At 34.5% G+C, this 131,742-nt stretch overlaps 1 protein-coding gene across 6 annotated transcripts; it reads right to left on the bottom strand.

The window, feature by feature from the left end:
- Positions 1-24,916: 24,916 nt before the first annotated feature.
- Positions 24,917-114,159, bottom strand: LOC145293676 (CD9 antigen-like). 6 transcript variants are annotated; one of them, XM_080140055.1, is made up of 9 exons: positions 114,038-114,159; positions 38,701-38,746; positions 35,377-35,453; positions 34,051-34,281; positions 29,393-29,467; positions 27,747-27,824; positions 27,135-27,197; positions 25,398-25,496; positions 24,917-25,251 (listed from the first exon to the last, which is right to left on the bottom strand). In XM_080140055.1, the coding sequence occupies exons 3-9, from the start codon at positions 35,440-35,442 to the stop codon at positions 25,192-25,194; spliced, it is 672 nt and encodes a 223-aa protein (XP_079996181.1). In that variant the 5' UTR covers positions 35,443-35,453; positions 38,701-38,746; positions 114,038-114,159; the 3' UTR covers positions 24,917-25,191. The 6 variants fall into 6 exon arrangements, with proteins under 6 accessions (XP_079996181.1, XP_079996180.1, XP_079996184.1 ...); XM_080140054.1 differs by lacking the exon at positions 114,038-114,159 and adding an exon at positions 91,263-91,690; XM_080140058.1 differs by lacking the exon at positions 114,038-114,159 and adding an exon at positions 90,810-90,981.
- Positions 114,160-131,742: the final 17,583 nt, after the last annotated feature.

Raw genomic sequence — 131,742 nt, 5'->3', positions numbered from 1 at the left:
TTGTGATTGTTGCGAATGTTAATGGGCATACACTCAGTCTTGGTAGCATTCAGGTGAAACCCTGTACAATTTGCTGCTGATTCAAGAGAATATATGAGTGCCTGGGTGCTAATGAAGTTGGCAGACAACAGCGCAACGTCATCAGCAAAATCAGCACTGGTGATCTAAAGTGCACGATTACATGAGGTTCTTTTAGGCTGATACAACAGTCCATTGTCATTGATTGTATCCACAAGGATACGCATGATGCAGTTTATTACAATAATGAAAATGAAAGGTGCAAGTGTATCATCTTGGAGAATATCAGCCAGAATGTCAAACGGTTCTGTTCCACCATCTGGGGTCAGGACAGTGGCCTGTGTGTTTTGTATACAATACTTTTGTTGCTTCAATGATTTCAATGCCATAATTCAAGAATTTCAAACATAGTCTCACAGTTGACCGAGTTGAATGCTTTGCTGAAGTCTACAAAGATAAAAGCTGCAGTTTTATTGCAGAAAGTGATTTCCTCGATTATTCTTCATCCAAGAGTGGAGCGACCTGGGCAGAAACGATTTTGGTTTTTGCGTAGAATGGAATCTACTTCAGGGTGAATACGATTTAGAAGAAGCTCGTTTTAGATTTTCGGTGCAATAGGAAGCAATGAAATACCGCGATAATTTATTGGTAGTTTTAAGTCACCCTTTTTCGGAATTGGAATGATTTGCAATCATAGCCAGATGGTTGGTGAAACGTGGCTGGTGTTTGCATAGTTACACAGGTCAAGAAGTAATTAATGAAAGATAGGGTCCTTCCACAAGATGGCTGGAATCTTGTCTCGACTAAGAACTTTGTTCATTGTCTTCTATAGAACACATTTTAACTCTGCAATGGTGTACTCTCTTGTTGGTATCTTCAAAGCACTACTAATTTGAACTTTTGGGAGGGACACGTAGTCTAGAAGATTTGTGGGATTACTAAGGAGGTTTTTAAAATGAAAAAGCCAGTTATCAAACCATTGCTCGCAGATGCCACCTTTGATTGTTGGTGGAGGTTTTTGATTCCTTTCCTGCTAGTTCATTTATAGTTTTCCAAGCTGCAGAGTGTTGTTGATTGATATGAAGATGGGAAATGTCAGTGATTTTCCCATTAATATAAGCTTCTTCTGCCTCAAGATAAGCATGGTCGAGTGATATTTTAGCAGCTGTTAACTTCTTATTGCTCTGAAAAGGGTGACAGTGGTACGTAGAGATGTTCTTGAGATTTTCTTGAGCTTCTGAAATGTTGAAATCTGAACTAATTGGACTTCTTCGTGATTTTTGTTTTTTGGAGAGTATAGATAGAGCCATCTCTTCGTTAGCTTTAATAAAATTTCCATAGATCAAGTCTATGTTCCTTGAATCTTACTGAGAGTTCTCCGAGTCATAATGAGAGAGTTCTTGGAACCTGTTAAACACATTTACTACATACTGAGATGATTTCTGTCATGGTAGACTGCTTTCCAATCAATGGCTTTCATGGATCCGCAGTTGGTCTTTTTGAAACTCTAAAACTCAGTTTAACTGTGGCAGAGACAATTCATTGGTCAGATCCCACAGAAGAAAAAGATGAGTATGCTCGACAGTCCTTGATACTCTTCTGCCACTTCTTACGGACCAGCATGAAGTCTAGTTGGGCTCTGCTGCCAGTTGGATACTCAAAGGTCCACAGTTGATTGTTGCGCTTCATAAACTTATTGTTAGTCGGATAGAGATTAAATTCCTTCATTAAGTCAACGAGATGCTCGCTATTATGGTTGGTTTCTGGATGGAAGGTGAATTTAGCATCATCTGTTTCAAGCTTAGCGTTGAGATCCCCTCCCCCCCCCGGGTACTAAGAGAAAGTTGTGAGCTGGAATATTCTCCAAAGTAGAACGTAGAGTATTGTAAAACTTATTGATTTCCTCATCGCTACTATCGTTGTGTGGATTATAGCAAGATATCACTATAGCAAGATATAACTGTAGCAAAATATGACTGTTGTTTTAGGATTACTCTTGAAGTCAGCAATAGCAAATCTTGATGATATCTTTTCTACACTCGATAAATTCTCCATAGCTTTTGATGAAAGCAGAATACCTACACCCACTACAGATGAGTTGGCCGAATTTTTCACATAAGAGGCAGTTAGATAATAGTCTTCAATCTTGCAGTACTCAGTGTCAAGTGTCAGGATGGAAGAAACGATGTTCTTCAATGGTAATGATATGAATGTTCTGATCCTTTGCATTTTTCACAAGTTTGTTCAGACGAGACGGTGGATTCAGTGTCCTAGTGTTGAATGTGTTGATAAAAGCACGGTTTATACATGATACAATTTTGATCTTGTTCCTTCATCATCAGGAGCAGCCCACCCTGAAGGGTTTAGAGCTGTTCCGTCATAGGTTTCAATAAATGAAAAAGTCGGGAACTTGATTGAGAATGGCAGGGGCTGGGCTAATGTTAGCAGTAGAACCAGATTAATTAGCTCTCTGTGTATTTGGAACCCTGGTGCAGTTTTTAGTGTAGTTCATAATTTTATCAGTAGCTGAATACTTAATGCTTTGCTAAGGCTATCAAGGGTGTTTTTATCGTGATACTATCACTAGATGGATTGCCTATTATAATTTGCGATATATGTACATACATATATATATATATATATATATATATATATATAAAATAAAAATTACAATTAAATTTACCAAAATGATCCAAGATGGTAGAACTGAAGTATATTATAAATATTAAAGAATTAATATTCATAAAGTAATCTCAACCAGATGTAAAAGCTCGATAAAACCAAATAGGAGATAGAGCTTATAATAAGAGCAAATAGTTAATAAAACATGTTAAAAAACACTTTGAAAAAGAGTTAAAAGCATATTTAATTTGAAAAGGAAACACTAAATAAGTGGATAGTCCTTAATCCGCGGAGTTTATAGACGATGGCCATTTTACTACAACAGCCAGGCCAAGAGAGTACAACAAAACAATGAAAAAATTACATAACTTCTTTAATAACTTCGGCTTTTCTATAATTATTGAACCAAACAAAAAAACTTCAAATTTTCTAGACGTTACACTTAATCTTAACACCGAAATTTATAGCCCCTATGATAAACCCAACCTTACGCATTTATACGTCTATAAATCTTCTAACCACCCCAACTCAATTATAAAATCTATAGTACCATCCGTCTCTAAAAGAATTTCTGCTGATAAAAAAAACTTTTAATCAAAATGCTACTTTCTTCAATAATACCTTAAGGAACTCAGGACACAATGAAAAGATTAAATACAATTGTTATGCTCCTCCTGCTGGCCGCTTTAAATCTGTAATCACACACAATATGACTTGCAAGAAACCAGTTCAAGATCTGCCGCTATCAATAACAATGAACCAGTCTACATATATAATCCAAACCTAAATACTAATCGTAATACCTCTAACCCACCCAGTCGCATCAGGAGAAAGAAAAATATTTGGTTTAATCCTCCATTTAGCGTAAATGTAAAAACTAATATACCATAGGAATTCTTCAACATTGTACAAAACTCTTTCAAATACCCACACAAACATGGTTCTATTTTCAATAAAAACTCAATAAGGATTTCTTATTCAACACTGCCTAATTTAGCACAAAGAATCTAATAACAAAAAATTAAATCAGCCCAAAAAATCCTTTTCTCAATTAAACCCAAAACTAACTGTAATTGTAATAACAAACATCTTTGTCTACTCAATAATGACTGCATCCATAAAGATGTTATATATTCATGCAGAATTACTGAGCTCCCACGCAATCCTCCCATAACAGACACAAATATTTTATCTTCAAGTTATACTTCTTCCCATCCTCCATCAGATATAGTTACTAATCCAATATACCACTCGAGCAACTCCTCCATCTATAATAATACAACTAGCAATAATAATAATAATAATAATAATAATAATAATAATAATAATAATAATGAGAATAATAATGAGAATAATAATATTTATCGTAACAGCCATCCTAACACTAACAACATTCATTATCCCCTTCAACTTCAACCTGAACTAGCGCCCATACTTACAAAACTGTTTAAACGTTGTCTTAAGGAGAATAGTTTCCCATCTCCCTGGAAAATCTCATCAGTATGCCCTGTATTTAAGAATTCAGGTGATCGCTCATCCCCCTCTCAGTACAGGCCAATAAGTCTCCTGTGCGTCATGAGTAAGTTGCTAGAATTTGTGTTAAATACAGAAGTAATCAACCATCTCAACAAAAATAACCTTCTTAGTGACACTCAATATGGTTTCCGTTCTGCTAGATCTACAGCAGATGTCCTTACAGTTATATCGCATAGGATTAGCAAATCTCTCGACGGTGGCAATCTTTCTAGGGCAATTGCTCTTGACATATCTAAAGCCTTTGATAGGGTATGGCATAAAGGTTTACTTCATAAGATCGCTAGCTATGGTATAGCTGGAAAAGTCTTCTCAATTATTAAATCATTTCTTTCTGATAGGTTCATAAGAGTAGTAGTTGAGGGGCAAAAATCAGAAGCTCACAGTATTAATGCCGGTGTCCCTCAGGGATCCATCCTGGGCCCAACTCTTTTCCTGATCTACATTAATGATCTTCCAAATCATATCCTTACATCATTTGTAGACATTTATGCTGACGACACTACCATTTATGGTACCACATCTAAGACAGTAAACGACCAAGTTCTCTCCAATTCTCTCTCCTCTGATCTTGAGCACGTAGTACAATGGGGAAAGGAGTGGCTGGTTACTTTTAATGCATCTAAAACCAAGCTTCTCTCTTTACATCATCAACATTCTAATCCACATCTGTCATCAATTGAAATGAATGGCTCTCGTCTTCAGGAGGCCTTAAGTTTTGACAAGCTTCTGGGCTTGACCATTACTCCTGATCTTAAATGGAACACGTATATCAAATCTGTTGCTAAGGCCGCTGGAAAAATGGTGGGATCTTTCTATCGATCCGGTAAATATCTCACTGCTGATGCTATTCTCTATCTATATAAGAGCCAGGTACGTCCAAGGATGGAATACTGTTGCCACATCTGGGCAGGAGCTGCTAGAAAGGACTTGTCCTGCCTTGATAGAGTTCAAAATAGACTTCGTAGCCTCGTAGGAGATGTCCTTTTCTCCTCCTTGCAACCTCTATCTCACAGAAGAGATGTTGCGAGTTTGTCTCTGATGTATCGTTATTTTCATGGAAAGTGTTCAACTGAGCTTCAATCTATGGTCCCCCCTCGCCAAACTTTCACAAGAAACACTCGTCTAGCTGTAAACACTATCAATAATTTCCCCCACTCTTTATCTGTGCCTAAACCTAAACGTAGATTCCATGAACAAAGCTTCTTTCTTAGAACTGCACGCCTGTGGAATTGTCTTCCGTTTTCCTGCTTTCCGGCTGACTACAATATGGTTGTGTTCAAGTCTAAAGTAAATAAGTTCTTGATGAGCCGTTCCATATAAGTTATCAAATTTACCAAATTTTCATTACTAATGATTACTATATTGACCAATTTCTACTGTACACTCTTTAACCCTTATCCTTGAGTGGCCTCTGGGCCTTGATAATGTGGTGATGCCTTTGTAAAAAAAAAAAAAAAAAAAAAAAAATTATCCCCTCCAATACAATCCTCGTGCAACCATTGTCCCACCCTTTGTTGAACACAATGAACAAAATTCAAATTATTTCCCTAATACAAATCAGCAAATTAATTTCAGACCTCGAACTTTTAATAAAGTACATACATATATCGGCGCTATTTCAACATTAATTAAGAAAAGAATATCAAACCGCATTTCTTCTTTTAACAACCATAATTCTAATAATAACCAAGGTACTTCTCTAACCACTTTAAAAAACTTAATTCTAATAATACTCCCTTCTCAATCAAATGGATTATCATAAAAAAGTTAAGTCTTATACTCCAGGCTCTAAGTCATGTTGCCTCTGCACAACCGAAGCTATAACTATAATTACTTCCCCTCAAAGTAACAATATAATAAATTCTACAAACGAACTGATCTCTTTCTGTAAACATCAGTCCAAATTTAATTATGGTAATTTTGAAATTACATAGTTATTACTTTAACCTTTCAGGTATATATAATTTTTCTTTAACATTATCATTTTTCTACATACTTTCTTAATATTTTATAACTTTATAATCCTTTATTTTAATTCTGTATTTATTCTTTGTTTGGCCGTTTTTTTATCTGCAATTTCCGTTTTAGTGTTTAAATATTCCTATCTATCAAATATATCAATCTACCTACACATTCATATCCTGTATGTTTATTTACTTATATTTTACTATATGCATTTACTTACATATTACTTGCTTTATCCGGAATTTGCAGATACCGGCCATCCTCTCCCCTTAATTTTTTTTTTAGTGTTTTTTAATAACTCCTGCTGATATTTTCTTAAGTAATAACCTGTATATTTCAGTTGACCTCTTTTTTGCCCTATATTTTTGGCGCTTTTTAACGTCATCCTGTCTGAGTCATTTTGACGTTTGCTTTTCTATTTTCTATTTTATTCAATCGCCATTCAATCTTTTTTCTTCTTCTTCGTCACTCATTTTTTATCTCTTCTTTTTCTTCACTCATTTTTCTTAATTACGCCTTGTCTCGGCAGCCGAGTTTAACGCATATCTTATGTTTCTTTTAATAATATTATTGGAATTCTTACCTCTTTTCCTTGTACCTATTTGTGAATTATTCCACGGATTTCTGCCTTTTGGATTATTTTGGACCATCTTCCAATTACGCAATTTCCTTGGATTTTACTTGTGCAAATGAAAATTTAACTAACTTTCTTGGATTTACATTTTTGGATTTTACCGTCATTGGATACTTTACCTTTCACCAGACTATCCATTCATGTGAAATCACCTTTTTTCTCCACCCTATTTCCTCTGCTTCACTTTTTGTTATCAAGTAAGATCTTTGACTTACTTGCAGTTTCATCAAATACTTTTGCAAGCAAAATCCGATCCAGCATTTTGCTAATTCCTACCCTCTGATGAGAAGGAAAGTATTTCTTCGAAACTCCGCGGATTAAGGACTATCCACTTATTTAGTGTTTCCTTTTCAAATTAAATATGTTTTTAACTCTTTTTCAAAGTGTTTTTTAACGTTTTATTAACTATTTGCTCTTATATATATATATATATATATATATTAACCCTCCAAAACCTCAGAGGGAGGCTAATAGGTGCTACACGTTGCCCAAGAGTGACGTGAAATGTGCAAGGCTTCCTTAATTGTACAAACTTGCAGAAGTTTAAATGTAATATTGTTCAACTCCTCACAGTTTCCTGTTATACACAATCCCAAATAGTAAACCCTAACGTTCCAAGTAGTAATATACATTGTTTTGGGTGAAAAAGAGTAGAAAAACAAGTCAAATTGGTGTTTCTTTGTTATTGTAGTGAAATTCGAAAATTGAAAAATTAAATTTCAAGTGTATCCAATGGTATCTTCTAGTATTGGGACAATTAATTGGAATCGGAAAAAAAAAGACTTTTGAAGGTATTAGAATTAGTATCAGCATTGGAAAAATTTATATCTATTTTCTGATGCCAAAAACGATTCCTTCAGTTATCTTTTTCATTTGATTTTGTTTAAAACAAAACTTTCCACTGCTGGTAGTAATAATCAAATAATAAGTATTTGCAGTTAAATGGGCTGGTATTTTTTTTTTTTTTTTGGGGGGGGGGTTCACAAATAGAATTTACAACTGTATTTCTTCCTCCTCAAAATTTTCTCTCTCAACTTCCAGCATGCATCTGTCGCTCTCACCTCTGTCAACAGGCATTTTATTTAAAAAAAAAAAAAAAGATGACTGCATTTCATTTGCATATGTGTTTGGTATGTGGTGTGATCTCATGCGATTCTACGAGACCGCACCTTTTAAAGCCACGGCCGCCATCTTTAATCTCTCTCTCTCTCTCTCTCTGGTCCTACCTGAAGGTAAGTCGTACACACACGAAGCACACAGACATGAGCGCTTGCATCTTTGACTATTACATTCAACTTTACACCCCCCCCACTGGTCTCAAAATCACACATGTGGCATTGTTGATGTGGTTGTTTGTTGCGGGCACACCTACGAAGGGAGATTGACTGAACTTCATCTTCATTGGAGCTCTCAGAGGGGGTATCAGATCGGCATCAGTGTTAGGGTATGCAGTCATACCATCAGGCAGGACTTCTTCATCGGAGCTGTCAGAAGGGTTGCTGGAACTATCCGCATCAGAATTGGGGTTTGCAGTCATACCATCACAGCTGCGGGGAATAAGTCGGATCCACAGGTCATCGTTGGATGATCCACCATTACCGCTACTCGCCAACTGGTTCGCACGACTTGCTCACTGATGATCCCAGTAATTTGTCCTCTTTGAAAGCTGGTGGTGTATCGGCTATTTGGAGGTGTCCCCTAACTCATACGGCCCACATGTTCCTTGCTGATCAGGCAAATGGGCGTCAATGTCCTTGATGCGTACTCGATAGCAATGGATCACATCTCTTTCCTCTCTTTCTCTGTTTTTCCTCTCACACGTAAAGATCAAAATCCTTGTTAACAGCCAACAAAGTGTGTTGCTATTCTGGTCGCAGGTCACCAAAGTGTGATCCTTTGATTGTCCAAGTCAGTATCTTGGTCAAAAGCAACTAGATGTGACTTCTTCGTGCAGTAGGTCCCCGTTGATCGTGCTGGTTGGTTTTCAATTTGCGGCCGGGTGTTCATCGGTGCTTCTTGCGTCAGGGTTGATATGCCATTGTCTCACCTGTCTGTCGTATGCTAGAAGAAAAATTCACAATTCGTTCTCGTCAGGAAGACAATTCCATGCCCCCAAAAAACAACTCAGTTCTTCTAATCTACTGATTAATTTTCAGGAAAAGTGATATATATATATATATATATATATATATATAATCATAAATATATACAATTTTCTTTACAGTACAATGTTCACTAATGTCTGACTTCACTAAGTCTATATTTAGATTTCAATTCTCTCTTTCGAGATAGTGGTGACGTTGGTGTGGAGAGAGAAGGGTGTGGCGATACTCTACAAGTTGCTTTTGCCTAGTTCTGTCTCAAACTCTGTCTCAACTGTAATTTTTCGACTGTGCACTCCATTAAATATTCAGGGATGGGGTGAAACTGGGGTTGTTCCCTGGACCAATCAAACCTAACAACGTCACACCGGGGAAAGTCCTCCCACAAGTGCACCTGTGAATCTGCAAACATTTCTAATGCCCTTATGGGGTCATCCCCGTGATCCCTAAGTTGTAGCACTGCACTTGAATTATAAACATAATTTCTCCAGAACCCTGACTCATTACTTGTTTTGGAGTACAACTTCAAAAAAATGACATTGTTTGTAGTTTTTCATGAAAATGAAAGTCACAAATCCTAATCTTTTCTCTCAGCAGGGTTTTTCGCTGTCACCCGAGCACACTGATGATAAATAAAAGAATCATATCTGCCCGGCTTTCTCCAGTACTCCAGGAGTCTCAGCTTCCCCTAGTGGGGAGCTCAACCGCTCCCTGGGACGATCGTGTCACAGTCTATCATGGTCCTGGCCTGATCTACCAGGTCATTAAGGGACAACGAAGCTATGCTTGAGCTAGCCCGCAGGAGTTGCTTTGCTCCGGTTGGGAGCCTTGCCACTAAACAACACTGCCAACTTCATCAGCTGGGCCAGATACACGTCGACAGTTTCACCTGGACGTAAGGTTCCTGCCTCAAATTGCTCCCAAGCAATGGCGGGGTCGATAGCAAACGCCTTGTATAGTTCTGCCTTGATCCTTTCATAATCCTGTTTTTCCTCAGGACTAAGCTGTTGATACATTGCGAAAGCCCTGCTGGATAGACGTAGAGAAATCATGCGTTCAATGCTCTTCATGCCAGATAATAGGCAATGCAGTTCCACCTTTTCCACGCAGTCAATTACTGGGGTCGAGCCATCAAATTCTGGTATTAATTTTAGTTTGGACTTATCCCCCATTATGCCGAAATAGCTTGCAGTTAAATGGGATGGTATTTTGGTGGAAAAAAACAAAAGTTCACAGAATTCGTCACTGTATTTCCTCCTCACAATTTTCTCTCTCAATTTCCAGCAGGCATCTGTCGGTCTCACCTCAGCCAACAGGCTTTTTATTAAAAAAAAAAAAACTGACTGCATTTCATTTGCATCTGTGTGGTGGGCTGTGTGATCTCATGCGATTTCACAAGACCACACCTTATAAAGCCATGATCGCCATCTTTAATCTCTCTCTCTCTCTCTCCCTCAGATCCCACCTGAAGGTAAGTTGTACAGCCACACAAATCACACATACGTAGGCGCTTGTTTCTTTCACTATTACATTCAACTCCACACTATTTGTTGATTTTTAAACGACCAGTAAAACTAAAATCAATAGACCATCCTCCACAAGCGTGTTTTTATGTTTGAGAAAATATATGCATATTTAACATGTGTTTTTACAGTAATTGGGAAAAATAACTTTATAATTAAATATTTAGAGATTTAAAAGGAATCGAAATCGGTAATTGTATAGAAATCGGGAAAAATATTGGAATCGTCATGTCATTAGTATCATATCAGTAATTGTCATGTTGCATTAATGAAAATTGTTGAAAGTCCAAGAACTCATCTTGAAAGTCCAATGACTCCTCTTACGATTATTTCCCTTTAATTATAAATATCCCATAATGCATTATTTCTTTGTTCTTTATAAAGGTTTCTTTTCTCGATCTGGTCCGTCTACACATGCTTTTTCCCTTCTTAGAATTTCTGCTTATTTTTTAATCTCGTCCACTCACGGTGCAACTCTCAACAAAAATATCCAAAAATTATGAAAAACGATAAGACAGAAAATTAATTATTAATGACAAGTTTTCGAAAAAATTTCAAGTGTGCATATAAATTAATAGCATTAGCCAGGGGAAGTAACTCAGTCCATCCTGTTACAATAGTAGTGGCTGTCACACAATCATCTATTTGTATAAAGTACCTGTTTTACGTAATAATGCAGCAATATTAAACTAATGCCGACCTGGCAATTAGGTAGATAACATTGTTTATTGTTAAAATTGATAAAAACAGTAAATCATTGTGATTGATTTTTTTTGTTTTTGTTTTTTTTTTAATCAAGACTCATTTTTCAGTTGTTATTTCGATACAATAACAAAGAAGAATCGTCAAATTCTGGATGTTCTTGAATAAATAAGGAGTATATTGTCAATCATGTTTTCATGATAATCAAAATTAAAATATCCACTAGATTTTTACTTTGTTTATACCCAAGCATTATAGGGGCTTCTTGTTAAGATATAGTCGATAAATCACATTTTCTTTTTAATATATCGTTTTAAGCAAAAATCAATATTACGTATTTAATTGTCATGTCAAAAATAACAATATATCAAAAAGTTACGAAAATTCATCAAGTAGAACAACTGCTGTTGTGTTTTTACAAACTAAATTTAAAAAAAGTCTATCGCCATAGACAAGAAATATTGGAGCCATGATACAAGTAATCTAAAATATTTATTTGGAGTTATGTCCCTTGCATGTAGTGTGACACGGTCAGGCGTCTTGATTTTGAATGATGGTCACTGTTAGATAGTGTGGCCCGAAAAGCGGAATTGGTGCTGGTGGTGTTTTTTTTTTAATCGAAAAAAAACAACGAAATTACATTTTTGTTTGTTAAATATGGAAACATGCAAAATAAAGTCCATCTTTCTTAATTTAAACAAAAAACACTCACGTCTAAAAATAGAAATCAGATGAACAATACATGGAATATCTCGGTCGATATTCGATCATTCTATGTCAACGAAATCGAGTATCTAGCAGATCGAGTTACGTTTACGTGTAGGTCGGAGTCTCTGGGCGAACGTGACAGAAATCATATAAAAAACTGTGCAGATTTTAGCAAGAGAGTAGTCGGCCAACGGTATTGGTGAAAAGAGTAGTCGGCCAACGGTATTGGTGAAAAGAGTAGTCGGCCAACGGTATTGGTGAAAAGAGTAGTCGGCCGGCGGTATTGGCGAAAAGAGTAGTCGGCCGGCGGTATTGACGAAAAGAGTAGTCGGCCGGCAGTATTGACGAAAAGAGTAGTCGGCCGGCGGTACTGGTGAGTAGTCGACTGGCGGTACTGGTGAAGACACAATCACCTCGAGTTGAGTAAGCCGCGTCCTCTGGTCCCATCCTTAGAATCGATTGTCCCCCCCCCCCTGATTCTTTTCTACATATAACAAGCGTTGTTTTTTATTGAGACGTTATCATCAACACCAACACCATGCGACAAAACGTCTTAACTGGCCCCGTGACCTAGGACCGACCCTATGGTGAAAACGTCATAGTAGACTCCTACTGCCTACTTTATAACCTCTACGAAAAATGCGATTTTACCCAATTTTCCATAAAAATTACGGTACTTCTACACTTTATCGCCAAAACTGGAGATGCCATTTTATTTTGCGCACTTGCTTTTAAAATTTGTGCAGTCACACACGCGCGCATGCAAATAATTTTCAATTTCCCTGCGCATTTTGAACAAAAATAAGTTCTTCCAGCAATGGCACAATTTCAAATACGCCCACACTTTTCTCACTACAAAAGTAAAATGAACATATTTCTGGCGGACATAGTTGGCGACAGTATCACGTGACACAAGCGACCAATGAGAAAATTCAGAAGATTGTCTTTTTAACGCTTTTCCAAAAACCAAAATATTAGCAGTAGCAATCTTGTTTTTGGAGCCGCCCAAGAAGTATAAAAATGCATCAAACAGTCTTCTAGAATTAATTCAGTTCATTTCGTTCATTCATCATTTCAGTCTTCTTCCTTTCTTCAGTGAGACACAAGAACATGCCTCTTGTCTTCACAACATTGTCACTGCTGAAGCCGTCAACACCATGATTACACACGCCACATGGACACTCAAAAAATCACTTATGCACACACACATCCATTCCACAAATTTTCTAATTAATAACAACGAATTACTTTCCTCACAAATTACTTTCCTCATGGGACTTTTAAGTAAGGCGAACTTCGCCAGATAAACACAAACTTTAAAATAATCTCATTATTTTCACACAGGACTTTAACCTTCTAAACTCCTTGATTCCACGAAGGACTTTCATCTAACATTCTAATCATAATGACTTTGAAAGAACTTTCATCGATCGGGCCTTCGTTTATTCACCTTGTTTTTGTTAAAAAAAATAAATGTGGTGCACTTTTAAATCAGAAGGAGATGTCATTTTGTTTCATTCTTTTTTTTATTATTTTGTTTGGGGCAAAGAGATTTAATTCTACTTAAACTTCTGCACTAGGTGTATCAGAATTTTTGGGCAAGTCGCCATAGCAAACATTTGTTTAAATAGACTCTTCATGTCTACAAGCTTATAACAATACGAAAATGTAATTTCAAACCCTCATTCTATTTCAATAAAATGAGCAAAGACCAAATTTTAAAATCATAAAAGGTTTAATTGAAAAATATACAATTTTTTTTTTCAGCCGTTTTCTTTAAAAAAGATTGGACGAATAGCAACAAAATTAACTTAAATCGAAATGTAATATATTACTTACCTGTTCCAAATTACTAAGCTATGGGTGCTTCTATTCTTCCTGTATAATAATTTATCCATGTTTATGTATTATATTCCATGTATTTTTTAAATGAAAGGATTTTTTAACCAAGAGTTACGGTAAACCGTCTGTTCAACAATAGTTTATCCGCCAATAAAGAACCCAGATGTTGTTCAATTTGTCAGTGTGTTATCTACAGAAGCATGAAAGTGACAAAAATAATTGTCTCCCTTTGTATTTATGCTATCCAGCCTTATCTCCCTTTTGTATTTTTGACATATTTCATTTCAACTACAAAGTGACCAGTATGTGCTACCGTATATGCAAAATACTAACATTTCATTCATGGATTTTGACCAATTACAACTTAATTGCTCGACCAAATTTCCATTTTTTTTTTAAATCTCCTAAAGAAATACTTGAATTTTTGATTGAATAGATTTTAATTCTTCTTTATCGAGTGAATTTTTTTTTTTTTTAAATATCAAAAAAAAAAAAAAAAAAAAAAAAAAAAAAAAAGCATTGAATGAAATAGAAAAAATGTTGTCAGCGGCCAATATTTACTGGACTATGTAAATATAAAATAAGCTTCCACTTAAAAAAAAAAAAAATAAAATAAATAAATAAAAAAAAAATTAAAAAATCAACGGGGTTTTAGAAAAAAAAAGTTTTAAACTTTGGACTTTACAGGTGAATTTCCCCAAAACACTTCTTTTATTTTTGTTTTAAATTTGAATATTTTATTTATTGATCTTTTATATTCAATTTGTGATATATAAAACTTTGGTGACTAAAATTAATTATATAAATTTTAATAGACATTTCAAAACGGGGGGGGGGTGAATTTAACAAAAAACGTTTGTCTAAAATATTAAATTTGGTTTATTGGAAAGAGCATAAAATTTCACATTGACCCTGAAAATATCGTAAAAATTTAATCAATAGAAAAATTGATAGATTTTTAAAGTTTAAAAATTGAAAAAATATTTAACTCGTAAAATTCAAGTGATTCCATTACGTAAAAAAATAGCTGGATGAAGGCGCGCCGGCATTTTGTAAACACTATTTTTTGAAATATAAAAAATAATATTTCTATTATTTTAAAACAACTTTAATAGCTTATTTTGGAAGTATATTCCATAAAGAAAATAAACAACCCATTTTAAACGGAGAAATTACGAGTTTTTTTGTTTTTTTTTAATATTTTATTCGTAGTTTCGTGTTAGGGTGTCAAAAATTCCTCCAAAATTCTGATACACCTACTTCTGCACCCCTACAAATCCAAGGGAGAAATCAGTATTTTAAACTATGGCCGAATCATGAAATGAATAACAAAAAAATTAAACTGAAGAACGATTGCTTCCGGAAAGAATAAATTAACCTAAAATTAAATGAAAACCTTTCCCGTTGTCATTAATTAAATCGAAACATTTCCAATTAAATAATTGTGGATATATGTTCTCTTTCACTTTATATACTTTTTTTTTAATAGTTCTTTCTGGAAGTTTATCTATTTTTATCCTTATTTTTTGTTATTTATTTCTAACTTCGTCCATAGTTTAAAATACTGATTTCTCCCTCTGATTCTAATCGACAGGTGCTCGAAATAAAATGGCGTCTCCAGTTTCGGCGATAAAGTGTAAAAGCACCAAAATTACTTTTAACTAGAAATAATGGTACTTGTACAGTTTAGCCAAGACATTAAAAAATGAAAATATCGAAAAAAGGTTATATTGCACGTATCCGTTATGGAACAAAGTTCTCCGAAAAAAATTTTCACTTAATTTCATCAAGTAGTTTTTTTTTTACAGCGAAAAAAAAAACAAAAAACAAAACAATTTATGATACCGAGCAAAAGGTTCGATTTTTAGGAAGAAAAGGTAGAATTAAATTTAATGAAATGTTTTTTTTTTCGGAGATCTTCAGTCCAAAACAGATACGTTCAATAATATAACCTTTTTTCGATATCATTTTTTAAAAATAATTTTCTAATCTATGATTTTTCGTAATTTTGGGATAGATTACTATTTTCGGCATGACAATTAAATGGTGCCGGGAATACTCGTCCCGGGAAACTCGTCTCCTTTCACTAGGTAGGAAAACTGGTCCCTTATTGAATAAATATCGATTGAAAACACATTTTATGATCGTTCTTGAAGGAGATAGTTTATTTAAAAAAAAAACTGGGTTTGTATTACTGTACACAGATTCGAAAAAGTGGTCAAAAATTAAAATATACAACAAAGAAATATTAACAGTAGCTATAAAAGTTACTTTGCAACCTACCTGAATCATTTATTAGTGTTTTTAAGTAGTTTTAAATGCTCTTTATTTCATACCAAATATTAACTTTTTACGAGTCGTAAGAATTCAAGATGGCCAAAATTAATACCCCCCTTCTTCTTCGCAGAGAGAAGCCTCGTTTTCAAATTATAGTTCGCACATATTTTGGTGGGGAGAAGCTTGCCTCATTTTCAGCACGTGTCTCTGCGGACATTTTGTGTTTACATTTTTTTTTTGTTTACATTTTTTAGAAGTTCCGTCCTCGTAATGAAAGTATTTGTAAACATTACATTTAATTTAGATATTTATTGCGCACAAATACTTTTGAGTTTTTTTTTTTTTTGTTTTATTTTGGGAGGGGGGGGGATAACATATAAAGTGGTCAAAACGGTAAATATTTTTTTAAGTTTACATTTTCAAAAAGTTTTGGTACTAGTGCAGAGTGAGAGTGACCTGGACGTAAATAATAACGCTATTATTTAAAAAGCCAGTCTTAACATGGGGAGGGGAGAGTGTTTTGTACCTATTCTATACTTTAACCTTACAATTGAATAAAAAAAACACGCCATAAAATTTTAATTAAACTTGGAAAGACGATTTGACACGGTAAGTTTGGGAAAAGGAATTATCAATAAAAAGCTAGACAAAATACGATTAAAAACTCGCTCAATATATGTTTCCGTGACATAGGTTAACATGTATTCAGTGGGTTTTTAACAGTATTTTGCATATTTTTTATTTTCAACTCCTTTTCCCAAACTTACCATGTTAAAGAGAGAGTCGGTCGCCATTCTTAATTTTCCAATACATCGATAAACATTGTATGTTCTTCGAGCTGAATAAACATGTTACATTAAATAAAAACACTAAAAACATATCCAGTTAGGTAGAAAAGTAACTTATCTTGTTTTGATAACATTTATTTGTTATATTTGTTTTTTTGACAACTTTTTTGAATCTATGTGTACAGTAATACAAACTCAAAACGTGTTTTCGAGGGATTTTCGGGTGTGCTGACGGAAGGTTGCGCCCATTGACATCAGTGACAATTCACTGAAAGCCCTATAAACAATCTGTGCTTGAGCCATTTTTTTTCCCCCAGAAATTGGAAGTTGTTAGGTTGCAGAAAAATACAGTTTCAGGAATCGATGGATATAAATTTAAAAGAAGTTTCGGAAAAGTGTATGATATGAATTTAAGATTCCGAAAATGGTATGATATAAATTTAAGTTTCCGAAAAGCGTATATTACTGGATAAAACATGCAGAAAAGTATGTTTGCAATATTCGTTTTCAGCACACCCGAAAATCCCTCGAAAACACGTTTCGAGTTTGTATTACTGTACACAGATTCAAAAAAGTTGTCAAAAAACAAATATAACAAATAAATGTTTTCAAAACAAGATAAGTTATTTTCTACCTAACTGGATATGTTTTTAGTGTTTTTATTTAATGTAACATGTTTATTCAGCTCGAAGAGCATACAATGTTTATCGATGTATTGGAAAATTAATGGCGACCGACTCTCTTTAACACGGTAAGTTTGGGAAAAGGAGTTGAAAATAAAAAATATGCAAAATACTGTTAAAAACCCACTGAATACATGTTAACCTATGTCACGGAAACACATTGAGCGAGTTTTTAATCGTATTTTGTCTAGTTTTTTATTGATAATTCCTTTTCCCAAACTTACCGTGTCAAATCGTCTTTGCAAATATCACCGATTCACTTCTGGTTAAACATTTCTCTTCAAATTCTGAGGCAATTTCTCATGACAAATTGTGATATAGTGGTCAGCTTTGAGATGTGTGATTGTCTTAATTTTGTCCCGTTCAGAATAAACTTTCAACGTCATATATTCCAGTTTGACCCAAAATCTTCAACTCTCATTTAATACTTCCATCATGACTGCTCCTTCTCCAAGCTGCTTTACCAAATTCAGACTATTAATACTCTAGTTGTCTCCCTTTGATTACCATTTATAATTATCTGCCCTTGGTTTTGTCGAAATCTTTAAATTAAAAAAAAAAATATCTATCATTAATCCACAGACTATTCCTTTCTTCATTATATGGACAGAGTTTATCCAGAATTCCCCTTACATTATAAAATGAAAATCAGAAAAATCTTTATGATGTATGTACACGTGACAGAAAAAAACCATTCTTACAAAATTTCAAGTAGTTAAGACAATGGCAGAAACACTAGAGGAAGACCTCCAATCTGTAGTGGAATGGAAACAAATGGATGATCATATTCAATACTGTCAAGATTAAGCTTGTTTCCTTCAATAATTACCAGAAACCTTCTCAACCACCAATAGCTATGGCTAAAGATTTCGTACATTATCTGAAAGTACTTTCAAACTCTTTGGCTTAATATTTACAGGGAACACGAGTTGAATAGATACAGGGAGAGCATTGCCAAGGCTGCTGCGAAGAAAGTTACTTACACCTGAAAGTATCCAGTACCTCTACAAGGCCACCATTCACTTGTGTATTGTCACATTTCAGCTGGTGTATCTGCTACTAGTTTCTCACTCCTGGACAGGATTTAAAATAAAAGTCGTCAACCCGATCATCTAAGTTTCAAACTGTCCCATCGACGAAATGTTGCATATCTGCCTGTTTTACAAGTATTTTAATGGTGGACGCTCCGTTGAACTATAAGCCTTTGCACCTCTTCGATGTAAGAAAGCCTTCTACCCTAATAGTTTCTTCCCCAAAACTGTTAGACTGAAATTCCCTTCCAGGTTCCAGCTTCCCCAACTGTACTGACATCCAGAAATGCAATGTGAACAGACATCTTGCTTCTCAACTCCCTACATAATATCTCTGCAACTTATGTCCTTGATAATACATCAAAGTGGCACTGTCTTGTTTGGGGGTGAAAATGTAATAAAAAAATAAATAAATAAAAAGAATTGTGTGCATCATAAAGCTGATCTGGCAAGTTTGAAATATTGTTGAGTTATCTCCCCTTGTTTCTTTAATATGGCAATGCAAGAGTTCCTGCTCGTTTACTCAAAATTTTTTTTTTTCTTTTTCATTTTTATTTTTAACTAACCTGGGTGCCCAAGTTTAGCCTGTGTGTGTTAAGAAAAAAAAAGTCATAGTAGGCAGACAAGCTCATTAATTGGGGAGAGGAAAATTATGTTCTTGACTTCTTTACTAATTCAGTGATTGAGAGGTAAAGGGGAACTTTAATAGAATATTCAAATACTTATGCGTATCAGAGAGATCAAGTGTTAGCCTCAGAAATCAAGGGTCCCCCATTATATATATATATATATATATAATACTCAAATTTTTTTTGTGTATTGATATTCATATTAAAAACGCTTTTTTTCTATTAATATTTATTTGCTTTCCCATAAAAGCAAAATGTGACACAAGGAGGGGCACTGGTTGGGACCAAAAAATAATGTCTCAGTATAGAGGATTCCCCCTCCATTGACAGAGACAAATTACTTTAAGAGTAGCATTGGAACAGATACTATCCTGGCCTGAAGGCCAAGAACGGTTGAGAGAAAAAAAAAAAAAAAAAAAAAAAAAAAAAAAAAAAAAAGCCTTTTTTCTATTCATTTAAAATGAAAATACAACTATCTTATATGGGTTGTTCAATTGTATTTATCTGAATAATTTACATATTCTTTTAAACATTCATTTTAGTTATTTCTCTATTACTTTTTGTTTTAGTTTTGTGTGATGATCATCTTTAGTTAACTATTACGTGTGATTATAGTCGTGCAGATATTCTAAGATTTATACTTGTAATATTTGCATAAAATCTTACAGTAAGCACAAAACTATATGTATATTTATGTATGCGTATATATATTTGAACCCATGCAAAACTATTTTTGGGGTTTAGCCGGGGGGGGGGGGCAAAAGTGTGAAAATTAAGAAAATGAAATTTGCCAGGTGACAGCTGAACAATGGCATTACAAATATGCATGCATGACGTAATAGCTATTGGTTAAGGTTTTAGCTTTGCAACATAGTAAAGTCCTTAACATCAAGGGAAAAAGTAAATCGTAAGCTAAACGTTTTGGTTCGATGGTGGCACACTTGTTTATTTTTTTAAAAATTCAAGTCATTACAATATATTTGGTTCCAATATAATCTATAATATAAATCTCACCTGTCCGTTTAAAAGGTATGTATGCCTAAAACTTGACAAAGGAGACAGATTTTCACAAGGTCAGTATTGTTTTGAAGAACGACCCTTCGGATGACAAAAAAATTGGCTAAAAACATTTCACCCTCCACTGAGCACTTTTCTGCAAGGAAAGGGTTGTTTGTCGATATTTTCGAAAGTCATCCCCTCTTTTCAATGTACTAGCCTTAGTTCAAGCCTTCATTACTTCCAGTTTGGCGATGGATTCAACGGCAAAGGCGTTATGTCCCCCCCCCCATTCTTTTCCTCCTTTGTGGTACAGGTTCGAGTCTGCCTGCCTACTACCACTTTTTGTTCACACCTCCAAACACCCAGGCAGTAGTATAATACATACAAAATTAATCAAAATATATTTAAGTGTATTTTATGGCTGAGCAATGCCAGGTAGCTTGCTAGTAAATATATATAAAGGAATTTATAGAAAGCAATAAACTGAAACACGGTTTCATGCAAACTACATCAACAGCTAAAAAGCTTTACATAATCTATTGTCTTAATTGTTATTTCCATCTACAGGGTGGTCAAAAAGTCAGGTAACATGTTAAAGGTAGAAAAAACAATATGATCCATTATAATCTCTATTCGTTTAATATTATTTGTTTAAATATTTGAGTGTAATATATAAACTACCCCTCCTGATTTCTGGCTTTGGGGCTATGTAAAGGATAGCGTTTATGGCAAGAAGCCCGATACAATAGCGTCTTTAAAGTTATTTATTGAAGAGGAGATTGCGCGGATATCAGCTGACATGATTACACGTGTTACACAATCAGTGGTTAATCGCTTCCAGCGATTGATAGAGAGAAATGGACGACAATAAAATAAACATATTTCATGTTTGTTTCATTTTATATTTCAATGTATGGTACTTAAATATACGTGTATTGCTAATATCGTTTTTCTTTAAAATGTTACCTGACTTTTTGACCACCCTGTATATAACAAGATGTAATAATCTGAGAGGATTAACTTATGAGAATATGCAGAACGAGGCAAGATTTCCCAACCAAATTTTCCTAGATAATTTTTGCTTAGTAGCGCCGTGTGAGGACAATCATTATGGAAGATGACTTCCTTTCTGTTCTTTCTAACAAAGGTTGTATTTGGGTTAAGAATGGAACTATTGCTAAAAACAATATGAAGGATGCTTTAATAATCTGAAGTTTTAAAATAATTATGGCTATATGTTTAATAATGTGCAGGAAATAAATTAAAATGCTTCTATGAATCAATAAAAATCCGATACATGGACAGAGTTTGCCTTGACTTCTGTAGATCTTGTTTGAGAATTTTATTTTTGTATTCAGGTTTTTTTTTTCTAGGCCTTTAATTTTTAAAACTGTTTTAGCTTCTATTACCTCCATGCAACATTCATTATTTGGATACTTTGTAAAACCTGTTACATTTGATTTTATCCAATAATCAATCTAAACAATTGTCTCCTTTTAACAGGAATTACTAACAGCATTTATCTGCCTTTGATTTTTTTTTAGAAATCATTTTAAAGTCTATAGATATGGAACAAGTTTTCATCACTACGGATCCCATGTAATGATTACTTTTGGTAATCATTAACTGATTTTGCTTTGATTTCTAGAGAATTTATTCATGGAATTTGTATTCATTGGACAACTTCATCTTAAAGTCATTTTTGTGTTTCGGTTGATGTGACCTTCAAGTGTCTCTTGTCAAACTCAGGAATTTGGACAGACCCCTATATTTACTTCATGTAGGTAGCATGTTCTTGTTCTGTCAGCCATGACTGGATAGGTCCTAAGCAAGTCGTAATTGTATTTTTCAGTCACCCCACACTGAAAAATTGAACCTTCAGTAGAATATCACTTTTTACAATTGATTTTTTTTCCATGTACTCTAATCATTGCCACAAGTTTTTGGTGGCATAAATAAAGGGTTCTGTTTGAAATTCTGTCCAAATTCCAGAGTGACACAATACACCTGAAGACCAGAGATTACATTGACAAACGTGAATGACACTCAAGATGAGAACAGTAGTCAGATGAATCCAAATATGAATAACCAAACTTTATCGAAAAGAATTCAGGAACCTTATGCAAATTTTTCTTTAAAATAATTTAAAAATTAAATGTAAGAATCAAGGTTTTGCTTGCATAACCATTGATGTTTCTGAAAAACATAGCACGGATTTTTCACTTTAATATTGTACTAGCAGGGTTACACGACATTGCCCAGGGGCAGAAGTGCAACATTTATCTCTTAATCCCTCCTCTCCAAGCGCATTTCTCTTTGGGCACTTCAAAGAGGACAAGTCAGCATAATAGAAGTAACACTAATTGAAGTTTGATTAAATTGCTGTAAATTTTGTACAAAGTGATTAAGTTTTAGATATTCATCTGTAATAAACAAACAAAAAAAAAAAAATTGTTTTATCATGTTGGACTTATCCAGACACCATGTAAGATTTTTTTTTTATTCTATTTTAAAACGGATATGAGTCACAGCATGATAGAACTGATGTCATGAATAGTGGTCGACCATCGGATGTTGACAACAATCACTTAAGAGTCTTAGTGAAAGCCAATTCACATGCAACTATTTGAGAACTTGCTTCTGAATTAGCCGTAACGTATACAATTTCCAACAACTCAATAGTTGGGGGGGACCCCAATTTTTTTTTTTTTTTTTTTTTAACCACAAAAGGATCCCAAATTCAGGAAGGAGGTTTTTCACACACACACACAATTATTTCATTATTTTTGGTAAAACCTGAAAACACTAAGGAATCATTTGAGGAGAAGAGTCTTCTTAGCATGAACTGTTTAAAAAGACCAACTTTGAGTTCACAAAATTTAGAGTTATTAAAGTCAAGATCAGACTTCAAATTTGTGGCTTTTTCTTTCAGAAAAATATAAAATGCATTTTTAGTAGTGTGTGGAAAAAAAAAAAAAAAAAAAAAAAATTAATTATAAGTCCTGTCAAAATTAGCAAAAAAAATCATGAAAATAATTACATTTATTTATTGCATTTATTTTAGAGGTTTCACAGCATTTCGGCCAACTATTCCACTGACCTTTGTCAGGTCGTAACCATGACAGGATAGGAAATCTAACTGCATTCTCAGCAATAATGGCCTTCCATAATTTTTCATCTCACATTTTGATTAGGATTGAGGCTTACTTGGCCAAAGTGTGGCGAGACAAAAAACTATGGAAGGCAGTAATTGCTGAGAATGCAGTTAGGAGATTTGGCCCCCTGACAAAGGCCAGAGGAATAGTTGGCCGAAACGTAAAACAAAAATAGTTTGCAATAAATAAATGAATATATGCCATTTTTTTTTTTTTTTATATATGTCCAATTATAATGCACTTGTGCATTATAAGCATACACCCTTGTGCTTGTTTACGCTTTTGTTCAGACAAAAATTATTTACCAAAAACGTTCTCCCAAGTGAATGACTCAAGACCAACTTCTATTCCCATAAAGTCTAACTTCTAATACCAAGAAATATAAAATTAGTTTGAAACTAATTGGATGCCCTCCTCCCCCTCTCAGAATGTGGCCATAATCCACAGGCATGAATCTTACATCTACTCAGCTGGCTAAGAAGTATGTTAAGATTTAGGAACTCCATCCTTTGGCGCATAATGCAGTCAAAGTATACCATCATTTGCAATCTGAACCTAGCTTCAGTGTCCCTCTCACTTCTTTCCAAATCTGCTTGTAGTTCATTTTTTTCTGTCCTCCATCAGGACAATATTGGAGCACTAGTCTTATATAAGGCTACCAAAATTCATAGACTTGTCGACAGGCAAATTTTCTGGGTTCATCAATATATCATGGCTTAGAGAGTAGATGGATTTAGTTAAGGGTTCCACTAGTGGACCCACAACAGGTACCATTTATATGCAATCACATTGTATCTTCCTTGAGCACATCAACCAAAGTCCCTTAGAGATTGTAGTCCAGTGCCAAATGCCATCACTTAAATTTTTGAGCAAGTTCATTCAAGCCTTGGATAGGCTTTCTATGTTTTCAGTACAGTCAAGGAAAGATAAGTGATAGTTCAAAAGACAAGCAATTAGAGGAAAGAAGCTATAAAAAAATCTGTCATCTGAGGCACCTCTACAATGAAGGGGTACAATTTCACTAATCTAGTTTGTTAAAGGGCTACCAACCAAGCAAGTTCACTGGAGCACATTCCATGGAAGTACTTGTAAAATAAACATACTCTTGCCCAATGATTGCTTTTGTAATCTTACGAAATTATATATAAAATAAAAATGCATGTAATACTCTTACATAGCATTTGAGTTTACCTTTTTAAGCTATGTTGATACCTATCCGATTGTGTTGGTTCGATTACCTTCTCAACTGATCTTTTAGAGGACCTCCGAACTGCCAACAACTCAAAACTAGACCGTCATTAGCCAACTCAAAACAAATATATTGACTTCAGGACTAGAAACCTTACGTCCAAATCTATTTTACTTAGCTACTCCTAGCAAACGACCCATCCTACCATCTGTGCAGCTTGGTGAATCACTCTTAACCATCACTTTTTTCTTTAACACACTACACTTTGAACAATGTTCCTTTTTTATGAATCATTTCCTTACACCCAATACCCTGTGTCTAGGCGAGATGTCCATAGTATTACAATGCAATTGTGGCAAGAGGATAGCAGTTTAACATTGCTAGACAGTATGGCACCTATAACATTAGAAATTTTGTGCCATTTTGGAAGGCGTAAACAAAATTAAATTATCTTGCAATAACATTTTCAAAGTTTAAGATTTTTTTACTTCAGATTTGAAATGTTATATCAAATTAAAAGAAAAAAAATTTATTAAACAAAATTACAGTTTTATAGTTTCATTAGGAAAAATAGACATCTTTTCAAATCTTTTTAACGTCATTATACAAAGTAAATCAGTTTGGTATGTAGTTATATCAAGAAAGTCTAATAATTTAGATGTAAAGTTTTAAGAAAAAAAAATACCAAAAGAAATTGGACAATAGAAAAAAAAAATAAAATCAAAGATTCACCATTTTATAATATATATGCATGTATTTTTTTTTTTTTTGAAAAAATAATTTGGACCTCAGGCAACATTTTCTCCAAGGCCAGAACAAAGACAGCAAGAGAAGGAAATCAGGAAAACCTGAAAAGAAAAAAAATAATTTTGAAAGCAAACTATATAGCATAACAATTTTACTTAACTGCAGATTTTAACATTTTTCTTAAAGATTTTATAAATTGAGAATGAAAGTAAAGTGTGAATTGAGAAAGTGTATAACGTTTGCTAACCTCGATGATGACAGTGATAACACTAACTGCCAGGACAATTGTGTAGTATTGTTTCATAAGCTCCAAAATTCTGTTGTAGCAACCGACTGTTGGTTTTGGCTAAAATAAAATATATACATTGAGTTTTAAATTATACCCAAAGCAAGACAAAAATTTGAATCTTCAGTTAAAATCATGGAACAAATGTAAACAGAAATTTAATATTTAGCATATCAACCTTTTCGTAATTTAAATAGAAATTGATAGCATTTGACACTAATTTGCACCAACCCTTAACTTTAATAGCATAGAGAAAATGCATTAAACAACTGTTCTCCAATTTATCCTAAACCTTTTATAATCTGAATTATGGTGTAGATTAGAAAATGTTAATTTTAGTTAGTTTAAAAAGGGTAATGATATCGTCTTCAAACTGGAAAAATTATGAAATTCGATAGTTAAACTACCACTGAGAATTTTTGCATTTCATAAACTTACCTTTATTATCTATAATGATTGAAGAAAAAAAAAAAAAAAAAAAAAAAAAAAAAGCATGCATAGTCCCCTATGAGTGTACAGTAAAAACGGCGTAAAATAAATGACTAAGTTCAGCATTGCCCCCCCCCCCCCCCCCCCATTTAGCCCCAAATGTCCCCAGGGGGATGACAAATCTTGGTAAAAATGAAAACAGTGCAGTTTTAGGCCTCAACATATGTAAATTTGAGTTCTGCACCATGCAAAGTCCATCATTCACCCCCCCCCATTTAGCCCAAAAAGTCCAACACCTTAAAATATTTCACTTTAGCACCATGCAAAACTGCTAAATAGACATACACAAAAGAATGACGTGTATATAGTATATATATGGTAAAATAATTCCAAAAATAAAGTTTATTAGCCCTAAAAGAGCCCCTGGGGCACATCCAAGAGTTATTGTGAAATACAGACAAAATTATAGAAATCAATTAGTTACAACTTTTCAGAAAGTTGTATAAAAATCCAAGGCATCAATTTTTTTTTTTAATAAGCACAAGTGTCAATTTTAGCAATTTCAACCCGAAAGGCACCCCTAGGGATGCAGTTGGAGTTTTCCCGGAAAATCGTTCAGTCACTTTTATTCATATCATGGTTAATGAATGCAAATTCTTTATATTCCAAGGCATAGTTATTGAGAAAAATGTGGACAGACAAGAGTGAATTTACAGGTCCACCCTCCTTTTGTCGGGGGGTGGGGGGGGTGACCAAAAAATAATATATATAAAGTTGCTATGTTCTTATTGAGTGGATTCATTTATTGGATTTTAACTTTTAGTTAGACCTAACAATGCTAAATAATAGTTTCAGATACTGGTTATAATTGTGGTCATATTTGAACGCTTCCTTGCTTGGCTAGTTTAATAACTCACAAACTTGGCCAAAATTCTGCCAGGCCTCCTTGTTATTGGCAGGCATTCATTTGATTCTTTTTCTTAACTCCAAATATACATTTAACCTCTTTGACAATTGATCAAGTTTGTTTCTTCCTATGAAGGTGCCTAGTGTAGGATTCATGATTTTAAATTTTTATTCAAATTAGCTTCTGTCAAAATTATTTCTTGGTACACATGAAATAGATGTTTAGCACAGACTCTACCAGACAAATTACTTCCAAGAAAGAATTTTATTCCTACATATTTAAAAGGAAACCAAAATTAGGTGTTGACTGGTGTGTTAAAGCTGAACTATAAAGGATTAAGCAATCATTGCTTTGAAACTTACCGTAACAGTTGGACCTGTTGAAGGTACGCAAGGATCGCCATCATTCACACCACAACATTTCAGCTAGAAAAAAGATTTTAAAACTTATATCAAGTCAGCTTTCAATATTAGGTTTATGAATCGGAGGTGGGATTTGTGGTAGTTTATAAGATGTAAAAGAAATGGACTTTCATTTTGCTTGGTAAAAACCAAAGATATTCAGGAATGAAAAAGGGTAAATTTGTAGATTAAAACTGATCAGTTCCATATATAAATTTAACTCAAAATTATCCAATTTCCAGGTCATTCTAGCAGTAGCCAATTTTTTTTTTATCGTTTTTCTTCCATACATAAGTGGCAAAGGCACAAGGCTACATAAGATATGTAAAAGTGATCCCACTAAATTATATTAAGTCTTTCAAGATGTTTCCCTACATAACCAGCAAAGTAAAATCTTTGAGAAGGTGATTTACATAAATATAAAAGGTTATAATTGAAACCGATAACATTTAGTCTAGGTTCTTTTTGTCAATACTTTACAAATTTATTTTCTCATTTGAGGAAAACGCAAATATCACATGAAAACATTTCAAATTCTGAAACATGGTTACAGAAAGTTTCAAAAATACTTACAAGTTTTTCAAGATCTCCATAAGCGGTTTCATTTGTAGCCTTTGCTTTAGTTAAACCAGTTTTCAATTCACTCTCAACCTAAAATAGTGTACAATAAAAAAGTTAGGTAGTACAAATCTTTTAATTTAACCCCCCCCTCCCCAAGTCAAATGTTTGACATTTCAAGGTCACTCCAATTGGTTAACAGTCTTAAAATTTAAATCTTTACAATTCGGTCTCATTATTTGCTTCAGAGTTTTTTGTCCTAAATCCCAAAAAGGTTGGTTTGCCAATCATGCTTCTGCAATGGTTTATCCAAGAGAGAAAAAAAAAACGTGCCCCATAACCATACCGATGTAACAAATTTGTTTGAAATAATCTGTTGGGCTAATATAGAGCTTTCAGTAAATCCCAGCTTAATATTTAAGAAAATCGCTCCAGACAAGGCATGGAGCCACTTGATGCAAGGAGAAAAACTTCAAGGTAAAAAATAGCCAACAATAAGTGTTAGATTGCAACCTAGAAAACAGCAATTCTCCCCTTTATCAGAAAAATTGCTTAAAAAAAAAAAAAAAAAAAAAAAAAACTTCCAAAAATACTCTTCCAACTTTGTCTTTAAAAACAAGATGCTGTAACTTTTTTTTTTTTTTTTTTTTTACAGTGATCACCACTTATCAAGGCCCAGAAGCCACTCAGCCATAAGGGTTATTGCAAGTACATTACGTTAGTGTGGAGATTTGATGAAGTGTTTAAGGGGGCGGTTCATTAGGAATTTGTTAATGTTGGACTTTAACACATCCAAGTTGTAGTCCGGTGGGAAGCAGGCAGACGGAACAGAGTTCCACAGAGTTCCACAGGCGTGCAGTTCTAAGAAAGAAGCTTTGTTCATGGAATCCGCATTTTGATTTAGGCACAGATATAGAGTGGGGAAAATTTTTCACAGTGGATTCAGCTAGACGGGTGTCTAGTGTGAAAGATTGGCGAAATGAAAGCTGGATATTATTTTTGCCTACAATCTCCCTCAAAATCTATACACTCCTGCACTAGAGGGCTGCTTTCGATTTTTGTCAAAGTTATTGAATTTAATATAAAATTCAATTTATCTGTTGTACTCCTGTACTTTGGGGTGATCTTGGAATGGATTTTGTTTAGGAGAATAAATGTGCTAACAAGGTGAAATTGAATCGAGTGTTGGGAGGGGGGGGTCAGTGGATATTGTTTAGTTTGGATACACCAACTTAAACTTTTAGACACAAGCAAAATAAAGCCCCTACCAAAAACAAAACCTTGGAAGATATTGTACCAAAGAGGACTAGAGACTAAAGTTTGCTAACTACTGGTAGGCCCCTCACCATTCTAGGAAAAATAGAAACATTCAGGGTCCTTCTCCACAAGTGAAAAACTTACTTTCACCATGACATGTTTGTGCAAATTTCAAAAAATCTTAGGCATGGTTTGAGAAAAATACAAAAGCCAGAGTGAATTACTAGGTCCAATCCCTCCTTTGTCAAGGGCCCAAGATACAGTAAGAGTTACAACTGGTTGACAGGGCAAGAAAAAAAATCTTATCACTTTCATACTGATGCCATAAGTAATCAAAAAGTTCTGAGCAAAATCACAAGAATGCTTGTAACATTTTAAATCTTATTTTTCTTGCAAATATTTACCTTATCTTTGTAGACAATCACAACCACAAAAGCTGCAACTTCAACAGCAAGGATGATAAGCAAGATTGTTGCATACTAGAAATAAAAATGTTAAATTCAGTAAAGAAACGATCATAAACATTCAAAATAAATGACAAGGCTTTGGAAAAGTTATTGACAGTACAGTTAAAATTTAAATTGTTTCAATTTTAAATCTTCAAATCTAGAAATTGAAGAGACCTCTCCACCAAAAACAGAAACCTTCATGCAAGTTTTCAGCCTGATCAGAGAAAGTTTTTGATTCATCAACGTTTCAATGAAAAACTTTCAAAATACTTTACAATAATGGAGAAATAAGGCCAAAATAAAACTTTTGCCCATCTTTACATTGTCAGGAAGAGGTTTGCAATTTTACGACCAACACATTTACTATTGTAACATTAGTTCGTTTTGACTAATTCTTGAGTTATTCCAATTGTAGATATTTGGAGACTAGAAACAAAATTTGCTTAATGAGGTTTCAGCTTCATTTGTAACTAGGAGAAGTGGTAAAATGTACAAGATTAAAACTACACCTGGGTTTGGTTTATGATAACTAAACTGTTACAGAAGCAGTTGTAACAATTTAGGTTATATCTACAAAATTAGTAACTAAAATTTTATAATTTTTTGTAGTTTTATTTGAACATTTAACTATTTTAATGACCTTTTCCAAATTTAAAATCTTTAATGTTTCTGTTAATCCTAATTTTTTTTTTGTTTGGCCATCTATTTTTTTTTTTCCTTCTCTCCTGAATCTAAGATCTACCTGGCTAAAACAAAAAAAACTGCTCACATAAGAAAAGTCAGTCTTTATGTCTAGAGACCCACGCATATCAAAATGAGCACGAGCTCGATTTTGAGCCAATTGTGCATGCATATCTTTGTTGCTATGACATTTGCCTTGTCACGCATTGTCTACAAGATCGTTTTATCTTAGATTATTCTTCAATTTAATAGATCAAGCATAGAATTTTAAGAGAAAGGATTTCCAAATTTAAAACTTCAGTGAATAAAATACAGAAATTAAACTTCTAAAAATAAGATGCCTATCACTGTATAAAGCAGGGCTATACCTATAACTAGATATATAATCTAGTGGAATACATAAAAAGGAACTCACATTGTCCAATATTTTCTGTATTTTAGTAAATACAATGAAAAGCAGAATGCAACATTCATGAAGCATGCTATCTTTTTGTGACCATTAGATTATTAGTAGCAAAAGTAGAATGGTTACTTTCTCTCCCACTTTCCTTTTAACTCCTTAAGTCCCGTAGTATATTTTACTACAGTTAAACCTAATGGCTAAAAATGGGTTACAATACACAAATCTAAAATAAAAGTTCCTTTAAAAAGCAAAATATGGACTCTTCAATAAAGGACACTGAGTACATGTGATATTTTAGAAATCAAAAGGCTATAGACATTCCAGATAAAATTTACACATTACAGTAAGCAAATCAGTTCACATTGCACTTTTAGCAATAAGTGGTTTACTAATGCACAACTCATTTATACAAGTCATGCATCATTGAACAAATAGAATTTTTAGCAAATTTCACAAGAATTGTTAAAAGGTTCCAAAAATTGAGAAGTTGATGAATATAGATGGATTTTATACTTTCCTCACATTAATTATGCAGCAAACAGCATTGTACATTAGATTTTAAAAATAAATTACTTGGTCACATTTATAGGACATTGGAACCTAATGATTAAGAATATTTGATTTTGTGCTAACTTCCCATATTTAACCCAGGTTTGTCAAACTTTTTTTGAAAATGGACCACTAAATGAAATTATATTCCATATCTGTCAACCTAATATCATGCAGCTTACAGACCGATCTATTTTAATGGATACTATATACTTATTTTTGCATGTCAAAAGTTGGATAACTGCAAAATTGTTCAGTATCAGAAAAAAAAAAAAAAAAAAAAAAAGTTTAATTCCTCAGTCTAAAATTAATCAAGTTTTAATCTTGTATCTTTAATGAGCAACCCTTTTTTTTTTTTTTAACAATTTGAGGTTTAATGCATTGTTGCCAAACAGATAAAAGAAATCACTCCAGGAACCAAACCTTCGCTACATAAGTGAGAATCAATATACTACTATCAATAAGAATCTTATGTATTTAACACTTGAGACTGCATGCAGGTAATTAAAGTCATAGCGACCTAGGCTCAGACAGCAAACACAAGTCAGTCATGAATACTAAACATTGACAGCTTATACACTGTTGGGAACTCGCATGTCAGACTTGATAATGCCTTATTCTTACAAACTTATGCGATGCATCTTGACAAAAATGAAATCAGAAATAAGGGCTTACTTTGAAATTACTAAGTTTCTGCATACATTTGATAGGTGGAAAAGAAAAATATAAACAAATCTCTACAATTGCAATGCCGAGTAAATACTGCTTTTTTTCATTTTACTTCAAAGTTCTCAGAAATCAATAACTCCCTCCTGGAGCAAACACTATTTCTTATGAGATAGATATTTAAAGTTATCCTTTACTTCTAAAACACCAAGTTGGGACAGAAGTTGAGTATGTTTTGCGATTTATTGATTTTACTAGTTTCCAGGACAATTCATTTAGTCTGGTGGAGTATGATGCTTTGTGCCATTACCTCAAAGTAACATCACTTGGAGAATGTGCACCATGCATAGTAAAATAGCCATACCAAGGAAATCTTATTTAGGCCACAAATACCATGTGATTTTTAATATTTAGTCAGAGTTTACTTGTATGGAAAAGTATCCTCATGCCAGGTCGTCCTGATAAAAACCTGTATGACACTCGAGGACAGTATCAAGTAGGTATTCAAATGATTAGAATTTGAATTTATTTTAATGTCAATTTCTGAGCAAACGAAAACTTGCATATTTCTGACAAAATACAAGTAGTTGAATGGAAACATCCAAGGTTTCTAAAATTGAAATACAATATCAAGGTGAAAATTCATGCAAAGAAGTTTTCAGAAATATTCAGAAACAAATCAAAATACTAATCTTTGCCAAAAGATATCTATATATTACAATAGCGGGTTATATTTTGTGACAGCTTACATCTGGGTCGTTTGTTATGTACTTTATTTCTTGTCAAATAATTTTACCAATAATTTTTCATAAGTTTTGGTTATAGCTGATGAAACTAAAGTCATCTATTTTTTTAATAATTTTATCAAGAATTCATAAATTTTGATTTCAGCTATGGCTGAAGGAACTCTAGTTATATTTTTCATAAAGTTTTATTTCAGTTTTGATTCAAGCTAATGCACCCAAGTCATATGGATATATATATATATTTTTTTTGAAATTGCAACTTTATAATATATAAAAATCAATAGAACACTAATATATACAAAATCTTGCAAGAATTAAAATATATTTAAGCATACTTTACGACCTGGCTTTGCTAAGCATCCCTGCTAGCTTAGATAAATACTTTTGCAGTTTCAAAAGCTGCAATAATATCAGTCCATATATACTGAACATCTACAGAATGCCAACATCAATATATTACACGAGTCCCCTGTGGAATTTCCACAGGTTCTGCTAATTTGAAATGAATTTAATAAGTGGTTTGTTAAAAGCTAAAATGATCATGTAAGAATTGATCTGAACAAGGCAAAATAGTTTATCAAATTTTATGAGAATCAATTTCTAAAGCAAATGAAGCTCAATATTCAATTTAAATTGAAAAATTTACAGTAGAACTAATAAAATGATGGATCAAAAGCCGATACTGATTTGTCAATTATGAAAGAAAACTTCACACATTGCTGCAAAAATTTATATCAAATTCAAGTTGCCACATGAATATCCTCTTCAGAATTATTTGCAAAATGAAAATCATACAATATCAAGGTGAAAATTTCATGCATAGAAACTTTCAGAAATCTTCAGGAAAGAATCAAATTGTGAAATGATATCACGTGCATGTCATTCACAAACCGTTTTAATGCCTCATGTGTTCAGTGTGGCTAAATGAACAATTCACAAAAGCCATGAAGTGACATGTTTATATAAATATCAACTACCAAAGAGTTCTAATTTGTCTATTTTTGTGAATAGTTTTCCATTATCCTAGAATTTGATACAAATGCTCAACCTATTAAAAGAGGACATTAAATAGACAATATATTGTTCATGCACGGATTTTTTTTGTCATCAAATCTGGTTAGAAGGGAACGGGTTTTTCCACCAAGGTTCAAAACCCAACTGTTTTCAGCAGTTACGTATCAATCACATGTTCATAATATATTATGCATTAATGACTAAATATTTTCTTCCAAGCAAACTAGCAAGGCTATGCAGCGTTGCCCGGTTTCATAGATAAAATAGAATTAGAAAGTGCAACATTGTTTGAAAGGTCCTCCCAAGGACTAAACAAACGAATATAAGATTATCACAACCAGCCAGAGTCATACAGGAGTGGAATATGTTTATACATGTTTCTTTGGTAGTTTCTGAAATTTCACTGAAGACAGAAATACAATTTTCATTTCTACATTTCAATATGTTGCTTCTATTTATAATGATCAAAACTTTACAAACTAGATTCTAAAGAGAATCTTAATATTCTAGAAGACCCACCCCCTTCCTGCTAACAAATAATCCAGTTAACTTACCAATCCCAAAAGGAATCTGATTTCTTTCCAGGCTCCACAACAACCAAGGAAAGAAATTATAAGAATCAGAACGCTAGCAGCCAGAAGGACATACAAGCCCATACGTATCGAAGTCGGTGACAAAAGTGAACTTATGTCTTTAAGTTCTGATATCTTATCACTTGCTTCTTCCAATGTTCCAGGTCTAAGAATGAAAACCAAACTTCCAATCACACCAGCTAATGACAGCACCTTCAAAGAGAAAGGGATATTTTTTTAAAGTCAAAAATTCAACTTATAGAATTTACATAAATTGAAAAAATTAAAATACAAGTTTTCTGTAACTGTAAAAAGGTTACAATGACAGTCCAAACATAACATTTGTTCATCCAATACCAACAAGTTGTTGAATCGCTCTGTGTCATGGCTTTGTTCTCCATCTGTTCTTATGAACGTATCACCATTTTTAACAATGGCAGCTGTTGAGGGAAAATGGATTCAAAATTGTAAAAATAAGACTACGTTCGTGATGGAATCGATTTTAGCAATCGTTTAAGAGAACTTAATTTCTAAAATTATTTTCCTTTTATCTTACACAATCTCTGGTTTGACCGGATTGCACACCGACATGAGCATTCTCATGAAGATTTTCCAAGATTTACTACTTCTGCGTTGATGACAAATTGTCACGTTCGATAGTGGGTATCAAAATATGTACAGGTTGTATAAGGAGTTCATATTATAAGCATATATGAGAGAAGAGTTCATACTTTTCTTTATGAACTGTGTCTTCCTCGGTGTCGATCACAGTTGTTGACTGAAATGAAATACATGTTCAATAGTTTACAGACAATGAAACATACTGGAACCTGGAGGAGTGTCTAAGGGACCACATGTACAACCATCTTATATTTTTTTTTATTCCAGTTCTCTCAGGTTTCTGGAGACTTGTCTTTCAACCTCTGCTTCTAGGTGGAGTTTGGCACAGGCTCCCTCACATCCCATTAGTTTGCCAAAATCTCTCACAATTGAGTTCCAGTGATTTAGCCGATCTGGTCATGCATCTATGTGGCGTGAACAGTGTCACTTACCAATTATGGTTTTTGGATTTATAAATTATGTTTATTGCTAACTACAGCTAAATCTACAAACATCACTTAACTATTTGCATAATTAATTTTCAGTTGAAGTTATTTAACAAAACAATATTTTTCTTAAAACAGGAAGCCCTACTTGTATTGCCTTCACAATTTCATCTACTCCATGTGGTATCAATCTAAAATTATCAGAATGAGGCCGCAAGGTGTTGGGGGGGGGGGGAAAAAAAAAGGAAAATAATGAACTTACAAAAATGACAAAGTTCAAGAACAGTAGAATGTACTTCAGTATATTGTTACCACAGCCAGCCACCATCTTGATTGTTTCTTTAAATAAAAATAAAAAGTTTTAACATTTCAATTACAACTTGCAAAATATTTTGGAATAGACAATTACAAATGCGTAAAGATTTCTTATAAAAGAGATAAGTTGTTTTTTGAAAGTGAAAACAATTTCACCTCCATTAAAATTCCAAGAATTCAATTTTTTGTTTACAATTGAACACTGAATATTTAATTTCTAAAATATATGAAAAATAGAAAGGTTTCAAATTAACCAAGTTAAAATTTGAATTAATATGAAACCAAGGTTAATGCATTTAAAATCCCATTTAGAGTTGCTTAGATTTGCCGTAGAAATTTTTTTAATGTGATTGGGTTTTTTCAATTCAAAAAGATTAAAATTATGAATTATAAACATTCTATCTAATGAAGCAAATATAGAGAATATTCAAATAAAAGCAAAAATTGAAGTGGGTTCAAATAAAGAATTATTTGATACTCTGTTAAAATAACAAAGAATCACTTTTCTTGATTTTATGACAGCACTCCTTTTATTGACAATTCTCACCACTTCACTTTAAAGTTTTCTCAGCTTCCAGACACTACTCATTGTCGTCTACAAGTCATCCTTAACACTCACATGTAAATTATTTTTTATATTAGACCTCATCTTGTTTTAGTGGCTACAGGTAGATTTGTAACTAGGTGCTTCAACCAAAAGCAATTTTTGATTAAATGATATGAGACCCCCCTCCCCCCCAAAAAAAAAATCAATTTGTAAAACCTAAAGTAAAACTTCAGGTCAGAGTTTCAGAAATGTTCCCAGTGAAGAGATTTAGTGTGAAAAATAACCTTAGTGACACAATATGGTTTCCGTTCTGCTAGATCTACAGCAGATGTGCTTACAGTTATATCTCATAGGATAAGCGAATCTCGACAGAGGCAACCTTTCTAGGGCAATTGCTCTTGACATATCAAAGGCCTTTGATAGGGGTATGGCATAAAGGTTTACTTCACAAGATCTCCAGCTATGGTATAGCTGGAAATGTCTTAATTATCAAATCATTTCTCTCTGATAGGTTCATAAGAGTAGTAGTTGATGGGCGAAAATCAGAAGCTCACAGTATAAATGCTGGAGTCCCTTAGGGGTCGATCCTGGGCCCAACTCTTTTCCTGATCTACATTAATGATCTTCCAAATCACATCCTTACATCATTCGTAGACATTTTTGCTGATGACACTACCATCTATGGTAGCACATCTAAGACAGTAAACGACCAAGTTCTCTCCGATTCTCTCTCCTGATCTTGATCACGTTGTACAATGGGGAAAGGAGTGGCTGGTTACTTTTAATACATCTAAAACCAAGCTTCTATCTTTACATCAACGTTCTGATCCCCATCTGGCATCAATTAAAATGAATGGCTCTCGTCTTGGGAGGCCTCAAGTTTTGACAGGCTTCTGGGCTTGACCTTTACTCCTGATCTTAAATGGAATACGTACATCAAATCTGTTGCCAAGGCCGCTGGAAAAATGGTCGGATCCTTCTATCAATCTAGTAGATATCTCACTGCTGATGCAATTCTCTATCTATATAAGAGCCAGATACATCCAAGGATGGAGTACTGTTGCCACATATGGGCAGGAGCTGCTAGAAAAGACTTGTCCTGCCTTGATAGGGTTCAAAATAGACTTTGTGGCCTAGTGGGAGATGTTCTTTTCTCTTCGCTGCAACCTCTGTCTCACAGAAGAGATGTTGCGAGTTTGTCTCTGCTTTATCGTTATTTTCATGGAAAGTGTTCAACTGAGCTTCAATCTATGGTCCCCCCTTCGCCAAACTTTCACACGAAACACTAGACTAGCTGAAAACATTATCAATAATTTTCCCCACTCTTTATCTGTACCTAAACCTAAACATAGATTCCATGATCAAAGCTTCTTCCTTAGAACTGCACGCCTGTGGAATTGTCTTCCGTTTTCCTGCTTTCCAGTTTTCTATAATATGGTTGTCTTCAAGTCCAACGTGAACAAATTTCTGATGAGCCGTTCCACTTAAGTTAACAAATTTACCGAACTTCCATTACTATCGATTACTATATTGTCCTTTTGACTACTCTACACTCTTTAACCCTTATCCTTGAGTGGCCTATCGGCCTTGATAAGTGGTGACGTTTATGTAAAAAAAAAAAAAAAGTAGCTATTTTTGTATTGTCATCACTGAATGTGGCACAAATTTCTGCAAAACCGTTTTCCCCAGTCTAGATGGGTGGAGGTATTCCCAGTCTAGACGTGTGTGTGTGTGTGGGGGGGGGGGATATTCCCAGTCTAGATGGGTCCAAGGGGGGAGTGGAGAGGGAGGAGATATCCCAGTCTAGACTGGGGCAGGGGATTTTAGTGCATGAAAGGAGTTCAGTAGCAGCATTTGTTTCCGCTAACATCATAAAGTGACTGCATATGTTAGCTTTTTGTTTAGTGCACGTATGTGCAAAGTTTTGTGAAGAGTTGTTTATGAAGGTTACTGGTTGCATCTGCTTAGTGGCTTTGGGTTAGCTGCATTTTTGACTTTAGAATAAAAAACCATAAGACAGAAATAGATATATCAAATTAGGCTGCTTGGAGAGTTGATACTTAAACATTCATTACTGCTTCCCATACGATCACACGAAAAATTTGAAAATTCATATTTAAAAAAGGATTTTTTGCAGATCTAATACTAACGGCTTTGAAATCCTTCATTAGTCTGAAGAATCCTTTTGGATTCTATTTACCTAAGCTTTTAACTTTAAACATTCACTGAGAAATCCTTCCATTGAATTGACACGAACGATTCAAAACAGAATTTATTTATTTATTTTTTTTTTTTTAGACATTTGTACATTGCAAGACGCGAGAATGTTGAAAAATATTTTACTAAAATTGAAAGTCGAGTAGTAATTATGTTACACGATTTAACATGGCTGAGAAAATCAATTTTAGGCTTAAATTAATGCATACCAAAATCAATCCGACTTGTTCAGCCAAGGGAAAATAACGAAACTTAATATAGTTGCACACTTATAACTAGAGAAAATTTGATTTTAATGCATTTGGTAACAGTTATTCATTCTATATTTTTTTGATTTAATTCCCATTGTATTGTATTATTGCCCCTGTAAATCTTTCAACCCAATTTAGATCTGGACAATTTTAAGTCCAAAAAATTTATGCTGCATATGCTAGTTTCAATCACATCTGATGGAAGGGGGGGGGGCATTAAGAAAATTAAAAAGATGTCCTTTGGCCATTTACTTACATGTTAGCTTTCCAAATAAAGTTTGCAGGGTTTTTTGGTGATGAAACTGGAAAAAGAAAATTTTTATAATTTTGAAAAACGTTTCAATTCTAAACATTTACTAATGTCAAACAAGGTAAATTGTCACAGACACATAAGGACTATGATTATGACCAGATTTACAGAGGGCATCCTAAGTGCTCCCTACTCAGGATGCCCTCTGTAAAACAGCCAAAAGTTTGCATCAAAATACAAAAATGAAATGAACAGTTGGAGAAAGAATTTCAAAGACAAACAGTACAAGGAAAAGAACTGATTAGAGTACAAGATTTTCTAGCATCTGGGGATCTATACAGTGGAGATGTGGGATTTTGCCAATTATCAAGTTAGGCCTGGAATATTTATGTTGAGAGGGGTAGGAGTTCACTAAGTTTGGAGCATATTCTGTGGCAGTACTTGTAAAATAAGTAGCACGATGCAACATTGCAGAGATGGGATGGTCTGGTACTTGGCAGACTACAGAGAATGTTCCATGCATAGCTGAATGATAGTGCAACAGGATTTTTAACTTGGTAGAGGAGACACCTTGGCAGACATGAAAGTGTATTATGCATATTCAAATTTGAATGTTAGACTGATTTGAGGGGGGAAAAAAAAAAAAAAAAAAAAAAAAAAAAAAAAAAAAGTGCAACATGACGTTCACTATCCAAGGAAATAAATGCTTCCAGCTCCCATTTCTACAAATTACATTTATCAGAAGAACCCCATTTAAGAAAATATTAAGTTAAGGGAAGAGGAGATAACTCTTGCATTGCAGAAATCAAGAGTAGATTGTGAAAAGGTCTCTTGACAAGCTACTAACCTATTAGTAAACAGGGTGTAGACAGTAGCAAGCTGGGTCACCTTAATCTATACTCCTATAAATTTGTTTTTCTTGTGAATTGATATTCATATTAAAAACCTTTTTCTATTTAAAAAGAAAAAACTATGGGTCATGGAATTGCATTCACAAGCAAAAGATATAGCTAATTTGCATATTCTTTTAAACATTCATTTTAATTCCCTTTTTAGTTTTTTCGGTTTTCCTTATAGGATAATCATCTTTAGTTAATTATGTGTAATTATATTCATGCAGATATTCTACAGGATTTACACTTGCCTAATATTTTCGTAAAAAGTTTAGTTAACAAAACTTTCCATATTTATGTATTTTTTTTGTTTAAAAAATTTTCCTACCGAACGCCTAGAATTTTTGGTCTACAGACATGAAACTTCATACAAGGTATTTGAAGCCACCTGAAACTATATTTGCGTTTAGTCTCGGAAAATTTGTACAAAAGTGAGAAAAATTTTTTTTAAATAAAATTTGCCAGGTGAAGGTTTAATGCCGGCATTCCGAATAATGTAATGACTATTGATTCACGTTTTAATTTTTAGCCTTGCAAACATGTCTTCATAGCTCAGTCATTAACCGAAGTAAAAATACATAAGCTAAGCGTTTGTTTCAATTCTCAGGTGGTGGCGCACAATTTATTTCATTACTATATATTGGGTCCAATATAATTGGAAATCCACATTAATCAAAATATAAGTGTATTTTATGACCAGGAAATGCCGGGTACCCTGCTAATCCACAACAATTTCCACTCAGGAAATAAGATGTCTGAAACTGTTGCAGCCCTCATAGTAAACAAATGATATCCATAAAATTAAATGCAATTGAAGAAATGCATATTTAAGCAAAGAAATACATTTTCAGAGAAATTAGTCTGTAATGCTTAGTGTAATGCATACAGTAAGTTTTAACTGTTCAGTTTGTCTTAAAATAGCAAAAATGAAGAGTTTCATTTTTCAGTTGCTATTCTAGTGAGTAAAAGTAAATAGCTGCTTCTGCCCCACTGAATTTAAAAAAAAAAAAAAAAAAAAAAAAAAAGCTGTACAACTGACAAGTTTTGGAAGTTCTCAGAAGTACAAATTTTAGAAAGTTTATAGAATACTAGCAGGCCAACCAGCATTGCTTGCTTATAAAATATGATTGCATATGATTAATTCATGCTGATTTCGTATTATCACTGAATATTAGATTGTAGCTAATATGTAGCCATTTCAAATGTTTAAAAAAAAAAAAAAAAAAAAAACTCGAGTGCCATCAAAACCAGAATATGTAGCTCTTCAATGTTATCCATCATCTGACCCAAGTCCATACACATAAAAACTTAAAATATTGTTAAAGTTATAAACATGCATTTGCATAGGCATAGAAATAACATTTAATAGACTTCTACCAACCAAGTTCCATTTTTGACACCTTAGCAGCTATTTTTATCAACTAAAAAAATTAAATTTGTTCCGGATCCAAAACCCCTCTATTTCAAGTTTCCAGTATGTAGACAAAAAATTGACAGTAATTTGGTAGAAACAATTACTCCGACAAAATCATTTATATTGAAATCACCGTTATTCCAGTGATAGGTTGATTTATAAGATTTTTTAGAATGCTATGCTCCGGGCAGTTAAGATGCATAAACATCCAATCAAATATACATTTATTAGCAAATGTGTCATTGACAAGTAAATGTCTGCCAGCAGTAGTATTAATTCTAATGGTAGCAGTACTGACAAGGCTTAAATCATTTGAACCAGCTCACAAGCAACTTGTTAAACAATTCACTCACATTTACTGAACAGCATGAAGTCTGGACATTTGAAGACAATTAGAGCCTTTTTAGAAATCAACTCTGAAGCAATTTGTAATGCATCTTTGTGGCCATTCAATTGACACCTAAAAGAGACCTGCATCTGAACACCTTGGAAAACCTCACTAGTTTACCTCGGATTTTTAAATACTGAAAATGGATCTTCTGCATCTCAGGACAGACCAATTAGTCTTCTGTGCATTATTAAAATGACGATTAAGCCATGAATTGACTCAATGATAGTTATTGAGGGCAAACAAATAAAGTGACATTCACTCATTTCAAAATAAAATCTTAATGGTTACTTGTATAAATTTATGTATCCACATAAAATGTTAGGAGATATTTCAGCCTGTTGAGTGTTTACAGGTAAACATTGAAAATTACGTGCAACTTGAGTTTCACATTTTTATAACACCCTAGCCTAGGTGTTTGGAGGGGGTGTAGAGAAAAAAAAAGTGATAGTAGGCAGGCTCAAACTTTTACCATGAAAGAGCAAAAGAACGTAAAAAAAAGTGACGTCATGTCAATTGCCAAACGGGATGTGACAAAGGTTTAAATTAAGACTAGTTTATCAAAAGAGGGGGGGATGACTTTCACAAATATTGACAAAAAAGCGGCCCCTCCTTGTAGAAAAGTGCCCAGTTGAAGAGGAAGGAATTAACGTTTCCAGCCAATTTTTCGATATGTCGTCCGAAGAGTCAAGCATCAAAACCATACCAGTCTCGTGAAAATCAGTTGCTTTTGTCGAAAGTTTTAGGCAAACATACAGGTTAAATTTATGCTATAGATAATTCACTCCTAGACTAACCTATCATCATCAAGTTTACAATTCAATTGCTAGGCATAATGCAGGTTATATTTAATTTACTTTTTTTGTACTGGTGGCAAAGGAGAGGATAGCACTTTAAAATTAAAATACTTTATTTGTGAAATTTTTTTAATAGGTATTTGACATCAATTAACAAAGTGCGAATTTCCATTTTTTTTTTTTTTAGATTGGGCGGGGGGGGGGGACACAATATTACCATAATCAATTTAAAACATTTCAGATTTGCATTAAGTTTGACCCATAATCATTAGACACCAGTTAAGATTCCACAAATTTAAATTTGAAACTGGAGCCTAAACTCCAAATTTTAGAGATTTTAGAATTAATTTGTAATGGATTTTGATCAAACTTAGAATATGGATTCCAGACATAAGGAAGAGAATTACATTCTGATTTTTAATCTTAGTAAAAGGATGAACATAGTGAAATAGTGTTATGCTGGGAAAGGAATTCAGTTTTCACTTTTACTTGCCCCCCGGGGGGGGGGTTAGTATTACTTTAACAAAACCATCAACGGCCTTAAGTTCTAGTTTCAAGAATTTATCTAATAAAATTATTAGTTGAAGTGGAAAAACGATTAGTTTATTCTTGGATATTTGATACAAAAAAATGTGCAGTCTTGGCAATGAAAAAACTTCACATGTAAAATTTATACCTAGTATTAATTTCATTTTTATTAAATGTATTTGATGAGGATAAAAAAAAATCATAAAATAAGAACCTTAGTATCTGTTGAATATCCTCTGATAAAAAGATATCATTGTCAAGCGAATATGATTACATCTTATACAAACAAGAAATGTACGCTTGGCAAGACGAACTTGTTAAATAGTTGTAGGAAACTGATCACAATGACATGTTGCAGATGAGTTCTTAGTTCGTATGAATGCATAAAAATGCAAGGAAAAGTTGAATACGTGCAAGAAATATTGCTGTTTTTGTTAATATTTTGTTGGCTTTGATATCAATTCTCTCTGGCATGAGGTGTTCTCTTGCCAAGCTGTTTATAAAGGTCATAAAATAATGTGCTTAGATCTCAGGAATCAGTCATGTAACGTTATGGCTACAATGTTCTTAATGTCCACCACATACAAAGATCTAAAGTTCAAATGGGTACACATGTGGTTTCTAATTAGGCGTCTCAAAGTCATTATCTTTGAAGATGCATTTGTTTCTTTGAACAAATCTAGTATTTTGGAAAACACTGAATTTGACACCAAATGAAAGATTTCATGCTTACTTTATTGTCAATCTCGATATTATCTTGATCTTCAACTACTTATTGGAAAAAAGAATCTATAGCATTAGAAAAATCATTTCTTTATATATCACCTTCCCCTAACTAGGAGAGAAAGACAGGGCAGCCTTGCAACTGTTCTTGGCATTTGTTTTCTTTATGCCAATCTTAGTGGCGTAAAGTTAGTATTAAGTAATTATATGCTGTTTAACATTTGTTGCACATGTATTAAACAGCTGGAAGCAACCAACTTCCCAAATCTGATCGCATCTTTATCCTTATTTTTTGTTACTTTGGCTTTCTGTTAACTGACCCTGTTCCCTCAACTGTTCTAAATCTAACCAAAGAACTTTCATTCTTTCCATGTGTCCATAAAATCTAAGTCTTGTTCTGCACACATCTCCCATTACCATTCAGATTTAAACTTAAAGATCAGATACATGATAGATCTGTTATTGCTGGCCTTCCAAGTGTTGCCATACATAGCGTCGTCTGTATATGTTAAAGAATGAATTTATGATTTGAGATATTATTGACGCTAAGTCTGACCTAGGATCGATCTTTGAGGCATGCCAGCATTGATACTTTCAGATTTCTGCCATTGATGAATACTTATAAAAACCTATCAGAGGAAAGATTTGATGGTTGAGGACATTTCAAGATATTCTTTAGCTGAAAATTTTGTGAAGTAGACCTTTATGCAAACTTCTATCGAATACCTTTCATATGTCAAGAGCTATTGCTCGAGAGAAAATTTCATAGAGATTCACTGATCCTATGTGAAATTACAGTCAGTACATCAGCTGTAGATCTCTTAGGATAGAAACCCTATTGTTCATTACAGAGTGGCTTGCGTTTTGTAGAAAATTTCTAACACGCTCAAGAAACTTACTTGTGACAGACTACTTGATCTGTACAAGTTCAGTTTGGTCTTTAGTGGGTAAAAACTTAAGGGTCAAAATGAAAAAAGTTGGCACTAGGCAGGTATAAGCAGACTTTTTTTTTTCCACATAGGCATCACCACATTATCAAGGCCAAGAGGCCACTCAAAGATAAGAGTTAAAGAGTGTACAGTAGAAATTGGACAATATAGTAATCATTAGTAATGAAAATTTGGTAAATTTGATAACTTATATGGAACGGCTAATCAAGAACTTATTTACGTTAGACTTGAAGACAACCATATTGTAGTCAGCCGGAAAGCAGGAAAACGGAAGACAATTCCACAGGCGTGCAGTTCTAAGAAAGAAGCTTAGTTCATGGAATCTACGTTTAGGTTTAGGCACAGATAAAGAGTGGGGGGGAATTATTGATAGTGTTTACAGCTAGACGAGTGTTTGTGAAAGTTTGGTGAGGGGGGATCATAGATTGAAGCTCAGTCGAACACTTTCCATGAAAATAACGATACATCAGAGACAAACTCGCAACATCTCTTCTGTGAGATAGAGGTTGCAGCGAAGAGAAAAGGACATCTCCTACGAGGCTACGAAGTCTATTTTGAACTCTATCAAGGCATGACAAGTCCTTTCTAGCAGCTCCTGCCCAGATGTGGCAACAGTATTTCATCCTTGGACATACCTGGCTCTTATATAGATAGAGAATAGCATCAGCAGTGAGATATTTACCGGATCGATAGAAAGATCCCAGCGGCCCTGGCAACAGATTTGATGTACGTGTTCCATTTAAGATCAGGAGTAATGGTCAAGCCCAGAAGGTTGTCAAAACTTAAAGCCTCCTGAAGACGAGAGCCATTCATTTCAATTGATGCCAGATGTGGATTAGAATGTTGATGATGTAAAGAGAGAAGCTTGGTTTTCTTTGTATACATACAAATATACACTTTGGTAAAAAGTTTTGTATGCATATAGATTTAGGTCAAACAGTAACAAAGCTGGAGAGTTAAAAGTTTTTAGTTTCGATTCTAGCCAATGGCACTCAAGTTTTTACTTTTGAAATCATGACTATTGGGGGCAATATAATTGATAGAGAATTGAATATAAGAAATGAATATAAGAAATCTGCATAAATCCAAATATTCATATATATTTATGACCAGTCAACCGCCATCACAGAATCTCTTAGACAATGCTGGATCAGGACAGCCAGTTGAGAAAATTTGGTGTTAAAGGTTTTCTTTATCATTTCAGACTTTTCAAGAACAGAAAGGAATAAAAATGATTTCATACAGTGAGATATCCCTCACTACCAGAGAATATGGCAGTTAGAAGTGCTATGCTGTATGGAGAAGAGTACTGAGCCAAAGTAACCTATTCAGTATCACAGAAGGTCAGTAATTTTTCTGTATCTTATAAATGACTCCTTTTAAGATGAAAACATTGACAAAAATTGGTTTTGGTTGGTTAGTTAAATATTTTTTAGTAAAATTTGAAAAAAGATTAATAAAATCTATTAAATCCACATGTAAAATAAGCAAACTGAAAACCTTTAGAAATTAAATTGCAACATCAATGTCTCAATCAGTAAATAATGATTTGAATCTCGTGCATTTTCGATAAACAAAGTTTATTTTCACTCGATGGAAAAGTTTACTTAGTTACTGTTGGCATGCTATAAACATACCCTCTTTTTTAATGTTAAAATTTTAGTATATGTAAGCGGTTGTTTTGTATGTTAGATAGAAACAGTTGTCCGTTAGTGATAAGGCTCCTTGTGTCCTTAAAAATAATCTGTGCTTGTAGCATGTAACATAAACACACATTTAAGTGGAAGTGAAAACCATTACTTTTAAATAAGATTAATTGCAGAAAGTAAAGTGTCAGGAATTTACTTTTAAAATAAATTTATTAAAGTAAATTATTTAGCACATTTAGGTAAGCATAGCAAATTTTCTAAACCATAAATGAAACATTATCCAGGTCAATAAAAGTAAAAGAAAAATAGACTAATCCGACCAAATATCGATATATCAGACATTTGTATAGTAGACTTTAGTAGGTTCTGCATTGATTAGGAAAAAGGACCGCTCTTGAGGCATATGAAAGTAATATCTAGTAAAACAATTATCACAATTAAATGTAAAACTAGTGAAGTATGTTATTTTATTTGAAAATGGTTTCTTAGATTCTGATTGGAGTTCATTTTTTAAAATAGAATCTCTTGGGTGGCAGTTTTATATTTTCTATAATGACTAGCTCTATCTACTTAGTATTGTGCCGGAATCTATTCTAATTTTTTTAATGGACTCCAATTGGAATCTGAGAAACCTGTTTTAAATACAATTAAAAAAAAAAAAAAAAGCATTGTTTGCAACAGATTAAATTTAACCCTTATCCTCGAGTGGTCTCTTGGCCTTGATAAGTGGTAATGCCTATGTAAAAAAAAAAGTGTTTAACAGATTTCAAGAAGTGTGAAAGAACAATGGAAGTTAAGGGATCCATTATGGGTGACATGGTAAAATGAAGTGTTATTAAAGAAAAACAACTATGAAGCAAGTAAAGAGTCAAGATGTGCATCTGGTAACAAAAACGACGGCAAAGAGAAATGTACAAAAACCAAGAAAAAGATTGGAAAACTAGGTTTCCAGATACAAGAAAAAGGGATGACCAGAAGAATGACGTGGTAGATTTCATTCAAAATGATTGTAAGGTGGTAAACACCAGGAGGGATGTTAGGAAATATGAGATTGAATACAGATTTTCATGGAAAAAGAAAATCTAATAGTTGCAAAAGCAATTTCTGGCTCAGCTATAAGAGTTGAGAAAAATAAGTTTAGACATCGCTGATCAATTTGTATCTTTGAAGGAAATTTTGTATTAATGAGGCCATGTTTTAGCCAGGCCAGTGTTGCAATTCCAGCCTTGTAGGCCTTCAAGATAAAATATAACATGATATCACCGTACAAGGCCATCTTTGATAAAGGCTTCATGTCATACTAGTTGATCAATGGTACTTCAATTCTGTCAAAAATCAGTTTGATATTTGGATATATGTTGATGCTTATGTCATTTCAGTCTCCATTGTCCTACATAAACAGCTCGTTAGTGAAACTAGTCAATAGTTTGTTGAATCTGTTCGTCGTTTGAGTATTGCTTATCGCAAAGTTTCCACAAAGCTGCCTGTATACCATATCTGATCTTTCAAAGATTTTTGGTATTTGTTTCAAATCTGGATTTCATCATCTCGTCCTTTATCATAGATTTACCAATAGAATCTTTTAATTCAGTAATAGTTAACTGTCTGATGCAAAACTTAATTTGTTTTTTAGCAATGCTCCTAAATTTAATGCAAGATCACACCATTTACTCCAAAAATGGCTTAAATTCTGCCAAGAGTTTGGCAATATCATTTTTATATTCATTTTATAAATTAATAAAATTTTAAAATGCAATTTAAAAGCAAGTTAAAAATCGACTGTATTCAAGCATAAATTTCTTTGCATTTATTCCAGTAAACAGTTATCACTTCCACATGGGTCACCACAGGTTCTCTAAATAAAGCCTATAAAGATGAAAGAGCAAAAGTTCATGGCTGACATTTAACTTGCTCCTGTAAGACTTACTGTTTAACAATGTTTCGAGTTTAGTTTCTAGAAGTCATGTTGGATTGGATTCCTTACATTTGCAGACTTCATGAGCAGTCAATAGATTTTAAATTTTAGACTTATCCCAAACTGTCAGACACACTAGGTCTCCACTGAAGTGGAAGTTGAGGGGGGGGGGTACTTACTCTAATAGCTTCTTCCCTCACACTGCTAGAATTTGTAATTTTCTCCATTACCTGTCTCTGGCTGTACCGACATTCAGAAGTATTAATGTAAACAGACATCTTGCACATCTTTAAACAATTCCAATAGCAGTTCTATGGGCAGACGTTTCTTAGACTGATATGTGGATCAGTATCTCATGCACATAAACGTTACTCTATACGGATCAGTTATTTGCCCTTGTGATGATTTCCAACTTGTCTGACAAGTGGCATCTACTTCCTGATGTGCAATTTTTCTATTCACTTCTGAATACCTATTTCTTCCATTTTTCGTCTGACTGTCCATATAGACGGACCTTTCTGCAAGCCTCAAAGGCGCACAATTGTTTTAAAGCAAGACGACAATGTATACACTAACAAACTCATATACATCCACAATGAAAATGTATACAGAAACAAACTAGTCATCCTTACGCATGTACATCCACTTATTGTTCTTGCCTTCCATTTAAATATTCGTTGAACATATTGTCTCTGCTTTAACATTCTTTTTGAGGTCTCCTTTACATGTACTTCTCCTGATGTTGTCATTCACTTTATTTGGAGTTGTATGAACACCCGTATTTGGCATATACAAGATCTGTAAGAATATCAACATGCTTACAGACCTTCCACAAAACCGACAAACAGCCAATGCTACAAACGGTAACTACACATGCTACAAATGGTAACCCTGATCTCTACAATATAACTACACATACTCTAAAGTCCTTTTACATTCAAGTGACAATATGCCATGTTTGGAGGGGAAAAAGGTAAACTCAGCACTCCAACAAACGGAGAAGGTTCTGTACAAAATCCATTGCTTTGCATCTTAGAAACATTGTGTGGCTTGTTTAGATTGATGCTGGCAGTTTAGTATTTATCCATGAAATAATGGAAAGTATTTTTAAGTTAAAGTTTGAGGAATGCTATAGAAAGTTAGGAATTAAGTTATTACAAGACTAAAATGATCAGTGGTAGTGTTGTAAATTTCCTAGCAAGGGAATTCTGTTAAGTTTGGAAATGGAGGCAATGCAATTTTTTTTATGGCACTTGCACACAACGAAAATTATAGGTAGGTCAAAAGAATTTATGTTCAAGAAAATAAAAATGATTAAGAAAATGGGGAGCAATTATAGCTGCATAACTATCAAGGTTGCTCAGAAATTATCTGGATCATTGGAGCACAGATACTAGTGCTATTGCAAGAATAAAAATCCACATGGAATCCATGCAAATGCATAAATTATTCTAGTTGAGAATGGATGGCGTAAGTTCAGCATTACTACTGTCAACTAAGGGAAGAGTTTAACAAATATTTGTATGAAATGTGATTTATAGAAGTGGTTAGCAAAGTTTGATGACATGTATTACATAAATGTGAATGATAAAATGGGTGTGTAATGTGAGGCTGGCTCGTGAATGTAATAAGAGATAACGTAATCCAAATTAGCTATGCTTTAAAAAAAAAAAAAAAAAAAAAAAAAAAATCCAATACATAAATGCTAATATTTCGCATTTTTCCATATAACTCCCCACCCCAAACTAAACTTCATGAAAACAATTTACGGACTATTATCATCATCTCCCAGAGATTTCACGTTTCTGTTAACTATTCCTCTGGTCTTTGTCAGGTGGTAAACCACAAAAGTTTCATACCCTCAAAAAAGTCCAGCAAAAACCTAACAGCCAGCTGTGGTTCTCCAGAATGCTGCTGCCATTGTGCACAGAAATCACTTTCCATTGCTTCCAACATAATAGATATACTGAAATTAAAACCACTGTAGAAAATGTAATAAAGAATGTGAGAGTTGTATGCTCAGTCCGTCAAGTTCAAAGTAGCTGAGCAGTGGCTTGGTCCCCATCAGTTTTGGCAAATAGTAAACTGAATCCTGAACAGAAGCGTGTGCTCTATCCAAACTCATCAATGGACCGGAGGTAATTATCAGCATCAGACAAAGCCAAACTCTTTGCAAAGAACTTTGCAGCTAATTCTACCCTTTACAACCAAGGCCATCAACCCTCAGTATTTTCTTGCGTATCTGAAAACATGCTATGTAACATACAAATATCTGTACGTGAGATCGCCAAGCTAATCAAAAACATTGATTCCAGTAAAGCAACTGGCCCTGATGGCATTCCAATTATAGTGGTCAAAAAGCTTCAACCAGAACTAGCGCCCATAATTAGTCATTTAAGTGTTGCCTTAAGGAGAAATGCTTCCCAACACCTTGGAAAATCTCATCAGTATGCCCTGTATTTAAGAATTCAGTCGACTGTTCATCTCCCTCAGTACAGACTAATAAGTCTCCTGTGCACGTCATGAGCAAGTTGCTGGAATTTGTTAAATAGAAGTACTCAACCATCTCAGCAAAAATAAGCTGAGTGACATCCAATATGGTTTCCGTTCTGCTAGATCTGGAGCAGATGTGCTTAGTTATATCTTGTAGGATTAGCGAATCTCGGAGGCTTCCCCTCTAGGGAAATTGCTCTTAACATATCAAAGGCCTTTGATAAAGTATGGCATAAAGGTCTAATTCAAAATCTCCAGCTATGGTATAGCTGGAAATGTCTTCAATTAAATCATTTCTCTTTGATAGGTTCATAATAGTTGTTGATGGGCAGAAATCAAACTTACAGCATTAATGCTAGAGTCCTTCAGTGATCCATCCTTGGCCCAACTCTTCCTGATCTACATTAATGATCTAAATCACATCCTTACATCATTTGTAGACATTTATGCTGACGACACTACCATCTATGGTAGCACATCAAAGACCGTAAGTGACCAAGCTCCGATTCTCTCTCCTGATCTCAAGTATGTGGTACAATGAGGAAAGAGGTGGCTTGTTACTTTTAATGCATCTAAAAAACAAGCTTCTATCTTTACATCAACGCTCTGATCCCCATCTGGCATCAATTGAAATGAATGGCTCTCGTTTTAGGGAGGCTTCATGTTTCGACAAGCTTCTGGGCTTGACCTTTACTCCTGATCTGAAATGGAACACATCACATATTGCCAAGGTCGCTGGAAAAATAGGCTCCTACTGCTCACATTAGATATCTCACTGCTGATGCAATTCTCTACCTATATAAAAGCCAGGTATGGCTAATGATGGAGTACTGTTGCCACATCTGGGCTAGAAGCAGCTTATCCTGCCTTGACAGAGTTCAAAATAGACTTTATAACTTTGAGAGGATGCCCTTTTCTCTTCCCTGCAACCTCTTTTCCACAGAAGACGCATTGTGAGTGTCTCTGCTTTATTGTTATTTTCATGGCAAGTGCTCGTCTGAACTTCAATCTATGCCCCCCCCCCTCGCCAAACTTTCACAGAAAACACTCTAGCTAAAACCACTCAATTTTTCACTTTATCCATGCCTAAACCTAAATGTAGATTCCTTGAACAAAGCTTTCTTAGAACTGCACGCCTGTGGAACTCTTCAGTTTCCCTGCTTTCCAGCTGACTACAATATGATCGTCTTCAAGTTCAATGTAAAGAAATTCTTGAATCGTCCCCTAAAGTAATCCAATTTACAAAATTTCCACTACTTATGTTTACTATGCTATAATCACTGACTAATGTATACCCATTAACCCTTATCCTTGAGTGGCCTCCGGGCCTTGATAAGTGATTCCTGTGTAAAAAAAAAAAAAAGTTGGTTGAAACGTGAAACTAGATGAGGATAATTCGAAAATAAAGTATATAAATTACCTGTCTTAAAAGGATTTCAATAATAATTTATAACTTCAATAACAAAAGCATAAAAAATGCTAATCCAGTAGACCTACATATTCCACATTCATAGGACAAGTGGGCTAACAAAACTTTTCGCTTCTAAGAAAAAAAAAATTAGCTTTACATTTTGTGAGGTTTCACAATATCTATGTTCAGTGAGGTTATGTGGCACGTCAAGCAAATCCGAACAGTTATACATTAATCAATATTACCAGTCAGTCATATCTGCTCATGAATGAAAGATTTTATTTTTGAACAAATTCGATTTTTTCTTTAGCCGGTAAGAGCAGCTGCTAAGAGGTAAAAAAAAAAAAAAAAAAAAAAAAAAAAAAAAAAAACTGCAGGCGTAAGTTAACTTAAAATGCTCTTTTACTCATGCACAAATAAGTATTCATGTTAAACTGTTCAATTTTAATATTTTCTTATCAATCTCAATAGCTCAAATGGTAACAACCAAAGCTGAAGCACTAAAGGTTTTGGTTCTAACTGATGACACCCAAATTTCTGCTTTTTTTTTCTACTTTTGAAATTGCTACTATATATTGGGTACAATTATATGCAATAGAGAGTTGGCTTGATAATACGAAACCTGCATAGATTAAAATATATTAGCATATTTTTACACCTGGGCAAAACTGGGTTGCTTAATTGTGTGCATGTGCACTTGACTGCCGTACAAACGGTCGGGTTTCAATGCTGGCTTGAGGTAGTTGCCTGTCTAGCCGCACTGATGAGCTGTGAAACAGCGAAACAGTACTGTATGTGGATGACTAATTATATATATATATATATATATATATACACACATACACACTAGCAAAAGTACCCGTCGTTGACTGGGTTCAAAAACAGCCTACAGAAAATGGACTGATTTATGAAAGTATGATAGGTTATGAAAAAGGGTTGTAAAGAGAGCTTCGAATTTGGGGATATCAAAACCAAAGCAAAATATGATGAAAGTAAAAATAAAATAGATAAACCCCAAAATTTATTATACCATACCTGTTCACACTGAAACAGGTATCACAATATTCTGTGGATCTATATTAAAAACCTTGTTAAACTTTGTGACATTTACATTCTATGGAGGTTATGTGCGAACAAACACCCCATAATTTTAGATTACCATATTTCTTCAAACAAACAATTATCAAAGTATACTTATGTAGATATGAAAAGTTTGTGCCTATTTCCATTCTATGGAGGCCAGGTGCAAACACAGACCCCACAATTTTATACCATTCCTATTTAAGTTACCATACTTATCAAAGTATTATGTACATCTATATCAAAAACACTTGTAAACGTTTTAATTTTAAAAATTTTTTTTATTTCCATATTTTGGACCAGGCATGAACGCAGACCCCACAATTTTAATGAACCATCAATCTGCCAGATCAAACATACCCATTCCTGTGTCTCGGTACATCTATCATATGTAATCAGTTTTTTGAAATAGTCAACCATATAGGAGCCTATTCATGACCAGACAGGCATTCAGCATATATATATATATAAACATATAACAAAATTACATAACTCTGGATGTCATGCTTGTTTGAACACTTAGGATTTAATCAATGAGTCAGGTGCTGCATTTAAAGATTAAACAAAAAAAAAAAAAAAAAAAAAAAAAAGGCAGAAGTTGGCAAGACTTCAAAATAGCAACCTCTAGAAACCCGCATTATGAAAACTGATCTACTAGCTGAAATTGGAGATTAGACCTCAGTTTTTTTAGCAACGAATATTTAAATTTAAGTCAGCGATTTATAGGCATCTATAATATAAATCTCACTTTTGTTTAAATGTATGTTTGTATGTCTGCCCAAATCTTAGGACAGAGGCGATGGATTTTTCATGAGACCGGTATTGTTTTGAAGCTCAACCCTTTGGATGGCAAATATCGAAAAATTGGTCAAAAACATTAATTCCTTCACCCTCAATTGCGCACTTTCCTACAAGGAAAGGGTCGCTTTTTTTGCCGATATTTTCAAAAGTCATTTCCTTTGATTTACCAGCCTTAATTTAAACCTTGCCACTTCCAGTTTTGCGATGGACGCTCTATGAGGGGCTACAGACAAAGGCACCTCCACTAACTTTCAGCACACATTTGATCAAAGAACTTTTTCTCATGCCATAATCATCACTTTAAAATAATCTCATCCTTGTGATTTCTAAAAATCAGAACTTGTTACTTTTACATGGTCTTCATCTTTATCAGTTCCCATCTGACAGATGGCTTCCAATCAATCTTCATTACCGAGATTACTGATGCCAAATAAAATTTAGTCACTAGGTGTTACAACTTGAAAGTGAATGTTCCAATTATAAAAATCGTCTACAATGCTATTTTTAGAAAATAGCATTTAAATATTTTTCTAGATAACACACTTTAGCAGTTTTAAAATGCTAAGGAAAGTTTGAAGCATCTTATTTAGCTGGTTGTATATTTAGTTTCTTATCACATTTGTTTTATGTGGGAATCGTCCCAGACGAGGTATAAAGCTACTTTATGAAAGAAACAAAACGATTGTAAATGCAGGAGATGCCTATTGGCTTTAGTCTTGAAAAGGCTAAGGCTATAAATAGGAAAAGAGTAAGAAGAGTTCCATAATCTTGCCGCTCTCTTAAATTACAGCCATGTTTCTGCACGTTATCAAGAACCCTCATATGGGACAGATTCACTAGTCCAAATATAACAGTATTCCATAGATGTTCTGATAGATTTGTAGAGAGAATAAACTTATGAGGGTCATTCAATAAGTAATGCCCCTGACCCACTTCCCATAGCAGTAGAGCAACGAAACTTGCCACAGTTATTAGTCTTTCTCTACATAGGAACCACCCAGAGTTATGCATTTCTCCAGTCGTTTGATGCAGCTCTGGAGACTTTGTAGAACACCCCAGGTTGGTCCTCCAACCACAACATGACTTCAGAAATCAAGGCTGCATCATCTGGGAAACACTTTCCTTTCAAAAACAACTTCATGGCTGGAAAGAGGTGAAAGTCAGAGTGCAAGGTCAGGAGAGTAGGGAGGATGGGGGAGGATTTCATAACCACACGCCCATGCTTCTGATCTGGCGACATGCGAGTTGTGGACCGGAGTGTTGTCCTGCAGGAGGAGGGTACCTTTGCTGATCTTGCCCTGCCTCTTTATTTTGATAGCTTCCCTTAATTTCCTATAAAGTGAAGCATAATACGCTCCTGTAATTGTGGTACCCTTTGCCAGGAAATCACTACTCCGTCCTGGTCCCAGAAGACTGAGCATGACCTTGCCAGCAGAGGGCTGCACCCTTGCTTTCTTTGGAGGTGATGAGTCCAAGTGCTTCCACTGCATTGACTGGGATTTGGTCTCTGGATCATAGTGATGGACCCAGGTTTCATCCTTGAGCACTCTCCACATTCTCGCTTCTGGAATGGTGTGAGCAACCTGGGAATCCATCTGGCAGACACCTTATGCATATGCAAATCGTCATGAATGAGTTTCCACAGACCCTGTACTAATCTTGACATCTTGGGCTATTTGGCGAATAGTAATGCGCTGATCTTCCAAAATGGCAGCCTCAACTTGACAGAGATGCCTCATCAATGGCAGAAGGGGGCGACCAGGTATGGGAGCTGTTTCCACAGATTTCCGGCCATGTTTGAATTCATGATGCCAGTGTTTTACAAGGTCATATGATTGGGCATTATCACCATAAGTTTTTCATTTCATCAAAAGTCTGGTGTGCGTCCTTTCAAATACAAAAACCGGATCAATGCTCGACATTCAACAGGCTCCATTTCACACCCGACTCAGTTCAAACACCTGTAACAGAAACCACAATTAGTTCAGAGCTGTAATTTGCCACATAACCCGTAGAGAGAAATCATTGCACATGCAGAATTTCTGCTAGATCAGACAACTGGAAGTGGGTCAGGGGCATTACTTATTGCACGTCCCCTCATAGTTGTGAGAAAGTTTTGAGATAGAGAAAAGACTTTCCAAGAAAGAAAAAGCAATGGATCAAATGTATGAACTTTAAGATTTGAAGAGAAAGGCCAAGAATTTTCAGATTCCATTTCTCAAAAGCAGAGCCATTCACGAGAATCTCAGGAATAAAAGAGACACACCTACACTTGAAAGTCTTAACAGGATTAAACAAAACAAGCCATTTCATACCCCAATCTACAACCAAGCCCAAATCTACTTCTAGATCAGTTATATACTTTAATCCCAGAGATGGGTGAGAAGCAAGACCATAAGAGAGTGGTATCATCAATGTTAATTTTCTGAATATTTTCCGGGAGATCATCGATATAGAGAACAGTGTTGGGCCTCGAATAGAACCCTAAGAAACCCCAGTATAGATAGGAAAGAGAATGCAGAGAGAAAATTGAGAACAAGGATTCATGCCCAAATATTTGATTTTTGTGAAAAATTCACACATTTCATTGGTATTGAAAAGCTTTAAGAGGATAAATATCAACATAGCACAATAAGTAAATAATCATTTTTAAGGTTCTGTCCCAATGGGTATTTGTAGGTATTTTGCATAAAGGGTAATGTAGAGATTTGTGACTATTTCCATTGGCTTCCTAGACAATTTATTCCTTCGATATAAATTTCATTAAAATATTTGAAGTTTTAAGAGGTTTATACCCCTAATAGGCTTTGTTGTTGTGCACTTGGATTCAAACACTTCTATTTGCGCCCCCCCCCCCCGGAAATTTTACTTATTCTAACATTTCTAGACAAAGTTACAAAGATAATTAGTGGTCCCCGACAAAAGGAGGCTGGACCTGTAAATTCATCCTGGTCCATTCGTCCACCCACTTTTCTCTATGCTTTGGAAATTTTGCACAAACATTAAACATGATATGAGTAAAAAGTAACCATGGATTTTCCGGGAAAAATCCGGTTACAAGGGGTGCCTTTCGGGTTAAAATGGCTAAAATTGATATTTGTGCTTAAAAAAAAAAAAAACAAAAAAACAAAAAACACATTGATGCCTTGGATTTTTATAAAACTTTCTGAAAAGTTGTAACTGATTTCTATATAATTTTGTTTGTCTATACTTCGCGAGAACTCTTTTAGGGCTAATAAAAACCACTCCATTTTAGATTTTACCATATTTGTCCAAAATTTTCTGTGTCTATTTACCAGTTTTGCATGGTGCTAAACTCAAGTTAAGGCCTTGAGACTATTAGGGCTAAATTGGCGCAAATGATGGACTTAGTCATTTTTTTTTTGGCATGGTACAGAACTCAAATTTACATGTTAAGGCCTAAAACTGCACAGTTTGTTCATTTTCACCAGGATTTGATGTCCCCTGGGGACTTTTTGGGGTTAAATGGCAGGTGGGGAGGGTGCAAATACTGAACTTGGTGATTTTTTTATGCCTCGTTCACTGCACTCACGAGGAACCATGCATGCTTCACTTGTGTTTATTAGAATTGAGAGGAATTCTCAAGATACTAGTTTGAGCAATTAACTTGAAAATAATTGAATTACAATATTAATCCAAATTAAAGGAATTATAAAGGAATTATAAACCTCAATTTTTAAGATTTTTGATAATAGTGAATGAATGAATTTGTACTCTTATGGCTAAATGGTAGAAACTGCAATCCAAGATGCAAGTTAATTATAGTAAAGTTAAAAAAAAAATAGAAAAAAAAAAAAAAAAGCTAATGTTCATGTCAATGTATGGTATTTTAAGGTTTACAATCAGTCATTTTTCATAAGTTATCTGCTGAAACCACGTCATCTTCAATTCTAATGTGGTTTCGTTCTAATTTTTAATCAGGGGTTTGTCATTGGGACGTTAGAATGGATAATGAATCTGAACGTATATGCTTTTGTTCAAATTTTTTGTGCAAGCTCATGTCTTAGAACATTTAGTGGCACAGAGTACAGATGTATAGTTTCTGCTTTGAAGTCATGCAAGTGCCCGATCATAACCACTTAATCTTCAGTCTGTCACATTGAAAAGGACATGTAATTTCTGTTTGAAAACATTTTCAAAGGCATTAATCCAAAGCTATGGTGGGACCTGTAATGACAGACTAAGCCTAGGTGAAGGCTGGTTTTACAGAAATCTTTGTGCAAAGAGTCTGCTCATCTTTCAGCTCTCATTACAGATGCTACCTGGTGGCTTGTAATACAAAGACAAGTTTTGAGATATTGTCGTTAGCATTCTGTGTACATCCAAACCATCTGAGGTGCCATTCCCTCATCTTGCTCTCAATGTAATGCTGTAAAATCTTCTGATACCCTCATTGCAGACGGAGCTATGCAATTCCAGATATCCAGTAGAGCATTTTGGTTTCCATGACATTAACTGTTGTCAGCACATGGAGATAACTCTTACAGTCTAGCAGATCTTCAATTTTAGACATTGTATAGTTTCCATTTATTGCAGGAGCTTAAACATTGTTATACAAACAAGACAGTTGTCATTTTAATTACTCGCTTTGCAAATTTTTCCTTTAATCCAGCACTACAAAGTAAATGAGAATTATATGGAGTGCTAAATCACAACTCTGAATTGGCCAAGATTAATTTTTTCCCCAGAAGTCATAACGTTTCATAAAAGGGAACTAGTATAGGATACTAGTGGTTCAGCCCGGCTTTGATCGGGTCCTATGTATCGCTCATAACTATATATATATATATATATATATATATATATATATATATATGAAGTTTGACTTCTGTCCAGATAACCTACATCTAAAATTTGTAGAGACTCAAAATTGGTGGAGGAGTTTGGTAGAGTCTGCAAAGGTCAACTCTTTCAACTTTGACCTCTTGGCAGCCAAATTTTTGCCCTAAAACTGATTAAGCTTGCTGCATGTCTGAATACCCCTTTATGTAAAATTTCAGATGTTTAGACCCAAGATTGGCCGAATAGTTTGCTAGAGACTTGGCAGAAAAATTTTCAGCCAAAAACCGATTAAAAAGCTTTCCCTATGTCTGAATACACTATGTAAAATTTCAAATGTTTAGACCCAAAATTGGCCGAGTAATTTGGTAGAGACCACAAAGGTCAATTTTTTTTAAAACCGACTCCAATTTTGACCTAACATTTGTTTTAGTATCAAATTAAATTAAAAAGTTTGATCCATGGCCAAGTAACCTACATCTAAAATTTCAAGTGTTTAGACCCAAAATTGGCAGGAGTTTTGTACAGTTTTCAAAGGTCAAATCGTTGACTTTTGACAGCAAAATTTCTGGCCGAAAACAGATTAAAAATATTTCCCAAATCTTTATACCCCATATGTCAAATCTAGAGTCTAGACTGAAAATTGATACTAGGGAAATGTACAGACAATTTTACTTTTATAGATAGTTCCATGTGAAGAAAGTCAAGGAAAATGGCAATTATTACTGCAGTCATTATAGACAGGTTCATAAATTTGATAATGACAAGGCAGCTTATCACAGAAAAGATTAAAGTTCTTTTATAAAAAATAAAATGAAATTACCGTTAAGAGTGGATGCTAATTTGAAGATTGAAAATTGGGTCAATAGTTTTTTTTTTTTTTTTTTTTTTTTTTTTTACCCAAACGTTTTACGATTCATAATAAAAACATCTGGATGAAATAACTATAAAAAAGGTTTTGAATTAAATAGGTATGAATAAATTTGAACTTGGCATTTTTTAGTCCCAACAACCTGGGTGTGCTAAGTTTTAATTTAGTTGATAAACAGTAAACAGTTCATAAAATTTTACACTTTCCAAGAGTTTACCTAGTGAAAAACCAGTAAAATAATCCAACTCCGACGGTATATATATATATATAAATATATATAATTTATTACAGCAGCTAATACATTAATTGAATAAATATGCAACACACACACGATTAGAGTTTAACGGTTAACAAACATTACGACGCCATATTGAAAAGAAAAGTTCGTTAACTGGCTTTTTATAAGGGAGATAACTTAAATTATGTATATTAATGCCAATATAGAGGGAGACAACTTAACACCTAGTTGCCTTTACAATCAACAAATCAGAGCTCAGATTAAAATCCAATACAGAATGAAGATTAAGTAAAACTATGTTCAGACAAAAAAAAAAAAAATCTTATAATGCCTCCCCTAGACAAAATAATCTAGAAAACTTGGTGGCAAGGCTTAAGAGGTTCACCTTCACTACCCAGGCTAATATCCTACTTCAATAGGTGGAAGACCATGTTAAATGACCCAGAACCCATCTAGCTAATTGCTAAGGTTTTGACCTCTACTGGTATTTCTAGAAAAAAATATTAGCATACAAAATCCTGTATGCTTGCTTTCATGCATATCTATGATTGCTCAACTCCATTTTTTTTTTCTAGCCTGGATATTTACCTCAACATGCTGAAGTTGCTGAAAAGTGCTCTGTGGGCCCCAGAAGTTGACAGGCTGGAAAGCCTCGTCACAATGAAAACTCCTGCAGAAGGACACTGACCTCTAAATTGGAACTTCCAGCTGTAATAAGTTAGCAAGGCTTGCATTTATAAACTTTAAATCTTTCATCTTCAATTAATGGATGACCCAAGAAATTAAATTGAAAACCATAAAGCACTGAATGTTTTCCTGTTATTTCAATAGGAAATTATGAAATGGTATCAATAGCAGAGGCAATAACTGATGACCATCCGAATATCTTAAATTATGTTGCTAAAAGAAATGTTTGCATGAATAAAGTATTTAATAATTTTGAAATTTTAGTTATCAATTAGCTAGGAATTACAAATATTTGATTTATAACTTTAATACTATAACAATTGTTATTCTCTAAAACCTATACTCTAGAAGAGTACTCCAGCTGAATCAAAATTTCCTCGGAAACCTCATCAGCATCATTTCCCAGTATAGACCTCAGGCAACTAGCAATAACCTAACCGCTTCTCAAAGGGGGTGAGAAGGTGGACTGTACAAAGCCCCCCCCCCCCAAAAAAAAAGCCGAATTCTACTTTGAGATAGCCAGTGTTTACATGGATCACAGCCAATTCTCAGTTTTCATGGTTTTAGTGAGAAAAGTAAAGTTTCGGGTGCTGTATAAACACAATTGCAATTATTTCCAATGAGAGCAAGAAAAAAAAAAATTAGTGGACCTTTAAGAAATTAACCTCACTTTAAAATTCCACAACTTGCACTTTTTTCACGTTAATCTCATCAATTACAAACTTAATTTTCAGATTTAAAAAAACTTGAAAAAATTGACTTATTCTCTGGATCAGTTTTCCATTATAATGTTCTAAGTTGAACATATATTTTGTGACCATCACCGAGAAAAATATTGCAACTCACATGACCAGTGATTATTCCCATTTAAAAAGGTGTTATAAATTTTTACTTTCTAACTGATAACTTTTACAGGTTTTTGATTATGTTGTAAATGAATCACAGTAATGTCCTATTTTAGCGTAGGAAAAATTTTTTGCAAAGGGTCCATTTTCTTATAGTTGGGATTCTTTCAAGCGAGACGACGTGGATGAAAAAATCCAGCAAAACCCCAACCGTGGTTCTCTCTAGAACATGCTTCTGCCATTGCGCACAGAAATCACTTTCCATTGCTGCCAAGCCACTTTCAGGACTGCCGGCAACCACTGTAAAAGAGTAATAAAGAACGCAAGAGCTGTATGCTCAGTCTGTCAAGTCCAAAGTAGCTGAGCAGTGGCTTGGTACCCACCAGTTTTAGCAAATAGTGAATAGGATCCTAAACAGAAGTGTGCATTCTATTCCAACTATCATCAATGGACCCGAGGTAATCTCGTCAGCATCGGACAAAGCCAAACTCTTTGTAGCTAATTCTACCTCCAATATTTCCTCCTGTATCAGAAAACACTATGCAACATACAAATATGTGCATGATGTTGTTAAGCTAATCAAAAACCTTGATTCCAGTAAAGCAACTGGCCCCGATGCCATTCCTATTATAGTGCTAAAAAGGCTTCAATCAGAACTAGCTCCCATACTTACAAAGCTGTTTAAGCCCTTGCATCCCAACACTCTGTAAAACCTCATCAGTATGCCCTGTATTTAAGAGTTTGGGTGATCGGTCATCTCCCTCAGTACAGACCTACAAGTCATGAGCAAGTTGCTGGAATCTGTTAAATAGAAAACTAGTCAACCACCTCAGCAAAAATAAACTTAGTGACATACAATATGGTTTCCGTTCTGCTAGATCTACACCAGATGTGCTTACAGTTACATCTCATAGGATTAGCGAATCTCCTGACAGAGGCTTCCTTTCTAAGGCAGTTGCTCTTGACATATCTAAGGCCTTTAATAGAGTATGGCATAAAGGTCTACTCCATAAGATCTCCAGTTACAGTATAGCTGGAGATGTCTTCAGTTATATCATTCATCTGATAGGTTCATATGAATAGTGTTTGATAGGAAGAAATCAGCTCACAGTATTGATGCTGGAGTCAATCAGGGGGTTCATCCTGGGCCCAACTCTTCCTAATCTACATCAATGATCTTTCAAATCAAATACTTAGATCATTCATAGACATTTATGCTGACGACACTACCATCTATAGCAGTACAAAGACCATAAACGACCAAGCTCTGATTCTCCCGATCTTGAGCATGTGGTACAATGGGGAAAGACGTGGCTGGTTACTATTAATACCTCTAAAACTAAGCTTCTGTCTTTACATCAATGCTCTGATGCCCATCTGGCATCAATTGAAATGAATGGGTCTTATCTTGGGGAAGCCTCATGTTTTGACAAGCTCCTGGGCTTGATCATTACTTCTGATAAGGGAACATTTACATCAAATCTGTTGCCAAGGATGCTGGAAAAATGGTGGGATCCTATCGATCACTGCTGATGCAATTTTTTACCTATTAAAAGCCAATTACGTCCAAGGATGGAGTACTGTTGCCACATCTGGGCAGGTGCTGCTAGAAATACTTATCCTGCCTTGACAGATTTCAAAATAGACTTCATAACTTAGTGAGGGATGCTCTTTTCTCTTCCCTGCAACCTCTTCCTCACAGAAGAGACGTTGCGAACCTGTCCCTGCTTTATCGTTATTTTCACAGCAAGTGCTCATGTGAGCTCCAATCTATGCCCCTCCCCGGCCACACTTTCACAAGAAACACTCGTCTAGCTGAAAACAATGATTTCCCCCCCACTCTTTATCCATGCCTATACGTAAACGTAGATTCCATGAACAAAGCTTCTTAGAACTGCACACCTGTGGAACTATTTGCCTGCTTTCCGGCTGACTATAATATGGTCGTCTTCAATTCCAACTTAAACAAGTTCTTGATGAGTTGTTCCCCTTAAGTAATCCAAATTTCCACTAACAATTACAACATTGTCCCATTGACCACTGTACACCCATTAACCCTTATCAAGGCCCAGAGACCACTCAAGGATAAGTGTTGACTCCTTTGTGTATATAGATATATATAAAATCAGACCACCTTTTTAGACAGGAATAATTACCAGACATGCAAGTCATTTTTCTCAGTGATGCAACAATGAGTGCAATTTAGAACAATTGAAAGCTGATCCAACAATAAGTCACGAAAAATATTTCCAAATTTTTTTTTAAATCTGAAAGTTAAGTTTGTAATTGATGAGATTAATGTGAAAAGTGTAAATTTGTGGAATTTAGAGGTGGGGGTACAATTTCGTAAAACCTCTGCCAAAACTAAAATTTTTTATTATTTTTTTTTTTTTTTTTTCCAAGTTTGAATACAAACTCGTATCTTAGCATTCTTACATTTTGATTGTTTAAAAACAATCCTCATCAACAATATTCTGAAACTTAATATGGTAGAGAATCCAGGAAAACGAGAAAAGAAAATTCTACCTCACATAATAGAACATTTATTCCTCATACTGAGCACAAATCTAGCATTGTTGCAATATATCCATGCCATCAAAGAAAGTACCACCCAGTAGATGAGTTATGAACACTTGTATTGTTTTGCGGTTTTATTACATTTGTCAATGTGTGTGTATATATATATATATATTTGTACTTGGCTCAGTCCAATTAGTCATACATCATTTATGCTTGTTAAGTATTTTTCTATTTCAGGATAATTTAACTGAGAGCAATACTTACATGTTTTACTAGTTTTTTTTTGATGGAATTGTTATAATCACATTTTGGTCGTTTCAGAAACAGCAATCCTCATCTAAAATATTTCTATTTCAAGTTTTTATTTTAAGATAATACGATTCCAGTTAGTATGGCGAAAATGTAGTCCTATGATAACACTGGTAAACAAAAGATTTTTTGCAGAATGCAAGAAAAGATGGAGTTTTCAACTCGACTGGCTTTAAAAAGGTAATCCATTAAGATTTTCTTAAGTACATGAATGTAAAGAACCTTTCAAAAAAAAAAAAAAGAGGTGTGTGTGTGTGTGTGTGTGTGTGTGTTTAGTATGCTTTCTGTAATTAAGATGCAAACATTTTAGTAAAGTTGAAGGAAAATTTTGTTCTATGATCATGGGAACACTAGTAAATCTTTAAATGTTGGGGGGAAAAATTGTTAATTAACGCAAGTGACCAGAAAGGAATGTTAGCATTTGTTATTACATGAAAAATCGGATATTCACTAAAATTTGTTTTATGTTACTGTATTGTTTAATAGGGATTTGCTGTTCAAGCAGAACAGTCTTATCTGCATGTAACCTTTAAGAAATTACTCTAGACAAGCCATTTTATGTAAAGAGCTATCAAAAAATTCAAAATCAAAACTAACCAATGATCAATGTTAGACATTCTGAGAGAAAAATAGCAATCCCCGCCCCTCATTTGTGAGAAACATCACTCCTGGATTGCGAACTAAGGATAAAATTAGGGAAATAAGTTATGCAATTGCCAAAAGTAAACCCAATCCATTTTATTTTGCCCTAACTGAAACCAGGAGAAATCCGTTAGCATTTCAATTTTTTTTTTTTTTTTTTTTTACTACACATGTGGAAATATATTCATAAAGAAACAAGATGAGACACACCTGATGTAAGTGGAAGTACAAAATTAAAGGAAGTTCAAATTTACTTCCTGTTTTTATGATTAATGCACTTATTACCAGTTATCCTAAACTTAGTTTTTAACCGAACAGATGTTTTTTGCTTCCAATTCAGAATTTAAGAGTACACTGGAAAAAAAAAAAAATCCGATTTGCACAGAACATTTTTAAGAGCAATACATTAATTTAGAAAACATTTTTAGCAAATCTTGGAACTTGTTTTATTCAATGTTAATAAGAATGCCAGTGGAGCTGAGTGACAGGATGTATCAGCAACAATTCCATTGAAAATAGGAACATGAATCAGGACTAAACATTAAATAGAAGACAATAAAATTTAATTGTTTTCAAACAATGTGACAAATCAATTGAAAAGATTTGTGCCTTGTAACTGAAGCAGTAGAGTACTCAAGGGAGAGGTCTAACTTTACTTTTTATTCATTATCAAAAGTGAAAAATGGAAGACTTGTTTACTCACATTTTCATTAAATTTCTGAAAAGAATTAAAGGGTTAGTCCAGAGCCATGTCAGGAGTCAATGGATTTTTCCACTTGTTAACACAAGCTTGGTCCATCTGAAGGCCAGTTTTACAGCAATCTTTGTGCAGGGTGTTCACACATCTCACCAGCCTACCCTTCAGTCTTCTGGCAATTTCTAGTGCAAAAAAGGTTTTGCAAACTTGCTGTCCCTTGGTATATGTCAAAATCATTTAAGCCACCATTTCCTTAAGTGGTGCCATAGTGTAGCACTGAGAGTTGCAGATGGTCAAGTTTTTAAAATATAAACACCAATTTTCAAAAGAGCCCGTCATGAAAGTTAATTTTATTGATAAAACATTACAGGTTTTCTAAAGTTACGACTTGATTAAACAGTTCTTGCTTTCTAAAGAGTATTTTAACATTTTTTATTCATATAAGAAAAAAAAAAAAAGACAAAGTACAAGAGTGACAGCTGTTATAACAATGTATAATGAAATACACTAAAGCAATTTTATATTTTTAAACAGGCTATTACCTTCATTTAAAAAACTAGGATTGTCTGATCAAAGATGATTAATTTGATGTTAAGGTATGAAATTTTTACCTTATCCATTTTAAAATGCATTTTTTGCAAAATCAAATTCTGATTTCACTGATAAAAATGGGACAATTTTAAACATGTTAAAATGACATTCATGTTATCGATTTGAATATTTAGCTGACAATTCGTTTTGTTATATGTTCAACACTGCTTTAGTTACTCGAATGTTCCAAACATCGCGAGTCCCATGCTGTGTTTATATACATCCCAATACAAAAATGTTTAGTGCTAGTTTGTAAAATATATTTATCCTGCTGGTTCAGGTTATATCTACAGTTCCTGTTGAACAGATTGAATTACTTGTAGCTTGTTAATACAAAAAAAAAAAATTTTTAAATCTTAGGTTTAGATCACATTTAAAAATACCCACATGATACAGTTTTGTTGTATCTACCTATGATGAACACCAGTTTCCAGAAATTGAAATAGCAAGAAAAATAAATAGTTCATTACATAACCATTAATTTACATGATTTGTTTTACTATACAGATTCGAAAAAGTTAAAAAAAAAAAAAAAAAAAAAAACAAATATAACAAATAAATGTTATCAAAAGGTAAGATAAGTTACTTTTCTACCAAACACGCTGACATTTTTTTTTTAAAAACATATCGATAAAGATTATGATTTTCGAAGCGATTACACATTTTAAAATGAGTAAAACCACTAAAAGCCTTTCCAGAAAAGTAGAAGAGTAACTTATGTTGCCTTTGATAAGATTTGGTATATATTTGATTTTTGACCACTTTTTCGAATATGTGTATAGTAATACAAACCCCTAAAAACATCTAGTTAGGTAGAAAAGTAACTTATCTTTTCTTTGCTAACATTGTTATATTTGTTTCTTGACAACTTTTTCGAATCTGTGTACGGTAATACAAACCCAAAATTTAATTTAACTTGAAAATAATATTTAAAATACATGGTGCAGATGACAGTGACCGGCACCACACCACACCAACTAGTTGTGAAGAGTCAAGGAGGATGGAAAGACAGGTGAGAGAGTACTAACCAAATCTCCACTGAAAGTGTGCAGTTCAAATCTGGTACCTTGTGGCATTTTGTCACCAAAACTCCAGGAAACCCCAATGGCCGATGCCAGCAAAAAAAAAAAAAAAAAAAAAAAAAAAAAGTGACAACAGCCGTTGTGATAACCTGCAATCATCTGTACAAGTGGTCAAGAGAAACCTGGGGAAACTTGTCACTGTCTCCAGGGAACACCACAGGTTACTGCCAGTGAGCAATCACTGATGGTCAGCGAGACAACTAATACACTACACATTTTTATGAAAGATCTGGGGTGGGGGAACAAAAAAACTTTAAATATAATTTCTGTATTTAAAGTAATAGCTATTTAAATATTTCAACAATCTTGTGGGCAAAATCCAGCTTCCTAATAAAGTACACTCTGGATAGGAACAAATACTCTGTCATGAAAGATTTCTCCACCGACCAAGGACAGAAAAGGTAAAGTGTAGCATCAAAACATACTATACTGATCTTCTTCCAAAGGCCAAAAAATATGTGTTTAATGTTTCTTTAATAGTTTGTTCCATAAATTCATAATCCAATTTTATCAGTATTAAATTGTATATTGCTTTAAAATTAATTTTACATAGATATTTATATTGAATAAAGTTCAGTTTAAGCATTAATCGAATTGTGTTCCTTTTTGTTAAAAATGTTTTATTGCTTTTTCAAATGGCCCTCATAGTACCGACAGTCTAACAAATCTTACCTACATGGCCTGCAGACATTTTCCAGTTAAACCTTACTCTCGGTGGCCATGGCTATACTCTCACTGAGTCAGAATACTGGGTGGGAGAAAAAGTTGTCAACTAGGAATTAAGCACTTAAACAAAACAGATGGCAAAACACCATGAGACTAACGCACGGTTAAAAATAAAAATTTTTTAGCTATAATCTTAATGTTTCGTTTTATTCAAAATATTTACAGAAAATTACAAAAATACAGTGTTTGCATTAAATTAATAACATCTCATTCAAAGTGAAAGAATGTATTAATTGGTATAGCAATGAAAATACCATTATGCAAATAAAGCAAAGTTTAACATTTTGTTTCAGACAAGGTGGAAATAGTCTTGTTTTATCACTTTTCACATGCATTTAAAATCCAATTTTCAAAAGATAGTGATTAATCCAACGTTACTAAGAGGTAGAAAAAATTCCAACTTCACCCATTTTAAAATGGGGTCTCAAATTATGCCGTCCCATTAACTAAAACAGTTAATTTTAAATAGATTCGCTTTTAGTTGAATATTTTAGCTGACAATTTTATGTAACAGAACATTCATTTTTAAAAAAATTACAATTTAAAAGATTTTTATTAAATACTAGATTACCAGCGACCCGTTGGGTCGATATGTTATATTAGCTATAGAATTAATGTATGAGCATGACACTTGTGACAAAGAAAATAGTTTGTGACAAACACTATGAAAGTATATTAAAATGAAATAGATTTCTACGAGTCGTTCATTTTATAATTGTTTATTAAAAAAAAAAAAAAAAAAAAAAAAAAAAACAGCCATTGAATTATAAGTGGTTTGCTATACTTATTAGGTAAATATGCACTGAACATAATACTTAAATTCAAATTTTGATATATCTTAAACGTGAAAACAATTGGGATGCTGAAAATGTACACAGTAAAACAATGTTTTGCCACGATTATTTGTAATGGAAATAAACATTTTCGGGTTAATTATGTTGGTAGTGTAGAAAATGTTTAAGAAAAGTGTATTAAAAAAAAAAAAAAAAAAAAAAAAAAAAAACCACGGAGAATTTAAAAAAAATAAAACCCCGGCGGTGGGTAAATCGCCATTGTAAAATGCTCTTATGGTTGTCAATGGGTTAAAGTAAATTTATTTGTAAGAAAATAGAGTTAAAATTACTTAAACGTAATACAGAAATGAACGATGTAAAAAAAAAAAAAAAAAAAGTATTGTTTATTTGGATAATTTAAACACGAAAAACAATTGGATGCTGAAAATGTACCAATAAAATAATGTTCTATGGTTGGGTTGATTATTTGTTTATGTATGCATGGGCAACCAGAAGTCATAAACTGGATGTTGGGTTACAACACCGTTACAAGGTCATTTGAGTTTATAATTATATGGATTTAGCTGACAATGGCAAATATTTTTAAAGAAGTCTTTCTTTAAATGATATTTACGTCAAACATTTCAAAATATATTTATGTACAAATAAGATTTCTATAAGGTCTTGCTAGTTATTTGAATTTAAGAATTTTGAGATTAAAATTATGACATTAATTTTGGTCATTAAATTAACTGAAATTGAAATCAAAGTTTTAAAAATTACTGAATGTAAGATTTCAAAACTGATTTGCTAAAAATTAGAACTATTTTGGTTTTGTCTAAATTCCTTTTAAATTTTAAGACATAACTGATTTCAAGAAATTAAAATGACAAAAAAAAAAAAAAAAAAAAAAATGGTAGATTGAAGTTTAAGGTTTCTAAGTACAGAATTCAGCAATAGTACAGAATTCAGCAATAATTTAGGAACAGACACTGAAGTGTTAATTTTATAAAGATAAAATAAAGTTGACTTTTCTATTTTGCACTTACAAGAATACCCTTCATTATTTTGAAATGATCATATTAAAGGACAATTAAATTCTACAGGCACTTCTAGTTTAACATGAATACAGGTTGAGAAATTCTTACAAGTGAAATTGATTTGATAGTAAACCCCAATAAAATCACCTGTTATAACAGACAGCAATAAATGAAAACACATTTATAAAAAGACCATTTTTGGTCCGGAAATTCTTTTGAGCAAGATTGATATTTGGATTATTCAGACTGTTCCATCTTGGAGGTTATTCTTACATTTCAGTCAAAATCTCTGACTTTGAGTACATACTGTCCAATTTACTGGATGAAATTTTGCACAGAACCCTTTATTTAATCCATGCAAATAGCTTGCTCCATTTCTTTAGCAATGACAGTAGAAATCGTACATAATTTGTAATTGTATTCTTAGTATTACTCAGAGGATTGCAAGAATAGCATCCAAGATAACAGAATCCAAATGATTCTAATGTAATATTTTAGAGCAGAAGATATTGTAAAGCATTTTAATTGTATCAGCCAATCAAAGAAAAGGTCGACATATACAAGTTAACTCCAGGATTTAAAAAATTCAGACAAAAAAAATAACTGCATTCATAGCATTCCTACAAGAGTGATTTCATTTGAAAACTAATTCTGCAACCCTGGTTAAACATTTACTATCTTTTCGGTATGCAAGTGGCATTCATCCTAGAAAGGAGGAAGTTTTAAAGAAATATTCACATGTGATTTCCAGTTGCATCTACTTTTAAAGTCAATATCATTAACAGAAAGACCACTGAACATTAAACAGAAATTGTTCAACAAGTACATTATGACTATGGTTATGAAAACAGCATATTGTTTTCATGGTTTTGACTTGAGTATATCCGACAGTTAATCAACCAAGAACCACATCACTATATAAAAGCATATAAGAAAGATACACTAGAGAGTAAAAACAAATATGCTGTTGTCCTAGCCCTAGTTATCAGGTAAGGTAGTGAAACATGAATGCTTGATGCCATGCATCAGTTCATGTGAAAGAAACACCTTGATAAGACGGTAAACTGGAATAAATGACATCACCATACATATGGCAGAACAGATATGTAATCAAGCTGGGAGGTGGGATGGGTGCAGGCCCACAGGCAGATGAGATGGTGTTAACCCAAAGTCCCAGTGGTTACACTTACCTTCATCTAGTGAGGGACACTTAAAGATGTAACCAGACACTCATTGGTCACTGGAATTACTGCTCTGAGCACATAATCCTAGTTTGAATGGCAAACTAAGTTAGCTGACCGTTTGTTAAACCCTGTGATAGAGTTCTACAGGTGCACTGGTGACGACAGATATAGGCCTCTTGCAGCTGCAGTTTGAGCGTCAGGTTTTAGTGTAAACCTGGAAATTAACTAGGTTGCACTCCAATCAATTAAAACTGATTTTCTTAAATTGCATAAAATTTCAGATGCAGTCATGCAAGGAAAAACTAAAGGATTAAAGTTTTTCTAGACTTAAACATGAACTGTTTCCAGATGCAAGAATTATGAGTCAAAGCACATTCAGATAGCCTCTCAGTTGGAAGGAACCAACTCTGGACATACTTTGACTAAGTATCAGACACCCACGACCACACCCGACCCTCTGCCTGTCAGCAAGATACATGTTATCCAGGATACCAATAGTGTTAGATGGGCAGGTCAAATTTCAAGCTATACAGACAACAGATGAACATTTAGTGAAACAGAATGGATCAAGGAAATTGAAAAGATCAAGAGAAGGCCAAAAATCTGGCAGAGAGAACCTAAACCAACTAACTGGGTCCTAGTGGAACCGGTCTAACCAGGGATAACTTAAGGTGGAAGGAAACCCTAATGATAATGTAAACAATGGCTACCACATGAAGCAAGGATAAATATGCTAAAGTCATTAGTTAAAGAATGAAAATATTCAAGTTTTTATTAAAAATTTGTCACCTTCCCATGTAAAAAAGGTGAGGATATTTCAATTTCCTGTAGACAATCTTTATAAAAATAGGAATTTGCTAATTGTTTTACTCTTTAAAATATTTTGGGATTTCAAAGGCAATGTTATAATTTGATAAAGACGTACGTTTTGTCGATGGCTAACAAAATATCAAGTTTGTAAAACATTTTTCTTCGCTTTTACCTGATCATATTGTATGAATCTAAAAATTCTATTGTTGGCATTGGTTTCCCTGATATTTTTCTAGTCAGAATTAATTCTAGAAAGCCATCAGGGATACAAGAGGGACAACGTGAAGTTTGCCAACATCCTAAGTTGGAGTGATTTCTGTGAAATGAATTGCGTTCAAACTTGGGACATCTAAGTCATCCGTCAGTGTCGTTAACCACTGGACCACCTTCACCTGTTTTTACAGGATCAAAAATAGGAAACGTCTAAAAATTTGTGAAATTAGATTTAAAGAATAAAGTACTAGTGTGAACACCAGACAAAATATTTTGCTCTAGAATCTGGCAAAACCAAGAAAACACAAGAAAGGTAAGCTCTAACATAGTTAAAATGGTCAATCGAGAGGAAAATTAATATTCATAGTTTTAACTGCAGGTTTGAAAAGTAGGGAGAACTTTCGATACTGACATGTACTTCAGAGTTATGTTAGCCCCCAGAAAAGTGCCCTCTTGATTAGATAGGGGAAATTAATGGAGAGGAGGTAAAAAAATAGCTTTGTCAGCACAAGTCATTTTATATTAAAAAAAAGTTAAGAAAGTTCTTGCAGAATTTTTAATTTCCAATGATGTATTTTCAAATAAGTTTTCATTATAATACCTTTATTTTGAAGAGCATTTTTGCTGTATCCAATCGTTTTAAAACAATGTCTTCAGACAAGATAACGAAAAAGCAAATTTGCACAATTTTCAATTCAAACTAGGCCAAAAAGCTGCTGAAACAGCTCGCAATAACGAAGCATTTGGCCCAGGAACAACTAGATGCACAGCACAATGGTGATTTAAGAAATTTTCTGGTGGTGACGAGTCTTGAGCATAGCGGTCGTTCAACAGATGGTGATAATGATTAAGAGCCTTAGTCAAAACCAATCCACACACACAACCGTTAGAGAACTGGCTTCTTAATTAGACGTAACGAATACGATTTCTAATCACTTGAGATTAGAGAAACTTGATAAATGGGTACTTCATAAATTGAACAAAAAAAATGCCATTATGAAGTGAGGTTTTTGAAAAATCTGCATACTAGGTGAACTAAAAAATGCCTGAGCAATCATGTTGACTTTTCTGGAAGTAACATCTTAGATGATTCATAAGCTCATCTCTTCAAAAAGAGGTCAAGTCTAAAAAGGTAGAATTAGGCCCTAACAGCGCCATACCCAAGTCAGATGGAAGCAAAGCAACCATCCTTGATTATTACCATAAAAAATCCTTTATATAACAGGAATAATTTAGAAGTTCATCTTTAAAAATAGCAATTGGTTGTGGTTGTATAATGTTCATATGACAAAGGAGTGGAGCAAATACGCAGTTTAAATTAAAAGTGGCCATTCATTGTTTAAGAAGAATTCCTTTATCTAGTGAAATTCATGAGATCAAAAAGAAAATCTCGGGATATTTACAAACTTGCAAAAGATTGGTCCAACTGCAGAAAGCGGTAAAAAGAAAAACAAAATGGGGGGGGGGGTATATAAAATGTCTAATATTTATGCAATATTTTTAAATCGGTTTTAATTTGACGATAAAATAGCTGGCAAGAGTTATGTTTATATTAAAACTTAATATTTTTAAAAAGAAATTTAAACAATTAAAAATCTATGTTGTAACGAAACAGAAATAATGGAATTTTAATAGTTTTAATCTTTTAAAAAGTTTTTAGGAAGTTTCTTTTTCTTGGCAATTTAACTGATTATAGTATATATTAGAAAAAACGCTATTTAAATAAAAACCATAATTATATTAAATTTATAGCATTTTTTTGTTAATCGCAACTTCAAAGTTTTTGATCAATACGTGTATTTAAATTTTTTAAAAAATAAACATTTTTTACTTATTTGAACTCTTGTTTTATAAACAAAAATGTCGATAGATTTAAATATTTTTCAGATTTAAAAAAAAAAATAGGGGGGGGGAAGGCACACACTTAAATATTTCGCCTTGTATAATTCACGGAAATTGCATTTTATATGTAATTTCATTCTAAAATGGATAAGTATCGAAAATTTTACGAAAATCTGACCACTAGTTGATTTTTCCTATTTACAATGCCTCCCCACGGGAAAGAGTTAGACACCAGGGTCGTTTTTTTAATGTGGAGAAAAGGAATGTTTTGCTAGATTTAATAAATCTAGCAAAACATTCCTGTTCGAAATGCTTACATGGGAACGTCAATTATGTAAACATGATTGGTCTCGCAATTTCATTTTCGTATGATGAAAAAGATTAAATTATTGGTTTATTTAAAAATGGTACAAAAGTTATTGATAATATTAACTTATAATGAAGTTACATAGTTTCACATATAGAGGGGTTAATTCTGTGGTGAATTTTGGAGGTGCCTACTTATCCCGGTAGAGAGAAAAGTAAGTTATCTTTAACAGCATTTATTCGTTAAATTTATGTGCGTGGTTGTGTAGGGAGCGCCATCTCCCATTTGGGGGCGATTCGAGACAAAGTCGTAAATAAAAATATGACAGGAACAAGTAAATATAGGTACGGGCAAAAATGGACGGACAAAAATGGGGGACCTAGTTTTGAAAGCCGATTTATCAAATTTTTTGTAGGTTTCCGACTCCTTTTTGATTGTATTTGAAAGATTAAGGACTAAACTTTATTGGTAATCGTGAAGAAAGAGAGCCTGTTTCCTCCGTTTGACTATAGGTGGCGTTAATGTCTGTCCACCCAGTTACGGAAGCACAAAATGTATATAATGGCACCGTTGAAATAAAAATAAATGTTTAATTTTAATGTTTTTTTTTGTTTGTTTGTTTTTTGCAAACATTTAAGTTTGTTTTTGTTTTTTTTTCAAACATATTTACGTTTGTTTTTTTGTTTTTGCAAACATATTTAAGTTTTATTTTTCCAAACATTTACGTTTTGTTGCTAGTTTATTTTCAAACATTTACGTTTTTTTTGTTTTTACGTTTTTTTTTGCAGGCATAAACTAAATATTTTTGAAATATTTTTCTTTTAGAAAAGTTTGCTTATGCACTTATTGTACCGCGCTATTTTTTTTTTTTTTTTTATAGTAGTTTCAAGTAATATTCAGGTTTTACAATATCCCTTTTCAAACATATATATAAATACTCGCGGAAAAAGTAAAATAAGTCCAGAAAAATTAAGAAAAAAGAGGGGGGGGGGGTCAATAAAAAAAAAAGATAAAAGAAAAAACGTTGACTTTTTTTTATTATAAGAACGTAAAAAATACTCGCGGAAAAACGGTTGTACCCATAAATATGTTTAAGAAAAATATAGCAAAAACATTTAATTTATGCTTGCAAAAGAAAAAAAAAAAAAAAAAAAAAAAAAAAAAAAATTAAAATTAAAACAAAAATAACGTAAATGTTTGAAAATAAACCAGCAACAAAACGTAAATGTTTGGAAAATAAAACTTAAATATGTTTGCAAAAAAAAAAAAAAAAAAATGTTTAAAATTAAAACATTTTTTATTTCAACGGTGCCATTATATACATTTTGTGCTTCCGTAACTGGGTGGACAGACATTAACGCCACCTATAGGCAAACGGAGGAAACAGGCTCTCTTTCTTCATGATTACCACTTTATTTCCAAAAGAAAAAGTTTGTAAACGTGGAAAAAAAAAAAGTTATGAAAATGTTTTCACGGCGAGCTACTAAATTCAGCTAAATTTGGAAGTTAAATAAATTCATTGTAAAAAATCCTTTAATTAGTTTTTTGGGTCTATTTCAAAGATAATTAGTAAAGTCCTAAGATATTGAATTAAATAAAATACGTTTGTACAAAAAATATCCAAAAAAATCAAGTGATTCTGGCGGTCGCAAAACGCAAACTAAAATTTTGTAAACACGAAAATTACGAAGGCCCAAAATTTCAGGCAGTCGAAAGACTGAAAATGACGTCATGTAATTAAAAAGGAAGTTTTTTTTTCCCAGTCGCGCATCCGTACATTCCTTTTTGAAGGAATGTATTTTTGCATTTTTTAATTTAATTTTTCTATGTTTCTAATTTTAAATTAATTTTTCTTAATTATTGTTCAATATTATAAAAAAAATATTGATCACATTCTTGCGAGCAAGGCAATGAAAATCTTGCATCTAAAAATTATGCAAAACCCGTAATTAAAATATTTTTGCAATTATTTTTGTATGAAAATATTAAAGCAATGCTTAATTCAATGATAATATCGGTAGTTCGAGAAATTCATTTTTCTTCGAGTTATATAAAATTCATTAATACGGATTTAGGGGCTTTTCATAATGTTCCTATAAAAATGTTATTTTTTATTGTTACAAATTACGATTTTTTTTACTACTGAAAACTAACTTTAGTAAAGGTATTTTTTGTTTAGACAAAATACATTTCCACTGATTTAAATAAAAATAAGTAGTTAGTTATATTCCGCGATCATTTGACAAATACTGAAAATTTCCTTTTTTTTTTTTTGTGTGTGATTTTTTGAGTAAAGGGAGGGGGTCAAAATGTTTATACATTTTGAGCATCGGCATTTAACCCGTACCTACGTAAATACGACAGGAAAAAAAAAAAAATAGTCGTAAATAAAAATACGACAGGGAAAAAAAATAGTCGTAAATAAAAATACGACAGGAAAACAGGGGAGGGGAGAAAGCACACAAAAAAATAAAATGATCTAACTTTTCAGAAACTTAAAGAGGTTCGAATTTCAGACCTCTTTGCGCTATTTGTACCGGTTTGAATTTAAGCGATCAGCGCAAATTAACTTAAAAATTGGTAAAACTTGCCGAGAATGCGCTGTTTTACGGTTGTCGTAAAAATTGAACCGGAATTTTAATTTCGTTCCATTTAATTTTTTTTAAATTGTGCCCCCCCCCCCCAAAAAAAAAATGAAACGAAGGTACTCCTTGGCCTTGGGCGTTAAGTTCCATGGCTACCAGCAGAAAACTTAAGGTCGCTCCCGTAGTCCCCCTCCCCTAGTCAAGGCTAACGCACGTAACATTTACTTACGTTGTCTTAGTAATTAAACGATTTGTCATTTTATTAATAATCTCTCACTTTTACAAACATTTTTAATTTACATGAGCGGATAACTTTTGGTAAATATTTATATTTAGGTCCACCTCCACAATTTTTAAAAGACTTATTGATAAATTTACTTCTCAGGCAACGGACACTAACTTTTTAAATAGTATTTGCGGATGGGTATGCTGACAAATATCAGTTAAATTTTGCAAATAGTTGCCCCCCCCAATGGTGTTTATTCCGAAATCAGTTAACATGGGGAGGCTGAGGGTGTTTATTCTGAAAGCCGTTCTTAACATTTGGAGGTGGACCTAATGTAAAAAAAAAAAAAATCATTTACTGATAATTTCTAACTTTTACAAATATTTTTAATTTACATGCGCGGATGAACATTGTTGAATGGTGCGAAAACAAAGCGTTTTTGTAATAAACTTCGGGTTTGTTTTACTATACAGATTCGAAAAAGATGTTAAAAATATAACAAATAAATGTTTAAAGAAAGTCACTTATCTTGACTTAATGTAAAATTTTTATTCGGTTCGAAAAACGAGTAATGTTGAACGCTGCCGGAGAACAAAAGATGACTACTGCATGTCTAAAGACTCAATAATCAATTCAAGAATTGGGTTTTTTTAGGTTAGGTCCACCTCCACAAATGTTAACGGCTTTTGGAATGAACACCCCTAATTTCCATGTTAACAGCTTTCGGAATATACGCAATTTGGGGGGGGGGGAAGGGGGTTCAGTGTCCGTTGCAGAGAAGTAGATTTATTAATAAAAGTCATTTAAAAAGTCATTTAAAAAGAAATTTAAAAAATGTAAAAGTGAGAAATTAAATGTTTAACTTAATATTCATAAAGAGTAAAACTTTCAAAATAAATATTTGTAAAAGTGACAATCGTTTAGTTACTAAGGCAACGTAAATAAAAAAATGTTACGTGCGCATGCGTTAGACTTGACTGAACTCAACGCCAAAGGAGTACCTAAACGAAAGAATAACATTCAACAATCTTTATATAGAAAAAAGAGTTTTAAATTTTATTAAAACTAAATTTTAAACGAATACTTTATTTTTTACAAAGTCAAACTCACCGTTCACATTGGAATCTCGAATTTAGGTTTTCAGGTATTCTTATAACGAATAAACACAACCTCCCCATGTTAAGAATTGCTTTCTGAATAGACACCCCAAACGTATAAAAGTTGACATGCTAATTGTGACAACGAGTTGGACGAAATGTAAAAATATTTCAAACGGAACGAAATTTAAATTTAAGTTTCTATTTTTATAACAACCTTAAAACAGCATTCTCCGCATGTTTTACCTTTGTTTCTTTACTTTTCTCGTACTACACCCGAATTTTAAATTCAGGTCAAAAGTGTCCTTTTTGGGGTGGAGTACGCTAGCCATCCCACCTCAAAGTTCACCACACAAAGCATGGAGGCGGGTGGGGGGCGGCGTGTAAATCAAATAAAAGTGCGTTGGTCTCAGGCGAACGCACACGAATCAACGGACGAGTCCAAATTGAATGTAAATAGTTGTTGTGCGCGTGATATTTTTAATGTTTTTTTTTTTTTTTTACCGGAGTAGGTCAAGTCAATATCTAGCGTTGTGGCAGACGAGGGTGTAGTTCGCAACTTCTAGGTAAAAAATGTAGGAGTGGTCGGAACAGTCGGACGAGGAAACAGTTCCTTCAAAATATTTACCTCAAATTATTTCGTACAAGTTGGAGAATTTTACAGAAAATTCAAATATTCAGAAAGTTTCAATTCTAAATGAATAAAGTTAATTTATCATTTGGGTTTTTAAGTTATTGCTCTTATCGGGATAAGTCTTCGGCAATCAGTTCAGAGTGATCCGTCGAGATTTCTGGCCATGCTGTCTAAAGTTATGGAAGTGCGGTCTGTCTACACTAAAAAAAAAAAAAAAAAAAAAATTTGAGGACGTACACGAGCGAGGTCCTAGCGAAATACGCTAGACTCCGATGTGTACGCAGTTCGCCTTATGGAGTGCCTAGTTTTTCTTATGGCTATATTTTGGCTTTTTTTTTGGGGGGGGATGGACATTTATTTTATGCTTTTGTTTTTTTATGGATGTTTTTTTTTTTTATTTGGCCGGAGATTATAGTTATAATTATCAACAGGAAAATTGGTGCAAGTCCAGATTAGCACTTGTAACGATAAAAAAATAAATGGTAAGAAACAAAGAAACTTTAATTAAACTTGAAAATACTATTTCAAAATAGCGGATAAATAAGCGCACCGCACCGCACCAACAGTAACACCACCGTGTTTCAATGTGAGAAAAAACACCGACATTCCGTGAGAGCTAGGTACACGCTAAAGCTTGTTTATCGCGATAAGTGTTAATTTGGATTTGCATCAATTTTCCTGTAAATAACTAATCTCCGGCCCCCAAAAATATTCATAATAAATTAAAAAAAGAAAAAAAAAAAAAAAATCAATAATTACCAAATCGCAAAGTTCAAGCCAAAATAAAACTAGACCAAGACCACATATGCAAAAATTATTTGTAAAAATTGCTCCCTCAATCGAACTGCGTACAACTGGAGCCGATGCGTATTTCGCTAAAAGGGTGTCTCACTCATACGCCAGCCAAAATTTTTCTCCACAAGAAAAGCACCCACTTTCTGGCCACCTAGTGAGGAGGCATTTTTGTTTATTGGCTAAAAGGTTTCTTTCAATAGACAAAAAAAATTTAAAAACAAAAATCGGTATACAGATAGTGTAATCCCTTATGTTATCAGTGCTGTCTGTGCTGACCACTTCTATACACGCAAGCGCGCGCATATTTTTGCTACGAACAGTTTTCCAGATATTAAGCAATGTAATTCTATATGTAATCAGTGCTAGTCATTTCCGTACGCGCATATTTTTGATCTACATTGCTTAGTAGCTGGAAAACTTGTTTTTCATCTAATTTTAAACTATCCGCCAACGATTACTACGCTGTGCAAGAAGGCTGTTTGGTACGCGAGTGCGCATTTAACAGCTTCCGTTTATGTTACCGCTCGTGCATAGCGTAAACGAAACTTAAATTGCGAAAAATAGTCCCAGGGTTAATACCATGTAAACAGTAAATTTGCGACGGAAATTGTTATATATATATATTTTTAAGGCATACCAAAATCTTTAAAAATTCTATACAGACGCGAGACGGGCCTTAAAGTAAAATAACCAAAAATCATTTCACCCTCGAAAAATAGTTTAAAATTTTTAAGTTTTCAGAGGCGCTGAAAACGAAAACTTTTATAAATATATTCCTTAATTGGAATTCATTTTTAGATGAGCACATAAGATGAAACTAATAAAGATGAGAATAGTCCGAAATAAAAATATAATTAATGCTCATCTAAAAAATGAATTCCAATTAAGGAATATACCAATCGGTACGGACCCGACTATGGAAGATCAGATAATAAAACGTGAATTTACAAGATCAAAGAATCCAACCTTGATCGCCCTTCGGGACCCGTGGCGCAGTTGATAGAGACGTTGAATCTACGGTTCCAGATGGACATTGTCTGAAGATAGCGGTTTTAATTCTACCCAAAGCGTGCCAGAGCTTTACTTGGTGAGACAACTGCGGATGGCAGTGATTGCTAAGAATGCGGTTGGAAGATTCGAAGTTCCTATCCGTCGCGGTTACCACCTGACGAAGGCCAGAGGAATAGTTGGCCGAAACGTCGTGAAAACTAATAAAGATGAGAATAATAGTCAGAAATAAAAATAAATTTCGGTTTATGAATAATTTAACGTAAAATGATTACCCACACGTTGAGCCCCCCCTTCCCTATCAATAACAAATCCTGTTTTTACAAAAGGTACGGGCAAAAATGACAAAAAATTAAATACTGGGGCGGGGGGCGGAGTTTTAAAAGCCGGTTTATCATTTTTGTAGTTTGACTTTGTATTTCAAAGATACAAGACTAAAGTAAATTTCCAAAAGGAAAAAAAATATTTGTAGGTGGAAAAAAAAAAAAAAAAAAAAAAAAAAAAAAAAAAAAAAAAAAAAAAAAACTTATTAAAAATGTTTTCACGTCGAGCTAATTCAGTTAATTTTGAAGTTAAATTCATTGTAAAAATCCTTTGAAAGGATAAATTAGTTTTCTGGGTCTTTCAAAGAATTAGTAAAGTCCTAAGATAACGAATGAAATTAACAAACCCCCTTGTTTGTAGAAATAGCTTAATGAGCTCTCAAAAAGGTAGAGATTCTCGCTTTGTTCAACCGAAAGAAGAGTCATTGTCTACGGAAGCCCAAAATTTCAGACAGTCAAAAGGCTGTCTGAAAACGACGTCAGTTTAAAGGGAGGTAAGGAAGTGCTGTTTTTTCTTCCAGCCGTGACTCCGTACATTCCTATCGAGAACGTTTGTCTAATTTTTAGCATTTTTAATTTGTTTTTCTATGTTTACATAGATTCAAGATTGTATAAGAATTGTTACGCTGAAAGTTTCGCATTCATTCAAGCAAGAAATATTAGAATATTGCATATTAAAATTAAGTAGAAATATTTTTTGCAATTATAATGCCACTTTCCACTTGTGCATGTCACTGACATATGCACAGACGCGTTATCGACCCCAGTTCTTAGAGAACTGACGTCTAGTGGCCAGTATGTGAACTTTAAATATAAGCAAGTGTTTACGATAACGCAGAAATATAACGTGAAAATCGAAACACTAATAAAAAATGTATCAAATATTTCTTTCAATGAGCGATTCATAACTGAAAATAAGATAAAAAGCAGAACATTTAGTTTTTAGCCTTACGGTAGGGTCGTATAAAAATGTAGCAAAATATAATTTTAGTTTGCACGCACTTTTAGAAAAGGAAGAGTTATCAACCCCATGTTCTTTGGCTGACAAACGACATCTGTCGGCGGTTCTTTAAAATACATTCGCCACATGTCACATACAGAAATGCCATTATAATTGTGTGAAAATATTAAATGCTTAATATCGATAGTTCGAGAAATTTTTCGAGTTATATCGAATTAATTAGTACGGAACATTTCGGACCCACCCTCTTTAAATGGTAACAATTCAAGATGCTTTTTCATAAAAAAGCAAAAATTTATGCATTTTTTAAATTTTATTACTGAAAACCATAAATTTAGTAAAGGTATTTTTTTTTGTTTAAATAAAATACATTTCCACTAGGATTTCATATTCCGATTTGATAAATACTGAAAATTTCATTAAAATCGATTAATTTCCTGATTTTTGGTGAATAAGTAATGGGAAGGCATTTTGCTCGTACTTAGTGTTTACATTGGGGGGAGGGGCTTGTGGTTTTATTTTCTTAACTACTTGACAGAGTTGTGATTTTTGGAGTATGACATCTTTATGCAGTGATAGGACCTATCAGTGATAGGTCCTATCACTGCATAAAGATGTCATACTTATAATCACTGATAGGTACATACAAAAGACTTTTCTGGAATTTTTATAATTTTTTTTACCAGGCCCAAATGCAAGTACAAAAAAAAAAATAAAATAAAAAGTATACGAAAAGTTTATTTACCCGCCTTCCAAGAATTAGAGGATAGATTATCACTTTAGCGGGAAATCCCCACCTTCCTGAAAGGAGGCAGTTTAAATGGTTGTAAAAGCTATTTAAATCTGGCCATTGAGTGTTGGGGGGGGGGCATAAGCTCTGAAAAAGGAGAGAAAGGGCCACAACCTACATACGAGGGCCTCCGTGACGAAGATCTCCGAAATAAAATAAACCAGTCCTAACAAGTTGGTTGTAGATTTTAGAATTGATGACATTTGTAAAGAGTCGTTGAATCGATGAAAACTTTAAAAATAACAAGTCGTGACAGGTGAACGGTTTGATCAGTTTGACCCAAAATAATTGTTTTGAAGATAACACCTTCAGCTAATCCCCTCTCCCTAACCAATTTTTTGGACGATTACGCGCAAACACTGAACAACTTAACGGAAAGAAAGTTTCGCAAATAAATTTAACGTAAAATGACTCATTCCCAAGCTATTTAAAACGCAGTTAACGTTTCTGATATGGAGATCAATTCTCCGGGTTTTGGAGTAGGGGGCGCGAATATACTTTAGGTGTAGTTAAGACTTTGCACTCCTACTTAGCTAAGTGGCAAAATAAAAATCGTGTGTAAAACAATTGAACGGAACGGTATCGAAAATCCAACCAGGAAAAAAAAAAAAAAAAAAAAAAAAAAAACTTTAGTTTTAACGTGTTTTTTCCGTAATCACACGAAGTATTATCAAAGAAAACATTTTATTCAGAAAAAGTTTTAGCGTGTCATCACGAAACAACTTAAACACTTGTATTGTCAAATTAAAGGGTATTTACGCAAATATCAGGTGATAAAACTTGAACTATAATTTTATATAATTAAATTATAATTAAAACTAATTTCTTTTCATCTTGTGAAAACTAAATTTGGAATAAAATTTAGTTTGATAATGTTTTTGTTCTTCCGTAATAACGTTAAAACTAATTCTTTAAAATTAGCACGTATATGGTTTCGTTTCGTGTCTCCATTCCGTTCGATTGCCTTGCACAATCAACCGTGTCAACTTCCTGTAGCTTGTTTTCTCTGAGTACCGACCTGAAGATCACCATGCTTATTCAGAATTACACTTAAATACAGAAATCTTTATGTACGTACTTGTCAGCGAACGAACGATGTGAAAAAAAAATTACGTAAAATTACGTATTAATTCGCAAAGTTTTACTTTGTTTCCACCTTCCACTTTTGAAAAGTGGAGATTTTCGAGTAATCTGAAAACGAATATTGCATTTAAATTTATCTAATTCATTCTTAGATAAGTATTGGACATTGTACGCGCAAGCGCATTGTGGAAGCCAAGTAAAAATTTACCATCAAAGTTTATAACTAAGTAGGATTTTTGATAGGTCATATTTTTCGATCTAACACGAGAACTCCATTCGAAATTAAAATCAGGCACCTCCAAAAGTCACGACAGCCCCCCCCCACATATTTAAAACGATATAACTATTATCAATATAACTTTTATACCATTTAAAAAGGGCCAAATAAACTAAGGTGCTTCTACACTTGCCGAAATTGAAGATGCCATTTTATTTCACGCACCTGCTGTCCAAATCCAGGGGAGAAATAAACTATGGCCGAAGAATGAAATAAATTTTTTAAAGTAATCTTTGGGCGTTGAGTTCCATGGCGACCAGCAGAAAAATTTAATGGTCGCTCCCTTAGTCCCCCCACTAGTCAAGACTAACGCATGCGCACGTAACTACTTACGTTGCTGTAGTAACTAAACGATTGTCACTTTTACAGACATTGAAACAGTTTTACTCTATGAATATTAAAAGAAAAAAAAGTTAAACATTCAATAATTTCTCACTTTTACAAACATTTGTTTTTAAATTTTTTATTGATAAACAAATCTACTTCTCTGCAACGGACACTGACACCTTTTCAATATTTGCGGATGGGTATTCCGACAACAGATCAGTTAAATTTTGCAAATATTTTGTCCCTCCCCCCCCCTCAAAAAATGTTTATTCCGAAATCTGTTAACGTGAGGAGGTGAATAAAAAAATACTGATAATTTCTCACTTTTACAAATCTCCATGTTAAGAACAGCTTTCTGAATAAATTTTTGGAGGGGGGGTATTTGCAAAATTTAACTGATATTTTTCAGCATACCCACGCACTAGTGTATTAGAAGCGGCCATTTAAAATGATAACTTTAATTCAACTTACTATCTTTCGAAGCTTATAACTACTTGAAAAATTCAAACCCTAATTTCTTCAATTAAAGGAGCAAAAACTAAAACAGGTTTAATAGCAAATTATGCAACGTTTTTTTAAATCTGTTTTTAAAGAAAAACATTTTAACTTGCTTCGATAAAATATGTATATATAAATGCCAAAAAAAATAACTTACCTAAAAAACAAAAAAACTATTCAATGTGTAGTTCCATTCTTCATTGTTAATTTATCCATATTTATATTTTAAATGCCATGTATTTAAATAAATTTTTTTTAAAGTATTTGAAAACCCCGCCATTACGTAAACATTCCGTTGTTTAACCAAACGTCGAACCGGCTATTCATTGTTTTGAACTACGGATGAACAGAATGACGTAAAAACCACACGTTCGCGTTAGACGTCTAGCCTCACGCTTGAAGACATTTGTGGCTTCATAGTTGAAGACTAGTCACATTTTATTGATAAAAAAGTTCCATGAAAAACTTTCCCGTTCTCATTAATTAAATCGAAACATTTCCAATGAAACAATTACGGATATGTTCTTTCACTTTATTTACTTTTCATAGATTTTTCCGGAACTTTAATTGTGTTATTTATTTCATACTTCTGCCATAGTTTAATGATTTCTCCCCTAAATTTGGACAGCAGGTGCGTTAAATAAAATGGCGTCTCCAATTTCGGCAATAAAGTGTAGAAGTACCTAAACTAGTAATTTAAAAATTTTTTTCATCGTACGAAAATGAAATTGCGAGATGAAAATCGTATTTACATAATTGGCGCTTTAAAATGTTCCCATCGAACGTGAAAACACCAGTGTTTAATAAATCTAACAAAAATCAACCAATGGTTAGATTTGTGAAATTTTCGATACTTTAAATTTTTGAATTAAATTACATAAAATGCAGTTTCCGTAAAATATACGAGGGGAAATATTTTAGTGCGGATTCCCCCCCCCCTAATTATTTTCGAAATTTGAAAATAAATAAATTTATCGAGATTTTTTATTTATCATCAAGAGTTCAAATAAGTAAAACAATTTAAAAATTTAAATACACGTATTTAACAAACTTACCAATTGCATAAATTGGTTTTTTTTTTCAATAACATTTCATTTATAATCAATTGAATTGCCAAGAAAAGAAACTTCCTAACATTTAAAAGATTAAAACGATTAAAATTCCATTATTTCAAAATGTTCTGTTACAGATTTTTAATAATTTTTTTTAAAAAAAGTTTTAATATAAACATGGCTCTTGTCAGCTACTTTATCGCCAGATTAAAACCGATTTGAAAATATTGCACAAATATTAAGCATTTTGTAGCCCCCTCCCTCATTGTCTTTTCACCGAACAAAATATGGAAGCCTGTAGTTAACCAAATGGACATTCAGTAAAACCGTATTTCATATACAAATGTTTATAATAATTATTAAACTGTAAATCTTAAAACCTAACAAAATAACAAATTAATCATTGCAGTTTGAAAAAGATAAGGTTAAAAAATAAATCATTAAGTCGCTTCTGCTTTTCCATAGTTCGTATAATTAACAAATCTGACGACACGGAATCATGCGTATTTTTTTCACATTCGTTTGGCAATGCCTAAAAAGTCAACCTCGTAAAATGGATAGTTTGGTAAATGTAGTTTAGCCGAGTAAATTATTTGAAGAGCTATATATAAACGGGCGGAGTTGTACCCCCCCCCCCCACGTAATTTGTATACCGATAGGTTTGAAATTTTTTCACTGATTATTGATTGGACACTAACCAGATCATGAAAAAAAAAAAAATCATTGACATTTGAAAAGGGGGTGCTCACTTTAGTTACAACGTTCTCGTAAATCAGTCACCCACGTTGTAATCAATAAAAACGCGGGTATATCAACCATAGAAAGTAAAAATAACATGAGCCTACCCCCATTTGTAAGTCAGAAATGTGTTTCTCCAAGAATATAGAATGAATGACTGGTTTTATGAAAAAATTTCGTTTTTTTTTTTTTTAACTTTAGTTTTTGGGGTTTGTATTACTGTACAGATTCGAAAAAGTTGTCCAGAAACAAATGTTATCAAAGGCAATATAAGTTACTTTTCTAAGTCGATGTTTTTAGTGTTTTTATTTAATGTAGCACGGTTTTAATTTTTTAAGTATTATAAATTTCACTAACATGCTGGAGAAATGTTTCGTGATTTTCCATACGGTTGTCAATTTTCATATCGTACGCCTCCCGATACATTGGTTCGTCAACGTGGGACGATTTCATATCTCCCGAAGGCACTTCTGAATTTAGAAAATGGGTGACCGATTTACCAGAATGTAACTAAAAAGTGAGCACCCCTTTCAAATGGGAAAAGGATTTTTCAATTTTTTCCTTTATAATCTGGTTAATTAGTGTCCAATCAATAATAATCCAGTAAAAAAGTTTTCAAAAACCTATCAGTATAGAAATTACGCATGGGGGGTGATGGATGGTTGTACAACTCCGCCAAAGAACGTAAAAATAAAAATTAAAGCCAAATTTTAAAAACAATATGGTGGCATCGATGATCGTACATTTAGTCTAATAAAAATGAAAATTTGTCGCTTGGGGTATGTGTTTTATCCGATCCGCTACAACAGAACACAGACCACTCTTTTTTATAGGTAATTGAGGTCGCTGACAACGAATCTGATAGACTTGGGGAAAATTTACCATTTGCATGGTATTAACCCCCGAACCCACGAACTACTTTCCACCATTTTGCAGCTTCCGTTTACGCTACGCGCGTGCGCTGCAGCATGAACGATGGCTTGCTTCACCTAGAAAACTGCCTTCTCACATGGCATACCAATCAAAAAATTTGGGACTGACATTTTTTTTATGACAGTTAAAGAAAAGTATAACAAATTGGGGGGGGGGGATTTGTCTCACGTAGTTTCTAATGCGGTTTACAAAAACATAAGCAAACATGTTTGTTTTTCATTCTTTTTTTTGCGAGAGGGGATTCATGTGGCTTAATAGGTGCTTCTGCAGTTTAGTTAACCGTTTTCCCGTAAGTAACGCACGGACATTTACTAATTAGAACACCATTTAACATTTTTCGAAGATTTTACTGTTTACATTCGTGGCGCGAGCGCGGGAGGGGCGGGTGTGGTGTTGGGGCGCAAAAAAATGTTAAATGGTGTTTTAATTAGTAAATGTCGGTTCGTTACTTTTTGAAGATTCTATGTTCCAGGAATAAAAAATAAATTACCCCCCCTCCAACTTTGAGTGCTTTCCTTTTGCTTTATTTCTTTTTCAGCTAATTTTAAGTTTTCCACCCCAAAAGTGATGTATTTTTGAAAATTAGAAAATTGTTCTGGAGAAAAAAAAAAAAGATCAATAAATATATAAAAATTTAAAACAAAAGTAGTGTTTAGAAATTTATCTGTAAAGTCCGAAGTTAAAAAAAAAAAAAAGTTTCAATTACATTTTTCGAGTAGTTCTAAGCTTGGAAAGACAGGTTCGAATTCACGCCTCCCATTTTGAAATGTATTAAAAAGTAGAATTTACTCAAAGTGTTATATCACAAATTGAAGATAAACGATCAATATTCAAATTAAAAAGTTTAGAAATTTACCTGTAAAGTCTGAAGTTTAAAACTTCAGAAAAGCGTTTTTTTTTTAATGAAACCTTGGTCCTCCTCGCTCTTTTAATTGAAAAAAAAAAAAAAAAAAAAAAAAAGGGTTTGAATTACATTTTTCGAGTAGTTATAAGCTTGGAAAAACGGGGTGGGGTGGAATTATTCAATATTTTTCACGAAAATCTTACACCGAGCTTAGCCAGCGGCGAGCGCTACCCTTTTTTTTTTTTTTTTTTTTTTTTTTTTTTTCCAAATTTACCAAGTGGCATAAGATGGCCGAAATATCAAACTTAGTCAAACTTCGATTAATCCTGAGACTTGAAATAAAAAAAAAAAAAATTAAAACAAAAAAAAAAAAAAAACTGAATTATCCAGGATAAAGATTTTCGCTCAAACTCACCAACAACTAAAACCGCGATTCTCTTTGCAGATAGATCGAGTAAGAGTTAATGTACGAGTGAGAACTCCAAGACGCAAGTTTGAATCCAATTATAAAAATTAGAAGAGACGCAACGCAGTTAAAAATAAACCGAAAGTTCAAAGTTTATGAACAAACATGACGGGGGGGGGGGGCTAGACTCAATGTACTTAGTAAATGAAATGTTTTCACAGCATTTGGAACATTTGAAGTAATTCATCGGATCAATTAATTTCTCACCTTTAAAATTTCGACCCTAAGGTTTTCGGGTCTGATAAAAAAAAAAAAAAAAGTTCTGATATTAAGACTTATTATCCAATTTAATCTCTACTGTTTTCACTGGTGGCCAGGTTTTTCGCGCAAGTGCGCATTTGGATAATCACGGTTATATCAGAAAAACTGCTTGCGCCAGTTTCAAATGTGATTAGTTTTTAGCAGAGCCAAAAAACATTCAAAACATTTTAAAAAGGCAAGTGTAAAGTGTGGAGTTGGACAAAGCTAAAAATTGACCCTTCGAGTAAATGTGATACCGCGATTGCCGAATTGCAAATGAAAAAAATCGTTCAATGTGTGTGTGTGTGTGTGTAAAAACCATCCTCACACTTTTGATGGCCTTGTGCAATTATTTTTGCGAGAAAGTATTAGCAGTTTATGGACGGTGCTGAAATAAAGTGATTTGGAAAGCCATTATTTACATAGGGAGTGAGCTTTCTAAACTATTTTTGCACTTTCAGCTAACAGAAAGCTACTGTAAAGATCGAATTTAACTTGAAAATCCAGGTTTTTATTACAATACAGACGTACTAAAGTGGTTAAAAATTAATAAATGTTATCAAAGGAAAGATAAGTTACTCTCATTTTAAGGTTTAATCGGTTCGAAAATCAGTAGTGAAAGACAAATGGTGGCGAGCCGACTTAAATACGTGAAGTTTGGAAAAAGGAGTTAAAACTAAAAAATTATACAAAATACAGTTAGGAACCCACCCAATAATTACCGTGACATTCGGTGGGTTTTAATAAGTATTTTTTTTATATTTAACTCATTTTCCTGAACTTCGTAATTAACAGTCAACTCACCATTTGGCTTTCACATTGATAAACACTGATTTTCAAACCAATTAAACGTTTTAAAGCGAGTAAGACTACTAAAAACGTTTCCAGATAGGTAGAAGAGTAACTTATTGCCTTTGATAACAGGTTATATTTGTAATTTTGGAGCACTTTTTCGTACGTCAGTGGATTGTAATGCAAACCCGAAAATCTTATATTTAAAAATAGCACGGTTCGTAGACTGCATAAGTTTTTATGTTGATCACAAGGATAGAATCAGAACTGGGAAAATACATGTTTACCCTCATGAAAAGAGGGTCGTCATCTTGTATCTAAAGCCACCACACTTAAAATCCCTATCTTGACAGTTTTAGGGACAGAGCGCAAGGAGAGAACGACTGTACTAAGTTTCCGAGACTAGAAAGGTGTGGTTAATTCCGGATAAAAGTCCGGAAAATTTTATGAAAATATAAAAGTTGAAATCATGTGGCAACAGCTGCCGAAATAAACGACGACACTCCCATTGAAAAAACAACTTTACCGATAAAGTTTCCACGTCTTGTTGATAGGAAAGGCCTTCAGAGTTAAGATAATTCACTCTAAATTTGTTAAAAAGTGGAGGTCAGGTAGGATCAGAGTGTAGTGTCCGTTGTCTTATGTACGAAGAAACGTTCGATAGAGACCAGTTTTAATTTCTTAAATCCAGAAAACTTGTGCCAGTGCACTTATTGATCTGCGCTATATTTTTAATAGTATTTAAGTTATCAAATTGTAAGGTTAAAGTACAGAATAGGTATAAAATAGCCTCCCCATTTAAGAGCGCGGATCAATAACTGCACTAGTAACTTATGCATTTATGTTACCGAGCTATTTTTTTTTAACAACATTTTCAAATTAAAGTCTTACAATATTTTTTAAATTGTTAGGTGAAAGTACAATTACAAAACACCCTTTACATATTAAGTTTTCTAAATAACATTTCAGTACGGTAACATAAGTGCATTATTACCAACTTTAATGATGGCGGAGAGAACTATATAGCCCCCCCCCCAATTAATTGGTATTTATGCAGAATAAGGACTTTTTTTTTTTTAGATAACATTTAAGCTAAATACAAACAGCATTTGTTTAAATTATGTGAAATGAACAAGCACAAAAAAAAAAAAATAAATAAATAAAAATAAACACGGTGTGTATACTGCAAGAGTGCTAAAGTCCTCGAGATGGAAAATGGCATAGTACCTGTTGTCTTCGGGTAAGAAATCCTTTGTGACGGAAGCAATTTTCATTTATACCGTATCTATAGTGCCTCGGGAGAGCTGGATATACTCCCCACCTCCCACAACATGACCATGTAAGCCCTCGTGGGGAGGCAAGCGAACGTATAAAAAGTGACCGCAGAAGTAAGAGTACACTAGACAAATAAAAATGTATAGAAGACTAGTACAGTTTAGCATCCACAAATTGGTTTTCATTTTAGGAAAGTTTAGTTCGCGTAACGTAAATAAACGTAATCCACTAGATATATTAAATAAAAAAATAAAAGAAAAAAAGGGAGAGAAAAAAAATAAAGAGGAAACATTTGAAAGTTGCGACAATGATTGAATTACTAAAAATTGTGAGCGGCAAGGGACTTTCTTTTTTTTTTTTTTTTTTATTTCAATTTCGGTGAAATTAAAAGAACCTTCAACTTACCTGAAAGGTGGGTTATCAGAGCCCGGTGTAAAGACGTGATATATAAAACCCTCTCCTTCCCTTAGAAGACTGTCTCTTTATGTGACGCACTTGTTGAAGTTTTTACATAGGAATTACGTTTTAGTTTGGTCCAATCCATTTGTGTTTGGTCAAAGGGGGGATAGGTTATTATTGACTTTTTTTTTCCTTTCCTACAACTCTGAACTTTTATTTTGCGCAACTTTATTTGACTATTTAACTAGTAATATTATTCAAATTATTATTTATAGTTAAAATTTTACACTTACAAGTTGAACCAATAAACAAAATATAACTTGAAAAAAAATATTTTTGCATGTTTAAACATGTGTAAGAGAGGGAGAGGAGAATTATTCTTGTTTTAAGAAAAACAATTTCTCTTTCATTGACAGTTCATTGTCACGAACTTTATATACGCGACGTTGCCCGGGAATCTTTTTACTTTCATTTTTTCTGTCTTTCTTTCTTTTAAACTAAACCGTTTTTGTAGAATAACACCCTCGGCTAAATCAACCTCATAAAAAAGAAAACAAAAACAAAACAAGAGGGGATTCTACCTTTTTAGTGATTACTTGTGAACCCTCTGAAAAAATTGGCAGAAAGAAAAAGAAAAAAAAAGCGTTTAGAATTTAGAGTGAGGAATCAATTATGCATACAACTCAAACGTAAAGTAATCCCCCACTTTGGAGTCATGTTTGTATTTCCACTAACCCTAGGTCCGAGTGGAAAGATCTTCAGACCACACATCAACTCCTCTCCTAAAAAAAAAAAACTCATTTGATTTATCTCCCACAGCAAAAACAAAACAAAAAAAAAAACTCATTTGATTTATCTCCCAGAGCAAAAAAAAAAAAAAAAAAAAAAAAAAAAAAAAAAAACTGCCTTAAAGTACTAGAATAACAAGGAAATGGGGGGGGGGGAGGTTTAATTTTATATGCGAAACTTATCCCCATTCTAAATTCTAAACAATTTTTTTTCTTGTTTTTGCCAAGTTTTCCAGAGTGTTCACAGGTAATCGCCTAAAAAAAGTAAAACCTCTGTTTTGGAGAAGGTGATTTAGCCGAGAAACTTAATCTACAATTAAAAAAAATACAAAATTATTTTAAATTGTATCATATTGAAAGGTGTGGGAATTTTATTTTCACCATTTTTTTTTTTTTTCTCTTATTCTTCCTTCTTCTTTCCCCCTCTCTCTGATTTATTCTATTTCCTCCTCTTTAACAACATGTGATCCTGTTCGGCTCACTGAGTGGGCAAGCTGCTTATTTTCCCGCTCAATGGTGAAGAATTCGAAGTAAAAGACAGTTAGCGTTTTTTTTTTTTTTTTTCCCATTCCGTAGCCAAGATTGAACTCACTACACGAGTTTGTAGTGTAATTCAAATCTTGTCGATAGCTGACTACTTGATACTTCGCCAGGGCTATCAAGGGTATTTTTATCATGACGCCATCACTAAACGGGGTCCCTACCATGGCTTAAGAGAGTCCCATCCACCTTCGAGAGAAGGATAGGCCGTGCCAGTTTCTCAACCTAGTATTTTACCTCGCAGTATATACAGCACCTTGCCTTCCCAAATGGTCACCTATTTGGTAGTGGCCAAACTCAACGTTGCTAAACTTCGGTGATCTGGTGTGTCAACGTATTGTGCTGTAAACAGGTTAAATATGGCTAAGCTACCTGACATATTTTGTTAAGGTCTCAGACAAGGAAAAAGAGACCAGAAATCTTAACTGACATGAAATTTAGTTGTGAATTCAAATAACGGCAGAGAGACGTGAATATTTTACTTATTTCGAAAAGGATAGTTATGGAACAAGAATCGAAAATTCGTCTTAAGAAGTTTTTCTAAGCTACCTGGAGAAACAACTATGAAATTCTGCTGGAGCCTGGAAATTTATCCTTTCTAATCAACTTGAAAGGAAGAATATTGGAAATACGTGAAGAATTGTTCACTTATTGTTCGCACTATAAGTGCAATGAATGTTTGGTTAATTTTCTTCTCTAGTAGAGGAAAAAAGATTTGTTCTTTAGTGAATGTACTATTCTCAAGTATGAGTGAATTTATGCAAAGTTAAAGGTAAAAAAGAAAAGAAAGATTTCCTTGAAAAAAAAATTAGAATACTATAAAAAAAATGCCATTCAAAAAAATTAGAATACTATAAAAAAAAATGCCATTCAAAAACATTAGAATACTATTAAAAAAAAAATGCCATTCAAAGGAGGATACTATGATGAACAGTAAGAACTAAAAAACTAAAAAATGGGATTTAATTTGAACTCTGAAAATTTTACCATCTAGTAAGTAAATTCTCTCTTTCTATTTCTATCTTTTCAAAAACTGTTACTTTGTAAGGACTGAATCTTATAAGCCAGATGGACATATCTTGGAGTTAATAAACTCTTTTCTATAATCTCCTTTTCTCAGACTATAGGTCTATCACTTTAATAAAAAATTGTCTCCTAAGTTGTTTTTTCTTTTTCTTGAGTGTTTATTTTTATCAAGTTAACATACTACATGAAAATGCTCTTCATCGAACATAGCAGAAAAATTTCTGCAAAGGCTAACAATTACTATTACCGACATAAAAATTACTTTAAATGAAATACACTTTGGAAATTATTCAAAAATAATTAATTGACTTTATTTAATCATTTGTGACCAATTTGTGTAAAAATAAATATTTGCGTTAAAACATTTAATAGAACATAAAAGCATTTTAAGTTTTGTAAATATCGAATGTGAGAAAAGTAGCCATCTTTGTTTGGTCATTGGCTACTTTCCTTGGATCCTACTTGTCCAATGTCTTTTTGTATACTTTTTTTCCTTCTTTTTTTAGTTGTTACTTTGTCTTTAATGTTGAATGCTTGTATATTGATCATATAAATAAATACATTAGAAGTATAATCAATGCCAATCATTGAACCATCACGGGCTCAAGAACCAATCAAAAATCTCAAGTTGTTGAACTGAAACAAAAACTGTGCACTGACGTCATAAAAGACATTTGTACTTTGATGCAAGATGTGCCCACTTCCCTTTATTATTCTTTAGCCAAGACATTTTGTCTTAGTTTTAAAGTGCAACTTATTACAACATGATTGAATTGCCATTCCATTTGTAGGATTGTGTAGTTGGTTGAATTCCGGTTCAATAACATGTCAACCAGTGAATTACCATAAGATGCATTTAAGTTTGGTGTAGCTCTATAATTTCCAGGCAATATCCCTAGGATTTCTGGTATAGTTCCCTCCCTTTTGTGTTTTGAGAGTTCTCTCTTACATGCATCCACAAAATGTTTGATCTCTTCATTGGATTGAGGATGAAAATGCACTGCAGCTGTATTTGATACTGACTGACATTTGGAACAACCATGGTTCAGATTTTCTAATTGTTTGCCCAACAATGCTTTGACAGTTGATGCGAGCACTGAAATAATTTCCGGTTCCACAAATTATGCTAAAATAACTGAATCCTCCTTGAATTTGGTTTACTTATCCATCACCTGCATATCGAATTGCATCCATTGAATAATATCGGATGAAAAAAGCATAATTCGACAGTGTATCAGCCTATCTTTGCAGGTGGTTAGCTGTATAGATGGGATACTTTTCTTGAATCAGAAAATACTAACGAGTTTTGTGATCAAGGTAAAACTCATGTCCATGTTTCCTATCTTATGAAATGTTTTTCTTGCAAAGAAAAACAAAATTATCTTTTTCTATCTGACTGTTTCGTTGGCATGTGCCAGTGATCTGGATGCATGAGCTATTACTTTTTGGTTGCTATCAGGCAAGCTATGTGAAATGACAGCCCAACACTATAACCATTTTCATCAGAAACAACGATAATATACATGAAAGTGCTGTAGTGTGTAAGCAACATATCTAAAGAAAGTAAAGATTTAATCTTATTAAAGACAGATTGATACTCAGTTGACCATTTCCACGGTGCATCTTTTTGTAAAATATTGTTGAGTGGTACATGGACTCGATGACGTTCTGGTAAGAAAGCACCATTGTGGCTAACCATTCCAAGACCAGTTTAAATATTTGCCAGTGCCAGCGTTTTTTTCTGTGTCCAGGCCTCTTCCCCATATCTAATGCATGATATCCAGCATCTGGAAAGAATTCAAAGACTGGATACTCAAATGGTGCAGGGTCTATCGGATCTGTCCTATGAAAGCCGATTCAAGAAGCTTAATCTTTTCTTTCTTGAGCACAGACGATTACACGGTGATTCCATTTTGGCCTAAAATCTTTTCAATGGTCATTATATATGCTAGGACCTATTTTTCATTCCTGCACCAGAAACAGGTCGATGCGGACATGACAACTATTTCACTGCCAATTTCGAATGAACTGGAGAAGGATCACTTTCTCAATCAGAATCTATTGATCTTGGAATAGACTTCCAAGTGAGGTAATAAATGCACTAACAATGCAAAAATTCAGGATAGATTCGAACAAGTGCTCGACTAGTGTATCCTTTTCTGTATAAATTTCTACCACCCTTTTCCTACATGACGACTGAAGCATGATTGTTTTATTTTTGCCAAATAAATTGAATTGAAGCGAAATGAATGGCCCAGAAAATGTTTCTTTCTTTGAATGATACAATTTAACTCGCGCTTCAGTTGAATTGTGTCACTTGATGGTTTATATGATGTTTTTCTGTTAACGCCGACATTCCAATATAAATCAAGGGGAAACTTGATTCCAAATATTTCTCATATGTTGTGACTTCCCTCTTTGGTTTTCATACATAAAGTAAATTTCACAGTGTATAAGGATTATTTGATACTGAAGATATTCATAATCGTACCTTATTTCTAAAAGAGGGGAAATATAACATATGAGAAATATTTGGAATCAAATTGCTGTTATTTCAGATCATTTGAAACTATAGCAGCAAGTTTAGTCTCCTCTCCATCAAGGGTAGAGGTTTTGGGGAAATGTATATATGAGTAAAATAAATGCAAACAACAGAAATAAATTTCTTTTTTTTGTTGTTTGTTTTTTCTTTCTCACACAAATTTTAACTCTAAACAACAGTAATTTTTTTTTTCTGTTGTATTCAATGGTGTTATAACACCATTGAATACAACAGAAAAAAAAATTACTGTTGTTTAGAGTTAAAATTTGTGTGAGAAAGAAAAAACAAACAACAAAAAAAAGAAATTTATTTCTTTTGTTTGCATTTATTTTACTCTATATAAAAAAAAAATCTCGCATTGTTCTTGGCTTTTAATTTTACCTTATAATTTTCTTCAACAATGCTTCAAGCAAACTACAACCTACTTATATATATATAGTAGTTTGGAACTCTGGTTCCTAGTAAGCCATGCCATGCAGGTTTGGCACTAAACACTATTAGGCCTAACGGTGTTCTACAGTGTTATACAAAGGCATGATTCACCTATCTATATATCTCCCAGTTTGAGAGAGAGAGAGAGAGAGAGAGAGAGAGAGAGAGAGTGAGTCTGTTTTACTTTTTTCATTGAATTTTAATATTTATTTTAAATTATTCGAAATAAATTTCCACCTTAAAACATAAATAAAATGTATTTTTTCGAATTTGTTTCTCTTATTTATTTCCTTTAAAATACAACCATTTTCTGTTTATTTTCTAGCAACTTAATTGGACGTCACAGTTTGCCTTTTATCCTGGACAAAATCAAATGGACGTGATTTTATTTCTTACACAAATAATAATAGGATCTTAATTTATTTTCTATATATATCCCGTTTTATAACAACAAAAATATGTCCTATTAACTTTAATATGAACTTAATTTTAAAAAGTCAACAGGAAAAGACACATGGCGGATATAGAAATAAGAAATGTAATAACTTCAAGTACACACACATATTACAATTTTTTTTACTTCCGACCGACCGTTTCCTAAAATAGTGCAAGTTTAAAAAATTATGAATTATTTGTGGGTTTTAAATGTGAACACTACGTCAGGTGCAATCGATTCTATTAAAAAATCATTTTTAAAACACATTTTCTTTACTTGAATTAGATTTTCCAAAATATAAATATTTTAAGAGTGATGCAGCTTGCTCGAAGCATTGTACGTAATGCAAAACTAGTTTATATACAACAAACTTATAAGAATGCGCGAATATATCGGGAATATAAAAAAGGAAAACTTAATAACAAGCAATATTTTTTTCAAAACGAAATCTTATTTGCTTCTAGCGTTTCTCCTTAACCAAACACTTCGGATTATATTCAAAATAGCGTCTTAGCCTCATAGAATGTAATGTGACGCCGAAATTTCATGATATTTTGGGAATATGGACTCCGATGTGGTTAGTTTGTATATATATATAAGTTTTTCTTTACATGTTGAGCAAGATTTCAGTTTAACTATGGTCAAATTACTAGTAATTAACGTTATATCAATTTATTTCACTAGTCATTTACGACACATATCGGTCAGTCTACGTTAATAAAATTAAATAAAAAGTACTCTCATATTAAGAAGTCCTCTTATTATCATCCATAACATTGGAAACAAATTTAAAGACTGATAGTTTTTGTGTATACACATGAATAAGTTAAATTGGAAGTATTTTTAAAGTCGTCTAACCCCAAATGTTGCAATGTTGTGAGAAAAGAACTGATAGTCATTTCGATGTGCAGCAGTTTTTCACTGAAGAAAGCAGTCAACAAAGCGTTACATAAAAAAGGGAACCTTTGAAAGAAACAGGGCAAAAAGAACATTGTCTTCCAAGAAGTACTGCACTGAAGGAGTAAATTAAAGATTGTCTTTTACAATGTGATTATTTGTATTGAACTATGTAGCACAATATTACTTCCTGAGTATTTATTAGTACCCATTAATTTATCTCATTTAAGTAAGTTCTATGTTTAAAATGCAATGAACACTAATTTTCGTAGAATGTTAATAAACTGTTTCTGCGTGTTATCAGTTTTTCTGTCTCAAAAAAGTGAATTTTTGCGCTACCCATAATAATTTCAGCTGTATCAAAACATATTTGTTTATTAAATGCATTTCTTATTCTGTGTAATTTCCACGGATCCTGCTAATAAATTAATATTGTAATATGTTGTAGATATTTCTAATTAGTATTGCCAATTGTTTTATCGATATAACTATTAGCCTAATCCAACATAGTAATAAAATAAAGTCGATTATTCGCCTTTGACTGAAGTTTCAATAAGAAAATAAACAAACACTTTCCAAACACATCTTTCAAATTTACCACTGACAGCAGTTTTTAAAGCCTGTTTCACGAAACTGTGCATTCCACCACTATGACATTCACCTTCACCGAGGTGAACGATTTATATGACCTTCACCGAGGTGCGCGACTTGACACACAAAAATAAACCGCCTCTTAATCACCTACTAATGCATGCGTCACTGTAACGTCAAATGACAACAACAACCCCAACCTTCTCACTCGACCTGCCTTTATACCACTATCTCAATCCCTTCTCTTGCGCATGCGCCTGTAGATTCCTGACAACCTTGAGACTTCCGCTTATAAAAACCCAAGTTTTGTTGTCGCGCATGCCTATACAAGGCACAAACACGAGGGCGTTTGTTGTGTTGGTAAGTACTACACTCCTCCCTGATCTGATGATCACATAGAGTGCACTCCGGGGGTGGCCTCTGTGATAATCCTTATGGTAAGTAACCGATACTTGCTTGATATCGGTTATTACCATAGTGAGGTTGTAGGATGGACGGAGATTGACGAGAGAGAGAAAACGAACGGGGAAGATCGTGCTCGGTGGATATCAGACTGACCACCACCCCGGATGTCGCCAGGGGCCGTAACTCCTGTGACACCTGTGGTGGTCTCCCTTTATTTGGTAAAGACATTACAATGCTCTCTTTTTTTTTTTTTTTTTTTTAAAGAGTTTATTTTATTATTATTATTTTTTTTTTATATTCATCAAGGAGTTTGTTCATGCGTGGTGTGACTGGAGTGTTTGCGTTGCTGGGTCGGAGGGAAGCATCTGTCAACCTAAGGGAAAGAAAATAATAATTATGCATTATTATGTACAGGGGTATTTGTAGCATTTAGCAATCAAATCTTTTGGGTGACCGTCTTGTGCGGCCTGAGCGTCTGAGGTTTGAAGAGTGTTGTCCCTGTTTTCTTTAGATTTTGGTGATGCTGTCACATGCATGTGCCCCTCATCTTCAGATGAAGAGTATTCATGTGGGTCATGTGTGAGGTTTCTTAGTAGCTTAGGGATTTTTTTGAAGAAGCTGGCATTTCTTGTAATTTGGCTGTCCTTGTGTGTGGCAGTAATCATGGATCCCTTTTTTTTTGTTATGGTTAATGGGTTAGGTTGATAGGGGGTGTGTGCCTTTGAAGTGTGGTCGCTTTTTACAACGACGGTGTCACCCACACTCAGATTATTGGGCTTTACATATACTTTTCTGTCAGCATATTTCTTTATTGTTTTCTTGGCTTGAGTGTCACGTATCCTAATGCTATGGTCTCCAGCTATAGGTGCAACTAGGTGTGGCAGGCGGTTTTTTATGGTCCGGCCAAATAGAATTGAGGCTGGGGAAACACCGGTGGTGCAGTGCGGTGTCGTTCGGTAATCTAACATGAATTTGAATAGCTCCTGCTTCCAGCTTTGGCCTTTGATTAAGGCGGCTTTGATGGATTTTTTTACAGTGCGCATGAAGCGTTCTGTTTCAGCATTGGCCTGGGGCCATAGAGGTGTTATCTTCCTGTGTCTGAAACCGGTGACGGAGGCGTAGGTTTTAAAATCATGGCTGTTGAATGGTGGGCCATTGTCTGTTTTGAGGGATACTGGTACCCCGAATTCGGCAAATATCTTGTCTAAACGGGGTATGACCGAGTTTGTTGAGATAGAGTCCAGGATATCGACAACAACGTAGCGTGAGTACTCGTCTGTGACAACAAGAAGATATTTCCCATTCTGGAGATGTCCAAAGTCAGCACTAACCTCTGTCCATGGGGCTGCTGGTAGTGGGGACATTTTCTGCGGCTCCCTTGCCGTTTTGTGAGTGCTGATCTGACAGGTGTGACAGTTCCTGATGTTTTCTTCTACTAAAGGCTGCATGTTTTTAAACCAGACTTTTTCCCGGAGGAGGGCCGTGGATTTCACGACGCCTTGATGGCCAGCATGGGCTATTTTGGCAGCTCTGTTTTGTAGGGTCTCAGGTAGCACTATCCGGCGCCCTTTCAGAATGATACTGTCCTCATGTGCTAGTGATAGTTCATCACGGTTGGCATGTAGGGTGAGAAACGTGGCTTTGTTTATGCCGTCATTGGCACCTTGCCATTTGTTGGTGAGGATGGCTTGAATGACTGCAGTGAGCGTCTTGTCTTTCGCAGTTTCCATTGCAACTTCATCAATTGTCATTGCTTTGGGGGTCGACGTTGAGAGAATATAGTTTATATACTCCTCCGCTATTTTCTGCTCCCTGTTGCTTGGTGGTAGATGTACTGGATGGCGGCTGAGATAGTCGGCTGGGTTGTCATGACCTGGTCGGTATGTGACAGTCATATTGTATGGCTGTGTTCTCAAAACCCAACGTTCAATGCGCGCAGATAGTTGGGAGCGGGTGTTATTAAAGATCGATGTTAAGGGCTTATGATCTGTATGAACAGTGAATGGGGCCCCAAAGATATATATGTGAAAGTGTTCACATGCCCACGTGATGGCGAGGGCCTCCCGCTCTGTTTGAGAGTATCTTTGTTCAACTGTGGATAGTGCTCGGCTTGCAAATTGTACTACCCGCCCATCTTGTGATAGTACAGCAGATATGCCTACAATACTGGCATCGGTATATATCTCAGTATGTTTATTAGGGTCGAAGTAGGCAAGTGAGCATGCTTTGCTCAAGGCCTCCTTGAGGTTTTTTAAACATTCAGTGTGGGGCTCAGTCCAGGACCACTGAGTGTTTTTTTTTGTTAACTGACGCAGTTCATGAGTCAGGGTTGCGTAGTCTGGAATGAATTGTGCACCGCAAAAGTTGGTCATCCCCAACAAACTTCTGACTTCTGATGCGTTTTGGGGGTCTGGTAATTCGAGGATTGTTTTTATTTTAAGGTTACTTGGGCTGATGCCTTCATTACCGAATGTGTGTCCAAGGAATTCCAATGACCTCTTGTTGTATTCACATTTGCTGCTATTCAGTGTTAGGCCTTTTTCGCGTAGTCGTTGAAATACTTTCTGGAGATTTCTGTCATGGTCTTGCTGGTCCAATCCAAAGCAAAGAATGTCATCACTGATGTTGATGGCTCCCTCAATCCCTGCGAGTGCCTGGCTAATCTCTTCCTGAAATATTTCGCTGGCGGAGTTGAAACCGAAAAATAGTCTTTTGTATCTATATAGGCCCAGGTGTGTTGCGAACGTGGTAATGTATCGGGATTCTTCAGCTAGTTCCAACTGGTTGTAGCCCTGATTGAGGTCTAACTTGCTAAAGACACTGGCTCCCGATAGAATGGCCTTCAGCTCATCAAGTGTGGGGGTAGGGTGACGTTCCTTTTTGATAGCTTTGTTTGCCGCTCTCATATCAATGCAAACTCTGATTTTACTTTGGTCTTTCTTAGGTACCACCACAATAGGGGATACCCACGGGGTTGGTCCTTCCGCTTTTTCAATCACCCCCAGTTTCTCGTCTTTCTGTATTAGCTCTTCTATGTCCTTCCTTACATGAAAGGGGACTCTGCGGTATCTCTAAGTGATGGGTGGTATATTTTCATCTATGTGCAGATGGACTTTTTTCTCTTTAAGTTTACCTAAGCCATTGAATAGGTCTGCATAGTCCTCCAAAAGCTTAAGAGTTGTCTGCGGGATTTGTGTGTCAGAGTTGCTGATGTGGTTAACTGGGAGCTTTTTTGCTGATAAAAGTTTAAGCTTTTCACATGTTTCCCAGCCAATGATAGGTTTTTCTGGGCTTTTTATTACATGTATGTTAGCTTGGCAGGAGATGCCCCCAAACTCTAGGAGGATCCTAAATTGGCCTAGAACTGGAGTAGTTTGCTTGACACCAAATCCAGATATCACAGTTTTTGTCGGTCGGAGACATGGTGTCGGTTTTAAACACTTGAAATCTGCTTCAGACAAAATGTTGATAGTGGCTCCTGAGTCGGCTAACACATTGAACGTTTGGTGGCTATTGCCAAAAGATATATCAAAACAGGGAAGGTTTTTCATCTTACCTGTATGAAACACATATTCTGTGTCACTGCCGCTGGTTGAATCCTGCTGGTTGTCCTCGATGCAGTTCACCGGTCGGCGGCTGGTTTGGACTTGTGGACGTGGAGGACGATTTGTTCTATATTGTCTGTCCTCGTCGTTCATTTTCCTAAAACAAACAGAGGCGAAGTGTCCCCATCTCCGGCAATAAGTGCATTGGCTCTGGAATGCTGGGCAAGACGTTGGTCCTCGTTCATGTGGATATTTTCCGTTGCAATTCCTGCACTGAATTTGCCGGGGACAGCCACGTGTCTGTCGCTGTCCATACGTGACTTTGTTTACTACTGCAGTAGTAGTTTGTATTGTCGTGTCCTCTAAGCACATTTGTTGTAGGTGTGCTGTTATTGTTTCCATCATCCTGGCATAATTTATCAAGTCGTGTAGTGACATGTTAGAATTTATTAAATCCTTTTGCCGGACTTTTTCTGATGAACAGCCTGTTATCAGTTAAGACTTTATCTCGGCGTTTGCGTCTGCAAAGTGACATGTAGCTGCTGCTTCTTTCAATTTCCGGTAGAAGTCCTCTACATTCGGCGTGGTTTGTTTGATGTTACGGAATACAAATCGTTATTTTGGGGGTTGAAATGAGCCTGTACAGCCGAGACGAGTTTGTCGAAGTGGGTTTCGTTTTCTCCTGGTGTGGTCTGTTCGGCTGGTAATTCGTCAATGAGGTCGTTCATCGCCTCACCAACAAGCGTTAGCAAAATTGCTTTTTGTCTTTTATCGCTCTCTATGTCGTGGGCGATAAAATAGTTCCTCAATCTGCTAATGTATTTCGTCCATCTTGCTGCTTTGGCTTCTGACTCGCAGTCGAATTCCGAGTAGTGAGGTAGGGCAGCCATGTTTGTTTTGCAACACGTGTGACTGTTTGTTGTTGTTTTTTTTTTTTCGTGTTTTCTTATGTCTATTTTTGTAAATTACTCTATCCTCGTCGCCAATGTGATAATCCTTATGGTAAGTAACCGATACTTGCTAGATATCGGTTATTACCATAGTGAGGTTGTAGGATGGACGGAGATTGACGAGAGAGAGAAAACGAACGAGGAAGATCGTGCTCGGTGGATATCAGACTGACCACCACCCCGGATGTCGCCAGGGGCCGTAACTCCTGTGACACCCGCGGTGGTCTCCCTTTATTTGGTAAAGACATTACAGCCTCTTAGTTCGTTGGCTTCTGCGAAGGGTGGTATTTACACTCTCGGGTTCAGGTTCTGTTTCTGGTTCTGGTTCTGTGTGAGGTTCTGGTTCTGGTTCTGATCCTGCCTGATCAGACGAACTAAAACTACCACTCTCTTACTCGGTGCCCTCACTCATCAGTAGCTCATCATCTGATGATTCATCGCTCTCTGTAGTTGTGGGATGTACTTCACTAGCCGGGCGAAGATCGCGCACATGGCGTGGGGTTCCATCAAGAAGGACCGACTGCTGGCTGACCACTCCAGATATTCGTCCTCGCTTGAACTTGGTGGTGCACCGGTTTCTAGGGGGTCTAACCCAAACTGGATCCCCTACCTTGTATTTGTTATGACTCTCCTCGTCGATTGGTTGGACAGTGTCAATGCCCTTTATCCTAACACGGTATTTGTGTATGGCATTGGCCGGTGCTGTTGTTAGTGTCTTCCCATCCTTTGGTGTGACGTTATACCAATACGTAGTCTCTGTAATGGTGCATTGTTTTCTGGCAGCAATTCTCTTGATGCTGCGATGGTTCCTCTCAGCAATGCCATTCCCTGATGGCACATGGGCACATCGCAGTCGTAGTCGGACACCCCACTCATTCAACTGCCGAACTTAGTGGCTACAAAAAGCAGCATCGTTGTCCGTCAATATCTCTTCCGGCGCACCTCGCTCAGAAAAGATAGATGACAGTTGGCGGACAACATTCACTGAGTCCTGCCTGGTCATTTGCCGCCACACCGCAAAACGAGTGGGTCCACAGTCGATAAGGGTTAGAAAGGGCTTACCACTGTAATGGATAATATCCATCGCTAATCGTTGCCACACATGCTCAACTTCCAATCGCCCCTTCTGCCATTGCTCAGGTGCAGGATCGATAGACTGGCAGGCCTCACAGTGCCTGATGATCTGCCTGACATCCGCCCTTGTCACTGCCGGGTCTACACGCCTCGCAAAATACAAAGTTCTTTTGATACCTGGATGTCCACTCTGCACATGAATTCTTTGTATTTGGCATGACCTAATCGCGCCAACTGCGCAAGATCGAGCAGTGAACTCCAAGCCTGTCTTCACAGCTTCATACCATTTGTGAGGCACACGGGTTAGTTGGTCTGCACGATTACAGTGTGATGCCACGAGCGTTACACTCACCGACAGGTCATATTCTGATACCAGACTCTTCAGGGTGTTTAGCCTCCGTCGGATTAACATCTCACTGGCTGCCTTAGTACGGACTCTTGTTCGTCCTGAGAGAGTGTCGGACACCCAGTGGTAGACGCAGAGAGAATCCGTGTACAAGTGTAACTTCTTCGACTGCCATTGCAGTGCCAGATTTAAACCCTTCGCAACAGCATCCAGTTTCGCCAGGTTGATGTGTTGAGCATCATTCACGGGTCGCAGCCAGCATGCGTCTTCAATTACATTTCAACGTTGCTCCAATAACACTCCCAATGCCAAAGAACTAGCGTCAACCGACACATTCACAGTGTCCCCATCGACACACCATTCTCCACGGGCAGGATCCTCCTTGTTAACTCTCTCTAGGGTTTCTGTCGTCATCAGAGTTAGAAGAGCATCATCAGATACATCATCCCAGCCTGTAGTTACTAAACTTGCCCTGCGTTTGATGACGCCCACAGCTGCTTGGAGCCAGCCACACGCTGGTAAGTGACCAATAAGTTTCCCATACAAGGAAAAAATAGTCCACCGCGTAATAACATCAGGGACCGTTGGAATCTCACTGCCACGTCTCCATCGTAAGGTACCGTCTTTCCCGCAGACGTCCAATCCTAATACCCGTGCTCCATCCCTCAGACGTTCAGGATCCTTGCACTCCAACCCGAATTGAGCTAACTTTTCTCTGACGTGCGACGCAGATTGTACGTCTTCATTGACATACACATCATCAATATAGGCCGATGTTGCGTCCTCAGTAGTCTTTTCCTGGGACAACACTGCATTTACGATGGTCTTCATGATTTGCGGTGCCACATTCAGCCCAAAGCCAAGCCGAGTAAGGCAGTATCTCTGACCCCGGAACCACACTGTCTGGAACGGCCACAATGTCTCATCCACTCGCACCTGCAAATAAGCCTTCCGCAAGTCTACTATAGACACATTGGAGCCCTTCTGGCACCATTCTCTCAGCTTGCTGGCGCACACGTCAGCATCGGCAGTGTACGTCTCAATGTATCTATTGAGTTCACGATAGTCCAGCACCGGACGAACTTTTGATTTGTTATGCTGGACTACAGGAATTAAGGGAATCAGACCCTTGGGTGGTCCCAGCTTGTTGGGGTAGGGGATCAGCCATCCATCCTGGATCCATGCCTCAAGTTCCTTCTCGTAATCATTACGGGCCTCGTCGGGTATCGAGTACTCTGCAATGCTATTCTTGAGTTCGGTTGGCGCCCTTCCTTCTGTCCACTTCCACGATGCAGTCCATGCTTTTTGGTGAGGGTTGTAGTCCACCTTAAAATCAGGCCGATCAATGTGAACTGCAGCACACACTGGGGTTTCCAAAAATCGCACAGTCCCATCTCTTCCAATAACCACTCCCCCCAGTGCCTTAATAGCATCATATCCCAATAGTACATCGAATCTCAGCAAATCCCCTCGCATCACCAGCACATTAATGTTTGCGGCCACACCAGAGTCTGTGTGGACTTTGACAGTTCCGGCTCCACTTGCGTATTTCCACCTATTGTGGTTACTTTGATGTTCTGCTTTGTCCAGTTTCGACACAACTTGGCACTCATGATGGTGTGTGAGCACCCGGAGTCGAGAAGAGCTGAACAAAGCACTTGGTCCACGTACACATTTATTGTCGGTTGCGCCTCAATTAAATCTTGTCCGGGGAACAGGGCGGCGCTGACGTCCTGCCCCCTGATGCATTTCTCGCACAATTTTGGGATAAATGTCCATAGCTACCACATTGGAAACAGCGCGTGTTAGTACAATTTCTTGCGATATGGCCTCGCTGGCCACAGCAGAAACATCTCCCATTGATCGTGGGTCTCAAACTGGGACACTTTTCAGCATTAGTCTTGGCTGCCTCTGCCATCATTACAACCGGTTCCCTCAGGTCCTCCTCATCTCTGATAATGGCTTGAGCGCGTTCTAACAAATGTTCCATGGGCGTTACAGATATGCTGGTGGAAGCCCTCAACAGTTGCTTAACATGGGTGGGAAGGCCGGCCACAAACGCATACGCTAGTGTTTGCTCTGACACTCCATTGCCAAATAGAACTGCAAGTTTCTTCAGCTCCGCGAAGAAGACGTCCACGGTTTCTCCTGGCATGAGCTTCCTAGTGGCAAATGTTTTGTAGGCCATACAGGGATCCATGGCAAATGCCTTGTATAAAGCATTTTTTATACAGGTAATATCAGCCTTCTCCACAGCACTCAGTTGCTGATATACACTTAGGACGCCTCCAGCCAATCTTAGGGGAATCACGGTATGCACCCCCTTTACTTCACAGAGGTTGCAGGTCAGCTCAACTCTTTCGACCCAGTCGACAACAGAAGTGGATCCGTCGAATTCGGGTATCAGTTTTAAATCAAACTTTGCCCCAGCCATAGTTGTCCAGGAAAAGAGACAAAATGAAATAGCCGAAATAGCTTATGACCTTCACCTTCACCGAGGTGAACGATTTATATGACCTTCACCGAGGTGCGCGACTTGACACACAAAAATAAACCGCCTCTTAATCACCTGCTAATGCATGCGTCACTGTAACGTCAAATGACAACAACAACCCCAACCTTCTCACTCGACCTGCCTTTATACCACTATCTCAATCCCTTCTCTTGCACATGCGCCTGTAGATTCCTGACAACCTCGAGACTTCCGCTTATAAAAACCCAAGTTTTGTTGTCGCGCATGCCTATACAAGGCACAAACACGAGGGCGTTTGTTGTGTTGGTAAGTACTACAACCACCGTTAAAATTATTACATTTATTCCAAACAAATTGCTTTTCCCAAATACATAATCCCACACAGTGGGTATCAAACAGTTTCACTCTCTCTATTTACTCATTTCACTCCATTCACATTACTAGGTGTCTTTAATTTGCACGTATAATTATTTTTAAGACGACTTTTATTACTATTTGCTCATTTCACATTCACATGACCGGGTTACTTTATTAATAGGTAATTATTTTTAAAATACCATTTATTATTTCATTTTTTTAAATACTAATTCCAACATACTATACTAAATTTCCCGCATTCACTTATTTCTTAATTTGCGTCTTGAATGTAGTCTAAGCATAAGGGAATATTGGAATGGTTGAATTTCAGGATTTACATCTGACTATTAATGATAATTTTAACCATTTTTCAGAATGCTTGAATACATTACCGAACACTGGTTTCTACACTCATCGTAAATAAATTTTACTTTAATTACTTATATATTTATTGAGTGAATATCGGTTTCGTTTTCATAAATTAAAGAAACAGTATCAGACATACGTTTTCGGTCAAAACTAGGTAATCACTACGAAAATTGAACAACATTTCTGTTGACGTTTATCTACAAACTTAAACTGTATTCATTCGAGCGATTTAAAATATTTTATTTGAAACAAAACATTGTTATTTTCTACTGGTTTTGTTAAAATAATAAAAATATTTATACCAGAAAAAAAAAAATAAATGCAGCTGTTACAAGGAAATTGTAATCGAATACTGTAAATCGAGGTGAAGTGGGCCGAAGTAGTTAAATAGGCCATGAATGAATATCCCTATTTTCTTCAGGCGCATTTTTTTTCTGAGAGAACTACTTCCAATTTGGAAATGATACTGATATTTATTATGACCTCGTTGTACAAAATAAATAAAATAAAAATAAAAACTAAAATATGCAAGAGTAAATTAAATCTATACACTTATAAAACTGAGTTTTTTTTTGTCACAGTGACATATAAGTCTACTTTATCTATTTAAAATTATTAAAACGAACTTCTTAATATACTCAGTCATATATATGCGAGACACTTAATGAAGATTAACTAATTTGCATATTCCTTTGAAAACACGAACATTAATTATTCATTTTTATGGTATCTTATTAGTTATCGGTTTCATTTAACTGTTATGATCACTTCTATTTACGCATATTTTCTACATTCTGGATAATTGTGTAGCATTTATGACGAAAAAGCTTTAGCACATGCGTGTATATTGTTATAAGAAAAGACTATATACTCCCTTCTCTTTATGTCATAATAAATGTATGTATTAGTCAAGCAGAGATCCCCATTCCCCAATCCACACCCGTCGAGCAGCGACGATTGAAAACCAAGTCGAAATAGACAACCCACCCCAACCTCTTTTCATTCCACCCACGCAAAGGAAGTCACCGAGACAAGATCCCCGCCCCATCCCATCACCTTGCGAGGAGATGGCGAATGTGAACAGATATAAGCCAGACAGAAACCCCAACCCACACCTATCTCAGAAGGAAACACGTGGACAAAAGACTTGAGCGGGAAATTTAGTTGGGCTGCTCCAAGCAGCGAGTTGAACCCCGACATAGAAAATCGCAGAGGTGAATAAAATACAGCCCACTCAAACCGGATCGCCAACGGACCGAAAAGGGAAATCAACTCAAAGTTTGGATTTACTATGGCTGAATATTATTCTTGGAGATGAATATCTCTCCAATGGAAGACTATATAAACCATGCGTCGGGAATAATGCTGAAAAAAAAATGGTGATGAAGGAAAGAAAGGACATTCACGTTAACAACGCATGCTCAACAGGAATGGATAATCACTAACAGAGCTAAGTATCCTCCAATTTTCATTCTCCCCAATCATTTTAACCCAATGTCGTTATGCTCAAATGTTATTCTTGCTATACATAAATTGACTCTTTGCCATGCGTAAAGAAAGAAACACTCGTCTAGCTGTAAACACTATCAATAATTTCCCCCACTCTTTATCTGTGCCTAAACCTAAACGTAGATTCCATGAACAAAGCTTCTTTCTTAGAACTGCACGCCTGTGGAATTGTCTTCCGTTTTCCTGCTTTCCGGCTGACTACAATATGGTTGTGTTCAAGTCTAAAGTAAATAAGTTCTTGATGAGCCGTTCCATATAAGTTATTAAATTTACCAAATTTTCATTACTAATGATTACTATATTGACCAATTTCTACTGTACACTCTTTAACCCTTATCCTTGAGTGGCCTCTGGGCCTTGATAATGTGGTGATGCCTTTGTAAAAAAAAAAAAAAAAAAAAAAACATTACTGTCTGATTCTGAGTAATAACTGTGACTCGATTTTCGTTCAAAAAAAGGGGGGGGGAAGAGACAATACATTTCCATGAATAAACCTTCTTATTGCTCGTCCCCCTCCTTATCTCAATACGTAATGTTGTCTGCACCCCTATTTGCATTATTGTTGTTTTATCTTTTTTTGCATTCACCTGTATTACACTCATGTAAATAAATCAATGTATTTCTAGTACATTCATATCTGATTGTGTCATTGTCATTCTTATTGTCTTATTCTAATTATTAACCCTGAATGTCATTAAGGTGTTTTGTGACGATAATGCTAGTTCGAACTTTGGCAAGTGCCATTTGGTTGTGATATCATTACAACCGGCACACTGCATGTCTTCTTTTATCTTACAACGTGCGTTTGGGAGGAGAATTTCCCCTTGAAATTCCTAACCTCGGTCTACCGCCACGTGGGATTTCCATCTGGAATCCCAATATACATTAAACCCCTGGGTTAGTCCCAAAAATCGTTATATATATATATATATATATATATATATATATATATATATATATATATATATATATAATCTTGTCTGTATGTGGGTGGAACGGTCTCTATTAGATTCCTCTCTGATTTTTTGGTCTACTGACTTGAAACTTGATATAAACGGAATTTGGACATGTGGAACAATTTCGATTTTTTTTAGCTGGTGTAACCTAGCGCGTATGGCATACGTCTGAGAAAATCAGCAGCAGTCGTAGAATAGCTGACGAGCAAAATTATAAGCAGCATCAACTGTCTTAGCACATATGCAAATTAAGCATGTGTGCATGCGCTGATGTCACGAAAAGAAGAGAGGAAAAGGAAATAAAAATACAGCACATGGTTGAGCAAAGAAAATGGCTGGAGATGTTTGACTCGTGTGCGGAGATAAAAAAATGCGCTGCGAGGTCAGTGAAATGTGTTGTCGGAAATGACTGGAATCAATGCTTTTTGTATTCACCTAAAAAAAGAAAAAATGCTGAGTCGTATTTTATGTCTTTTCTTGTTTGTTTGTTCCTGCGATTGTACCTGCCAATGTGTGGGTCCGAAAGGTTTGATTTGTGGCAACACGGTTAAAATGTAACTGCCACATTACACCAGTAAAAATAGCTGCTAAAGAGTCAAAAATTAAAAAAAAAAGTTGACCATGGCAGCAGTAAGTCGACTAAACCTGTTACTTTTGCGCATGCGAAAGTATACATTCATAGTTTGAAGTCGCTTAATTGACAACCTTTCTTATCCATTTGCTGATAGATCAAACGGTAAAAACTGAAGGAGGGCGCTAAATATTTTGGTTTCAATTTTAGCTTATGACCCTCAAGTCATATATATTTTTTAACTTTTGAAATCTAATATATAAAAGGCTATATTTCTGGTTGTCTGTGTCTGTCTCCATATTTTCAAACTCTATCTCCCTCGAAACTAAAAGTTGCAGAGCGGCGCTAAGGGCCTCAAATGATTGGATTTTTTACGGACCGTTCTTTTATGGGTCGTTAGTTAAATAGTTTTTAAGGGATCAAAAATGGGTCAAACTTGAAAAAAAAATGCTAAACATTTTGTACATTCATCTTAGTTTATATTTTTTTAAATTTTTAATCTGTTCATATGCGTGCACGTTGGTACAACGGGTAACATCACCAGCTTTGTGTGCTAAAGTTTCGGTTTCGATTCTAGCTCATCGCACCCCAAAACTTTTTTTTTACTTTTGAAATCACGACTCTATAATAATATTTACGAAATTTGGACAAATTCAAATACCATATTTAAGCGTATTTTATTATCGGGCAAATCCACCCTCCCCCACCTTCGCTAATTTTTAATATAGATGGCCCAACTCATCTATTCTTTTTTTCAAGATACATAAAATCAGTCATCAAACTGAGTGCATTTTACTACTAAAAAGTCTTTTAATAATATTTGTAAAAACAAATAAACAAATTTCATTTTATTTTTTGTCAGAAAAAAATAAATAAATAAAAAATACATTTCCAAGAAAAAGAAAAAATGATTTTATCATTTAATAAATATTTTTCTAACATTTCTTGGTTTTCAAAGATTTTCAGTTTTAACATTACGAAATGTTTCCTACGATGTGAAACACACTACTAATTAAAAAAAACATTTGATTCCGTTTTTTTTTTATGTCTGTTCTTTTACTTTTAAAAGGAGAACTAAAGTTTCTCTTATTTAAAACTTCTGCTTTTTTTGTTGTTTGTTTTATTAATTTTCAAAATAGAATTCAAAATATATTTTTGAATTCAAAATTATATTTTTTTAATAAAAAAAAAGCTGGATTTATCGTTTGCCATTTAAGAGAGAAAAGATTATCAAAAGAGATAAATTCTTTAATGACATTAAAGTATTGTTTCGATAATATTTTCTCTATTAAACAAAAGTCGGTGCTTCTACACTTTATTGCCGAAATTGGAGACGCCATTTTATTTCACGCACCTGTGTCCAAATCCAGGGGAGAAATCATTACATTATAAACTATGGCCGAAGCATGAAATAAATAACAAATAAATAAATAAATAAATAAATAAATAAACTGGAGAACGATTGTTCCGGAAAGAGAAAGAATAAATTTATTTTCAATAAATGTTTTTCCAATTTTTGATAAATTTTTATACAATAAATGTTTTGGTTTTGTTTTGGTTTTCAAATGGCGCTCGCCCAGTTTAAACCATTATGAATATGTCATTTCATTTTCTGTTTTTAATAATAAAAAAAAATGTTCCATGAAAAACTTTCCCGTTCTCATTAATTAAATCGAAACATTTCCAATTAAACAATTACGGATATCTTTCCGGAAGTTTAATTTTTTTGTTATTTATTTCATGCTTCAACCATAGTTTAATATAATGATTTCTCCCCTAAATTTGGACAGCAGGTACGTGAAATAAAATGGCGTCTCCAATTTCGGCAATAAAGTGTAGAAGCATCCAAAAGTCATAGTAAAAAATCGGAATATAAATTAAACTAATAAAAAAATTACATTTCTGAATTTTTTAGATGAGGATTAATTATTCGTATTATTTGGAATCTTCGAACTACTGTTCTCATTTTGAGCGTTATTTACACAACATCTTAGTCGATGTAAACTTCAGCCTTCTTTTCTTCAGGTGTATCTTGTCGAACTCGAAAATCTTTCTGTCGAACTCGAGAATCTTTCCGTCAAACTCGAGAATCTTTCCGTCGAACTCGAAAATCTTTCCGTCGAACTCGAGAATCTTTCCGTCGAACTCGAGAATCTTTCCGTCGAACTCGGAATCTTTTTGTCGAACTCGTGAATCTGCACGGAATTTCAAACGGAACCCTTTATTTAATCCATGGTGTGTGCGTGTGTGGGGGGAGTAGCATGCTCTCATTCTGCCAGCCAAGTTTCATCAAGTATTCTACCTAAATTTCCAGAGTCCTTGGCGTAGTGGATAGAGCTCTTGGTGAAATTCAGTTGTAAAATATACATTCCGGAAGGTTAAAGGTTCAATTCTCAGTATGGGTAAAAAATGTATGTGCTAATTACTTAGGACTTCTATCAAATCATGACTGACCAAATGAGAACATGTTATCCCTGTAGATTAAGTAAAGAGATCCGTCCGAAATTCCATGCAGATTCCAGGCTTCAATAAGATACACCTGAAGTCAGTCAACGGTTACATCGACCGAAACGTTGTGAAAATAACATGCAAGAGTAGTCTAAATCAGGATTTCCCAAAGTGGGATCCACGGAGCCCCAGGGCTCCGTAAGTGAGGCCGAGGGGCTCCGGAAGCCATTTATTAAAGAGGACCAAATACTTAATGTGAAAAAACTAAATGTTAAACAACAGTTGCACTTTAATAATTAGATTTTTTTAAATTCCGAATTAGTTATTTCATATTTATTTTAGAAATAATCTTGTTAGTGCTCCGTGAAAAACCTTTGCCCTTCGCAGGGGCTCCATGATGTCCTAAAGTTTAGGGAAACCCTAATCTAAATAATACAAATAAAACAAATGAATAATAATTATTATTTTACTTTTTCATTTGGATGCTCATCGACATTCTTACATAAAAAAAAAAAATAAACTATACCTTTAGATTCCTTTTATATTTGTATTCCTTTTTTCCGGCTCGTAATTCATCGACCTCTAATCTAAAGCATTTCCAACAAATAAAGGTTGGCCGTAAAAGCAAAACTCACTTAGGAATTTCGATTTTGAAACTGCAAATTTGCAATGCAATACTTTTTGCTTAACTGCGTTTCTTTCGTAATTGTGACGTAATGAATAACACGTAATAATGCTCGAAATCACACAACGTTCATTTTACATGGTCACATGATTTTACGCTCCAGACAAGACATGGAATGACTTGATGTAATAATAAATTGACAATAATGAGAAATGCATAATAAAGAAAAAAGTGAGAGGAAGTTAGAATTGTGACGTGGTCCCCAACTTTGGTAGAGGCCATTTGGAGCATCTTTGAATAGAGCCAAGAACCACACCGATATGTAATATGAATTGGGGTAAAAAGTTATTGTTTTAGCGAAAGAAGAAAATAAATCATAATAAGATAGAAATAAAATGAAACAGTAAAATAATGGAGGGAATCACTAGGTAGCGAATGCTACCTAAAACGTAAACAGAGTTTTATAAAAATAAAATCACCAGGTAGCCACGTAAACAGTTTTATGAAGAAGAAATTGAGAAAAACGAAATTTTATAGCAAAACATTTATTACAAGTAAAAGAATATTAAATTTATTTTTCAGTAATAAAAATGTTATAGTTCAAAATGTTTATTGTGTGAATGTGTGCGTATTTGAGTATTTGTCAGCGTAGTGTTGTGTATGTGAGCGCGTTATTTTTGTTCTTGTAGTCTGTATATATGTGTGTACAAGCGATGAAGCTGGTATGTGAGTAACGGAGTCCTTTCGTCTTGTCATCTCCGCGCAAACGCCAGAATGGGGTGTTGAGTTCCTTTCTTTTGGCCGATTGTTCAAATCTGAATCTCATTTAAACGATGTTTTCAACTTCGCACTGACTTATTACTTTCACGAATAGGTGTTTCATTTTTTGGTTTGGAACAATTTCAATTGGTTTAAAATTATTTGATTTAACACGTTCGCGTTAAAACTTGTTATCCTTAAGATTGAGGAGGAAAGCGAATTCAGCGGAGAAGGAAAGGGTGTAAGTAGCTAAAACCGTTTACATTTTAGCGTTCAGATGAATCATTTCGCGATGTCTACTTTGCCACTGTAACAGGGTGCCTATGAAAATATCAACAACAGTCGAAGGGTGAAAGGCAAGCGATTGTATTAGCAGCAGGAACAGTGTTTGAACGCGTATACAAATTGGCAAGTGTGCTCGAGCTTGTGTCTGAAGAAGAAAAAAAAAAGACATTACGTGGTCGGGGATAAGCAAAGTCGGAGAAAATGGATGTGCAATGTTAAAGACGAGAAATAGTTGGCTACAGCCGGTGTATAGTCGAAGAAGAAAAGTGTATAGAAATGAGACAACGAAATGGAGTTTCATTCAATAAACAACTTCATTTGTCATTTTCGTTACTGGCGTTGGTAGATGAGAGAAACGACTTAATAGGTTGAAGCGTTCTTGGTTGAAGATAAAATTAATATATTGCCGGCTTGTTGAGGAGAGAACAGCTCAGTCCACGCGTGTTTATAGCCAGTAGTCGCCAGGATGAAGGAAGCCGGTTAAAGGAGAAAGAAAGTGCAAAGTCTTCAGTGTGTTTGCGTGTTGTCGAGGGAGAGTTTGAGTTGTATTAACGAGAGCAGTTCTTTAGCATGATAAATAAAGTTTGTGTAGGTACCGAACGTGGAAACAAATGGAAGTTTAAAAAGAGCCATTGTTAGCTTGTAATACTCACGATCTGCCCGGGGCCGACACCCCAGGCGAAATCTGCTCCCAGGAGGAGTCGGGATCAAAGAGAAAGAAAAGTTTGTGATTTCGCCTTTTATGTACTCGATCACTTTATTGAGAGCTGGCTTGTGATTAGACAAGCCAGGAGGAAACAGATTTCAAATCTCGAATCGTGAGAATTAGCTTATGTCCATGATGTAGCGAGTGTCGGCTGCTACAAGTGTACTCAGGCAAAATGGACGCTGGTGTCGAGACGGGGAGAAAGAACTGTAATAAACGACGTGTTAAAAAAGAAAGAAAAACAGAGTCGGATTTATTTATTTTTGTTTGTTTGTTCGTTTCCGATTGTGCCGGATGGCGTGGGGGTCCGAGAGAGCTTTGAACTGTAACAAACACAATTCGAGCGTAACAGCTATGTTACATCACGTAATCACTTCAATACAGAATAATTTTCTTGTTACTGATACATCTTTTGAACCAGACAATACCAACTTTTGTCGACACAGAAATACGTAAACAGCCGGAAAAAAGCTGAATTTAAACGAACAGGCATCAAAGTCAAAACTAAGCAACAAAACAACAAAAATAAAAAATAAAAATAATAATGAAAGAAAAACACTCGCCGTATGTTTATTTTTATGATAATCCTTAAAAATTTTGTGACGAAGAAAATGAAATATTTTTTACAGAGAAGTTAAAAAGTAATTTCCTTCGATAAATTTTTATTTATTTCTATAATACATTTCTCTGTTTTGAAGTACTCTTTTTAAAATTATATTTTCTTTTTTGTAATTGTCTGTTTTTCTATGTTGTTTGTAAATTCTTTACGAATAAACTAGAGAATTAAAAACCTAATAATGAAAACAATGAATTTGTTTTCATTTTTTTTGAATCTGGTGAAACTACACTTGGTTAAGATCAATTTAAAGTTACTGAGAATTTTTTTAAAAACAATAAGACGTGTTCATCTGTACGTTCTTTTCCTAAATTAAAAATAAAAATGAATGACAAAATAGCTTGTACATCAAAGAACTAGAAATTTATTGAAAATAAAAATGGATTGACTATCCATATTTCATTTGAATGAAGAAAAAAGAAAGAAAAAGATAACAGAATACACACATTTGACTCTTTACAATTACATAATGCCTTTTCTTGGCCTTCGGGACAAGATCAAAGTGTAGTATCTGTTCTTCAGATGCTGCACTTCTATTTCTTGTTCTCTTTCGGTGAAGGAGAAATCCTTCACGACTGAGACAATTTTTATTTTTGTACCTTTTCTCCACGTTAAAAAACGACCCTGGTGTCTAACTCTGTCCCGTGGGGAGGCATAGTAAATAGGTACAATTACATATGGTTTTTGATGAGAAAATTGTCTTATCAGCGCGTTTTTTTTTTGTATTTTTTAAAAATAGAATTCGTTCAAAGTTCATAGTAGAAGACGATAAGTATTTTCAAAGGAATTCTTTTTTGTTGGAAATTTTACACGACTGGGACAAGAATTCAATGAAAACGGTTCATTCTTTTCTATAGAATTCTTGCACGACTGAGGACAAATTCAAGAAAACAGTTCTTAATTAAAAGTTTTACTTGGAATCTCGGGCAAACATTGGGTTTGTGCGTTTCTCCTCTTTTCTTTCTTCTTTTTTCTCAAGTAATAGATTATAAAATTTTACTTGAAACTCTAAAAATGAAAAATATTTGTATCCTGACCTTATTCTGATAATATACATTTTAAACAAGTGTTCAGTTTCCGTTCTGTCTTCACTTGGATCTTCCGACCACTCTGTTGTATCAGTTAAGATAAAAATGAAATGTAATAAGTCCTCATATGTACCTCTCCATCGTACAGTATATCGATACTCTATGGCTGACTGAGATAGTTTCCATACATTTATATCAGATCTACCTCTGCGTTACATGTTTAAAAAGGATGTGTCCTCTATAGTATCAGACCTGACAGAATGGTTGATTGTAGGTATAGACCGTTTCATACCCTCGAAAAAGTTCCAGCAAAAACCTAATAGCCAGTCGTGGTTTTCTCCAGAATGTGCTGCTGCCATTGTGCACAGAAATCACCTTTTCCACTGCTTCCAACATAATAGATGTACTGAGACTAAAGCCGCTTTCAGGACTGGCAGCAACTACTGTAAAAAAAAGTAATAAAGAACGCAAGAGAGCTGTATGCTCAGTCCGTTAAGTTCAAAGTAGCTGAGCGGCAGCTTGGTTCCCACCAGTTTTGGCAAATAGCAAACAGAATCCTGAACAGAAGCGTGTGCTCTATCCCAACTATCATCAATGGACCTGAGGTCATCTTGTCAGCATCAGACAAAGCTAAACTCTTTGCCAAGAACTTTGCAGCTAATACTACCTTTTGCGACCAAGGCCACCAACCCCTAATATTTCCTCCTGTATCAGAAAACACGCTATGTGATATACAAATATATGTAAGTGATGTTGTCAAGATAATCAAAAACCTTGATTCCAGTAAAGCAACTGGCCCTGACGGTGTTCCAATTATAGTACTCAAAAAACTTCAACGTAACTAGAGCCAATACTTACAAAACTGTTTAAACGTTGTCTTCAGGAGAATTGCTTCCTATCACCTTGAAAAATCTGATCAGTATGGCCTGTATTTAAGAATTCAGGTGATCGCTCATCTCCCTCTCAGTACAGGCCAATAAGTCTCCTGTGCGTCATGAGTAAATTGCTGGAATCTGTGTTAAATACAGAAGTAATGAACCATCTCAGCAAAAAATAACCTTCTTAGTGACACGCACTATGGTTTCCGTTCTGCTAGATCTACAGCAGATGTGCTTACAGTTTTATCTCATAGGATTAGCGAATCTCTCGATGGAGGCTACCTTTCTAGGGCAATTGCTCTTGACATATCAGAGGCCTTTGATAGAGTATTCACAAGATCTCCAGCTACGGTATAGCTGGAAATATCTTTTCACTTATTAAATCATTTCTCTCTGATAGGTTCATAAGAGTAGTGGTTGATGGGCAGAAATCAGCTCACAGTATTAATGCTGGAGTCCCTCAGGGGTCCATCCTGGGCCCAACTCTCTTCTTGATCTACATCAATGATCTTCTAAATCACATCCTTACATCATTCATAGACATTTATGCTGATAACACTACCATCTATGGTAGCACATCTAAGACTGTAAATGACCAAGTTCTCTCCGGTTCTCTCTCCTCTGATTTTGAGCAAGTGGTACAATGGGGAAAGGAGTGGCTTGTTACTTTTAATGCATCTAAAACCAAGCTTCTATCTTTACATCATCAACGCTCTGATCCCCATCTGGCATCAATTGAAATGAATGGCTCTCGCCTTGGGGAGGCCTTATGTTTTGACAAGCTTCTGGGCTTGACCTTTACTGCTGATCTGAAATGGAACACATACATTAAATCTGTTGCCAAAGCTGCTGGAAAAATGGTGGGATCCTTCTATCGATCCAGTAGATATCTCACTGCTGATGCAATTCTCTAATCTATATAAGAGCCAGGTACATCCAAGGATGGAGTACTGTTGCCACATCTGGGCAGGAGCTGCTAGAAAGGATTTATCCTGCCTTGATAGAGTTCAAAATAGACTTCGTAGCTTCATAGGGGATGTCCTTTTCTCTTCCCTGCAACCTTTTTCTCACAGAAGAGACGTTGCGAGTTTGTCTCTGCTTTATCGTTATTTTCATGGCAAGTGCTCGACTAAGCTCCAATCTATGGTCCCCCCCACCAAACTTTCACAAGAAACACTCGTCTAGCTGAAAACACTATCAATAATTTCCCCCACCTTTTATCTGTGCTTAAACCTAAACGTAGATTTCATGAACAAAGCTTCTTTTTTAGAACTGCACGCCTATGGAATTGTCTTCCGTTTTCCTGCTTTCCAGCTGACTACAATATGGTTGTCTTCAAGTCTAATGTAAACAAGTTTTTGATGAGCCATTCCATATAAGTTAACAAATTTCCCAAATTTCCATTACTAACGATTACTATATTGTCCAATTGTCTACTGTACACTCTTTAACCCTTATTCTTGAGTGGCCTATTAGCCTTGATAAGTGGTGATACCTATGTAAAAAAAAAAGTGAAGCATGCATGGTCCCCCGTGAGTGCACAGTGAACGAGGCATAAAAAAATGACCAAGTTCAGCATTTGCCCCCCTCATTTAGTCCCAAAAGCCCCCAGGGGACGTCAAATCCTGGTGAAAATGAACAAAGGGTGCTGTTTTAAGCCTTAACACATGCAAATTTGAGTTGTGCACCATGCAAAAAAAGAAATGGCTAAGTTATTTACCCTCACCTCCATTTAACCCCAAAAGTTTCCAAGTATTTAAATTTAAGTTCAGTATCATGCAAAACTGCTAAATAGATATACACAGAAAATTTTTGACAAATATGGTAAAATAGTCCCAAAAATGGAGTGTTTTTATTAGCCCTAAAAGAACCCCTGGGGCACACCCAAGAGTTATCGCAAAGTATAGACAAACAAAATTATATAGAAATCAGTTAATTACAACTTTTCAGAAAGTTTTATAAAAATCCAAGACATCAATTTTTTTAATAAGCACAAAAGTGTCAATTTTAACCACTTTAATCCGGAAGGCACCCCTAGTGGGTGGGGGCACCGGACTTTTCCCGTGAAATCCATTTTGTTACTCTTTTACTCATATTACGTTTAATGTTTGTGCAAAATTCCAAAAAATTCCAAGGCATAATTATTGAGAAAAGTGCGGCTGTACAAATGGACAAGAGTGAATTTACAGGTCCACCCTCCTTTTGCTTGGGGACCAAAAAATAATTTCTCTTTTTCTTTAGTAAAGAAATAAGAATTTCTGGGCTTAAATATACGAAGATATATTTTTTCCTTTTTATTCATTTCTCGTTCGGATAAACGAATAATCATTCAATGGTACTTTTAAATAATTAGTCCTTCTGACACAAATTCAAAGCATTCGGACTATTCTCTGATATTTTCAATAAATACAGGATACATTTGGATCTTGTTTTCTCCACATATAACCTTCGTTAAATAATATTTGCCATAATCTTTTTTTTTTTTTTTTTTTTGAATAATATAATTATTATTTGGGGTTATTCAAAATATGACTTTAATGATTTTTCGTCACAGTGTTTTTTTTTTTCTAATTCTCAGATCCTTTTCAAAAAAATAATTGACAAAACTAAACATTGACTCTCTATCTACATATCTTTCTTTGATTCGCGGGGTTTTTTTTCCAAGAAAAGTAAATTGAAGTGTCTTTTAACGTCTTCAATTCACAAAAAATGTCTATGGCCCAAAATACAATTTTGAAAGTTAAAATTACATAAACTGAAGATCAATTTGTCTCATTTTTTCTAAAGCTATGCTAAAATAAAATGCATTCAAATGTATAATTAAATAACTTAAGTGTTATTTATTCTGCACTTCACATCACCAATTTCTCGGTTAAATTCGGCACTGTTGTCAAAACTTCTGACTTCCAAATGCAACGATCTTTCCAGCTGACTTCCACACGTCTGCATAAGTAACACGCCTTCTCTCAACTCGCTTCATGTTCACTTCACATCGGCTTTTATAGACCAGTCTCATTTGCATAAACATTCACAGTCACGTGATTATTCACCATTAAACAAACTGTCTCGCCATGTTAGTTTTTCGTTTCTTTCTCTTTCATTTCGTTCCATGACCGACCCTTTGTAATCATGCACACGTGCTAGTCAAGTAAGTCACATGTTTCCCTACCAAATGTCCTCTCGATATTCTTCTATCGAATTTTCAACATTTTCTTTTTCTTTTCAAAAGAGACAAACAACTAACAAATAGCGACAGTATATACACACTGCTAACTGCACTCATGTGTACAAGTTTATATACAAACACACTTACAAAAAAAGATACACGCATATTTACGCACGTCAACAATTCCAATCCCATGTAGACATTGTAACATGCAAAGCTGCATAATGCTCAATTTTTCTTTATAGATATAACAGATCTTTTTTATTTTTATGTTTTTGAACACCGGACTTTTAGTCGTTACCAACCGTTCCTGTTTTGTTGTCTTAACAAGTTATCAATAAAAATGAATTACTTTTGTATTGGCATTTTTTTTTTTTTCAGATTTAGCATTGACTGTTCGAATATAATTTAATTGTGTTTATGGTAAACAAAGTAAATCTTTTTAGAGTTCACTTGCACTTATTTCCTTTATCAAACCTCTTGAAATGTTCAAATTTCTTTTTGCACTTATTTGCTAAGTGCCTATATGATTCTCTCTCAGAGAGAGTTGAGTATTAAAACGCTTGGGACAAATTTATTTATTTATTTATTTTTTCTTGCAATGTCCTGACCCTGATTGTTGACTGGTCACCACACATATGTCCTCTGGGATAATTAAACGTTTTGTTATGTACTTTTCTGTTTGAATTTTTTTTAATCTAATGATTTGAAATGAATATATCATTTTTCAATTGATTAAGAATTTGAAAACGTGTGATTGCTAAACTATTTCATAAAGATAATGTATACTGACATGATGATGATGATAATAATGGCAACCTTCTGCCTCGTGAAACAAAGGCGTTCTGCGCCTAGTCTGCTGCATTACAGCGTATGCTGTGGCTATATAATTCAATTTTGGATTTGCAGCTTCGTTGGCACTTGCTGTAAGTGTAGTCAGCGGTAGGGATGGGGGGGAGCGGCTGGAGTAAATGGTATCCTCTGTCGCCTGTAGGTTCTCTTTTCTTCCCATTGTCCTTCTTTATTCTATTCTGTTAAGTAACCTCTTTCACCAAGCTCTACACCAATTGAGCTTAGACTTTTAACTGGTAACTACTGACTCCTTATGTTGTTTCTACGTTGATACAGTGAAGATAGAGTAACCTACCCAGACCAAGTTTTGCCCAGTTACTAGGGCCCCTTTCTCAACGATGCAGTCAGGGTCTGACAGAAAGGCAAGCCAATACATTCGGCTCCAACGTGGCTGCAAAAGTTGCCGAAAAGATGTTGCAAAACTTTGTCATCTGCCTATCAACACACCAAACTGGATTTTTCTCGGGGTTCATTCCTTGACCATTGTCTTGTTTAGAGCATTCACAAAGCAGTGAAGCTATTTGCCCATAGCTCGGGGTTGGTTCATGGGTATTAGGGTGTATCCATGCACCACTGAGTCCCTTACAGTTCAACCTGTGCCCGTGAAGTGCTTGGCTCCCATGTCTCGGTACGGCAAACTACTATATGCTGATAGTGAACTATATACTGGTAGAGTGAGACTGAATCTTCTGTTTAAATTTTTAAAATAAACTTTAGTTGTCATTTAGGTCGTTTATATATTTTATTTGGGAAACAAAAATTCACAAAACAAAATTAGGCATAAGGCCCATCGCAATTAAGAAAAAAAAAAGAATCCCTATTTTATTGCCTACTTTTATTCTTATTCTAATATGAAAGAAAAGAAGGATTTTAATAATTGACGTTCCAAACGACGGATTTTATTTATTTTTTTTGTTCCTGGTTTAATCTGGTTGGTATACACGTTTGACACTTCAGTGAGAAACTAGTTATGGTCACTTTTCTCATGCAACGATCGTATCAATTATTCTGAAGTGTGTCCTGTTATTATAGCAACATTCAAGATGTGTTTGGCCTTGGCGCATGGCTAGAAATAATGCCGGATATATTCAGATATGAAAAGAAAGACATAATATACAGAAAAGGAAAGAGAGAGAGAGAAATAGACATAGATAAAGATATACAAACATACGCGCATATATAATTACTATTTTAAGTATTTGCACTTATAATATAGCACACACACACACACATATATATATATATATATATATATATATATATATATATATACATATATAATTATTTCCACTGCCAGACCACATTGCAGCCAGCAAGAGCCACAAAAGCCAACAAACCGGAAGTCTAAGACTCGAGTTTCGCCCTCATTTGGGCTCATCAGTTAGACACATCCAAACTCAGGATTCGAAACCCGAGCCTCTTGCATGCGAGGCAAGCACTCTACCAACTGAGCAAACGCGACACACACAAGAAAGTCTTATTAGCTATGATAGATCAAGCAAACTGCAAGGATTTCTGACAGTGGAATGCACCTACCTTCATCTCGAACAAGGGATGTGATCATCGCAAGCAACCTTAACCCAAATCAATGTCTCACTAGTAGGAATTTATACTCGCTAAGGATGTCATCACGACAAGCCTATCCTAATGAGCAATAAGTAATGAGGGCGAAACTCGAATCTCGGACTTCCGGTTTGTTGGGTTTTGTGGCTCTTGCTGGCTGTAATATGGTCTGGCAGTGGAAATAATGTATTCTCTCACACATTCTGAAAATATATATATATATATATATATATATATATATATGCATACACACTGGCAGGGCGCCTGGTACTACCCAGCGATAAAATACACTTAAATATGATATTTTAATTTATGCAGATTATAATTTTGCACAACCTGACAAGCTCATCGGCCGATCAAAAAACGAATTTGTTAAAAGTCTCACATCCCATGAACAGGATTCACTTATTAACATGGCAGATATTTTCACAGTATATATGTAGCTATTGTATTCAATAAAAGACCAACATTGTATGAATGAGTAACTATATGAGTCTCTGTTTATTATAACATTTTTTTTTTTTTGTTGTTATTTGTTTTTTTACTTACCTTCAACCTAAACAAGGCACATTGCTACTTGGACGTAAGGGGCGACTAATTGAGACTAGGCCTATAAAAGATTAAGATGCTGGTTTACATTGCATTTGAACTCCTGCATATTCGTACAGTTTGGGAAACAGGAACCAGGAAGAGAATTCCAACGTCTAGCTGTTCTAGGGAAGAAGCTATTAGAGTAGAATAATTTCTGAAACTTAAGGACCTCAACAGTGAAGGGGTATGATTTTGTTGCTAAGCGGGTTTGTTGGGGATATGTATGTCGGGGAGACACAAGTACAATGAGTTCATCAGAGCACTTTCCATTAAAATACTTGTAAGACCAGCACAGGGATACGGCGATGGGACAGGGTTGAAGTCTAGTTGACAAAGTGGGACCTATTAGATGGCAGACCATTTTTTGGACCCTATCCAAGAGGGAGAGGCTGGTGGTAGATGCACCAGCCCATATATGGCAACAATACTCTATGCATGGGTGAGTGGTGGCTTTCTAGAGGTACAGGATACTCTCAGGTGTGAGCAGATTTTTAGCACGATAGAGAGGGCCCACCTTCTTCACAGTAGCCTTCACAATGTTCTCAATATATTTGTTCCAGTTCATATTTCCTGTGAATGTTAAGCTGAGGAGTTTGAAGGAAGAATTCTCAGGTAGGAAGTTATTTGTCGTGGATATTGGTGGTTGGAGAGCAGCTTAGTCTTACTGGTGTCTTTAAGAAATATTTATACCTCCAGTATTGCATTATTGAGCTATCTTAATGAGAACTTTGCGTAATTTATTATGTTATTACTATCCTAAGTAGTCAAATTGCATATAAAAACACACAGACAATATATATATATATATATATATATATATATATATATATATATATATATATATATATATAGTGGAAATGGTAATTAATAAAAACTGAAGAAAGTGCTTAATACTGTTGTAGAGCAAATATGCGTTTTATTTTTAATACCATATCTTTCTATTAAGTTACATTATTGTTTCAGCTACCCGACCGTTTTTTTGGCCGTCTGTAGCTTCCTCAGACTTTTACAGAAATGTTCGTTATTATGGGATGAAAGAGTGAATGAGGTCAGGGGAGTGCGAGGAGGGTGGAAGAAAGAGAGGAAGGGAACAAGGGGGAAGGTGGGAGGGGGCGCTTGGTATGTCTGTAATGTTTTAGTTTTGGAGTTTAAGGAACTTGTGGGGGAGGGTCTGGGAGGTTCATTTCTGGTGTGGCTGAGGGCATAGGGATACATGGAGGGAAAGGGGAATATGTGGGGGTAGGAGAAGGGGGTTACTTTAATATTTGAGTCTTATGTTAAAGTTTTTTGTGTCTCGTTGGTGAGATGATTTCTTGGTAAGTATGCCTTGACCTGTTGGGTGTTCGCTTATGTTTGGAGGCGGGGGTGGGGGGCTATGATTCGGTTTATTTATTTAGTTTTTATTTTGTTGTTAATTGTTTGGAGAGGGTTAGCTAGCGGCTGCAGGCACGAGTACACACATGTGCACATACACATCTATACTTAAAGAAACGGTCACATGTACACATTCATCCCCGCCCTGGTGTGCAAATATATGCACATATGTGCGCCTGCATGCATAGACACCCGCGTTGCTCCCGCTTACATCAAAATTTCTTTAAGGTGCTAAAATTGGGTACGTGTGCGCAGGCATGAATGCGCTCATACACAGATACATACACACATCGACACCCCTGCCCCCAAGGAGGCATATATACGGGTCCATATGCACATATTGATTCAGGCATACCTGCACCCCACACATACATGCAAGCGCATGCGCACATACAGATACCAATACTCGTGAACACATACATCGACATATATACACAGCTGCACGCTCTCACACATGTATGTGGACAGCAGGCAGCGGGCACATATACTTTCACATCCACACACGTATACATAGGTACATGCACATATACATCGGTACCCCATGTACACACGGACGCCCACGTGGATGTACACGTGCGTGCATACACACCCAGTTATACAGACAGTTATTGATATAGACATATTCGTCTACATAGATTTAAATTTAAGTTCATTTGTGGGTACATAGGCGCAATACTTTCGTTCGATGTAGACATGATTATACATAGACATGATTATACATAGATATGATTATACATAGATATGATTATACATAGACATGATTATACATAGACATGATTATACATAGATATGATTATACATAGATATGATTATACATAGACATGATTATACATAGACATGATTATACATAGACATGATTATACATAGATATGATTATACATAGATATGATTATACATAGACATGATTATACATAGATATGATTATACATAGATATGATTATACATAGATATGATTATACATAGACATGATTATACATAGATATGATTATACATAGATATGATTATACAGAGACATGATTATACATAGACATGATTATACATAGACATGATTATACATAGATATGATTATACATAGACATGATTATACATAGACATGATTATACATAGATATGATTATACATAGATATGATTATACATAGATATGATTATACATAGATATGATTATACATAGACATGATTATACATAGATATGATTATACATAGATATGATTATACATAGATATGATTATACATAGACATGATTATACATAGACATGATTATACATAGACATGATTATACATAGATATGATTATACATAGATATGATTATACATAGACATGATTATACATAGATATGATTATACATAGATATGATTATACATAGACATGATTATACATAGATATGATTATACATAGACATGATTATACATAGATATGATTATACATAGACATGATTATACATAGACATGATTATACATAGATATGATTATACATAGATATGATTATACATAGACATGATTATACATAGATATGATTATACATAGATATGATTATACATAGACATGATTATACATAGACATGATTATACATAGACATGATTATACATAGATATGATTATACATAGATATGATTATACATAGATATGATTATACATAGATATGATTATACAGAGACATGATTATACATAGACATGATTATACATAGACATGATTATACATAGATATGATTATACATAGACATGATTATACATAGACATGATTATACATAGATATGATTATACATAGATATGATTATACATAGATATGATTATACATAGACATGATTATACATAGATATGATTATACATAGATATGATTATACATAGATATGATTATACATAGACATGATTATACATAGACATGATTATACATAGATATGATTATACATAGATATGATTATACATAGATATGATTATACATAGATATGATTATACATAGACATGATTATACATAGATATGATTATACATAGACATGATTATACATAGATATGATTATACATAGATATGATTATACATAGATATGATTATACATAGATATGATTATACATAGATATGATTATACATAGATATGATTATACATAGATATGATTATACATAGACATGATTATACATAGATATGATTATACATAGACATGATTATACATAGATATTATTATACATAGATATGATTATACATAGATATGATTATACATAGACATGATTATACATAGACATGATTATACATAGACATGATTATACATAGACATGATTATACATAGATATGATTATACATAGACATGATTATACATAGACATGATTATACATAGATATGAGCATAAACTCATTCCCAGGGTCCTATACATAATATTTTCATTTTCATTTGGTGGTTTTTTTTTTTGGTTAGATGCGGGTGCACATGGGCGCGCCGGTGTACTCCTCCACACATATATACAACCCACAGATGCACGTCCCCACACGCATGCATGTAAACAGATATACATGCATACACACGTACACATATGCACACACATATGCTCTCGTTATATACATCTGCAAAGATACATACCCACACTCCCTCAAGCACAGATATGTGTGCACGCATATACATACGGGTATATAGCGTGACATGCCGTAAATGTGGGCACGGGTGTCATCCACATATACTTACATACGCATTAATAGGTGACCACGTACCCGGGATAGTGGTCCTAGGTAGCCATGTTTATAGACTTTGGGGAGGAGTTTGAGGTGGTTTATATGGGGGTTGAGTGCTGTAGTTATTGTTCTAAGTTGGGGTATTTGTTTTTTTTTTAGGGTATTATCGATCAGTTTAGGCGGAAGGCTATGTTGGGGTGTCATACTCTAAGGTATGCATCTATGCACATGAGGCATCGGTTGGTTGTACATTTCCATGTGTTGCAGGTGTAAATCCACATAGTTATATGTAAACAATTTCCGCGTTAAGTCGTGGGGGTTGCATGTAGGGTGTGTTGTGGTTGGGCAGGGGGGGGTGGCTAGCGGGAGGGGAATTAATGCCGATTATTAGGTGGTTATGTGGGATGAGGTTATGTGGTGTTTGGAGTTGGTGGTGATTCGGGGCATGTGTTATTTTGTTGGATTTAGAGGGATTCTTAGGGGAAGGGGGTAAGGTGGTGTGAGTGTGGGGGGAGTTGGTTGAGGGGGTTTGGTTGAGTGTATGTCATGGTAACATTTAACATTAAGACTCGAATTTTAAAGTAACCCCCTCCTCCTACCCTTACATATTCCCCTTTCCCTCCATGTATCCCTATGCCCTCAGCCACACCAGAAATGAACCTCCCAGACCCTCCCCCACAAGTTCCTTAAACTCCAAAACTAAAACATTACCGACATACCAAGCACCCCCTCCCACCTTCCCCCTTGTTCCCTCCCTCTCTTTCTCCGCCCTCCTCGCACCCCCTCTGACCTCATTCACTCTTTCACTCTTTCATCCCATAATAACGAACATTTCTGTAAAAGTCTGAGGAAGCTACAAACGGCCAAAAAAAAAAACGGCGGGGTAGCTGAAACAATAATGTAACTTAACAGAAAGATACGGTATTAAAGATAAAACGTATATATATAAATATATATATATATATATATATATATATATATATATATATATATATGATTATTTACTATAATAATTATTAAATACCTACAGACACAAGTGTTTCATCATTTTGGGAATCTTCAGTACAAGGTGTCACGAATAACACCAGCCGACAGAAGCCATTTCTGGCTTCATTAGCAAAGACCTAATCCATTCGGCTACCTTTAACTGCGTGAAATAACGTTGAAATTTAAATATTTTATTTTTAAATGTTTTTGATGTCAGTCAGAGTGATCTAATCATTATACAATGATCTATACATGAGAGCTAAATTGACCGACTTAATTCAACTGAAAGCGCTCAACGATAAGAAAGAGTTTCGTAAAGGGACCGACATAATTATTTACTATAATAATTATTAACTACCTACAGACACTAGTGTTTCATCCCTTCGGGAATCTTCAGTGCAGGGTGTCAAGATTATATATATATATATATATATATATATATATATATATATATATTCACATGAAATGTTATAAGAAGATATAATATTTTACATATCGGTTTTCAGTATTAACTTTAACGTTGCTCAATATGTGAGTAGAGCTAAGCATTTTAGTTTGACGATACCCCAAGAAGATGAAATGCATCGGTGTAGCTTAATTGCTATAAAGATACATTCATGACTTTTGCAGAGCTTAGTAGTAGCATGAAAATATACACCTGTCAATTAAGCTACACCGAAAAGGTTGTGTTTCATTGCAAGAAGATTACCTGATGATTTACCTGGGAATGAAACATAAACGTTTCAATAAGCTCACATAACAGTTTTACAAGGACAAAAGCAGAATGTTTGTCTTTTATATTTTGAAAGAAAAAAAATTCTAAAGAGTATTTTGTACTTTTCTTTTCTTCTTTTTTTTACTTTTCACTTTTTTCATTTCTTTTCTTTTTATTTCTTTTTTCTTTTCATTATATTTCTTTTCACTTTATCATTTCTTTTATTTCGGTAGTCATCGTCGTCGTCATATTTATGAATCAATACGGAATTTTGTTTAGAAACGAGATAAAACCTGATTAACCAGATTGAAACTGCGGTAAAGTGTTAAAGCTAAGTGCAGTTTACTTCGCATTATATCTATTCTGTACTCCTATGAATTAAAAAAAAAATTTATTTTTTATTTTTATTTTTATTTTTTTTTCTATTCATTTAAAAAGAAAATACAACTTGTATTCATCTGCAAAAGATCTAGTTAATTTGCATATTTTTTTAAACATTCATTTTTATTAATTCACTATTAGTTTTTTCGGTTTTCTTTTAGGATGATCATCTTTAGCTAACTATTACGTGTAATTATATTCATGCAGATATTCTACATGATTTATACTTGCGTAATATTTGCGTAAAAAGGTTATAGTAAATACAAACATTTTAAATATATATTTATGTATGCGTATATATATATTTGTTTAAAAAATTTTGCCTATCAAAATCCTTTGTCAGTTTTTGATCTAGAGACATGAAATTTAATATATAGTGTATTCGAACACATGCGAAATTGTATATTTAGGTTTTAACCGGGGAAAATCGGTGCAAAAGAGTGAAAATTAAAAACTGGAATTTGGCAGGGGAAGGTTAAACGACGACATTACGAATATGCATGCGTAATAGCTATTGATTCATGTTTTAATTTTTAGCCTTGCAGCAAACATGTCTTCAAAGCTCAAGCATTAATGTCAAAAGAAAAAGTAAATCGTAAGCTAAACGTTTTGGTTTTGATTCTTGGTGGTGGCGCATGAGTCATTTCTTTTTTTTTTTTTTTTAACTTTTTAAATCATTACTATATATTGGGTCCAATGTAATATAATAATAAATACGAAATCTGCAGTAATCAAAATATCATATTTAAGTGTATTTTACGACCTTGCAATGCCGAGTGGCCTGCTAATATATATATATATGTGTGTGTGTGTGTGTGTGTGTGTGTGCTTATTTGCATTCATAGTTGTATATACACATATATATAACAATAAAAATTGACCATGAAATAAAAATTGAATTTGAATAAATTACAACAAATAAATGTTTTTTTATTTGAATCCCTTGCTTTAATTTTTAATGGATTATTAGATAATATAATTTATTCAATGTTTTTTTTTTTTCATCATCAATTTTTCTCGGGAGTTTGCAATATAAAGATAATATTTGTTAGTA

The sequence above is a fragment of the Euprymna scolopes genome, chromosome 15, assembly GCF_053919585.1.
Source record: "Euprymna scolopes isolate OS-2025 chromosome 15, ASM5391958v1, whole genome shotgun sequence".
In the NCBI taxonomy this organism is placed as follows: domain Eukaryota; kingdom Metazoa; phylum Mollusca; class Cephalopoda; order Sepiida; family Sepiolidae; genus Euprymna; species Euprymna scolopes.
This window is presented reverse-complemented; position numbering and strand designations above follow the sequence as displayed.

Bases quoted from the DNA above. Each gene is read 5' to 3' on its own strand.
- LOC145293676 (XM_080140055.1), bottom strand. From the start codon at position 35,442: ATGGTGGCTGGCTGTGGTAACAATATACTGAAGTACATTCTACTGTTC. The intron at 29,468-34,050 runs GTAAGTTAACTG...TTTTATTTCTAG, and splicing joins TCAGATTCCTTTTGGGATTG to TATGCAACAATCTTGCTTAT. The intron at 27,825-29,392 runs GTAAATATTTGC...ACACTATTTTAG, and splicing joins TGATTGTCTACAAAGATAAG to GTTGAGAGTGAATTGAAAAC.